This window comes from Martes martes (genome assembly GCF_963455335.1).
Source record: "Martes martes genome assembly, chromosome: 1".
Lineage (NCBI taxonomy): Eukaryota > Metazoa > Chordata > Mammalia > Carnivora > Mustelidae > Martes > Martes martes.
The window spans coordinates 109,571,103-109,692,998 of record NC_137888.1 but is presented as its reverse complement, the minus strand read 5'-3'; the positions used below and the strand labels follow the sequence as shown (position 1 = coordinate 109,692,998).

The window sequence follows — 121,896 nt, the reverse complement described above, 5'->3', positions numbered from 1 at the left end:
CCCAGGGCAGCAGGGTGTCAATGTGGTGTGAGAGGAGTGCATTTTTATCATTATAGAAAGAACTACCAGCGCCTCAGAAGAAAATCCTGGAGACAATAAACTTTATTATCTTAACGGCTTTCACAATCATTCTTTTTAAGGAGAAAATTGCCTTTGTCTAGGACAAAAAAAGAAAAAAATACCTTGATAAGTTCTTGGGATAGAAAATGTGCTTTTAAAGGCAGCTTCAGAGAAGTGGGCAAACATCTATGGTGAAAATGAGAGTAATTTGGTTTCATTCCTCAGAAGAGGGAGTGTAAAAGGAAGACAACAGAGCTGTGAAGTGGAGGAAAGAGGCAGAACCACCAAAATGGAGACAAAGTGAACAAAATGGGGTGAGGCCCTTGAAACCCCATGTCTCCAGGGAACAGGAAAGGGGATGCCTGTTCTTCCCATCTGAAGGTGGTAAAAGGCCCTAGATCCCCTCAGCCCCTCAGAGCCTCAGTTCTCCCAGCTGAACAAGGAGAATAATGATGAAACCTAGCTCCTGGGGCTGTTTTAGAAGGTGACTAATACAAATGAGTGGGAGAACATTTTGAAAACCATAATGATGGTGACTACTTCCTACAGAATATTGTTTGAAGGACCCTTCCGTGTTGACAGTGAATGACTACGGTGTTGATATTCAATATCTTTTTTGATGATAAATAGTTTGGCTAGAGTTTTTGTTTTATAAGTGTGGCCCCCGAGAACCAAAAGTGTGACATAACATTTATAAAGTAGCACAGTAAATAGATAATACCCCTGGTATTTTTCCAACCTTTATCAGTCTATGTAATACACATTGCACAATACACGGCAACCGTCACTCAGCCTTTATTGCTATATAGGCTGGGTTCTCTACAGCCAGAATGGAGAGAAGTGGCAGAACTTACGAGGACTCCTGTCACAGAAACTGCGTGTTCCAAGTCAGCAGGCTGGCACAGGGAGGACGATGGGGAGCATGTTCCCGTGGCAGATCTGCCCGTCCTCCTGGGAGGCAGTAGTATGCTGATGTTTTGCTTTGTGTTTTATTTTCATGGAAACTTCCTCCCAAAGGGTAAAGGATGCCTGCCACGCTCCCTTAACAGACTACTCTCTTCCTTCTCTGCTTTTCCTGTTCTTCCTCATCTTTTGCCAAAAGCATCAGTAGGCAAACCGGAACAGAAGGTGGCCGGAACCTGGCCTGTGTGTCCGCCTCACAGAGCTCCAAGCCAGAAGGAGGTGCCCCTCACTGAGTCCCTGGCATTTGATGTTCAGTCTGGAAAGGAAGCATGGCCATCTGCCTTGGATTCTATCAAACGGAGCCTGTTCTCACTGCTAAGTCCCACGGACATGTGAATCGTGAACCAGGTGGGATAGAAGTAAGCTCTCCAATGTGGGCTGGGCAGGGACAGTTCTAGAGTCAGAATAATCCCCAACAGGATGGCAGGGAAGAGAAGATGAGATAAGTAGGTCAGTACCTACTCCTCAGGACCCAAGACAGAATGGGGTGGGGGGTACTGACACCTTGGCTGGATGAACACTTGTTCAGGCCTCCCTCCAAGACACACAACTGAGGTCGGGAAGAACCAGAGAACCAGGTCCAAGGAGGCTTGTAGGGATCATTGGCTCCAGCACCTGCAGATCCCAGGTGAAGAAACTGAGGTTCACAGCAGCTGAGTAGCAGAGCCAGAGTTGGGGTCGGGTAGCCCATCTCCTTGACCGAGAGCTCCTCTCCCACACTAACATGACAGGCATCACTGGCTGAGCTTAGCCAAGTGTAGCGAGGACAGTAGCACAGTGGTTGTAAGTGACTGTCTCAGTAATGCTTGGTGTAAGGAATCTGTCCCACAGCCTGAGAACCCCATCAGCAGACCATCAACAGGCCTCCAGATAATACAGTTTACGTCAAAACAACTTTTATTTCCTGAGTGTTTTCTCAGCTGTGCCTTAAAATAAAATGTATGTGTCTAATCTCATCCGGCTCTGTGCTGCTTCTGCCATCAGAGAGGCGGGAGAGGGGGGTTGATGGAGACGCTGCAGAGAGTGGGGGGACTCTGCGGGGTGATCCGGGGGAAGGGCGGTACCACCGCAGCCACCCCCAGTCAGCTGAGCCGGCTGTGTGCATCCTCCTGGCTTGGCCTATCGGCCACATCAGAGCAGAAAGGGCATGGCCATACAGCCCCTCAGCGTCACCCTAGCAGATCATCCCCATCTCACCATAGGACACCCCATCCTTCCAGCGGTTCCACCATAAATTCTTAGAGTTATCCCTGCCTCTCTTTCCCACACTCTTGGCATCCAGTCCATCAGTAAACTGTTGGCTCTAACCCCACCACCCCACCTGTATTTGTTTCTTATTTCTACTCTTGGTCCATTGCCACAAATGCAGTAGATTAAAAGCCACTTTTTTTTTCTTGTAGTTCTGGAGGTCAGAAGTCTGCCAGGCTACATTTCTTCTGGAGGCTGTAGGGGAGAACGTTTCCCTTGACTTCTCCCGCATCTAGAAGCCAGCTACGTTCCTTGACTCGTGACCCCTTACCCTATGTGATGCCAAAGCCAGCAACATCGCCTCTTCTCTTCTCTCTGCTTCTTCATCACTGCGTACCTTCTAACGCCACTGCATCCCTCTTAGAAGGACCACTGTGAGCATACTGGGATCACATTAATAACCCAGAATAATCTCCCCAACTCAGTATCTTTAATTTAACCATGTTTGAAAAGGCCCATTGGCTAGAAGGTTCCAGATATTAGGATGGAGACATGTTTGGAGCCTTTTTCACTCTACTACATAGCCAAATGCTGATTATTTTCCCGGGACCTTTCCCAGCTACTACCCTCATCAGCCTCCATCATCCCTCACTTGGGTTACTGAAGCAACCTCCTGACCAGTTCTCCTGCTTCTGCCATCCCTCTACCAACACCGCCTCCCCCAACACCTGCTATTTTTTTTTTTTGCATTATGAACATTAATGTGATAATTTTATTTATTTTTTTATGTTTTGATTCTTTAATCTTACTTTTTTTTAAAAGATTTTATTTATTTATTTGACAGAGATCTCAAGTAGGTGGAGAGGCAGGCAGAGAGAGAGGGGGGGAAGCAGGCTTCCCGCTGAGCAGAGCCCGATGCGGGGCTCGATCCCAGGACCCTGGGATCATGACCCGAGCTGAAAGCAGAGGCTTTAACCCACTGAGCCACCCAGGCGCCCCACTAATCTTACTTTTTTAAATTTTATTTTATTTTTTTCAGTGTTCCAAGATTCATTGTTTATGCACCACACCCAGAGCTTCATGCAATACGTGTCCTCCTTAATACCCACCACCAGGCTCACCAAACCCACACCCCCCTCCCTTCCAAAACCCTGTTTGTTTCTCAGAGTCCACAGTCTCTCATGGTTTGTATCCCACTCCCATTTCCCCCAACTCACTTCTCCTCTCCATATCCCAATGTCCTCCAGGTTATTCCTTATGCTCTACAAGTAAGTGAAACCATATGATAATTGACTCTCTCTGCTTGACTTACTTCACTCAGCATGATCTCCTCTAGTCCCATCTATGCTGATACAAAAGTTGGGTATTCATCCTCTCTGATGGAGGCATAATACTCCATTGTATATGTTGACCATATCTTCTTTATCCATTCATCCGTTGAAGGGAATCTTGGCTCTTTCCACAGTTTGGCGACTGTGGCCATTGCTGCTATGAAGACTGGGGTACAGATCACCCTTCTATTCACTACGTCTGTATCTTTGGGGTAAATACACTTCTCCAAAGAAGACATACAAATGGCTAAGAGACACATGAAAAAATGTCCATCATCATTAGCCATCAGGGAGATTCAAATCCAAACCACACTGAGATACCACCATACACCAGTTAGAATGGCCCAAATCAACAAGACAGGAAACAACGTGTGTTGGAGAGGATGTGGAGAAAGGGAAACACTCCTACACTGTTGGCGGGAATGCAAGTTGGTGCAGCCACTTTGGAAAACAGTGTGGAGACTCCATAAGAAATTAAAAATAGAGCTATCCTAACACCTAGTCTTCAAGATACAGGAGTCGGAATGGTTTATTAGAAATGTAAGTCCGATCCCGCCCATCCTCTGCTCAGATGTCTTACGGCCTCCAAAACCCCTGCAATCCAGCCCCCGCAATTCCGCCCTTCCCTCCTCTGGCTGCTCTTGCTCCTGCTCTGACCCTAACACACCAGCCTCTAGACAGGCCCTTGGACGTGCCAGGTACACTGGCGCCTCAGAGCATGTAGCCCATGCTGTTCCCCCTGCCTGGACACCCTTCGCCAGAGGCTCACAGGGCTCATTCCCTCCTCTCCTTCAGGTCTTCGATCAAATATCACTGTCTTAGCAAGACCGACCTTGTCTGCCTGCCTGAAAATGACATCTCCACAATACAACCACCCTCCCACTCTCTTTCCCTGATGTAGTTTTCTTTCGAGCATCAACCCCCATCTGCGATACTATGTGTTTTACTGATCAGTTACTCTGTCTCATGCCTTCCCCACCCCAGAAGTGCACACTGTGTGGAGGCATGTGTTTTTACTTATTTTGCTCATGGCCTCAGCACCTGGCACGGAGCACGTAGTAGACTCTCAACAACGGTTTGAGGAATCAGGGAGTCGGTGGGTGAAGTTCCTTCTCTGAGGCTGTTTCCAAAACAATGAAACGGGGTAACAATGCCCACTCCGCAAGCTTTGCAAAAGGTGTTCTGGCCATCCCTCGGGTTTTCCTGCACAGCATCCAAACTGAAGCAGATCCCACGCTGAGAGTTATTGGTAAGATATAGTACATTCCTTCCACCCGAGAAGAAGCTTTCCTCACTTTCCCTGCCCTTCCCAGCATGCAAATGATGGACACATGATCTCAATTAAGGATCCTTTGTCTTATCGCTCTCTTCTAGAGCAATCTAATATACACCTGTTACCCCTTTCATACAATAGCTGTTGGCCCTTCAAAAACATGGGCATGAACGCCACGGGTCCACCTACAAGTGGATTATTTTCCATAAACACAATGTAATTTTGTAAATGTATTTTCTCTTCCTTAGACCTGTCTTAACAAATTCTTCTCTCCAGCTTACTTTGTTGTAAGAATACATATATATAATACATGAACAAAATATGGCAATTGTCCACTCATGTTATCAGTAAGGCTTCTGGTCAACAGTAGGCTATTAGCAGCTCAGTATTTGGGGTGTCAAAATTTTACATGGATTTTCAACTGTGCAGGGGTCCGCCTCCTTAACCCCCACATTGTTCAAGGTCAACTGTGAGAGAGCGCAGCAATCCTACTCCTTCTTAGGCTTTCCCTTCACCAAACAAATGAGTCGAGGGAGCAAACATGATTGTCTTCTATCACACATCACTCTGTAGAGGAAACCACGCAGGCGTGGACTTCACTGGGTGCCGGGCTTTCCTCCAGCTTAGGAGCAGCTGTGTTCATGGCTGTGGCACGACCTGAAAGAGGGGCTGTGGCACTGAACCACAGCAACCGGAATACGCCTCTCCAGATGTTACAAGATGAAGTAAATGGTGCAACCTGGCAGCAGGAAGAGAAAAGATTCTGAGAAGCAGAAACTGGCAGAGGCGCTGAGTTGTGCTGAAGGTGAAGCACAAAATGAGGCTCATGTCCTCTGATTTCTGTGGTCCCTAGAGCAGACCCAGGGGCCCCTGCTGGATCCAGACCACATTCCCATTCTAGGCACCGAGGTTCGACGGTTAAGTCAGAGACGCCTGTTTCCACATGTGTGAACCCTCCATGACTCGATTTAACTTGGGTTTCCCTTTCTCACACCCAAGATTGCTTAACACCCTGCAAATTAAGGATGAGCTAATATCCCATTCCCAAGCCTCTACACTGTCATGGTTTCAGCTCTATCCGGGGTCAAATTTGCCTCTGCAGGATACATCTCCAAAGTGCTTAGATGTGAAGTCAGAAGACTGTTCCTGGCACATCAGCTCTACCTCTCAACTCGGATCCACTCTTTCTCTACCAGGGAGTCCCTAACAACAGTGTGCCCTGAAACTGCAAAACCCACTTGCTTTCCTGAATGCCTGTGCTTATGGAACCCCAAGGACAAGTAGTTCAAAGAGATTCACTTTGGAGATATGCTTGTCATTTTAATTATGTGTGCAGATCATTGCATAGATGTCTTTAGAAGAGAATGGGAGCCAAAGCTGGACTTTTACTAATTGAAAATTACTCAGCAGTTTTAATCAAAAGATTGGGGCTTTTTTGGTAACAGAGACAAAAACTAAAGAAATCCAAGCCATTGTCAGAGATGGGAGGTCCTGGGGAGTCAATTCTCTTATTTCACAGGTGGGAAAACTGAGGCCCAGAGAAGAGTGTCTTGCCCAGGGTCACATTTGCAGGACCTGGGACCATCAGGGCTACATTACAGATGTCATAACACCCACCCCCAACTCTCTCCACTAATACCCACTCATCCCTGCCTTCGAGGAGCTAAGGAGCTCGCTGGACAACCCCACACATACATGGGGAGCACTGCATTCCCTCTACCACTCCGTTGATTTTTATTCAGAATGACTCCAAGAAAAAAAAAAAAATGTGACCACCTGGTATTAGGGAAACTTTACTGAGGTCCCAAATATCTTCAGTATCCTGATGGGTCCTTGTAAATACATTGAAAATCCATTGAAAAAAAATAGTTATTGATTCTGTACTCTAAGCCAGGTTCCAGGCCAAACACGGAAGGTTTCTTTTAAGGAGTTCATGCCTTAACGAAGGGAGACAAGCAGAGAAACCAAGAGTTACAACTGAATGAGGTAAGTGAACAGGAGATGGCCACACAGTGTCTACAAACCGTGCAAAGATGTCCCTGCCTTGCTGCTCTTTATTACAAGGCAGTAGGCTAAGTTGCATTTCCATTTTGTCTAATAAAACACAGAACAGCCCCAACCCATTCATTCTAAAGTGTGATATCCATTCAGTTAATGTTTATCGAACTTGGCACTGGGAACATAAAAGGACACTGGTCAGCGTGCCCTCAGGAAAATAACAATTAACCTAAGTAATGTAGGCAAGAATCGATGCTAAAGTAGTTGTTCAAGCGTGTGGAAATGTTGTGTACATAATCAAGTACTGGGGAAGTCTCTGAGTGAACGTTAACATCTTTTTTTGAAGGTCTCGAAGAAAAGGTGGGGGCCCGCCTTGGAAAGATCTGACAGATGTCAGCTGCCAGATGGCAAGAAGGAGGCAGTTCCGGACACAGGCTTGCAACAGAGAAGTTAGTGTGGGCAAGTGAGAGCAAATTGACCCCATCATGCAGAGAGAGTGGGCAAGGCGTGAGGGAAGACAGGGGGCACGAGAAGGAGTTAGAAGAAATGCTGTCGGGTGGGTGGAATTTCTGTTTTGCTTCAGAAAGAGCGGATCTGAAAGGGCAGGAAGATAACCACGTTGGTGGAACAAAACAGCTTCAGTCATCAGGGACCAGCCCCTCTTGACCTGTTCTTGCACTGAAATCTCTCTCCCTGTGGCAAATTCCATCTAGAGGCTACATGTCTTCACAGAACAGAAAGACCTGTGCATCTTGAATATTCAGACGCTTGTAAGAAGGCTTTGAATGCTTTTCCAGAGTGCTCTTCTTGGAATGAAAGCAACAAATTGTATGCCGTTAATAAATGTCAGAGCGTTCCTTCTACAAACTCCATCATAGATGATCTGTGGGCTGAGAATAGTGTGTATGCTGTAGACGTTGAACATGAATTAATGCAGTAGGCAGCAGGCAAGTGATGCTCACTGGACCCTGCAGGGGTGGCTGGTCTCTAGCCACCAACCTATATTTGGCCTCTGGCGATCTAAAGTTGCTTGAGACTGGGTGACATGGGGATATATATCGTGTGTTTAGGAAAGTCAATGTATCCATAATGGAGTCACCATAAAATGGAGCCTCCAGGGCTGCAAGTAGTTCTACCAACAGGGGTAAAAAGATGTTAATTTAAAAAGATCACATCCATTGGGTTTCCAACGTATGACATTTTTAGAAAAGGCAAAATTATGGAGAGAGTAAAAAGATCCGTTGTTGCCAGGGAGTGCCGGGAAGGGATGAAGAGATGGGACGCGGAAGAGTTTTAGGGCAGTTAAAAGAGTATGATACCATCATGATGGGTATCTGCCATTACACACGTGCCGAAACCCAAAGAACGTGCAACACCAAGAGTCAGCCCTAATGTGAACTATGAAGCATAGGTGCTAATAATATGTCACGTAAGGTTCCTCCACTGTGACCAACGCACTCCTCTGGTGGGGGGTGCGGGTCACAAGGGAGGCTGTGCACATGTGGGAGGGGAATGTGTTCAGGATCTCTCACCTTCCTCTTAATTTTGCTGTGAACAAAACTGCTCCAAAAAACCAAAATCTCTTTAGAACATAGAAACACAAATAATATGATTTGTCATTAATTAATGGATTAATTGAAGGCAAAGGGAAAGATCTAGAACCTAATTTATGAACACTCATGTACATAGGAAGGACAGAACATGGTTACCCCTAAAATTAGAGCAGGGTGGTCATGTGAGGAAGGAATGCTCCAGAGAGATAGGTGTCACAGCAGGTCCTTCTGAGGCTCAGATGTTATCTGAAAGCCCCCGTGTGCATGAGGGTGGCGGGCTGGGAAGGAGACTTCTGCTTTAATCAGAATAGCTACGACTTCGTCGACTTCACAAAATGAGCTTCTGTAGGAGATCTGAAATAATGACAGTGTTCACAATGAGTGAAAGCACGCATGACAGACACTTTCTGTATGACTTTAGCAGCAAAATGTGGTCCCATCATTTTTTCTGTTCACAGACTTGTTGCCTTGGCCAGGCGTTCAGCGTCTCCCATGTGCTAGCCTCAACCTTCTTCCACTTTCTGTCTACGGCTTCTTTCCCATGTTCCTTACTTACCAACCAGACTAACAATTTACAGCTCATACTTGCCTGTGCCATTCCTGTGTTCCTGCTCCTGCTGGTAATGTTAACTATAAGGCAGGCTTCCAGACCGAGCCCAAAGGAGTCTTCTGAGCCCCCAGAGAGAGGTCCTCTGCTTTGGTAACACTTAGTAACTTTTCTCTAAAATAGCATTTTTTTAGTTATAATTACTTGGTGGTGTGTCAGTTTCTTCCATTAGACAGGGAGCTCTCCAAGGGCAGCAACGGTGTTTTGCGCATCTCTGCTTTGTTAACCAGCTCAGGGAGTGCCTGGCCCCTTTGAAGGGTTTGTTGAGTGAACCGGCACATTCAAGTTGCAGTGACCAATAGGTCCCACCAGATGGCAGTGTGTGGACATTTTTTTCCCTTACCAATCAGAAGGGAGGGGAAGGTTTTATAGCAACTTGACTTTCCTCTCTGTCCTTGCAGACAGACAAACAAATTTCTGCAGACATCAGGACTTTTGACTAGGCAGTAGAATTCACACTGCTGAATCGGACCCTCAGGCAGCCATTGTATCCCCTACATAACGACTGCTTTCTGAAAATATTCCTCCCTTAGGCTGAGAAAGGATTATACTGTTTAGTGCTCTAGGACAGAGAAACTTGAATTTGAGTTTCATAGTGAGGCACAAAGTGGCCATCTTTTCAGCACTTAGAGAAAATGGCCACCATTACCCACTGATTGCTGCCATCCATTGAGGTTCCTCCTGCCTACCTCCATCTGTGAGAACAAGACAGCAAGCCCAAGTCAGCCCAACACATGGGCTTACTTTTAAATATTGGGTCTTCCTGGGTTCCTGCCTCCTTCCTCACTCAAGAGCTTGGCGGGTCAGGTTCAGGAGACCTGTAGGTGCTCTAAGCATAGAGCTTCTGGCCTCTTCACCTGTGAACCCTATGTTCAGCTGTGGAGCTCCTCATAAGTAAAGGGTTCCCAAATGGAAGACATCGCCAATCCAAATGAAAAACTGAGAGAAACATCCCCAAATGACTTCCCACACCAAAAAAGCCCAAAGGCCAAAGGGCCTTATCTTTCTACTTCTGTTTCTGTGTCTCAGCTCCATTCACTCGCTTCCCCTCTTGCTACTATGTAATCTCCTGAATTGCCTCTACCAGCATCCATGATGCTCTAGTTCCTCCAGATTTGCCCTCTTCCCATGGACTTCTTTCTCTACTGCTAGAGAAGTAGAATAAAAGGCAAGAAGATTCTAGAGAGCTCTACTTCTTTTAACCAAATAAGGCGATCTCACTTCTAAGGGTATCTAACTCTGTGCCCCACCCTTTCTCACCAGGCAAAATGCTTTGTTCAATAAATAGTAGAATGGTTAAGCCACAGCACATGCTCTGGAATCAGCAGCAGACCTGGGCCAAATTCTGGTTCTGTCACATCCTGACGGTGTGAACTTGGGTGAATTGCTCACATTCCCCAAATCCTATTAAATGGGGAAAGTATATACATACCTCAGAGGGATGTTGAGCCAATTAAATGACAGGGCATGTAAAGAGTTTAGCACAGTGCTGGTTCATGGAGCACTGAATTCATGTTAGCAATTGCTGTCAGCATTAGCAGCAACCGCCTGCAGAAGGCACGGCTCTCCAGAAGTAATTCCTGGTACTATACTCAGCACAGCTCCAGCAACTTCTAAGAGCACAAAACTCTTCATAAATCATGCCAGGACCTATCCTTTCAATGAGACCTGTGTTGCTTTCACAGATTAATTTTTTTCACTCAGTAGGACTTACTGAGCTTATAAACTGTGGCAAGCTCAGAGGCGAGCTCAGAGGAGACTGATACAAGGATGCCTAGACATGGGCTCTCTTCTCAAGGAGCTCGCTATGCACTGAATAGGCCCACTTGCTAATAATTACAGTGTGGTAGGATCAGTGCCCTAACACGGTATGGACAAGACACAGCAGAGAGAGGGAGCCTGAGCTCCAGCACTCCTTAGAAGACATTGTAGACCTTTTGTGATCTAACCCTTGCCTTGCTGGCAATATCTATTGCCAGAAATATTTGTCGTTCTGAGAATGCATTTTGTTGTTCCATATCTCTAAACTTGGCACCTAAATGGATTCCTTTCTGCCTGGAAAAGCCCTACCAATCCTCCAAGTCTGCCTAAAGGTAGTGTCCTGTGAAAAGCCTTCTCATCTCCATCAAGGAGACTTAGAGGCCTCTCCTCCCATCAGCTGTGATCTCAATGAAAGTGGGAGCCACGTACCTTTATTCTCCCCCTAACGCTTGGCTCAGTGCCCAGCCCAAAAGTGACATTGAGTACAAGTGACACAGAAGTGAGACTTGCCTCGATGCCCACTCCACACAATCAGTGTTGCCCATGGTTCATTCAGTGCCAGGACAACTAGCTGATCTGATAGGAGATCACCTGTCCCCAGGTCACACAGACCCATTATAGGAAAGCTCTGCTGCCACAGAAAGTCTTCTAATGTCACCCACATACACCAGTTTGGCCTAGCTCTATTCACCAGAACAATCCCAAATAAATGTGTCCATATTCTATTCAACACAGCAGCCCTTCACATATATGAAGACATCAGACAGATATAACATCAATATAAGATCCTCCTTTGTGTTCTTTCCCTTCGAACACACACAGCTAATTAAGCCATCATTAACATCCATTTTTAAAGTGCCTAACATATGCTTAGTACTTCTTAGAAGCTTTGTGTGTCATAAATTTAATCCGGACCCCTCCACCACCACCCACACACACATACCTTAAGTTTTGACGTGTTTCATCATGTTGGTTTCAGTCCTGTGTTCTAGAAGCTCTAGACCATTTTAGATTTTAATCCTGTAACATCATGATTAATATGGCATTAATTCATTGAAAACATGTGCCAAGCATAATACCAGGCCCCTTCTTAAATTCTCATATTGAACTGAAAAGACCAACACCCATATTGCTTCTTTATAGGTCTGAGGGTTAACGGTCAGAGAGATTAAGCCCTGGCCCCGTTGTTTGCTGATAGGTATCAGGGACAAGAGGCAAGGTCAGCTCAGCCTTCCTTGAAGCCAGCATCCTCTCCTCTAACCCATGCCATCTCTAAGTGCCAGTCCCTGCTGTTTTCTCTTCATATTAGTCTGGGGTCATCTGAAAATCTGTACATCTCTCCTTCTAGTTAAACTTCCAGGTCGTTCATAAAAGGTATTGACCAGGAAAAAGGCTTTGGTCCTTGCCAGAAACTTTTTTCTAGCTCACAAAAAGATGTTCAGAGCCGTTACTGTGAAACCAGTGACTATGGCATGAACCCTCTCGGAGTTTACCATCTCACGTACAATCGGATCATGGGAGGTCATGTTAAGTCCACTGCTAAAATGTCCTCTTCCTGCTGATTCACCAATTCAGTGGCACAATAAGAAAAGGAAATGCAGTATGTCTAGCAGGATGTGTTTGCAGTAAACTTGCATTAACTTCTAGTGATGGGTGCCTTTTCTTCAAAGATGCCCACAGATTAATTGTGTAACAATCTGTTCCAAAATTTCAGCAGGAACCTAGATAAAACTCATATAATTTCCTGGCTTCAGTGTTTATTCCTGTGATAAGATCCAAAGGAAACCCCTTAATTAAAAGGGAAAACCATTATGAATTTACCAGTATCATCTGTTCTTTTATCAAGCAACCCTACTCACCACCATCCGCCCCCCCCCCCCGCCCCTATTAACATTTCAATGTTCAGGTAGACAGCAGAACTTCCCACTTCTTTGTTTTGGAGTGTGATGTTACATCAGTATTCCAGATCCCTTTTTCTCTTCATGCCTCTACGTCACCTGGCAGAGTGGTTGAGTAAGTATTCATAACCCCCAAACTGAAGATTAAAAACTTTTCAAATCTGTAGAAACAAATGGTTGCCTATGAGACATGTGGACCTCTGGAGTCAACTTCCAGGAAAGTGCTGTCTTCCACGAGCCCATTAAATCCAGAGGATATGGATGGTGTGCGATTATCCTCATTGTATCTCCAGTGCCAGGAACATGGTAAATGCTCAAGAAGTATTTGTGATAGCCAGCGAGGAGAAGATGGTAATGAAAATATGTACATCTTTGGGAAACTCTGAGTTTTAAACTCATCCTAAAACAAGGAGGAGGACCTTGACAGGAGGACCTTTATAGAAAGCAGATGTGGCCAGAGGACTATGGGAAGAGTTCCCGAAGAATACTAGAGGAGTATGGGAAAGCCACAGAGAGGGGCAAGAGGAGAGAAAAGAGAAGACGGAGGAAGGGCCATGAGCTGTGCAGAAGCAGTGGAATGAGCCCTGATGATGGACACAGAGGTCCAAGGTTGAAACTCTCATGTCCCTCTATGAGCTGTTTGCCATGGAAGAAATCTCATGCCTTACAGAACCCCATTTCCTAACTGATGTGACAGATGCAAGAAGCCACATCGTGCAAGAGCGCCATGAGCATCAGACGAGGTAAAGCATATAAAAGTACATTATCAAATCAGTATCTCCTCCACCTATACCTGCACTGGAGTCACCTTGAATGGAAAGCCTGGATAGAAGAGCAGTGGATTACTGAACAGATTTAAGATGGACTAAGAGTCTGCTTCCTCCATGTGGACCCTTGGGCAAACATGAAATGTTTCTGACTTTGGAAAAATGCTGACCTCCACCAGGTAGAGAAGACAGTGCTTATCCATTTCCAGGGCAGCTGAGGGATGGAGCCATACAAATATTTATCCAGGGCCGGGTGCCCTCTAGTCAGCAAATCCTCAGCACATCCTAACCTGAAAGTATAATCTTTGGCAGAGAACCAATTATCCCCATTTCTGGTACTGATAGACCACTATCTCTAGCCAGTTGGGCCTGAAATCTGGGTCTTCGTTGTCAACCCCTGCACCAGCCTAAGAGGAGGGGGAGGGTGTGACATCCCAGGGCTGTCATCCTGAGAAATCTTTGAACTGCTCTGAGCCCCAGTATTCTCATATGTCAAACAGAGATGATACCTCCTGCTCCGCTCTGTTTCAGCATTTTATGAGACTCAACAGACTGATATAAAAGCTTTTGAAAACTTTAAGATGCTATTAAAAATAGATGGTCTTAATAATTGCAATATTACAGGACCAACTGCCTTTGTGTATCCTGTACATAGAAAATCAAGTCTAAAACTCTCAATTTAGTGATACCAAAGATATTGGTTCAAAGAAGTGTGACAGCTAGTCGTGTAATTGTTCTACTTGTTCTCTAACTAAATAGCTTGAATCTATGGAGTTCTGATGCCGAAGAAATTAAGAAAATCATCACCACATTAAAGGTGCGATTTTTTTTTTAAAGAAATACACTAATGAGATGGTAGAAAGTAGACTGACAGCAAAGTAGGTTTGTAAGTGTTTGGTTTTCCTAATTAAACGGAGCTAATGAGTTTCTCCACTGAGCCCAAGTGCTGGGCTAAACAGTCTAACAAGCCTCAGATTCTGTGATCTCAATAAGGGATGGCCAACTGGCAGCTGAAAATACCTGTGTCATGGTGTGATTCATCCTTCACATCCTGGAGTGAAACCATCCATCAGAATGCAGGAGCAGGTCATAAGTGCCGTGGGGGGTTGAAGTGAGATCCTACAGGGATCTACTCAAGGCACTTTAGCGCCACGTCACTATGAGGTACAGAGAATCTCAAAGTGGAAGCCACCACAGATCACAAATCAGGGCTGGGAACAAAGAGGTCAAGAGGAGATGAAATTTAATTTGGCCAATTATAATTGAGCATGGATTTGGGGGTGAGATACACAGATACAAAAGGCATGCCTCCCCATGTAAAGCTTTGAAACAAATTGAGGAGATAGATATACAAAATAAAAATAAAGACAATTTAAAACATTCTCGGTGTTTCCATAGTGTCTCCAGATGTAATCAGTCCTTCGACATAGTGGATAAAACCATTTATGACATGACCAACTTCTCTCCATTTCTGGCCCCATCATAAACTTCCCTCCCACACACTCAAGGAGCATTAAGGGAGCGTCTCTCAGCACTGGTGTGTTGTCTTTTGGGGCACTCATTCCTCTATAAGGGTTTCTCTTTCTGCCTGAGATGCCTTGTCTCTCCCACCAGATGTAGCCAACTGCCCAGAGCCACATGGGCTGTGAAGCCCTTCCTATAGCTCCATTTCTCTCAACTCTCAAACTCTAAGCTCATTCCTCTTATGGAACTTGGCACTTCCATCTGTCATTTTATCCCTACTCATTTCTCAGGTCTCCATTTAAATTCAACTTGAAGAAGCATTCCTTGATATCTCACCAACATCTAAATCAGGGCATCATCTTATTTTCTACTAGAATCCTCTTCTCTTCCTTCGTAACACTTATCATAGCTTTTAAGTGAGTAATAAACAAATAATATTTGAGTACACAGGCCCACAAATGCTCAAGACTGTAACTTTGATAAATTTCAAGGGCTATCTGTTTTGTTCATCATCGTAGATTCCAGCACACATTGGTACTCAATCAATATTTGTTGAACAAATTCCTCAAAGTGCTCAGAGTACTTCGTATAATCTTTAAATATAACACTTAGCCCATAATAATTTAATTGCTTATCCACATTTTTATCCCCACCTCTGGAATTTTGAGCTACTCCAGTCTTGGTGAGGCAGCCCCCAGATCATCTTGTATTTTGGCAGTATTCTAGATCTTATCACCCTGTATCTTAATAGGCTTCCATCTGGCTGCCACCTTCTTAGGGCAAGAGCAGGAAAGGAATGTTTACATTATATTCCAGGTGCCTAGCACTGTGTCTAACACACAAATGGTTTCTAAGAGAATGAATGAATGAATGAATGAATGAACAAACAGAACTTTTCCCATTTTCTCCTGACCCTCCAAAGTACTCTTCAAATGTTGGATGAATTTTATGTCCCAGCACTCTGGTGTCTCATACACCTTCTGTGCACGAGTTTCCTACTTGGAGCACATCCAATAAAACCCATAACACCTCAGATTTACAGAATAGATACACAACAAGGGCATTAACTTCCTCAAAAAAATTATTTTTTTCTCCACAAAATAGAGACCTGTAGGCATGAAGGTCCTCCCCGCCATTGAGTTTAAAGGATTACATGATTTACTGAAAACTGTTATTGATGAATTTTCCAAGGAGAGGAATATTCTGTAAAGCTCACTGTAATCTGGTAAATCATTGCTAGGTAGGACCTCTGCAAACACCATGCTCACTGCAAACACCATGTTTGCTGTGACATAGACATACCCAAGCAAGCCCAAGCATGGGACCAGGCTAGCAAGGGGTATCCATGCCGCATTAGACAAGGAAGCTGGAGGAACAAGAGGAGCTGAATAAGAATATGACATGCCTACAGGGCACATGACAGCCTCTCCAAATACCTAAGGCCTACCACCCAGTTAGGCTTTATGTATATGCCTCAGAAGAAAGACTCAGGGTGGGGGTGAGATTTATTTTTAATGTGAGAAAAAACTACTTAAGAGAGTTGCACAGAAGAGAACAGGCTGCCATGGAAGGGATGGGCATCCCAGACGCCACCCCAGTGTGACACATGAATAAGAGAACAACGGTGGCTTGAGCTATTGGGGGGGGGGGTGCGTAAGCATTGGATTTGGGTTTGGAGAGAGTGAGGAAGAAGTAATGGATACTGATGACCACCATTGATTGAGTCAGGTACTGTGCCTAAGCATTTAATCCCCCACAACATCCCACATCATGAGGGTACTCTTACTACCCTCTGTTTCACCAAGGCACAGATGGAGGCACACAAAGCCTCAAGGTCACCAAGCTAAGGATGGCATCAGGATTCAAGCCATGGTTCATCCAATTCCAGAGCCCGTGCTTTTAGCTGCAAAGACGGCTAAAGTCCCATGCAACTCTAATACCCTGGGACTCTCTGAATATTGAGGTATCAAGAAAACAATCAATAAACCATCTCAAATGTAACTAATGGAGCTGAGTCCTTCGCCTTCTCCTTTCCCTTTGTCCTCCAGTGTAACTCCTATGCTTGCAGATACAGAGCATCTAACTGGGTTTCAAGTTTACTGTGTGTCTCTGTGTATATGTGTGCATAGATCTGACAGGGCTAGTTCATTTCAAGTAACCAAGTATGTCTTTGGACAGCTCTTGTCAAGATCCAATAGAAGAGCCAATTCCAAAAATATGTTCCTTTAGTGGTTTTTTAGGGTTCTCTGCTCTGCACGGATTGACAATGTGGTAACAAGAGACATTCTGGAGACTGGATTTAATGCAACCATATGCTAGACAGAATGAGAACCCATATTGCAACAGACCAGCCGGTACATTTCCATGTTAACAGAAGCTTGATTGCAAATTACATTTAGTCTCAACAGCTCAGTTCACTGCACACAGATGCCATGGGGGACTGTAAAGTTAGCGAGATGTGGGGGAGTACAACTAACATTTTTTTTTTTTGAAAAAAAAAAAAATTCTTCAGCTGATAGAATGCCAAGGAGCATCAGCGCTGATGCTGAAAAGAAAATGCTGCTATATTTGTTTTGCCAGGAAAAGAAAAATAATCATTGTCGCGAGTTGTTAGTCAAATTATGAATACGAGCTCGGCTGGTAATTGTCTGATAATACAAACAGCGATATTGGGGCTGTCAGAGGCTGCACGCGCTGCTTGACAGCTAACATGTACATGCTCTCTGAACGAGGAGTTGGTTCACTGATTCCAAAAGTCAGGCTGACAGAAGGGTGGCTGAGAGGAGAATTTCCCCCAGGATCCTGGCCCCACGTCTAGGACTGGATCTGGGTCAACTTTCCAAAGTATGGTCAGCATCTGCCCCATGGAAAGGAGGATGTGTGGAACTGTGGAAAGAATACGACATGGGTTGGGATGGCTGGTCTGTCTCCTTACTGTGCAACCCTAGGTAAATCATTTAACCTCTCTGGGCTTAGGTTTCTTCATTTCTAAAATGGGAATGAGAATTCTCAACCAGGTCCTTCTCCCAAGATTAGCGGGAAGATCAGCTGAAGACAGTGAACACGTAGTTCTCTATAAATGTTGAGGCTGTAAGTTGCCTTCTTGGCTGGATTTCTTTTTGTTCCCATTTTAAGAGCTGAGCTGAAATGATTTCTTGTCCATTTTCTCATGGCTGGAGCAGAATTCTTTCATCTAGATACAAGCACCCTAGAGTTAGAATCATTCTTCTTTTCTGCTGAAGAGTCTGGCCACAGGGCACTTCTCACCAACAGCCCAGCCTGACTCCTTTATCACACACCTGCCCCCCCAGGGAAGCTGGAGGCTTTCAGAAATTCCAATCTGGTAGGTACAATACCCTCATTCTTTCCATTCCCCTGTTCTCCAGACTCCAAGCTGTGGTAGAGATGGTTCTGCTTGACATTGCATGTTCTCCCCTTAGCCTCTAATTCCCAGAACCCCTTGCAGTTAAATGTGGCCATCTAGCTAGGTTCTGGCCAAAGAAATATGAATGGGAGTGAAATTCATAACTTCCCAGCCTTACCTTTAAGTTATCTGTGCATACATGACCCATCCTCCTTCTCTTTTTCCATCTACCCATTGAGGGCAAACACAGGCCTATGAGAGAACAGAGCTACACACAAAAGGAGTTCAGGCCGCTGAATGATGGTCTGGAGAAGAATTCCTGGCAACCTACACTGGGCTAGGAAGTGAATAAGAAATGAAGACTACATTCTTAAACCTCTATGGCTAATTTACTGATCTTAAGTAACCAGCCTACCTTAAAACTCAGACAACTGTCTATCTTATCTAATTACATAAAGGACATTGCTATCGGAAACACAGTCAGCAACACATCAAACACTCCTCAAGCACTTTCACACCTCCAGGCCTTTGCTTACCTGGCCATTGTCTCCCCTTGTCCCTCAACCCCAACTATACTTGGCTACCAAGCAAACTCTCACGCCAGCGTCCCGCTCTGAAGCATTACCCAGATGCAAGGAATCTCTCTCTCCTTTGGGCTTTCCCAAATACATACATACCTTTTATTTGATTATAGTGGAATTATGGTCTACATAGGTCTCCCTCCTCTTGAGGCAGGGACCCTGTCTTCTTCAAACCCGTGATTAACATCTGAGAAATGCACCCTCTCATCTTTTGGCTCTGTTTTCATTCAGTATCCATGGGACTGCGTGCCCTGGGACTATCTTCCAGCATAAAGATGGAGGAGTAGAGGGGCAAACATCAATGCCTCTGTAACTTAAGATGTCTTATTACAGCTCAGGGAAACCAAGTTCACATCCTCATTCCTAGACATCTACCAACCGAGGCCTGCACTTGACTGTTACAGAAATGTGAAGAGTAGGAGGGCGTTGGTTGGCCTGAGGAAAGCAGGCATAACTTTAATGTGTTGCGGGCATAGGGTAGGACCCATTAATGGGAGCCTCCTTCTCCCTGCTCACCCCACTCCTCTATGCACCCCACTAGGACCCCTCGTGATCATCCTTCAAAAGGTAAGAAGCCAAGCAGTGGCTTGTTCCCTTCTGAGTCCAGCTTTGCCTGTCAATCAGGGCTGCATGGAAGATACAAATTGGAGTTCTACTCACAGCGGGACCTGGATACTCACATCAAACTCTTTCCCTGTAACGTAAGGACACCCTATGGGGTTTCGTCTCTGAGAGAACAAACTACTTTAATTTTTGTTTTCCAGTGGCTATTAATGTCATTCTGTTCATTGTTTTGGTTTGGGATCTGTTCCTTCCCCCTACTTTGGGGTTTTCAGAAGCTGGTTGATTTTCTTACTTTCTTAAAATTTGATATTTTGGGCTTCTCTATAGTCACTCTGACATCCTCATTGGCATCAGCTGTTCTGAGTTAACTCCGGGAGATCACTCAGGGATATTCAGCTAGGCAGAAGGTTGGCAAGATTAGAGTCCCAGTTAGGGAATGGGAAGCCCAGGTGGGCCCTAGCTCTACTACCTATCTACTATCATTTCACATTAGTCTTTTTGTCTCTAAAAATAGGAGGGGAAATATGAACTCTGTCCCTCTAGACTATCAGCTCCATCAGAGCAGGGGTTATGTGTATTTTGTTCAATTGTAGCCCTATACCTATCCCAACACATGGTATGTAGTAGATAGTCAATAAAAATTGTTGAGTGACTGAATGATTGTTGTGAAGACCAAATAAGCTAATAGACATAAAAACACTTGGCAAATCCTGTGGCAGTGTACACAGAGAAGCATTACTACTGCACAGATGGGAAAGGCAAGGACTGTCCCCAAACTGAAGAGTTACTGGGCTATTTAAAATATCAGAAGATATTTTGGCAAATATATTTCGAATGTGCAAAATATCGTTGATGTGGCTCAGGGTGGCAACTCAGATGGGAGGCAGGCCAGAGAGGGGATGAAGAAAGGAGAAGGCAGTGTGGATTAGAGAGAACCAGGATGTTCCTAGGTGGAAAAGAGTGACAGGTAAGGGAGGAATCTTATGCTCACTTGTTCTAACAAAACAGGTTTTATTGGCTGCCCAAGAACAACGGAATCTAGAGTAGGATAAGAGTTTTCCCAGAGTCACTATTTTCTAATATTTCATATTTATTTATAATCAGACGAAATTTGAAAAATGACTTAAGGCAGAACTTGTCAAAATAGCCCCTCAAAGCTGACATTTGAGCCAGTCAAATCTCATCTCATAGATGGGAGACTTGGGAAAATTATGTGTCTCAAGTAACTCAGCTAGATGTAATATTCAGTGCTAGCCACATTCCTAACACAGCTTTCTGAACCATAGATTGCTAGAAAAACTAAGAATACTGGCCTATAGCAAGAAAGAAGAAGAAAACAGACATTCAAAAAGAACAAAAGTACAACCACTTCCTAGACTCCCTATGGCTCTTCATCCCCTGGTTCCAGTTCAGTTCCAGACCTAACTATTTCCTTGCTCTTGGATGCTGACACCCTCACATCCTTAAAATAAGTTTATCTTTGTAGCCCAGCTAGTAGCATTGGGTTTTGTTCATGGGAATGTGGAGTCTTTAGCAATCCAACTACTAACTATTAGTTCCTTGAGGCATCAGGTGTCCCCAGGCTTCTAGCACAAAGCCTTGCACAGAGTAGGTACTTCAGTAAAGGTAGTATATTGATACTGAAGCTTCAGGAATCATCCCTAATACCTGCTCTCCTCTCTCAGATAACTTCTCCCAGAAGGTTCTTGTACTGTAACTGCCAACATACTCGTCCCATCTCGCTTTCTAAACCAATGTCTCCATGTTCCACAGCATAACCCCACCGGTTCCCATCTAGACCCAGGTAGTAATGGGGGAGGCAAAGAGGTTAGAGACCACTGTACTAGAATCATAAGCTAGTTTATTGCATCAAGTTCATGCAGTGTCAACCATAAGTTGCTGAATCAATACGGAAGTAAAAGAAAACAAAATCATCATTCTAGTCTTATGACAGGAAGATGAATAAAATATAGTTTCCACCCCTGAAGAGCTTACAATGTGTTGGAAGACAGATACAAACATACATAACTAGAATATGATTTAAATATTATAATAGACACAGAATAAATAAACAAATATCATAATAAACTCAAGTGCAGAGTCCTCTGAGAACTCAGAGGTTATCCCGGGACATGGGATCAAAGAAGGCTTCAGAGAGTAGGAGACATTTGAATTGGACCATGAAACATGCGTAGGATTTCCCCAGATGGCAAGAGTCAGGAAGAAGGGCATTCTAAGCAATGGAAATAACAAGTGCAGTGACAAGTAGGGGTGGACAGATGTGACAATGATAAGGGACTATAATTCATCTGGAATGACTAGACGAACATTGGCCAGACATACCCTGGAAACAAATATCCATGGTTAATAAGTTTGGAAAATGCATCCTTTATTCCCACTTAGAAATTTAAAATGTATATTTGCTTATCAAATCGCTTTGAGAAATCAGTGAGAGGACTACATGGATAGTCCAGGAAAATATGGTGGAGATCCTGAAAAGGAGAGAACAGAATGAGTTCAAAGAAGGATGCAGGAAAGCAAGATTGCAAATGGAACACAATCAGGACTTCATCAAATGCAGAAGAGGAAGAGGAAAAGGACTTAAAAGGATCAGGTTTTAGCTTGTTGGACTGAATGGAAGGCAATGCAACTGGAGGAGAAAAGGGAAGTATTTGGGGAAGATAACATAGATTTGGCTTCAGTCATGTTGAATGTGAGCTGGCCGGGAAGATATCCACAGATAGCTGACAATACAGGTCTAGGTTCCAGACGTAATGTAGTAGTTCAAGAAGATGCTGGACAACCAGTAAAATCCATTTGGCCCAGAGCTAGCATGATTTTATGGCCAGAGGGACACACGCTGAGGAGTGTAGATGGTCCAGCCTCTGCCTGCTGACCACATCCAAGTGGGTAACTTCCTACAGCTGCCCATGGAAGTAAAGACAGCAAAAGAAACTTGACATCTGTACAGATCCCAGCAAAAGGACGGGTTTTGTTTTGTTTTGTTTGAGATTTTATACCTAAGTAATCTCTATACCCAACATGAGGCTGGAACTCATAACACCAAGGTCAAGAGTTGCATGCTAGAAGTAGTTTTAAAGAAATATCTTTCACAAGGTTGCCTGGGTGGCTCAGTCAATTGGGCGGCTGTCTTCAGTTCAGGTCATGATCCCAGGGTCCTGGGATTGAGTCCCACATTGGGCTCCTTGCTCAGTGGGAGTCTGCTTCTCCCTCTACTTAGTTCTCTCTCTCTCTCTGACAAGTGAATACATAAAATCTTTTTTAAAAAAGTGTCTTTCATGAGTAATATTTTGCAGTGACCCTGGTAAAATGGCTCCCTTTCTTTTGGCCTGGTATCACTGAGGACAAACACTGGAAATACAAGATATTCAAGAACAAACATGGAAACTGGGTGTGTTCCTGGCAATGTACTCCACTGACCTTTCTTAGGGACCAGTACAGCCTGGGAGAGCCGAGAGAGCATGGGGGGCTGGGAGTCAGGTGGCCAAGGTTCTAGTGCTGACCACCTCATCAATTCACTGTATGTCCTTGTAAAAATTACCTACCTTCTATGTATCTCTATACCTTTATCTACACCTCTATGAAATATGCTGAAATAATAATACCTGCACAGCACATCCCAAGTTATCAGGAGGGTTCAATGATACGGGATTGTTTTGTGAAGGATAATCTTAGTAATGAAGACTACTTCATTACTAAATATTCATCCTAAACTCTTAGAGCTGCAAGGGGTCCCAGGCACTGATTAATTCAATACATGATGCCTATTTTGCAGATGGAAAACCAAGACCCAGAGGGATCAGAGGATTTACCCAAAGTCAGACAGGAAGCAAAGCTGAGCCAGCAGTAACATGAGCTCTCTTTCTTCCAAGCCACTGCCTTCTAAAGACCAAGAACTGGTACCAAGGCAGGAAAGAAATCATAAGCTGGAAAGAAAATGTGGTTGAATATATAGTATTCAGAACTCAGAGCAGTAAATAAAGTCTACAGTGTGAGTAGGCCAGCTAAATCTATTTGCCCCATATTCCTATAAAGTGGGCAGTCTCCTTTGTGTCAAACTGAGCTGACTCCAGCTGTCTCCCTGATCCCTTGATGATTTCACACACATTATGATGGTGAACATTTTTATAGTGATATCCTCCCTAACCAGATTAAAAATTCAAACATATTTATTCTACTCTTTTCTGTAGATGCTCTCCTTTCTAATCTAAGGGAATGTTCTAGGTGGGGAGCAATGAGCTGGTTTTACTCACGACACTCCTGACATCAAATGTGTGTAGGAGGGTTTCCCACACCAACTGATTCCCCAGCTCTCTAGTACTAACGTCGAGTTAGAGCCGGTCCCACAGGCTAAGAACTCTTTCCCACAAATCTGCCCCCACTTCAGAGGCCCGTCTTACCACCTGTACTTCTGACCAACTGGCTATAAATTCAGCAGGTTCCCACAATCCTCTCCTCAGATTTACTACTTTGCTAGAACATCTCACGGGACTCAGGGGAATATTTTACTATCACAGACTTATTATAAAGGTTATAAATCAGAAACAGACAAATGGAAGAGATGCAAAGAGCAGTGAATGGGAGAAGGAGCATGCTATCTTCCTACCTTCCTAGTACCTCTGAGTGTTCATCAACTCAGAAGCTCACCGAACCCCATGTTTCAGGACTTATATCGTGGGTTTATGATATCACCATGGTTGATTAACTCATTGGCCATTGGTGGTTGACTCAAGCTCCAGCCACTCCACTTCTGCCCTTCTCCAGGAATTAGGAGATGGGACTGAAAGTTCCATCCCTCTAGTCACTCCCTGATTTTTCTGGTGATAAGCCCCATACTGAAACTATCTAGGGACCCCCAGAAGCCAGTTGTCTCATTAGGAAAAAAAAAATTTCCTAGCACTCGGGAAATTCCAAGGGATTTATAGGAGCTCTGTGTTTAAAAATTTTTGTCAAAAAAAAAATGCTCTTATCACTCCTATCACTGAAGAAATTACAAGAGTTTTAAGAACTCTTTGCCAAGAACCAGGGACAAAGACCAAATATATATTTCTTACTACGCGAACAGGGGCCATAGTTTATTTCTTCCCTGAACTGGGACGAGAGTCCCTAACCAGTCTTCCTTGGTCTTGCTTCTCCATCCTTTCCTCCCTACGTCTGGCATTGTTACTTTCCCACAGTGTCTCTGCTTCTTCCCCTCCCCATCTTCACAGCAGAGAGGACAAGGCCCAAAACTGCATCTTGGCATTCAAGCTCCTTCCGGATTTGGACTCAATCTGTCCTTCAAGCCTTATTTCTTCTCCTCCCTCACCGTGCACGACGCATCAAGCTCAACCTAGACTCACTGCTAAATCCTGAACACACGTAGGCCTTCTTCGCACCAGTCTCTCAATCCAGTGGACCATTCATCAGGGCCCACTGCTGGTTCCCTCACACCCCCGTAGTCTTGGGCTTTTCCTGTTTCAGCACATATCTCCTTTCATAATATCGTGATGCGTGTGCCTGTCCACTTCCTCATTAGATGGTCCTCATGTCAGCTCATCTCTCCTTTCCTCACAGCGCTCAACTCAGTGCCCAGAAACCAAGTCTCAGAAAAATAACTTCTACTACTTGAAGGAAAACAAATATGTACACCACACCAGAAGTGAAGACCATCATACAAAAACAAAACAAAACAAAAACCAGTGGTGGCTGAAGAGGAAATTTTCTACGTGTCTTCAAATCAGAGTTGGTAGCTGGTTCTCCAGAGAAGCACTTGGAAAAATCATTTTACCTGTTCCCCTTCTTATATGTTCAGTTGCCTAAACCGCTCTGAAGTCTGTAAAATGGCCAATATCTCCAATCAGAGCAGTGTTTCCTTTCCAGACAGGAAGACTGCTGCGAAGGAGAGAAGCCACGCTTGTTTTTGCGGTCTGGGCTGCGACGATGACTCATCCCCTAAAGCCAGAGGCTGTCTATTTTGATCTCTCTATGTTCAGAGTCTATTTACGGTGGCAATTTTCTTTCTTTCTCTTTCTCCCTTCCCACCCCTGGTGACTTATCGGAATGGTCACACGCATTTGACAAACGGAACCTGTATAAGGAGGGAGAGTGCATGATTGAACATGCTTTCAGCTAAAGCCCACGAATGAATGCTTGTGTTTACAGCTCTGATGATAGGGTTCCGGTAATGACTTGGCCTTTTTCTCCTTGATTGAATATTCCCCTGGGCCTGCCAGTCTGGGTTCCTGTTATTTAATGAGGACATTGGAGCGCAACCTCAAGATGTCTGCAAAAATGACCTTTTCTTTGGGCTGATTCCAAATGCAAAGAAAAGTAGAGCCCAAGTTAGACAGGGTGCTTCTGGAATACAGCTTTGGAATTCACTTTTTCCCTCTGAAGCTCAGAAGCCTGGAATCACATACTATCAAAGCCAGAGGGAACCATAGAGGTGATCTGGTTACAAGTTTTCATTCTGCAGATGGAGAAATCCAGGACCAGAGGGAAAAAGCAAGACACCGTAAATCATACAGCAGACACAGTCACAACAAATTCAGGCTTGGAACCTGTCTTAGAGTTGTAGTCAGTGTTCTTTTGAATGGCTGGGGATTGAAATTAATGGCTGGCTAAATGGTTGCTTAAATAAAGGAAAAGCTTTTCTTCGTTTCCCGTGTTACACCATGACAGCAATATGCCCTGTTTTCCCTATAGTCCACACAAGAGACGGCAGCATGAGCAAACGGACTCACTTCTCCCTGTTAGCTCAGGGTCTCACTGTTGATATTAAACACCAATGTAGGAAAAGCGTTAAGAGCCAGTGGTGGAAGGTCTTACCTGGGACAACCTTGGAGCTCCCACATACGCCTTATTCAGTGTCTTCTCTGCATTTATGGCTTCCCTTGTGAAATGGGACATAAGCTTACTGACTACAGCCTTCTTTGGAAGTTTAAGTGAGAAAATATGATCAGAAAAATTTGGGGATATAAAGCTCTGTTCTACTTGTGAGAAGGATTATTCCTATACCACTAGACTTCTATCTATGCGGTCTTACTTCCTCCAAGGTGACAACTTTATATTCTCCTGTCAAAAGAAATCCCTTCATTCTAAAGGAGAGATTTTAAAGATAATTTTTAGCTGTTAAATTTTTACATATTCATTGTAGGCTATTTGGAAATCCAGAAACATATTTTTTTAAAAGGAAAATCATCTATAATCTTGTTACCTAGATATAACCACATACACATACAATTTGAATCAAGTTATTATAATTTTGTCTTTTTTGAGCTTTTTTCCCAGATCATTAAATATTGGGTATATGTGTGTGTGTTATATGTGCATACTATTCCAACAAGAGAATGCATCATGATATATTTAAATGGCATAATTTCACTTTTTTAAATGTCTTATTTCAGTAAGCTCTATACCCAATGTGGGGCTTGAACTCACAACCCTGAGACCAAGAGTTGCATGCCCTTCTGACTAAGCCAGCCAGGTCCCCCTGGCATAATTAGTTTTTAACACTTAGGGAGTTTATTAGGATTTCCTTAACATATGTTTAAAGATTGCATGCATTCTCAGCTAGAATTTTTCTGAGCCTTACTATGGATAGGGTGATATGTCGTTGTCTAAGACAGGACATTTTATTTTTTTTTAAGAGTAGAAAGTCATACTATCAATAATTATGCCATGGCAGAAAATATAAATCTGAACCACTCCGAGAAAAGTGGGTCATATGATCATACTACTTATAGTTATAAGGAATTTTAAGAATATCACTAACTGGAGGCAATATGGCGTAAGGCTAAAAACACATTTTCTAGAATCAGAACATTTGGGTCTGAGATCTAGATCCACCGTTGTAGGCAAAAATGACATAAAGGCACTGAATTGCGGTCTCCTCATCTCTAAAACAAAAGCTATTACCTGAATCAACTGCAGAAAAGTTGAAGAAGAATATAAAGGAAAGCCTGTTGTAGCTAGAATAAGCTCTCCTGTTGGACAGATTTTTTTTTTTTTTAATGACATTAGTGTAATGGAGCTAGATGCTCTTCACATCAGCATTCTTCACAAGGGTGTCCTAAACAATTCACATTCTGCCTGAATATGCAAATGATTACTCTTGATAGGAGACAGGAGAATAAACCACTGACCCACACAAGGAGAATCTATATTTGCCCCTAGCTGGATCTCATTACACTCCACACAAAAGGATAATTAGTGTTCTCTGTAAAGCTGCCCTTTATCTTTATTGACTACTGGTTAACATAATATGCTCTAGTTTGGAAATCTTTTGGCCATGCTAGTCCTTTATCATCTGATGATATTTGGGGCACTGGGATTATGCCCGTATGGTCAGTTCTAGTCACCAAAAATAGAAGTTTAACTCTTCCAGGTACCATATATAAATTAATTCCCAATTTCCTAATGAGGAGCATGCTTGAATTCTCTGAAGCCTTGTGCTATCTTCCAGGCAGGAGAGGAATCATGGGCCCAAAGGCAGTCAAATAGTTCTCTTCTAGTTGGGTTCTTCTCTCTGAATTAGGAGAAAAAGTCTAAAATGCTCATAACACTTCAGACTAAGACACCAAGATCTTCCCAGCATGATAATCTTGTTGGAAATGTCCTATATCACACAGAGCTGACCGTGCAGTGAGGGCTTGATAATTGACTGCCTTATGAGACACTTGCCCTTGTCATAATCATCGATGTGACTATTTTTCAGTTCAATATTTGGTTGAGAAGTTTCATTATCCCTTTTGTAAAAAGTACCTTCAGTATGAATCTTTGATTTATCAGCCTTCTTTGGATTTTTTGTACACTTATCTTTCCTTCACTGGACCTCATACAATGCCTTGTATAGAAGTGTTTGATCAATACTTGTGAAATGAACAAAATTATCCCTACCTCCTTCCCACTGCACATCTGAAACAATCATACATTTACAGTAACCCAAATTCTTTCCCTTTTTCCTTCACCTGTGCTTATAGGGAAAAGAACGATAAACTTGGAATTACAATAACTGAACTTAAATGAGGTAATGGATAAACCTACAAGTCTTTCCTACGGAGGAATGCCAATTAATTAATGTAGAAGGGATAAGGACCACACTAGGCACAGCAGCTAGCAATATCTACCAATAGATGCTAAAATTGGTGGATGAAAGTTTAAATGGACACAGGATTTGAATATGGTCTCAAAGTATCTCCTTGACAAATATTTAGTAATCAGAAAGGGGAAAACAGTAAGTGTACAGTGGAGAAACCCAGCAGATGCCATCTTTAGCAAGTAGTCAAAATTAATATCACCAATACAACATGTCAACGTAATAAACATAGTATGGCCTGAAAAGGACTATCACCTCTGCGGATACCTTCCCAATGCCTTCCATAGAATCCTGAGAAAACATCAGACAAACCAAAACTGCAGGACATCCTACAAAATAACTCATCAGTATTTGACAAAAGCACTAAGATCACGAAAGACAGGAAAAACTGAGGAACCATTCCAGATGGTAGGAGACTAAGGAAACATGACAACAGACAGGGATGTGGGAAGTGGAAATGGATTCTGGGAAAGAAAAAGGCCACTAGTGAGAAAATTCATGAAATCTGAATAAAGTCCGTACTTCGTGGAGAGTAGTAATATACCAGGGTGAATTCCTTAGATTTGATTATTGTTCTATGGCTATTTAAGGTGTTCATGTAAAGAGGAGTTGCCTAAAGGGGATATAGGAGCACCCTACTAGTTTTGCAACTTTTTTGTAAGTCTAAAATTATCTCAAAATAAGAAGCTTAAAAAGTACCTGAGCTTGAAGGCTGGCACTGCCGCCATCTGTGGCATGTCCTTAGGTAAGTCACTGAACGTCTCTGAACCTTATCTTGCATCACATCCAAAAACAGAGGAACAACACCTACCTTTTGTTAATGTGAGGACAAAATAAAAAAAGAAACCTGAGCTCCTCCTCCCCTTTCTAATATTTATTTATTTATTTGAGAGCGAAAGAAAGAGCATGCACGAGCACGCATGTTCATGTCAAGATTTCCTCCAGTGCCTCCAAAGCAAAGGTGACACTTTCTAAATCAGGCAGGAAGAGGCCCAAGTCTTGGACCAGATTCCCCACTCACTTGGCGTACGGGTAACAGCACATACTGTCACAGCTACAATTTTACCATTGGCAAATAGCTTCTTCTTATTCCCATACCTAATCACCCAGATGATTTCGGAGATCCTTCTGGTTCTGGCATTCTGCCCTCTGGGACTCTGGTTTCTGATGGAGCGGCCATCTGAGTCATGGTCTCCTGTTGCCAGTGCCTTCCTGGCTTCAGAGGAGGACTTCCCATGGGTATCCTCATTTTCCCTTTCTGTTGAGACTCCTATGTTCCCTTCTCCCTACCTCAGAGGTAGATCAGAAATATTAAAAGCAAAGATCTTCTGTAGGACATGTCCCGAGCCCTCGGGACACCTGAGTGAGAATAATAGGGTTTCCGTCTCCCTCTTCCTTCAGGAAGGATGCTTTTTGCTTCAAAGGGTAGAAGCAATTTTATTCTAACCAACAGTAGTCACAATCTCCAAGCGTATGCTTTGCTTTATAAGATATTCCTGCTGGATTTAAGTAGAGTAACACAATTCATCTTTCTGGGCCAGCGGTTACCAACCATTTCACAATGGAAAGCACATGAATAAAAGCTGTTCTCTCCTCTCAGTGTTTGGTAGAAAGCAAGAAAGATAAAACCAGCAACCACACAGACAGCGCATACCACATGCCACGTACCCAGCCAAGCAACTCACAGGCATCATTTACTCCTTCCTGATGTCCCTACAACTTTGGTATGGCCATTCCCTTTTTTTTTTTTTTTTTTTGAAAAAGAAAATAAAAGCCTGCTTTACTGATGTACCCACAGACGGACCCATGATTTGGAAAGGAAGGTGACCCTAACAAGACACTCGGTTAATGCAAATGAAACACAAAGCAACAGGAAATGGCTTTACAGTCTCCTGTAAAAGTGTCTCCATCAGTTAGGGAAAAAGACCACTGGCTGGCTGCTCTCTCATTTCATCTTCTTCATGAATTCCTCTCAGTTCTTGATGGAGGCCTTCAGCTCAGGGATGGCTTCTGCTAGCATCTTCTCTTTGAAAGGGGAGATCTTATCGACGCCTGGATTCTTCTGGATGCCCTTTGCCCCCAGGAATGATGGTATAGAGAAATAAGCCCCATCTGCTTCTTGGGACTCCATGAAGAAACACTAACAACTCCTCCCTTCTTGTTCATTGCCTCCACAAGGGAGAAGACAAACCCGGCTCCCACATAGCCATGGACAGGGCGGCAGAGCCTGCTCTGGCTTAGACCTTCACCTCTTCCATGTGGGCTTCCTGAATCTTCCCAGTAACAGCTGTCAACTGGTCCTGGAGGAACGTCCACCTTGAGAGTACTTGGGGAGATCGAACGATGACGGTCTTCCCAGCATGGCCACCAGTGACAGGAATATTGATGCAAGCAGGAGCCAAAGCCCTCAGTTCTATAATAAAAGTCTTGGCTCTGGCAATGTCCAAGGTTGTCACTCCAAAGATTTTATTGGGGTGTGTGCTTCGTGTTTCTTGAAAGCTTCTGTTGCCATTGGGATGATGGAGTTAACCAGATTTGAAAGGATGCCACTCATGCCTCAGGGCAAAGCCAAGCACAGAAGGCAGCCAGGGTGGCCACAATTGGGGCACTAGTGTTGGACAGTCACCCCTGTCATGCCTGGTTTCCTCGGGACTCCTGCTGGAATAACCACCCCATGGCAACCTTTCGAGCAGTCTGGCAGCTTCTCTGGTGCGAGGCAGCCCTTCCCGGTTGTTCCGGTCTCCATACAGCTCAGATCTGCAGCCACTCAGGGTGGCTGAAGCTGCAGAGGGGACTGGCGCCAGCAGGGCAGGTGAGGGCGGAAAGCAGGGCTGGAGCAGGCAGGGCACGCACCGCAGGTGGAGAAGCTGGCTGGAGGCAGCTGACGCCAAGGAACTCCACACTGCACAGAAGCCCCCTGCCTGCTCTGCCCGGTGTCCAGTATGGTCATCCCATCTGAAAGACGAGGAGACCTATGCTCAGTAAGTTTAAGCGAACTGTCCAAGGTCACAGAGCTAGCAAATAATTGGAGTGTGATTCAGACACAGATCAAAGCCCCCAAAACATGTGTTTTTTTAAATGACCTACTGGCCACTCATTTGAAAATGCTTTAAAAATCAGAAAGCATCACACACAGGCATTGTCACTTAATTCACAGAACATACCAGGGAGCGAGGAGGCAGGTATTTATAAATCAATGCAAACTTGTCCCATTATCATACAGCTGGTAAGTGGTGAAGCTGGAAATCCAGCCATTGCCTGCTTCCATGACCAGCGTCCCTCACCGAAAGAATCATAACCTTCAAGTTCTTTCTGAAAGCAGAATGGTGTATTTTATATATATATATATATATATATGTATATATATATATATATATATATATATACATATATATATATATATATATACATACACACATACACACACACACACACACACACACATATATAATACTAGAAGAAGGTCATACCATCTTACAAGGGGATAGCTCTACCCCCTTCCTGTGTCTTCTGAGTCAAATTGACATATTTTATCTGGAACAAGGAGTTTTCCTGGTGTCAGCACCTCATAACCTGAGATGGACTTCTCTCCGTCTCACGCATCATCCCCAAACCAAAACTGCTAGCGAAGTCCTGCTTCCAGAATTTTTATTATCTGTAAGGATGCTGCGAACTCAGGGAAGGAGCCGAGCTCTGTTCCAGGCACAGCAAACCTGCAGTGCTGACGGGGAGAAATCAACCTTGCACTTGGTCATGGTCAAGGAAGTGAATTTGATCGGAGATGAGAAAGATGGACTGTCATCAATGCAGTGCTCTTGCAGAAGCACTTTGTTGATTGTTAAAGACTTTTTTTTTTTTTAAATATCAAACAAAATCTAACAGAACGAACTAAAAAGCCAGAAGTTCCATTTTCTGAGCAGGCAATGCAATCTCTAACTACGGGGGAAAAAGAAAAGAAGGGGGGAGGGGGAGTTTGGATTGTCTTCCCTGAAATGTGAGGCCCTCAAGCCCCCAGAATCAAGTAGGACTGGAAGGTACTGCCTCATTTGAGCCTTGTGATTAAGAAGACACATGAATAGGGAATCCAAAGAAGGATTAAGTGGGAGAGAAACTTTACATGAAAGCTGTAGCTTTTTATTTCTTTGCCAATCCCCCCTCTGCAGACCTTAAAAAGCAGGCAGGTTGCAGGGGGTGTTAATCGACTATAAACAAACAACCCTGGAAAAAGATCATATGGTCCGAGAGGCCCAGGGCTCAATGAATAATAAGCACCTTCACTCATACAGCACTTTATAGTTCAGAGTACACTTTTAATTAGATCATTACTTTTGATCCTCAACAATGACGGGAGGTCACCTGGGATTAGTAGCCCATTTCATACCTGAGAAAGCCGAAACCGGGAGAGGAAAGAAATGTGCCCACAGTTACACAGCTGGCTTGTAGCAGAACAAAAATTTGAACCTCCGTCTCCGACTCAGGAATACAGGTTTTCCCCCTTTTATGTCACATTATCATAATGCAAATGTTGAAAAAAAAATAACGCCCCTTGTTGAGTATAAGCAAGCTTCCTGACATCATATCAAAATTAATTAAATGAATAAAATCTACTTTTACCATCCAAGATTGGAAAACAAAAAGTATAAGTAAAATTAAGCATGGGCAAGTACCTAAAAGATCACCACCTACTAACCTGAATTAAAGTGAATCACTTAGGGTCTCATTCAGAGATCTATTATCGCTTTGGTAGAAAGTGTATTTCACTTTCAGGGTAACAAACAAAATGTTACAATTTCTTTAAAACGAGTATTTTATACAAAGATAAGTCTAATCCCTGTCATCATTCAGCCAGTCCACAAATATTTGTCTTGCTTCCTGCCAATGACTGACCTTCCCAAACTGAATGTGAAAATACTTCAGTAGATTGGTTTCATGGAGGAAGAAATAAGGACCATTATTTTTGGCACTGACCGTGAAATAACAAATGTTTATTTAAGATAAATATTTTCCTCCTCTGTAAAATGGGGAGGACATTGTCTCCTGCTACCAGGATTACTTAAGGGAGCATTAAGTGAATTAACAGAGACCATTCAGATGGATCATCTGTATTTTTTAAATAAAGCATTTTGTTCTAAAAACCTCTTCTAAGAAATATGTACATATGAAACAAGTAAGAGGGGAAGTCTCCACTTGAGGGGAGCAGGTGGCAAGGTTTGCACAAAAGAAAATCCAAGTCCTCCCGGCCATCAACGTCTCCAGCCCAGTCCAGAGTCCTCACTGCACGGAGAGAGCTCCCACTACCCCTTCCTAATCCCAGCATGCCTTGCACCTGCTCCTTCCACTAAGCCACCATGTTTCACTGTCATATGGAATCTCTGCCTGCCTTCCACATGAAACCGAACATTCCTTGAGGATGGGCACTATGTCTTAATCTGTGCCCCTACTCCAGAACATTCCCTACTGTCTCAGATACACAGACCTCATTAATTAATGTGCTCTGAATAAATGCATGCGTTAGTGAGTGAGCAAATGAAGCCTTTAAGAAGGTAATGTTCTTGAAAAAGCTGACTCACGAGAACAAATGCAATTAAGATAATACGCTGTTGCATTACTCTCCTGCATTTCAGAACCTAACAATCATAAGGTACCATCTCTATTTTGTAAATGGAGGGGATACCAGCCTTGATGGACCTGCAAAAGCCAGCAAGTCGGGGTCTGAGAAAGACGAATCCAGGAATATAGTTCTCAGACACATTCCTAGTCCCAAGGAGAATCACTGCTGTCAAGTTAATCAGCCAAATCCTTCTGATTACCAGAGGTCAAGAGCACAAGCAGCAAACCACTTCTCTACTGGCTTAGGACAAGGAGAGGCTTGGTAGAGTGCCAGGAAGTACAATGAATGTTTTACCTTACCAATGCTGAGGAGACAACATGTTCCTTTTAGCATTAATTGCTTCATTCAAAAGAAGCCGTTTAGAATCAGTCTGGTCTTTTTCCTTGATGAGCAATTTCAGGCTGCCTACCAAAGCTTTTGTTTGTTGGGAGGAGAGAGGAAGAGAAAGCATTTTGTTAAGGCATTTTAATTTTCATATTTAATGAAACAGATTGGGTAGCAGGTTCCTTTGATTTTATTTCCCTGTTCCCTGAATACCTTCTTGTGTAACTTTGCTACATTTCACAAGTTAAGGCTGTCAACTGTTACCCACTGAATCAAATATATTTCTTGTGCCAATTTTCAGCTGTTATTATTATTGTAACAGACCAATCATAAATCTCAAAACTGGAGAGAATGAGAACATGGACTGCTATTTCCCCATATTCTCTTGAGCACATAAAATTATACAACCTTCTGAAGCCCTCCTATTATGGCTGCGCCTAAAATGCTTTGCATTCTTCGCAGGAGAAATCCTTTAACGGGGTTCCTTTTCCTTAGTATGAGAGAACCAATCAATCAATCAATCAGAAATTTCATTGGTTTTAATTAATTAACAAGGATGGAGAGAAAAACCACAACCGGATTGGAGTCGGGAGGCCAGGTCGCTCGTTCCAGCTATTATTTATTATAGGGTTTTCTTCCTTTTTTCTCCCTGATAAAAAGAGGGCAGAAACTCTGTTTTGTTCATATTTAGAACAAAGCCGGAGCAGAGCCGGGCCCATAACAGGGGCTCAATCAAAATTTGTGGAATTAATGAATAAGTTCGTTCAACTGTTTGACTCGGTTTTCCTGAGCCTCAATTTCCTTCTTTGTTAAAAAACCAAGTGTTGATTATGCCTGTGTTTCCTACCTCACAGATGAGATAAATGATGGCTTTGTGAAAACTGTTGAATTATGCACATAATTAAAGGAGTAGCATCATTAGTAATAGCAGCAGGTCTGCACTTGATCAGCTGTGTGACCTTGGCCAAAACATTTCAGTTCTCCAGGCTTTCAATTTCTCATCTGTAAAGGGACAGGATTGGACTAGATGATCCCTACATTTCCTTCCAGCTCAAACCATTATCTTTAAACCATGAACAAATACTTAGGTAGTACCTACTCTATGCAAAACAGTCTTCTAGGAAAAAACACAAAGGCATAATCTAAGAGATTTCAAAGAAAAATAAAAACAATAACATTTCTAAAATACTTCTTCTTGGTTATTTTTCTAATATAAAAGCAGGCCATTAGGGAAAAGCATGGGAAGATGTGAAAACCAGATTTCACAAGAAAAGTCATTTGGGGAAATCAAAAATTGAGTTAGCTGCTGGTATGCATCTTGTGGAGATCATTCTGACCTTCCAAATCGCTTGTGCAACAAACTTGGATTTGACATTTGGTGTTGGCTTTTACAATCTACCTAATGAGAAATATCTTTACAAAGAGCGACAGCATGCTGCTTAAAACTGTTCAAGAAAATGGAGATTTGGGGGGAAGGGGAAGCCAAGAAGTAAAGCAGCATAAATATGTTATTGTGATTTAAACACGTGACTTCCTTGAGTGTGTAGACAACTCAAGACAATTCCAGTCACAAAAAGAATACATACATACACAGCTCTCAGAGGAATTCATTGATTCAAGGAATCAGAAAATTTCCTCCAGAATTCAGCTGATCCAGGGAACCCATCAATAAATATAAATGGTATATTGATACTAGAAACTACAGGGAATTAAACATGTAAGACCACAATACCTGCCCTCAAGAAGATTTATGAGATCATCCATGATATAAAGTAAAAAATCCTTCTAATCTAACACGTCCAAAATTAATTTCATACTTTTATCCTCAAACCTACTCTTTTTCATTTGGCCTATCTCGAAAAATTCCATCTCAGTTCACAACTTTCCCTACACAAACCAAAAAAACAACAGCTTCTTTGATTCCTGCTTTCTAATTTCCTATGCCAAACGAGTTACCAAACCTTAGTGTCATAAATGACCCCCATGAAATACAAAGGCGGGCATGGGAAGACCTCTACGAGGAGGAGTACATTCATCAGAATAGACAAGGCTCTGCTTCAATAAAAAAATTATCGATGTATCAATGTTTAACACAACAAACATTCACTTCTTGCTCATGTTGTAGCTTGATGGAGGTTGGCTGTACTTGGTAGTTCTTCTAAGCCCTCATTCAATGATTCAAGTTGCTTCTACCTTTTAGCTACAGTAAGTATATTGTCTTCCAGATTCAACCTAAGAAGAGAAAGGGAAATAGAATATAGGAGCTATTTTTAAAGGTCAAACTTAGAGGTGGTTTACATCTCTTTTGCTCACATTCCACTGGCCAAGACTCAGTCCAATAAAACTCAGTCCCAATCTAACCTCAAAGAGGCTAAGAAGTGTAGTCTCAGCAAATCCAGGAAGAGAAAATTGTGTGGTAAACTCAGAGTGTTATCTTTGCCATGAGGGCTGATACCTAAATTAGATTATCTCTCCTATTTAAAGAGGTTTTTCAGGCACTAAGATCCACACATTCTCAGGGTTCTCTACCTAACTGACAGAATCGACTCATAATTAAAGTCTTCCTACAATTCTGTGACTTTATCCTCTAGGACAATAAAAATTTATAGATCTGTGCCTTTATTGTCACCTACCTCACTCTGGGATAAAATACTTTTGCTCTTACTGTACTGTACGGTCTAATAATTTACCTTTAGCATTTCTACAGGTGTCTTCCTTTTCTATTATAGAATAAATGTGTCACTATTCACAGGTTTTCCTATTCTTGCCACAATCATTTGAAACTGCAAAGATCCCAATAAGACCTGGGCTCTGATGGGGATATGCGTGATGGGGGAAAATTCAGAAAATTTTCAAAACCCTGAAACCACTCAACCCACAGCTGCAAGGTTGACCAGGTTTGCCTTTTCTGCTGTAATTTAGACAAAATCCCTTGAACCTTCCTAACACTCCATCCTCTCCAGGCACATTTATCGACTAACCCTCATTTATCTTTCAGGCCTAAACCTAGATACCACTTTTCTTTGGAAGACTTTCCTGGCCTCCCAAATCAGCCTGGGTGTCCATATTATGTGAATGCAGAGTACACTGTTCTTATCTTTCTCACAGCTCTTGCCAAACTCTGGGCTAATAACATTGATTTTTTTGGAGGGAGGGGTGTTTTGTATTCCTCAATGAGCTCTTTGACACAGACGGACTGTGTCGTTGTGGTAATGGTGATGCTGGCTGTGTCTCCATATTCTAAAGCCATTTAGATCCTCAAAATCATGTTCGTTGAATGAATGAATGAGCATATTCTTGCATAAGGGAAACTAGCAACTCAATAAATCTTGGAGTAATTTTCAGGAGGCCAAACAATGTCGGCAGTAGGTGACCATAGTTGAAGCCCACGTGGATGGGAATAAGAAAGTTTCAGAAGAATTAACTATCATAAAACTTACTCTGGTCACCTCAGGTTAGGAGTTTTCATACTCCATAATCAGAAGTTCTATAATTCTTTAGACCTTTCTTATGGCAGTGAACACATGTGACTTTTTGTCATCACGTCTTTGTCTTATGGCTTTAACTAGATGGTGCACTCTAGAAGACAAGGACTGGTCTCTGTCATAGTATATTTCTCAATACTTAGTTCAATGTCCTATGCGTAGTAGGACTCCAGAATATGCATTGTAGATATTGCATCCTATAAATGCATGCTGAGTTAAAAATAGATACACCATACAGAATTTTATATCTGAATATTTGCCCTGTGCATCCATGTTGATTCCAATCCCATTACAAGGTCTCTATTCCTAGTCCATCTCGCATCTGATAGTCTAATATAGAAATATCAATAACAAATAATTTGTAGGGCATAAAGCAGATACATGTCTTCTGGAAAATCCTTATTCCCTATGTCTTAGTTTTCTTTTTTTAGAAGTAAAGTGTAGCTACCATTGTTCTGCCTAAATCAAAAGGTGGTATATAACTCAAACTGGATATGGTTTATGATAAAACTTGTAATGAGAGAAAGATTTTTAAAAATTTTTTTAATCTTATTACATGCCACCTGAAGGCAGATTGGCTACTGTCCTTGGAGGAAGAGACCAGCCTCCCATCTTCATGTGATAGTGCTCCCCACGTCAACCAACCTGTTTCTCTGTGTATCTTCCTGAGATCAAGCAATTTAGTCTTTGTCTATAAAATGCTCAAATGGGTAAGAAGAGTAATTCAAACTATATTCTAGACCAAATGTCCTCTTGTTATTCAGTTATTCCCATTCACATTACCAATATATAGATAATGACATCAAATGTCATAGATTATCCAAAAAAAACCCCTGAAAAACTAAAACAATATTAAAATGTCTCATATTTGAGCAATAAGAACTTCATCCCATTATCAAATTCACAAAGAGAAACTGAGGTTCCCAAATTAACATCCCTAGCTATTGTACATTTTGTTCCAAGAAACAAAATCTTTCCTATTTCTTTTTCATTTCAGCCAGAGCATCAGTTGGCTCAGAGCTGAAAGCAGAGCATGGGTTCCCATATCACCCCAGCCTGAGCTCTATACTAATAGAACAAGAGTAGTTCCTTAAAGGCCTTCCAAATTCAATTAATCCAATAAAGCCTTTCTCATGTCCCACTAGTTAAAAAACAGTAGGAAGTTAATACACACGAATGCTATCACAATACCTGTTCCACACACTCAAAATATAAACAAAACAAAACACACACACACACACACACACACACACACACATCTCCAGCCCTTAGAACCAAGATCCCAATCAAAATGACATACCTGGATCTCACTCAAGGACTACAACATTAAGACACACATAGCTATTCCCAAGACCCAAGCAGAAAACCAGGATATCTGACTAAAAGAGAATAAAAAGGGAAAAAAAATAATATCTACACCTTATTAGCCTTACCAATCTCTTTGTCCAGGGTCTACATCTTAAAACTGAAACTTAGAATAAAATGTCTTATGATTAGATTAAAAATAAGGATATTTACCCTAATTGCAGGTAGGGAGAATTCATTTGTGCATATTCTCAACTTTTCTTTTCTTCTTCAGAGAGTGACTTCCTTGGGTTCCCCCCTGCCCCCTAAAGTTTAAAAATTTTCAGTAATAGCAGCCCCCGTCATCGGGTCACTGTTTGCTTTTCTTCCATCCACCCTCTGAAACCCAACAATTTTCAGTTTTACTTGGAACCTGTGTTCCTGGTTCTTCAGTGCTGGGTAAGAGCAACGTCACCTCCACACCCTATTTTAAGCAGGTTTGCTTCAGGTAGTGGTTCTTCCCACTGCCTCTGGCAAACACGGATATTGAAGGGTTTGTAAGGTAGCTAGTGTTACTTACCATTACTAATCAAGGGACTCCTCCATTGTGAAAGTCATAAGGTCATGAGTTCTGAGTTTTCCAATTACATTTATTTTCAACCAAATCTGGTCTGTCCATATCTCCCAGCATTGGATGGTCTCATTCTTAACACGTTCCTTCACCAGATCAACACTTAGGCTAAGGCTGGACACCATCTCTTATTGACTTACTGTATTTTCTGTTAGTATGCCCCTGTGTTAGGCACAGTTAATATGCCCTCTTGGGTCTCATAGGTTCTCAGGGGCTTCCCAGATACTTGGCCACTTACTCATGGAGAGCTCTACTGCTACTGCCATCCCCAGCACCTCCTAATCTGCTAGAATAGCCTCCATTGTGCTTGCTGTGGCCACAACCAGAGAATCTCCAGCAGCCAGGCCATGGGACTGGGATCTGACCTGACCCACAAAGGTGGTTGTTCCTTCTACCACTTTGGAACTTGGCTATAGTCCTAACCCACAGGACACGGAACCTGGCTTCCCTAGGGACTATCCCTTTAAAGGGGTCAGGTTGTGTAACCTAAGAGTACATGAGTGTCTCCCTATAGGAAGAAACTTGACTACTGAGTGACAGGTGGCGGTGAGGAGCTAAGACATAAATTCCTCTCCCCACCTCTTTCCAGAGAGACCCAAGTAACTGAACAACCACTGATGATTTTTTTTATGAAGAGGTGACCCACTCAGTAACTTACCACCTTATATTTGTTTACGTCTTTTCCTCCTTACCATCTTTTCTCTCACCTTTCCCGCCTGAGATTGTACCTTCCAATGAAGTATTTGTATTAAACTTTGCCTCAGGTAAAGAAAGCAAAATGGTTTGAACTGGAGATAAGAGTGTTCTTTAAGGGAAAGTTTGAGATCTCAGAGGACAGGCAAACTGATATGACAGGAAAAGGGGATACAGCCAAGTCTAACTTCTCTTTGAGAAGAATATTTTTAGTGTTTTTTATTATTTTTATTTTAGATTGTGTTAAAATATGTATAACATAAAATTTACCATCCTAACCAATTTTAAGTGTACAGTTCAGTAGTGTTAAGTACATTCACACTGTGGTGCATCTGATCTCCAGAACTTTTCTCACCTTGCAAAACCAAAATGTTCTCCTCATTAAACAACAGCTCTTCCTTTCCCCTCCCCTCAGCCCCTGGCAACCACCATTCTACTCACAGTCTCTATGAATTTGACTGCTCTCGATAGCTCACATAAATGGATTTGTACAGTATTTGACTTTTTATGACAGCGTTATTTCACTTAGCATAATGTCCTCAAGGTTCAAATATGTTGCAGCATGCATCAGAATTTCCTTCTTTTTAGGGTTGAATAATATTCCACTGCATGTATATTGTTTATTCATTTACCTTTCAGTGGATACTTGGGTTACCTCTATCCTTTGGTTATTGTAAGTAATGCTGCTATGAACTTGAGTATTCTGTTTGAGACCCTGCTTTCAATTCTTAAGGGTATATACATAGAATTGTTGGATCATATATTAATTCTATTTTGGGGGGTTTTTTTTGGTGGGGGCTGTCATACTATTTTTCATGTGGCTGCCCCACTGTACATTCCCACTAACAATGCAGGGAACCAATGGTCAACCACTAATATTTTGAAGGCTTGTATAATGAAGCACAATTGTATTGGACAAATCTATGCCAAGGTGAGCTGTGGAGATCCACACCAGTGGAACTCCAGCTCTATAATCAAAATATGAGCCACTGCTGATCACCAAAGATCCAAGAGAATTTGGCTTACCAAAGTATTAAAGCCTACCCATTTCTTGCCTTAGCTACTGTGTAAGTGTCAATTTCTCCTGCAGCTCAGCCTCCAAATATTAGCCCCTGGGACTATTTCTCAAGATTCCTAGCCTATGTACCAACCAATATGTTGGAGATGGCAGTGGAAGTGTAATGAGTAACACTCCACTCTCCTCTCAAGATCTGATCTACTTGAAAAATGACTCAAGAATTATCAAAGATCAAAACAGTGGTTTTACTACAGAAATCGCTTTTCTTCCTCCTCCGTTTCAAGATCTACTCCCAAGCTGAATGCACACATCCTGCCTCAAGCAGAGCTGGGTGAGACCACCACAAGTTCCCATCAAGCAGAGTACATGTGTGTCCTACAATCAAGTCTAAGAGTAGGTGACATGAAGCAAAGATGAGTGGTCTCTTTCTTTACTTCTACAAAAACAGAAATTCCAACTTTATGTACAAAGAGAACTTGGGTAGGAATATAGTTCTGCTTATATCTCCCCTTAGATATAAGGGGAAACCACAGCTGTGGTTTAGCTCAATAGTTCTATTGTAGTTGAGATTTTTCTATGATACTTGCAGCCCCTTGAAGTTACATCTGAGGAATCCAGTCAACAGTTTATTGGGCTCTCAGGTACCCTTAATCTATTTAGAGTTTCTATCACCCACCCTTCTGGGCCAAATACTAGGAATTAGGGTTTCTATAAAGTGAAAAGTGGGATGCTGGGCTCCTTCCCAGTGACAGAAGCCAAGCCTAATTCTACCACTGGCATCACTAGTCCTCTTCTTCCTCATCAAACTCTTATTTGGAGGAAGCTGGGTGGTGTGGGAGAGTTCTTATTCTGAGTGTCATTCATGGAATAAATTCAGTGATCTAAATTCTCCAGACTTGAGCTTTAGTTATTTAAAGAAGAGATTTAGAATTAAAACACATACATTTTACTTTCTCAAAGTATTGTCTTTTTCTTTCAAGAAAAGTTATCTTTATTGCCTGTATGGTTGGGAAAGGGCTCTTGAAAGCATAGGGATATAAAAACATTTCTCACTTTATTCTCCAAATACTATTTTGCTACATATGGAAATAAGACTGGGAGTCTCTATAAAAAATAAAAATAGTCCATAAATTTTATTTAAGTTTTCTATAACAGCCATGAATTATTTTTAAAATCAGAAAAGAACACCAGAGCCTTTTTTAAAAAACAGAGTGTAGTGCTATCATTTGGACACATTCACATAAAAAGAAAATTACCAGATTTCATAAGGTACTATTTTCTCACCTCTAAGGTTGGAGAAATACTAGTATTTGCTGCTTAATTTGGGGAGGCATAATAGACATTCTGAACACACAGCGCCTACGTGTCTCGTACAAAGTCTGTGCCCCACAAATTGATTTCCTATCAACAAATCAACTAAACTTGCCCTAGAGCTGGTGCCAGTGGAGATGCATTCATTAGTTATCTCCCAAAATATCCCACAGTAAAACTATCAGGATAGAAACTTCCTCATGTAATAAAGAGTTTGGGATATTTTAGCTGCCTATCAGGTAAGGAAAAAAAATTTTTTTTAACATATCCAGACAAACATCTGGATATTTTTCATCAGGAAAAACAGTTCTTAAGCAAGAAATAATACCAATTACTCAAAAATTCTTCCAGAATATAGAGTAGGAGGGAAAATCTTCTAATTTTATGAGACCAACAGTATTCTGATACCAAAACAAAACGAGAGAGAGAGAGAGAGAGAGAGAATGAAAAAAGGAAAGAATAAAATTATACATCAGTATCTCTTATGAACATAGATGTAAAAATTTCCATAAAGTAGTTTCAAATGGAATCTCATTGCATATGAAAAGGATGATATATCATGACTGAGTTGATCACAAGAATGCAAGGCAGGTTTAACATTCAAATCTCAATCAGTAATTCATATCATATCAACAGAATAAAGAGGAAAACACAATAGAGTAGCTCACAGGCTACAGAGGAATTTTTTGGGCAAAATTTGACATTCATTCCTGATTTAAAAAAAAAACAAACAGAACTCTCAGTAAAACTAGGAATAAAACGGAACTTCCACAACCTGATAAAGGGCACCATTAAAGAATTAAGCTAATATCATACTTAATGGTAAGAGACTAAATGCCTTCCTTCCAAGATCAGGATCAAGACCAGCATCTCTGTTCTCAACATTTCCACTCAGTATTATACCAAAAGTACAGTCCAGTGCAACAAGTCAAGGGAAGAAAAAAAAGAGACATACTGAATGGAAAGGAAGAAATGAGTATATATTCATAGATAATACGATTGCCTAAAGAAAGAATCTCAAAAAATACTAAAAAAAAAATTTTAAAACTCAGACACGAGTTTAACAAGAGCACAGGATATACATGGTCAATCATATTTCTCTATACCAACAATGAATAATAAGAAATTGAAATGCAAAAAAGGTAGTATTTACAATAGCAGCAAAGAGATTGAAATATGCATAAATCTTCCAAATTATCAGCAAGTTAAAATGTTACTTTTCCTCTAAACCGATCTATAGATTCAATACAATTCCAGTTGAAATCCCAGTGAGAATTTTTTTTTCAGAAATTAACAAGCTGATTCTAAAATTTACAAAGAAAGATGATGAAACAAGAAAAGATGAAACAATTTTGAAAGGAAAAGCAAAGTTGGAGGGGTTATCCTACCTAATTTCCAGACTTACTATAAAGCTGTAACAGTCAAAACAGTTTGGTGTTGGAGAAAGATTGTTAGAGGTATAGATCAGTGCACCCAAATAGAGACCAAGAACAGACCCATATGTGGACAAGGGAGTTCAATAAAGGTGCAAAGGCAATTCAACAAAGGGTAATCTTTTCAACAAACAGCTGGAACAATTATGTGTCCATTTGCAAAAAGCCCAAAGAACAAAAATCAAAAAAAGAAACTGGATCCACACCTTGCATCTTATACAAAACTTGACTCAGAAATGAATCATAGACCTAAATGTAAAAACTATAAAACTTCCAGAAGAAAAAAAAGGTGGGGGGGGGGGGTACTTTATAACCTTCAAAATATGCAAAGAGTTCTTAGATAAAGCATAAGCCACAAAGACTATTTGATATATTGGACTTTACCAAATATAAGAACTTTTGCACTTTGAAACTCCTGATAAAGGCATAATAGCCACAGACTGAAAGGAAGTGTTTCCAAATGCTGTTGTAACCAGAATATATAAAGAACTCTCAAAATTCAACAATTAAATAAAAAAAAATTTTAAGTGGCCAAAATGTTTGAATGGATAATTTACCAAGAATATAAAAATGCCAAGGAAGCCATGCAAACTAAAACCACAATGTAATACCATTACATGCTTACTAAAATAAAACATATAAGAAAAAACTGACAATACAAAGGGGAGCAAAGTAAAATTCCTCCTACGTTGATGAGAATGAAGCGTTACACTCCCTTTGGAAATCAGTTTGGAAGTATCTTATAAAGTTGATCATAAACCACACAATGAAGCAATCCTACTCCCAGGTATTTACCCAAGCAAAATGAAAACCTATGTTCACATAAAGCCATGTAAATGTTTATAGCAACTTTATTTGCAGTCACCCAAATCTGGAAACAACCGTGGTCCATACATATATCTAATACTATTCAGTAATAAAAAGCAACCCATACAGTACATGCAACGGCACGGACGGTTCTCAAATGCATTATTCTAAGTGAAAGAAGCTAGACTCAAATGGCTGTGAAATCCGTGAAAAAGACTAGTTAATTCAATAGTGTGTGACTTAGTTCTAGGACAATCCTGCCAAGCCAGATCTATAGGGTGAAGAACAAATCAGTGGTTGCCAGGGGAGAGGGACAAAGGAGTCCTAGAGAGTCTAGGGGAGTGAGACAACTGTCCTCTGTTGTGTGGTCGTGTTGGTTACAAGACCATGTTTGCCAAAACTCACCGAACCATCTACTAAAAGGATGAGCTTTACTGTATGTTAATTTACCTTAATTTTTTTTAAGTGAGAAAAATAATCCTTATAACAAGTTGTCCTCTCACTCCACACACTAAGGTGTATTATGAACCCACAATTCAAGGTAATATTTTTATCCTGAGTTTCTACTCCACTGGGTCGCTGGACAAGCTTATCGTCAGTTCTTTCTGGGACTTATTCCCCATCCTGGTTTCTCCCAAGTTTATGCCATACTTATGTCAAGCTTTCTCCAAAGCTTGTGGCCATGGATTCATAGTCCTAGGTCCACACGGTGGCTGCATCCATTGCCCCATGCTGCATAGCCCATTATATCTATAACTCCCCAGTGTTTCCCTGTCACTCTTGGGGAAAGGGAATTTTTCTTACAAGCCTGCTGTGTGTCAATTTTCACATGGTTTTCCATGCACGAGGCAGCTATTTGCTCTTTAGGGTCTAGTCAAGGTTATGGGAAGTAGGGGGCAGGATCCTTCTTCTCTCTGGACCACAGAGCTCTCTGAATCATCACTTCTTTCTGACTTTCTTCCCCCCACCCCTTCAACCCCACCCCCTCACTTTTGTACACAGTGCCCAGAGGAATACTCTGCTCTCTCCTCTGCTTGCTTCTGGCCAAAATACTTTGTCTATACCCTTAAATACCAACCTTTTACCTTCTCCAGGAAAACTCTCAAAGCTCCCCTGAGGGCTTAGGCTTTTCCATGACAAATGCCAGAAAGAGGAGCAGGCTATTTCTGAGTTCAGCCCTTTCACTGCCTCCCCTGGGGCAATCAAGTCGAGTTAAGTACCGGGGTGAAGAGAGAGGGAGGGGAGATGGAAACACAGCGAGAACAAAACAGATTGATATCTTGAAATATTGCTCCACCTCTCTTGGATAAGAAATTTTAAAGGTGCTACTTTAATTGCAGTTTCCTTTACAGGAAGATGGAAATACCTGATCTGACATTATTAAAATTATGTTATTGTGCTATGAGATTACGCTGTTCTACAGAAAGTAGGAACAAAGATTTTTGAATGCAAGGAATAATGTATGAGCCAACAAGTGTAAAAGAATGTGCATAAAATCATACTAAGACACATTGCCGGTCTATCAGCGTTCCGGGCAGCTGTTATGAAGTGCGCGCGCGCGCGCACACACACACACACACACACACACACACACACGAAAAACAGATTCTAAAAAATAAGATTTTTGAAAAGTGTGCTGCCAAACATTGGGTTAAAAAAAAAATCAGTGAAAAAGAGTAATTAATTCACATATACCATTTTCTCCTGTTTTAAACCTCCCAATGGCAATCAGGTACTTTTGAAGGAGACATTTAGAAACCTAAGCTCACTTAAAACATTCTCTTTCCAGCAAGCAGCTAGTCAGGGACCTACTTGTTCTGAGAGCTATTGTCAACATGCCCCTGCCTCGAGCCCCAAAGGAAGTCAACCTGCCTTGTGACCAGATAGTCAAAGCAATCACATGTTGGACTCAACTGTAGAGCACCCTTTCCAGATGTCCAGAATCTCAGGGAAGCCACTGTTCAGACCTAATGAAGCCCTGTGTTTCACAGGCCAGCAACCTGCTGGGGGCTAGAGGGACCACCGTCGGCTGGGGAAAGAATCAACCTGGTTTATCTGTGGGTGTGTACAGAGGTCAGGTGGTAAGTTGCCTGTCACATAAAGTATTCAAGGAGAGAATAGATGGGTTTGGAGGCCTGATTGCAGAGAGAATTCAAAGGCAAGTGGTCTAAATGGCTTTAAAAAATTTCCTACCACCATAAGACCTTAGGATTCTATGAAATGGTATTTTTTCCAAAGAAGTGAGAGAAGAATACTGTATTCTAAGAAACTTTGCTTCCCTAATGAATCAAAGCCTGGCTGAGTCCATAGAGAAATAAAAACAAATGATACCACATGCAGGAATTGTGTAACCTGAGGTATAAATCAGAGATAGTCTACAAATTCGGGGATTTTTTAGAATTATATATTTAATTCAGTGTAATACTTGTAGTGGTTTATGTAATTTTTCACTTTTAAGTTTGTGCTATAGGACTGCCCTGAGATTGTAGGATTTTTTTGAATGCAGAAGAACAGAACTTCCTCATTTGAAATAAAGCAAGAAGAGTAACATGATTTAGTGGGAAAATCGGGCCCACGTATGGGAATTTCTATAAAGCGATGACATTGCAATGCTTTCAAGTCTACATGTTATTGCAAGGTAATGACTAAAAGAGTGAAGTAAATCCATAGGAAAAAAAGTGGGGGTGGGAAATCTGTGATAGACATACTATGAAGCAAAAGGCATATTTCTAGAGAATTTTTAATTTTTTAAGCCACTGGTTGACAAAAACTAAATTGTCATTTTGACCAAATACTCTCATAAGAAAATAAATGTGTTCAGAGAGAGAAATTGTTTCCCACTTTTAATCAGTATGTATTCCATACTGTATGTCTGAAGTTCTATGAACCCCAAAGAAAGGGCACCAAGTGCATGAAATCATCTCTTTACATTCTTCTCCACAGTAGGTCACATGAAGAAGTCAAGCCACTAAAGTCATGCGATTGCAGGGGGCATAGGGAAAAATCTTTGTACCTTTTGTACTCTATTTTGCTATAAACATAAAACTGTTCTAAAAAAGTTAAATCTCCTAAAAAATTTTAAAAAAGAAGACTTCATTTTACCAAGATATTTCCAAGATTTAGATAGTATTTTTTTCAAACATTAAAAAAAAAAATTGGGCCACCTGGGTGGCTCAGTCATTGAACATCTGACTCCTGACTTCTTGATTCCAGCCCAGATCCTGATCTCAGGGTCCTGGGACAGAGCCAGGCGTTAGGCTCCCTGCTTCCCCTCTTCCTTTTCGTCTGCCCCTCCCTTCGCTCAAGCAATCTCTGTGTATCTCTCTCTCTCTCTCTCAAATAAAGAAATCTTTTTTTAAAATTACATTATGCATATTTAAATTATTTCTAAAAGCGATCTTTAACTTTATTCTTAAAAAATTATTACTGGAAAGAGTCCTGGACTAAGAGTCAACATGTTCCCCCAGCTATGATCACAGTACCACATGCTACCAGCTAAGTGAGACTGTGTTTGTTCCTCTTTCTGGACCTCAGTGTCATCAGATGGAAACTGGGACAGTATCACCCTTCCCTACCCAGAATGAGAGGAACATGAAAAACCTTTGAGAAGAATAAGGTCATATACAAATGTAAGCATGGGAGAAAGAAAACGGCATGCTGTAAGAATTCCTTCCTTCCGTCTTTCCATCTTTCCTTCTTCCCTTCCTTCATCTAGCAAATACTATGTGAATTCTCAACATAAACCAGGCTCTGCCGGGCACTAAAAATTTCACAGCAAACAAAAGCAGATAGGATTGCAGCCTTTCTGGAATTTACAGTCTAGTGGAGAACACAGGTGCTAAATAATAATACAAATTAATATAATTAAAATTGTGATGTTTGCCATGAGGAACAGTTAAAGGCAGGTTGGGAAATAATGATGAATTAGGTAGAGGGTTTAGGGTGGAGGGTAAAGGAATCAAGAGAAATTCTCTCAGAGACTTGAGGCATAAAGAACTGGCAGATAAAAATTTGAGGGAAAGAGATTGCCGATAGTATTCCCAGTAAAGGAAAAAACACTTGCAAAGGTTTTGAGATGAAAAAAGCTTGACATATCCAAAGCACCAGCAGAAGGCCAGGGTACCCACTGGTGGTTTTTATTCATGCTACCATGATGATAATCTCCTACTGCTTTTGAGACAAGACTAGAACAATTACGAAAACAGACATCCTAATTTTCACTCAGGTTAAACTTTCTATGCTCAACAAATGTTTCTAACTTAGAATGTCTCAGTATCCAAAGAAAATTCCTAATCCCTATATATTTAGTATTTATTATGCCTGAAGGACATTTTGGACATCCTCTATTCTATAGGTTTCAAAAAGAGTCACCTGGGGTAAAATTAAGAATTATTTTAAAAGGTAGATTTATTTGTTTGCTTGTTTGAGAAAGAGAGAGAGAGAGAATGAGCTGGAGAGGCAGAGAGAAAAGGAGAAAATCTCGAGCAGACTACACACTAAGCATGGAGCATGATGTGGGCTTGATCTCATGGTCATGAGATCATGACCTGCTGATACCAAGAGTCAGATGCTTAACTGATGGCACCACCCAGGTGTTCCCAAATTAAGAATTTTAATAAGAAAATTGATAGATTAGAATCTATCCTGAGAAAAGATAAGTGGACTCAAAAACTTAACATATGAGCAATAGTTAATGATTTCAAGGCTGCTGGTGCTAGGAAAGAGAAAACAAAGGAGACAGAGCCTGAATCTGACATACTTACACAAAGCTGTCACATGGAAAAGAGGGGGCATCAAAGGTCTCTAATGGATACCAGAGGATGTCATGGTTAAAGTTCATAGAAGGACAAAATATTCCTGTCTGTAAGAAAGAATCAGATGAGAGTCAGAGGTGTCTAATTTGGCAGATGGAAGAAATAGGTATTCTTTTAGAAGTCACAAATGAATCATAAATGTATGTACAGATTCAATCATCCCTTGGGGACACCTAGAGAAAATTCAGACAAAACCTGAAGGACCAATGTAATAGACAACCTGTGAAGTGTATTCCGGCACCAGGAGATACTGTTGCAAAGTGCCTCTTAACAGAAAGATTTAAGAAACTCTTCTCAATAAAAGAGAAGTTTCATCTCCCAAAACCATTAATCTACTAGGAGACAGGAGCTATAATAAAGAGTGGGATGGCTTTAATAACAGCACCATGGGAGAGCTGTTGGAAGCTTTGGAGCTATCAATGGTTACCATAACGTATTTTATAGTGGATGGAAATTTTTATTTATCAGAAATCTCTGTTAGCATTGCTCATTATGGGTTTAGAATTTTGGTACAGTTTGGTAAGGGAAATTGGGGTGGGAGATGATAGCCCCAGGATACCTGGCTTGAGCATAAATGTCCTGTACCAGATCTGGGGGAAAGTTGTTAAAGGACTTCTGGAGGTGGGTGAGCATGGACCAGGAAAGTTATAGAGCCAGAGCAGACACAGGGATGAAGTTAACAAGGTTGGAAGAATCATTTTAATAGGCGATAAAGAGAAAGAGAAACCCAAGAGAGACAGAACATTTAAGAAAGTGCAAGAATCAACAGTTGGAGTGTGGGCTGTGTGAGCTAGTTTGGTGAACAGGTAAGCTGAAACTTTGCTTGTGAAAGAATAAACATTGATTCAGGAGGTCAGGGTTCTTAACCTAGAGTTTCTGTTAGCCTTCTGAACATATGAATATAATCTCTTACAGGTGCAAATGAGGGCTTGTTCTGTGATGCCCTAGAGTTTCCCTTAGGGAATATGACAATTCAGCCAGAGCCAAGAGAGAGTCCTGGGCTTTATTTATGTTGACTTAAGTATGACTAGGAGACAAGATGGGACACAGAGACTGATAGAGATTTTATCAGCCCATCATGTTGATGAAATTTTAAAAAAGTAACTGGCTATGTTACATTCTTCCTAAGTCCCCCTCCCAATCCCAACCCTGATGATGGCTTAGACATTTAGACAGCATTTACTGAGTGTCTATTATATGCCAGTGCACAAGTACTTTATTCTCAACACAAATCTGTAAAATAAATGCTATTCTCATCTTATAGGAGGAAAAGAGCCTTAAAAAGGTTAAATCCTTTATTCATTTCACTCAGCCATTCATTTACTGAGCCAATATATTTGGTTATGCACCTCTTACTTGCTACTGTAGGGAACATCTACCAAGTGCTATTCTAGGGGAACCTACCAAGAGCTACTATAGGATGCACCCATTGCTTCATATGTCCAGCACCCTTTCTTCTTAGAACAGTACCACTTTGGGGTGCATGGGTGGTTCAGTTGGTTAAGCGGCCAACTCTTGATTTCATGATATCAGTGTCCTGGGATCTAGCCCTGCATCAGTTTCCATGCTCAGTGGGGAGTCTGCTCAAAGATTCTCTCTCCCTCCCTCTCTGCCCCTCTTCTGCTCACTCTCTCGTTCTCTCTCTCTCAAGTAAAAATAAATTTTGGGGGGGGAAAAAAAAGGATTGCTTTTCTTTTGGGGCCTTCCTGTTTCTCTAGTCTATCAGTATGTATCAAAAAACTTTCATTTTCTCAACTAAGACCTACTTCTTGACCATAAGTGGAAGTCAATTGACCTAGTATCCTGAGATTTGGGACTAAGAGAAAATTAGAATGAAGTCTGGTCACTGGCTGAAAACTATAGGACGAATTATTCAGAAGCTATGAAAGACCATGCTTTTTGTCAGCTGGAGGAAGTCCACAGTAAAAGGGAAAAATGAAGCTGGCACAGTGAAAAACAGCAGAGACACGAGACAGCCTGGATGCTGATGGCAGTCATAGATCTTCTCCATTGCTTTACCTTTCCCAGGGACTGGGTGTTCACCTCTCCTTGGAGTCCATGAATATATCTTGGGGTCCTGCAAAAATTCTTTCCGCTTAAGTTTCCCTTCTTTTTTAAAATTCTAATAGCTTATCACCATGCTATGCACGGAAGATAGAAAGATGAAAAAAATACAGTCCCTGACTGATAACACTCTTAAGAGGTATTTCATAAGGACACGGGTGTGGACATAGATCATTACAACATTCTCAGCAGTGTTGGGTGGAACACGCATGACCCCTTACAGTGTGTATCTGACTCATCCAAATGCCCCTTCTTTTGTCATTAATCCTCTGCAAGATCTTGATCAACTTTCTCTCTCTAGGCATTGACATCTCTGAGAATCTGGCTCTAGTGAGGCACAGTAATTGATGTAAGATCAGAGGTCTGCAAACATTTTCTGCAAGTGGCTATACAGAAATATTTTGGCCTTGTAGATAGTATAGACTGTCATAATTATTCAATTCTGCTCTTACAGCACAAAGATAGCCACAGAGAATATTTACATGATCATGTCTGTGTTCCATGACAACTTTATTTACAAAGTCAGGTTAAGAGGCCAAATTTCATCTACAGGTCATAGTTTGCCAATCCTAGCTCTCAGATATTCAGGGGCAAAGTGAAGTTAAGAAACACGATGTGAAATGTTAATTGATTGACAGGAGTGTGCATCAGGTGCTGTAGAAACTCAGAGAAAGCACCAAAGTATTCTACGGGCATGGGGATAAAACATTTATTCAAGGGGCACCTGGGTGGCTCAGTGGGTTAAGCCTCTGCCTTTGGCTCAGGTCATGATCTCAGGGTCCTGGGATCGAGCCCCACATCAGGCTCTCTGCTCAGTAGGAAGCCTGCTTCTCCCTCTCTCTCTGCCTGCTGCTCTGCCTACTTGTGATTCTCTCTCTCTCTCTGTTAAATAAATAAAATAAAATCTTTAAAAAGAAAATTTATTCAAGAGATGATACCCTCATGGAGTCTTTGAAAACAAAGGGATGTTAGCGGAAGAGGAGATGGGTAGGGTAAGCTGCATTTATAAATGTAATGAGTTGCAAGAGACCCTGGCATTTGAAGGATTGCCAATAGTTTCCATTACTGAGACAAGAAGTAAAAAGTTATGAGAGTGTCAAAAATAAGACAAAGAAGGAAAGCAAGGAGAATTTTAAACAAACAAACAAACAAAAACAAGGTATTAGGGAGCCATTGAAGAATTTTAGACAGAGCAGAATAGACATTATCTGATTTCTTCTCCTTTTTTTTTCCTTTGATACTATTTCAGGATCACAAGAAGTAGGGGCAAGGATTTCAGGTAGAAAAACACTGCAATTGTTTGGAATCACGGTGGTTTAAAGGCCTAGCTCTAGGCAATGAAGTCAACTGAAGCATTAGAATCAGTAGGATCCAATGTGGAGACAGGTTATATGCAGGACCAAGATAAAAAGGAACAGACTACCCATAGGACAATTGGGCAGATGAAAGGGGGGAAAGTCATCAGTACTGAAATATCTGGGGCATCTTGAGTTCAGTATCTAACTGTTGAGTGTGAGATACCTGTGGGACATTCAAGTAGAGATGTAGGAGAGCAATCACCTGGTCATGAAGGTAGACCAGCTTTTTACACACATCGGTCAGCTAGGTGTGATTATTATTCCCATTTCGCAGATAAAGAAAGGTCAGGGAAAATGTGTTTTAACAATAACTCCAGCTGTATTTCTTATTTCTTGACCTGAATTACTCAATTAGGAGTCAACCGAGCATAGGAGCAGATGACAAGTTCATTTACGAAGAGTATGTAGGATGAGAAAAGAGAAAGATTTAAGCTGAAATCCCAGAAACAAAGTTTCTAGGTAACAGGGGCAGCAGTGTGCATGGTGGTTGTGTCCCTCCCCTGGAGCCAGAATGCCTGAGTTCAAATCCCAGCCCAGTTTCTTCTTAGCAGTAGCATGATTTGGAAAAGTCCCTTAGACAATTGTATTCCTGCTTCATCACCTGGAAAGGGTAAGTAATAATAGCAACAAACTCCTAGACTCCTAAAAATCAAGTAAAGAGATGTATGTAAATATCTGACCATGCAACACAGCAAATAGTGAATACTCAAGAAATATTTGCTACTTTTGTTATTATTGCCTTGCAAAGGAAACAGAAAATGAATGAATTGTAAAACAGGAAAAGTGGGAGAAAGTGCCATCCTTGAGGCTAAGAAAAGAGAAACATCAAAAGAAATACACAGAACATCAACTACTGTAGAGAGGTCAAGAAAGAGGGGCCTTAAATAGATCTGTGGGTTTACCCACTTTACAGTCATATGCAGGGTAGGGGAGACAGCTGCCAGGCTGTGGCTGGTTGAGGAAAGAGTGGGTGCTGGAGAAGCAGAGTCAGTAATAGCTAAGTATATACTAAAAGGTTTGTAGGTGTAAGAAGCAGAGAACGTTGACTAAAGGAGATGTCAACAGAATGTAATTTCTAGTAAGTGTGGGTTGCTAAGGTAGGACAGATGGGTAGTTTTCCATGCTGAAGGTGAAAAGCAAGTAGTGAAGAAGAGGTTGAAGATACAAGGAACAGGAGAGAACAGCTAGATCAAAGTTCTGGAGGAGGAAGAGGTATATGATGAGATTCAGAGCTCAGGGGGAATTGACCTAAAAGGGAAAGAGATGCCTATTCCACAGAAGAAGGTGTAGCCAAGATAAAGAATGGTTTCAGCTATAATTCTCATCTGATAACCTCAACATCATTGTCATGTAGTAAATATGTTATCTTGCTGAGTGTTGGAGCCGTGGGATAGAGCAACTGAGTTTCCAGAAAAGTCTAAAATGTCTGTTGTCAAAAATAGCCAAAGGACCAAACTCTCAATACATAAAAGACTATGTAGGTGTCACTGAGCACCAGACAGAGGTTGGAACCATGAACTTACAGTGGCATCAAGTCATGCGGTGGCATGATTTCCCCCCAGCTGGCTCGGTGCTCTAAGTGCAGGAGCGAGGAAACAGAGTGGAGCTGATTCAGCATGTGCAATGTCCAAGGAGAGGCACATAAGACCCCAACAAGAGAATGGCCATCCAGGCTGGACAGGATGATCAGAAGAACAGGAAACAGAGAAGGACTGTTAGTGGGGGGAAGGTAGGCATGGACACCAGAAAACAGATGAAGGGGTAAGAGATGCAATGAGAGGTTTGTGATCAGAGCATGAAATTTTGTATTTCTGTAAGACAAGGAGTTGAATAGTCCTCCGGATACTGATTACTGAGGATAATGGCCGGACTTAGGGAAGGAAGGAGAACAACAAGTTGTCGGCCTTAGTCTTCAATGAATCAATGAATGTGAAGAGACAGTAAGAGGTCCATGGTTGACAAGGTGGTGGGGCCGGGGGAGTAGGTGGGAGTGTGAAGGATTTGGAAGGTATAGCCAAATGCCATGTTTTTGTTTTTGTTTTGTTTTCAAGAGAAATAGGGAACTGGAGGAAGAAGAATGATTTGGAAGCAGCAACATGTGGTATAGAGAAAGGTCACATTGCTCTACTTTCAGGTAAGATTTAAGAAAAAATGTACTGGTGTTCCAGATTAGAGAACTTCCAGGTAAGTGGTCTCTCTGGGGAGACCAGGTTCCAATGACTACAGAGGGTAGGGAATGAACCCTGTAAAAAGACTGACAGTAGAAGAGAGTTTGTCGGCATGGACAGGCAAGCTTCAAAGTTGCAACGCAAAAGGTCGGAAGGGGTAGTGTGTGCAGAAGGGAAGAGGGAAAGGAATCAAAGCAGGACAGAGGTGCAGGGATGTGCCTAGAGGAGCAGTAATAACCCAAGGGCATATCTGCCAAGGAAAGCTATGATGTGAACTCTGGCAGAGTTCACTGCCCTCAAATTTCCAAAAGAAACTTTGGAATAAACTTGTTTTGATGCTAGAAAACCATGGCATTTGCTCAGGGTTCCAAACAGAATGTTGGTAAAAAAATATCATGCCTCCAAAGTAATTTTTTTTTTCTATGTGTGCCAGGGCAGGATTTTCTTTTACCAAAAATGTAGCTCTTGGTGGAAGCTACCGTGACTCCAGTAACAAATAAGGGGGTCCAGATCTCTCTTGGTGGCACCACCAGCAGCCTGAGCTGGTCCAGCAAGTTGTCCTGGCTCCCATGGTCAGCCCAAGATTCAAGTTTATATTCAAACTCTTACCTGATGGAATCAAGATCTATGCTTTCTGTACAAGTTTGCCTGTATATAAAGGAGACTATCAGTAACCACTCAGCTATTTCTCAAGGTCGTTATAGAGAACAATGGAGTTGATATTCACAAAAGCAATAAACTTTGCAAATGGAGATATGCGGTACACATATCAGGCACTACCATGACCAAGTAATTTACTAGGTGACAGTTGGAGATACATACCAGAAACAAAAAATGAAGTGCAGTAGAATGGGGTAGAGAGGTAGAGCCAAGACCCACGGGGAGTGACTTGGCAAGGGTTTTCTGAGGAGGTGAGATTGGAGCTGGAGGTTGGATATGTTTCCTTTCCCCCAAAGATTCCTCACCTCTAGTTGCGCAGCCATACCCTTCCTCTCCTCATGTCAACTAAGCCTAGAAAATTCGCGGTCAGCAGAGAACGCGAGGGAAGCCAGCAAGGCCTCAGTCCACTAACTGAAACCGAATGTGGGGTGGAAACACACAGCCCACCTACCTCACAGGCCATTGTCTCCGCTTGGCAGAGACACTCCTTGCTGCTCCAGCTCGGCTCCTGGGGCCTGACCTCTTTTTCAAGCCTGTGGTCGGCCTGCTTATCGGGCCTGACCTCCTGCAGCTGGATCTTGTTTTTGAGTTGGCTCCTTTCTTCTCAGCTGTTTCCATTTTAGGCCTCTGCTTCTGACTCTTGAAAGCAAAAGTAGCCAAGCCCCTTCCCTCTGCCCCGGCGAAGGTTAAAGGACTATATTAGGGCACCTCAAACCTAAGTGGGACCAAAACTTGGTGTCCATCTTTGGCTTTGTGGTCGAGGCCGTATTTGGAACAGCTGAGCCTCCTCTAGGAGTCTGGGGTTCAGGAGAACAGCATGTCAGCCTGAGGGGAAGAGAGATTTCAGCAGGAAGGAAACGGTAGAGGCCTCATTTTCCCAGAGAGGGGCTGAAAGCCCACTTCCTTTCCATTTTGAGTGGTTGAACTGCTGAGGAGCACGAAGTCAACCCCCATTTACTCTCCTGCTTTATCAGACTCCGAGGCCCAGACTTTGAAACTCACCCATCTTGCCAAATAAACAAGAAAAACGCACAGAAAGCTTTCCCTAAATTTCTGCACCCCAGATTTGGGAGTGTGCCTCCACCTCCAGGAGCAAGTCAGTGGCTTCCTGGAAGGCTAAAGGGGCTGAAAAAAGCAAGACTGATTCTCCCTATTGCCCACTCTCACGCCACTGCCTCGCCTGCTCCCCCTTCCCACCCACAACCCCTCCTACTCCCCAAGGGGTGCCATTTTGGAGCCAAAATCCACTTTGTCAGCACAGGAGCAGCCCTGCCTTCTCTTGCTCCACACACCATGTGACCCTGGAGAACCTCCAGGGCATATTTCATCTGGCATCAGCAACTAGAGGTCACCGTGACCCAAAACTTCCTGCATTCCCAGGCCTGGCAGCCCTGCCAAAGCCAGCCGTGGCTGGGGAAGGAGAGAGCCGCTTGGGGGGAGCTGACCGAGTGTGGTGGCGGCCGCCCTGCCTGCCAACAGACAGCAGCGCTGGTTTTCCACTGCCGGCCATTCACTGGACTTGGCCAGCTTTGTTCCTTCCCTGGGACCAAGTCAACAAGCTGAGACCAGAGGGGCTGTGGCTCTGGCATGCAGAGTGAAGCCATTTCTGTTTGCATGCACACCACGGGCTGTTGCTGTGCTCCGCGGCCCCCCGCACTCTGATTTCCCACCTGTCCTACCTGTTGGGCTCTGCAGTGTGACCAGGGTTCAGGACTCCCAGCGACGGCTGCTCCTTTTTTTTTTTTTTTTCTCCCTCTACGTAGGAGAGAACAGATCATTATAGAGGCCAGAGACTTCATACTGAATTTTGCTCAGAGTCAAAGGAGACAATGAAGGAGAACCTCTAGAGCCAGAGAACAATTTTAGTATCAGTTTCCAGGCTCCCCTTCCATGCAAGAATCATAAAGTTTTAGGGTTAGAAAAGATCATAAACGATCCATGTAAGTGGCTTATACAATTTGGTGAAGAGACCTTTGAGTAACTGATCAAAACAAGCCACTCCCTTGCCCTAGGCAAAAACCAGCAGACCCTGGAAATTTGGCCCATAATTTGGGGAGCGCAAGGACTCCTAGAGCCCCTGTGCAGTGGCCTTCTGGACCACTCCTTCCCCTCCCAGCCCTCTCCTTTTGCAGAAGGGGATCCATGAGACCCAGAGAGGACAGTGACTTGCAAAGTCAAGGCCAGTTGTGCTCCTGCTGAACCCAGATCCCTTGATTCCGAGGGATTCATCAGAGCCCTCACCTCTGGAACCCCTTCCCATTATCTTCTTGGCTTTGCTCTCAGTGTCTCTCTTTCTCTTCCTTTATTCTCTTCCTGCTTGCTCTCCTCAGGTCTTCTCTCTTTCTTTCTCCAATTCTCTCTCTTCAAGTTTTATTCCCATTTGTGCTTTCCTTACTCCTACTCTCTTGTCTTCTCTGCCTCTTCTTGGTGTCTCAGGACCCAATCAATTCATCAGTGTCAACTACTGTATGCTCCTCTGGATAGGTCATCAGCTCCTGCGGAAGGATATCCTATGTACCTCAAGGAAAGAAAAAAATTGTTGAAAGCGGTGACATCAAGGAGAAAAATTTCATCTCCCTCCCCAAATCTTCAGTATAGATCTAGTGGAATTGGTCTTTTTCTCACCCTTAGTGAAGACAAATAATGTCTAGGGAGAAGAATACAGAAACCAGGAGATTAACAGCACTCATGGTATGGTTGGGGAGCCCCAGGGGGTCCCTGAGACCTTTTCAGGGGGCCTACAAGGTCAAAATTGTTTTCACCATAATGCTAACATTATAAAAAGACATTATTTGCCTTTTTTTTTTTTGTCATTTTTACTGTGTTAACATTCGACCTGGTGGTGTAAACACCACAAGGGGTAAAACGGGGGGTGGGGGGTGTAGGGGAGGAAGGGAGAGGGTTAGCATGTATCCAGGCATTGAAACCAAATTGGATTCCCAGTCATTGTAATCTTCACAGCCATGAACAACAGTTTTTTTTTTAAATAAATTTTACTTCAGAATACTCATAAAGGAGCAGTTAAAAATATTTTTTAAATATAGATTAAGTTTTATTAAACTGAAAATAAGCCTCGAGTATGCTTTTTTTTTTTTTTTTCTATTCCGCAGCAAGGTGAGAAGCATGCATAAAGTACTTCAGTCACATACTAAAGTCTAACGGTTGCCTCAAGGAAAAGGAGTTATGCAGTTGAGATGTAAGCTTTACCAATCACTTTTTTCCAGTTTTACCTGGAAGAATGACTGACAAACTGTGGTTGTCTAAACCTGTGTATTTGGCAGGCGTTTTCCTAATAATGAACAAAGTGAGCCTGTCACTTCCAGGGCAAAATAGCACCTTTTGCCAAAGGTAAATCTGAGCTTTCAGTCAAAAATTAAAATGTTGGAAATGTGTGTATCTAACACCATAAACTGAACTGTTTCCCCATATTTAAAACTTTTCTGGTTAGATCAGTGGTAATATTGACAAATGTGATTATTTGAATTTTTAGAATGAAATATGTCAACATTTGAAAGACTGGTGTAAGTCAGTGAACTGGTATTTTCCAAATGACCAATGCGTGGTGTTACAAAACCATGCCTGGGAAAACAGCCACTGAAAATGCAAGATAGACTAGTGGGTTTTAACATAACTGAATACAAAGTGTTCACTAATAGGTTCCAAGTTTCACAAGGCAACTAAATTCTAAGAAACTACCGTATCTTGGGTTTTGATGTAGTAGAAAAGAAAAATGTCTGCAATTATCTGAAAACACTAGGAAAATAACCCACTCTCCCACTCTTTTCCAGCTCTGTATCTGTACAAAGCAGGATTTCATTCATCTACTTCAATTAAACCAAGTATTATTGCAAATTTAATAGGAGATAAAATCTACCAGTCTTCAATTAAACCATATTTTAAAGAGATTTGAAAAAAATGTACAATGATACCAATTTTTTTTCTTTTGGAAAATATGGGCATTTGTGAATTTTTAAAAATTTCTGAGTTTTAATTGCTAACACATATATATGAATAAATATAACCCACAAAAGCACAAGCTCTTTGGAGCGGAATGGAGTCCTGAGGCCCAATATTTGAGCCCCACCCCTGTAGACTATTCTAGAAGGAAGCAGAGATAAATCCGTGCAATACTTGTTAACTGGGCTCAAGTATGGGTAAGGCTCATGCTAAGTACTACAGGGGATCCAGCTCTTACAGCCCTCACAGTGTAGCAGGAGGGTAAGGCATGGGGATGAATAGCTGTGATCTGAGTCCAGGAGTGCCACCAGAGAGAAGGAATGAAATGGCACCAACGCTCTACTTGGGTTGGAGGTAAGAGAACCTAGAAAAGTCTTTACAGAGGAGGTGACAGTTGAGAAGCCTGAACAAAAACTGAGCATTAAGAAAACAAAACAAAAAAACAGAGAGGCTGGGAGCATTGATGCAGGCCAAGCAGAGGGTAGAGGATAGGGGTGGGAGAGCGGAGGGTACATTGAATAGTGCAAGCATTCCATCAGGCACAACGGAGATGCAGGCACAAAGCCTCCTATAGAGCCGATGCTCCATAAATGCTTGCTAGATGAGCCTATGTATGAAAACAGTGATTGGCTAGGCCATGGGTGGGTTTAGCTGTGTCTCATCACCCCTACTTACCACAATATATGTGAGAAAATTGTGTGGAGAAAGTTGATAGAGGCCAAAAATGTGAGAAGATTCATATATAGTACAAATTAGAGACAGAGCCGGGCCCTGACCTGGCTTCAAGGTCTCCTTTGCCAGACCATTCCTTCTTAAGTCAGGCCCTGGCTGATATTCCTCTGCCCCAACTGAGTGACATGACATGCCACTGAATGAAGAAGGCTGAGACTGACACAAGCCTTGAGATTCATCATTGGAAGAACTTCTGCCTAACACCACTCCCTGATCAGGGCAAAAGGGATTTGGAGAGGAAAAAGATGCTGTTCTTGTCCTCACAGTCTCTTGAACAAGGCCTTCGGGGGAGAGAGACCCATCTGACCATGACTGAGAGGGCATAGTGACATCCTAAGTACAGAGCACAGACAAGACCTCCATCTGAGCGATGGTGAAGCTTTCAAGAGGGAATGGAAATGATGGGAGTGATTCAAGGGACTTTTAAAGGATAAAGACTAATTAGATACATAGCACTCATTCTTGAATGCACAGTCTGTGATTCTGTCCTCTTTGTCTCTGGATCCCCAACACCCAACATAGTGTCTGTCATAGCAAAGACATTCCATAAGTGCCCGATGCACTACTCTGAAAGCAAGGGTAAAGAAGAGATATGATGCCAAGCCTCAATTTTTTTTCACCTTTTTCCATCTTTCCATTAAGATATTTTTGGTATATCACATATAGAAATTTAAGGTATATGATGTGATGATGTGATACACCTATACATCACAAAATAATTATCCCAAAAAGGTTAGTGAACACTTCCATCCCCTCACATACTTATCATTTTGTGTGTGTGATGATAACTTTAAGATTTACTCTCCTAATAACTTTCAAATGTATAATACAGAATTGTTAATTACAGTCACCATGCCATACATTAGATCCCCAGAACTTACTGCTCTTATAGCAGAAAGTTTATACCATTTGACCACCATCTCTACATTTCTCCCTACCCTTTTGCCCCTGAAAATCACAATTCTATTCTCTACTTCTTTGTGTTCTACTTTTTTAGATTCTGCGTGCAATGGGGAACATAGAGCATTTGTCTTTTTTTCTGTCTATTTTGCTTAGCATAAGGCCTTCAACATCCATCCACGTTGTCACAAATGGCAGGATTTCCTTCTTTTTTATGGATGAATAATTTTCCATTATAATATGCATCATATTTTCTTTATCCATTTACATGTTTATGGACACTTAGGTTGTCTCCATGTCTTGGCTATTGTGACTACTGCTGCAATGAACGTGGGAGTGCAGATATCTTCCAGAGTGATTAATTCCTTTGGACATATACAGAAGAAGAAATGCTGGATAATATGTTAGTTCCATTTTTAATATTTTGGTGAACCTCCATTTTTTATTTAAATTCAATTAGCCAAGTTATAGTACATCATTAGTTTTTGATATAATGTTCAATGATTCATTAGTTGAGTATAACACACAGTGCCTCCATTTTGTTTTCCACTGTGATTGTACCAATTTACTTCCCACCAACAGTGCACAACTGTTGCCTTTTCTCTACAGGCTGACCAAAACTTGTTGTCTCTTCTCTTTTTGTTAACAGCCTCCTAACAAATGTAAGGTGATATCTCACTGTGATTTTGATTTGAATTTCCCTGATAATTAGTGATTTGAGCATTCTTTAATGAGTCTGTTGGCCATTTCCAAGACCCAATTTTGAATATGCCACACATTTTCTATGCTCTGCTCTATGACTTCCCAATCTCCCCTTCTCCACCATTAGAAATGTTCTCAGTCATTGGTACCCAAATCTGCCACTGGCAAGCAGCCTTTCCTGGACCAGCAGTCAAAAGGTAAAAGTGTCCTGTTTCACTGCAGACAAAACCTTGTAGACAAACAAGACAATAGCTACTATAGACCAAGTAAGTCTCCGCCTCCCTTTACACATGCTCTCTCACTCCTCAACAAGCAGGGAACAAAAGCATCACGTTGGTACCCTAGTCATGAATCAGAATCTCTGTAAGAAAGGCTACAATCAATACGCATGACACAAGACTGATATGATGCCCTGGAACGAGGGACCATCTGCAAAACTGATGCCAATCACTTCCTAAGGTCGCGTGTTACACTCCTCCAGGATGGATGGGCCTGCTTCCCACCTCGACTAGAGCAAGGAGGAAGGCTTCAATGATGGATAACAGTGAGGGATTATCAGCTCTAAAGAAGGACATTTTGTACTTCTCTTGCCACCCCATCATCACCGATATGCACAGAGATGCAGTCCTACCCATCGTGTCTAAAAATGCCCACATTGAAAACACTTCCCCTTTTTGGGATTGGCTGTCAATACAAGTGACACCATGAGAGAATCATTTATGCTTGGGTGAATTTTAGCGCCATATCTCACAGAGCTGTGGTCACCAGAACAAATGATGTGAACTTCAGATGCAAGCTGAGCCAGTGATGAGGTGGAGGGATTTCAGCAGCATAAATAGCAAGTTGAACTCCAAACCCAAGGACCTGAAACAGTTGGTCAACCCAGGACTTCCTAAGCACCACATAAGGGGAACCTCAGAGCACTTGGAATAGGTATTTTTTGTTCATAAAGAAATTTAAAGGTGGGGGATCCAGCAGGGTGGTTGGGGGGTGGGCAGGAAGGGGCAGCTATGGAGTGGTTGAGGAAGGGTAAGAAAGGACTAACTGTACTGGGAAACATCTTTCTTCTTGTGAGATCCAGGTGGAAGGTTGCCTGGCCTGGGCTTCAACTTACTCAGGCAGGGAGGCCCCCACTCCACCCATCTCATAGGATACCCTTCTCATAACCCTGTCAGAGCACACATAATGCCCTGGGGGATGCTACCTCCAAATCTGTCTCACTATAGGACTCTGGTGACCCTTGCACTCAGAGACTTAGAAGAATGATTTCTGTGTCTCCAGACTTGAACAGTAGGGCTGGGCCAAGTAGGAGCCCTCATTTTGTTCAGAGACCGTATTCTGACGGAGACTCAAATGACAAACTGAAAAATGAACAATTGATTAAAAGGAGATAGACCTAAACAAAGCCAGTAACCCAAGGGCTGCTCTGACCATGACCTTTAGATTAGGCTGCTCTCTTTACCAAGAGGAGCACTGTCTGATCATAACTGAGGACAATTAGAATGCCTCCTAGAGACACAGCAAATATCTCACATTAAAGAAACAGATTTTGATATATATGGAAAATTGTGATTATGTTTTCTTTATAAACCAAATACCTTTAAAAACAGGGGAAACATATTTTTAGAGTATGAGCTTAAAATTTCCCAGAATGCACATACTGTTAATTAGTGGCCTGAACCTAAAATACAAGGGGCTTCACCTGGATTTCCATTGTCCATCCACATCCTGAAAATTATAGGAAAAATCCTTCAGAAGAAAGATCACATTAAGCTGCAAATTCAAATCAGTCAGGTTCCAAGATTTAAATGGCTTCCTCTTTGGCGTCTACATAAATAGCCCATAAAATCCCTGTAAGCCCACAAAATAAGAGACCATTTTATTCAGCTCAGAAACAATCCATAGAACACAAAACAAGATGTCTCTCCAATAACCTTATGAAAATCTGCCTTTTGGTAAGCCAAAATTAATATTCCTCCTCTTCTCCTGGTTTATGTCTGTAAGGTCACTGCAGTGAGAACTGCTTCTGAATGTCGGAAGCTACTCAATTAATCTTCTTGTTTGCAGAGATCTGAAAGCATTTAAGGGAGGTCAAAAACTAATACCAAGCAAAATGCAGCTAAATTCCCCCCTGTTGTGCAAGGTTTACCCTAACTCATGTTCCCCTTTCCATTTTCCCTGTCTCTTCTTCATTTACCATTTTCCCTGACTTCTAGTTTTTATTTCTTTTATCTCTCTCTTAATCTCTTTACTCTGTGCACTTGCCATTCTACGGGCTTTGACTTCGGTATTATCCAATTATCCTGGAATATTTGGGCAATTTCATACAGACGAATCTCTGTGTCTTCAGCATCCTTCCACCTACTCACAGAATTGGAGAAGGAGAAGAGGATATGATTAGAGTAAAGAGAAGTTGTATTCCTCAATATAAGTAAGTTAGAGAGCATTAACAACACAGAGAGGAAGAGTTGAGGTCGTTTCGATTTTCAGAGCTTGTCAAGTTCCATCCATTAAATGGATTCATACATGTAACACCTAACAGTGCCTTTTATGCTGTGGGCACTCAATAATGCCAATTTCCTTACTTCTACCCTCATCCCAATGATATATTATGGTGGTAGAGCTATATAGCTGACCATAGCTGTGCTGGTCAGCCCTGTCCCCAGGTTGTACTAAACAGTTGATAGTTGGTTTCACCCATAGGCTAAAGCAATGAACTTCAGCTCTGAAGTGAAAGAGGTGGTGGAACCCCCACACCTGCTCTCCAAGCTACCATGCACTCCTGTGAGCCGCCTACCTGCTCCTTGCCCTCAGACACAGGAACAGGTAAGCAACAGGCAACTTTGACAACCAGGAATTTAAAAAGAAGGAGGGCACGTGGTGCCTGCATGGCTCAATTGTTTAAGCATCTGACCCTTGATTTTGGCTCTGGTCATGACCTCAGGGTTTTGAGATGGAGCCCTACATTGGGCTCCACACTGGTCATGGAGCCTGCCTCAGAGTCTCTCTCTCCCTCTTCCTCTGCCCCTCCCCAGCTCTCTCTCTCTCTCTCAAAAAAAAAAAAAAAAAAAAAAAAAAAAAAAAAAAAAAAAAAAAAGATAGAAAGGAAAAAGGAAAAGGAAAGGAGCAAAGAAAAGAAAAATATTTGAGAAAAACTAACACCAGAAGAGAAACTACAAATGTAACAAATACGAGTATTAACGTTCAAGAAATAAAGTTAATATAGAGAACAAATAAGAAGACATTTAAGACACCAATTACTATCTTCAGGAAGATTAAGGAGAATATCACACCCTCAAGGACTTGGAAGCTAGAGGCTTGCTTCTCAGAGTGTGGTCCACACCCCCATGGCCTGCAAGCTTGTTAGAAAAGCAGAATGTCAGGCCTCACCCGAGAATGACTAAAATCATACCTGTAGTTTGACAAGACCCACAAGGTTTGTGTGTGCTCGTCGCCGTTGGTGGAGCAGAGCACTGTGTTAAACGGCTTGGAGTTTGAAGTTCTGATCACAGGGGGTGAGGAAGATTAATGGATAGAAAAGCAGAAATCGATTTGGCTAAGTGGAAAGTGAGTTAAAAGCCCCATCTGAGGTGCTCTCTCTCAGCACTAGATCAGAACTCTCATTGGCAAAATCGGATGTCAGGAGAAAAGGAAGGAAAATATGATCAGCTTAGAACATGTACCTGGTATATAAACTACCAGTAAAAACAGAGAGCAAAATAAAGTCATATGCAGGTTTACAAAGATTCAGAAAAGTTATTGCCCTCATGGGGGTGAGGTGAGATGAACATGAGGGCATTTGAAAGAATGGATAAAACCCAAAGAATAAATAATACATAAGATATGAGAAAGAGTGGAAAGTAAGCAGAAAACCTAGATTAGGTTTAAATAACTCTTGATGCATAATTTTAAAATATTTATAACTAAATATAACTCAAGTCCCAGATAATCTCAAAGTGGCAGGCGGTAGAGGGAAGGGAAAAACTACTTAGGTTCTTCTCTCATTTAAGGAAGATTAGAGATATTGCATAACTCGAGATAATAGTAGCAAAATATGTTTCAATGTGTATGTTACAAAAGACTGCATGCTGTCTTGACTCCACATATACATAACTCTAGAAAGGACAAAGCTAACCCATAGTGACAGAAAGCATACTCGTGGTTACCTGGAGCTGAAAGAGGCAGGGGTGGGAAGTGGGAGAGGCACTGTATGGGAAGGGTACAAAGTGTTTGGGGGATGAGGGGAATGTTCAATATCTCAATTTGGGGGATAATTAAGTGTTATTAAAATTTATTAAATGTAAATTTTTCTCTTTGGGTTTTATTTAAATTCAAGTTATTTAACATACACTGTATTACTAATTTCAGGGTAGAATTTAGTGATTCATCAGTTGCATATAACACCCAGGCCTCATTACATCGAATGCCCTTCTTAATGCCCATCACCCATCACCCACCCACCTCCCCTCTAGCAACCTGCAGTTTGTTTCCTATAGTTAAGAGTCTTCTATGGGGACGCCTGGGTGGCTCAGTTGGTTAAGCAGCTGCCTTCGGCTCAGGTCATGATCCCAGCGTCCTGGGATCGAGTCCCACATCGGGCTCCTTGCTCAGCGGGGAGCCTGCTTCTCCCTCTGCCTCTGCCTACCACTCTGTCTGCCTGTGCTCACTCGCTCGCTCTCTCTAACAAATAAATAAATTAAAAAAAAAAAAAGAGTCTTCTATGATTTGTCTCCCTCTCTGTTTTTATCCTATTTTATTTTTCCTTCCCTTCCTTTATGTTCATCAGTTTTGTTTCTTAAATTCCACATGTGAATGAAATCATATGGTATTTGTCTTTCTCTGACTGACTTATTTCACCTAGCATAATACCTTCTAGTTCTATCCACGTCATTGCAAATGACAAGGTTTCATTCTTTTTGAGGGATGAGTAATAGACACTACATCTTCTTTATCCATTCATCTGTGGATGGACATCTGGGTTCTTTTCAGAGTTTGATTATTGTGGACATTGCTGCCAACCAAAATACACACTTAAAATGTGTCCCTGGTGTCACATGCAAATGATGTCTCCTAAAGTTGATTTTCAAAGTACTGTGTAACATAAACAAAGGTAATTGTTAGAAGAATAAAAATTAAATATCTTAGATAGATTAGATAGAGGGTGGAAGGGAAGCTTGATTAACTCAACAAATACAAGTGGAGAGATACGTGGGATAATGATAATAAAATAGCTAACATTTATTCAGTACTCACTCTTTCTGAGACCAAATTTTGGATACATTATATATAACAGTTTCCTTAATCCCTAGAACAAGTCAAGACGTAGATGTGATAATAGTCATTCTCATTTTATTGACGAAGAAATGAAGCACATCATATTTATGTAACTCAGCACTACCAAACATCTCATGTGACAGAGCTTGGGGTGCCAAGCCAGCTCATAATTCATTCTAGTAAATAGAAATAGTAAATAAAAATAGAAAACGTAAATAGAAAATGTAAAGTAAAAAGGAGAAAGTGCAAAAGTGTTGTTAATCAAAGTAAAAGAATGTGTAGTATATTTTCCCATTAGAAATCAGATTGTATAAATAAATAAATAAATAAATAAGGCTTAGCTACATGTTATTTACAAAAGACATACCCAAAACAAAAAAAGAGTTGAAAATGATATTTAATCCATTTGGAAGGTATACTAGGTAAAATGCTAAAACTATAAGCAGGGCTGTTAATATAAAAGAAGTCAAGATGAAAATATTTTAAAATATCAGAGATGAATACTCCCAACTGATGCAAGGTACAATTGATCAAGAAAATGAAGCCATTATTAAGCTCCTATGTACCTAATAACACAGACTCAAGGCAGACAAGGCCATCAACTATGACAGAGCCAAAACTTAGTGAAGGTTTTCAATACATCTCTTTCAATAACTGACATTGTAAGTAGACCAAAACCAAGTAATGACCTGAATGATTCAACTAAAGAGTGTAAATTATCAGCCTTTTGTCAGGCACAAATAAATTGCAGTAAATTCTGTAAAGCAATAAATATTTATATCAGATTTTCTGACCTCAATGAAAATTAGAAATTAAAAACAAAATGTAGCTATCCTCTTTGAAAAGAAACAAAGGGAAGTCTATATATTTGGAAAATTTTAAATATTATTTTAAATATTCAGAATCTACTTAGAAATGGATGCCCATATCAAAACTTATGGGATGTAGCCAGTGTAACAAAGTAACACTGAGAGGAATCCGTATGTTCTTAAATGCATTTAATAATAAGCAAGAAATGTTGAAAATAAATTAGCTATAAATCCAATTAAAATGCTATAAAATAAAAATAAAATAAATCCAAAGACTGCTGAAGAGTAACAAATATATGATATATTTTAGGGCTGATCAATAACTCCAACAGGTATTTCTTAAATGACTAATAAAATAGACAGATTCCTGGTAAATCTTACAAAGAAAGAGAAGGAAGATACAACCATATGAAAAACTAAACTCAGAATTTTATTACCAATATGAGGAGATTTTGAAAATATTAAGAAAATACTATTTATAGGCTATATCAGTAAATTTGGAAATCTAGACAAAATGGAGAATATAATATCCTGGGAAACTATAAGTTTCCAAACAGATTCCAAAAGAATTGTGAAAAATTTGAATAGCAAGTGATCAAAAGAGAAAACTAAGAAAAAATACCAGAGATCTTTCTATCTTTCCATTAAAATAATGTCAGGTGATTTCATAGATGATCTCTATTAAACCTTTAAGGAAATACTCTGATTTTTTTTTTTAATGGATGCCTTCCCATTTGCTTCCATAAGACTAACAAACCCTGGTGTTAAATATAAAAAATAGTCTCCAAAGCAGTCAATTTGGACTTATGAACACAGAAGAAATAAATCCAAACTAAAATGTCTTAATTGTACCTTTTGTAAGAAGTCAGTATATATCTGAGAGAGGGAGAGAAGAAAGAAAGAACATGTTAGGGCTTGGAGAAGACTTAGTGGCAATTTAGTCCAATCACCTCACTGCAAAGAAGAATTTCATGTCCTAAAAGGAGAATTTATTTACTCGAGTGTCACAGCAAGTAAGTGAGACTAACTTACCCCTATAACTCACTACTCGAGAGTTTCTTTAAAATCCTACAGTTCTTCCTTTCCCTCACCTCAAACTTAAATCACAAATACTCTCTGTATGTAGATGGGGTGTAGGAAATGGCCTGACCACATAAAGACAGAGACGTTTTATTAACAGCTTAAGGACATTTATAAATAACTGAAATAAAGTTGGGATTTGGGGAAACAACACAAATATTAGAGTCAAGGTCAAGTAGAATGACCCTGACTTCTCTTTGTTAGGGTCAAAATACTGGACTCCTCAAACAGTGTCTCTGACTTACTGTGAGCATTAAAATGTTCCACCGGGTATCTGAGGAAGTCTTTCAAATTTTCTTGGCATATATTACCTGTCTTGATTTCTTTTACAATTCTGGTAGCCAATGAGAAGCAACACATTTTTTTTATATCAAGAGAACTTCGGAGGATGTGATATACTTAAAAACCCGAATATTCATGTTATTAAAGTGTATTAAAGCTGCAAATAAACTTCTGGTGTCAGAAAAGCAGAGGGAAGTTGGCAATAAAGAAGTTAAGATACATGTTCTATAGATGCAGAAAACAATGCTTTCTGAGCATTAAGATTTAAAGTGTGTGGTTCAACTGTTTCCATTCATTTATTCATTCAGCAAATACTGAGAGTATGTACCATGGGGTAGCCTCTATGATAAAAGTCATACAATGTAACAATTAGAGTTGGCCACAACCTTTAAAATCTGCTTTTTTCCAGGTAAAATATAAGAAGCAGGATACCAGCGTTTCCTATTTAGCAACAGGCTCTCCTGCAGCAGAATGTGCTCTTGCTACAGGAATGGCTGAAGTGGGCTTAATCAGGTAATCCTCCCCTGTTTAAAAAGCCTACTATCCGGTAAGAAGAAAGACACAAATAATAACAACAACATCCCAAGCTTATGATGCTCTGTCTAGAATTTGTCAACAGAAACTTGACATAGGCATCTGGAAAATACCTGTTTAATTTAGTGACAATAGAATAATACACTTAGGAGGGAGAAAATGTTAAGACCTGGGAGAGATCTTTCAGATGAAACCCCAAACCCTCATTTTTCAGCGGGCAAAACACAGATCTAGAAAGGGAAGATGACTTGTCCCAGGCACCAGAGTAAGTCCAAGGCAAAGCTGGTATTAAAATTTAAGTCTCCTGACCCCTGCTCCAGCTGGTTCTGAGGGTCCTTGAACAGACTTGCAACAGGCCCCGAACTAGTCAGCCAGCTACAGAAGCACCTGCCCTGGCCTTCCCTCTCCCGCTCTGGGTTCTGCTACGTCTCCTGGATTGCCCACGAACCCCCCAGGAGAAGCCTCACCGCTGCTGCTCCAGCCCCTGTAAGAACCCCACGTCCACGCCAGAGTCGTCAAAGTTTCCAGGCCTCTGCTTCCATGGCTCTGCTGGCTTCCAGGCAGCGTCAGTGAGAAGATCCTCCTCCCAGCTCAGTGCCACCCTTGGTCACCTGGGCCCCAGTGGTTCTGCCTGTGCCAAGAATCTCACAAAATATTTTTTAAACAGACCTGCCAGCTTCCTTGCCCTCTCCCTCCACAGCCCACGCTAATTATAGGCGCTCAAACCCAGTCAGTGGAAAAATATAAGAAATGAGCCTACCATCTTCCCCTTTTTTCTTGTCCTTCTTTTTCTCAGGCTCTGTTCCCACCCAAATTTCATCTTTCCCCTTCTATGCATGTGACTGGACACCAAGGCAGGTAGATCTCTGCTGTGTGTGTGTGTGTGTGTGTGTGTGTGCATGTGTAAATGCAGGAGAGATATTGTAAGCAGTCAAATATTCTGCTATGCTTGGAATTAATTTGCTGGTCTTTTCTAGTGTCAGTCATACAGTTGATGGCTACTATAGCTGCATTTCTAACCCCTGGAATTTACCTCTCTGAGCTCAAGAAATTCAAGGTAAATTGTAAAGCTTGAAACAGAATCAATTCAACCAAGTTGCAGTGAGTGGCAGGACACCTGAGGGTACATGTCTCTGTAGCTCAGGTACATGAGGGACTTGGGGTCATTGTTGAGACTCCATTTACGTGGATGTGTACAAAGCCCAGAATACTTCCTGCAGCCTTAAGAAGTCAGTCAACAAGATTCACCAACTGTTGCCTGGCCTTCTAAGACGAAGCCTCACATGCTTCTAGGTTTTTTCCTTCCTGGATGAAGTATATTTAAAAAAAAAAAGTTAAGGGACGCCTGGGTGGCTCAGTTGGTTAAGCCGCTGCCTTCGGCTCAGGTCATGATCCCAGGGTCCTGGGATCAAGTCCCACATCGAACTCCTTGCTCAACAGGGAGCCTGCTTCTCTCACTGCCTCTGCCTGCCACTCTGCCTGCTTGTGTGTACTCTCTCTCTGACAAATAAATAAATAAAATCTTAAAAAAAAAAAAAAAGTCAAGAAGGTCGACATTGAGCCAAGCATCATGCTCCACACAGTCATCTTTTCTTGGTTAATCTACTCCAAAGCCACATTAGGCTCAAAGATGTCAACTAATGATCTGTCCAATATCATGTGGCCAAAGATGGCAGAGCCAAGCAAGAACCCAGGTCCTCGGGACACAAACAAGTAAGCAAATGATGATAATATGGCTGCCTACTATGATGATGATAATATGGCTGCCTACTATGTACCAAACATCACACTACTGCTTTACTAAAGTCACAAGAACAAAATCTTTTAAGTAGATATTATTATCATATATATCAGATGTGATATAGTACATATCAATTATCATATATTATCATATCATACATATGTCACATATTGCTATTGTACAGAATTAAATAAATAAAAACATAGGCGCTAAGACATTGACAACTTGTTTAAAGTGATGCAGTTGGTGTATGGTGAAGGCAAGATATTTAAATACAAGTATGCCTAAATTCAGAGCCATGAGTTACTAAGTACATAATGCAGCATGATATATCCATCACCTCTAGACCATTGTTCTTCATACAGCCCTGAATGTACACAGCATTGAAGAGCTTCCAGAATTTTGTGAGACAAAGGAATTTAGACCATAATCTAGCTAGAGATAAGAGCTTTCATGGCTAATCTTATATTTTCCTTTCCTCCCCTCATTCAGTAAGAGGTATATGGAAAATTAAGAATCTGTCTGTAAGACTTTCTAATTACAGAAACACATTTTTAAGGAAAAGGGTTTCAGGAGAAACATAGTTAGACCAATAGTGCTCTTCAAAGCAGATTAATTGGCAAATGGCTCTGTGATCATCTTTGTTGAGAAGAGGTGTTGGTTTTGCTTGACGCACAGTGCATTAAATTTGAAGCACTATATGTTTGTGTCTCTTCAGGGATAGGGTTGACAGTGCAATTTCTCAGTTCTCCAATAAAACAAAGCCCAATAAAATATCTACTAAATAAGAGATACTTTGCATTTCAATGCAGATTGATAACTAACTAATACTGAGTGTTTGAAAAGTGTGAGATGTGAATATTTTCTAGCAGCAGATAAGCTCAATTAGATTCAGAGCCTGGAACATATCAATTTCTCTGTAGTCACATTTTTAATTGAGGCCTAATTAACAAATAATAAAGTACATAAATCTGAAGTGTTTAGTTCAATGAGTTTTGAAAATTTTGTGCACCTGTATAACCACAACTTCAAAGAAAATACTGAATATATTCATCATGAAAGAAAGTTTCTTATATCCTTTTCCAGTCATTAATAATAATATTATCCTTGATTTTAGCTTTTATTAATAAGTCTTCTAGAAACACTGTTGTTTGAGTTTTTAGTTTAGTTTTCATATACCTTGAATAAATACCTAGAGGTATACCTGTTCAGTCATGGTGTACATCCATGTTTATCTTTATAAGAAATTGAAGAACACATCTCTATAGCCATGTATCATTTTACTCTCCCATTAGCTAGGTATGAGAGTTCCAGTTGCTCCACATCATCACTGACATTTAGTATTGGTCTCCTGGATTTTTGCCATTTGTAGGTTATCTTACTGTGGTTTTTCTTTTCAATAAGCACTTTCTTGTGTGCTTATTGGCTAATCATAGATAGTCTATTGTGAAGTATTTGTCCATTTGTCTTCATAGAGTATTTTAACTTTTTTTGTAATCTCACTCAATACCACAATATTTAGCTATTAATTTGATTGATAGTTCAGGTATTGGTCTATTATTTCCAGAAAAAAACAGTGATAAATTTGCCTAAGTTGTCCATTAACATCTTCTTGAAAATTATTGGGCAGGTGTTGCTTAGTTACATTACCTTATAACCCCCAGTAATAATCTATGCATTTGTAAAGGGGAAGGAGAGACCATTAAGTCCAGAACTTAACAGCAAAGTTCCATATAGAACCAATAAATGACTCACTAACCAGCTGTTCATGCTGGTGAGCCCATTCTATTTTGTCATTCCTTTGTCAAGGAGTATTTCATATAAAGAACAGTGACAGGGGTGCCTGGGTGGCTCAGTAGGTTAAGCCTCTGCCTTCGGCTCAGGTTATGATCTCAGGGTCCTGGGATCGAGCCCCGCATCAGTCTCTCTACTCAGCAGGGAGCCTGCTTCCCCCTCTCTCTTCCTGCCTCTCTGCGTACTTGTGATCTCTCTCTGTCAAATAAATAAATAAAATCTTAAAAAAAAAAGAACAGTGACAGATAATGCACATATAGTAAAAATTTAAGTGATATTCAGTCAAAAACTTACATGTTGCTGAGAATGGGGCAAACAAAAAGTGCAGTCCGAAAACTTTACAGTTGAAAGGGAACTTAGAGTTCATCTCAGCCAAACCACCTAGTGTTGTAGAAGAGAAAACTGAGGCCTAGAGACTTAACAAATTTCCCAGCCAAGAACAGAACCCAGATAATTCTAATAGAGCTTAAGATTCCTTCTACCATAACATGATGTCTTTAGAAAGAAAAAGTACCCTCATTTCATTTAGAAAACTAGAAAAAAATCAGCTTAAATCAGAAAAAAAAAATCTAAACTCAGTAGAAGTTTGGAAAAACACTAGATGGGAAAATAAAGCCAACAGAAAGGCTGCTTGGAGTCACAAAAAAATTATGGAATCTAAAGCCAGGAAACCTAGATTTGAGTCCAGTACTTTCACTCATTAACCATGTGGTTTTAAACTAGTCATTTCAACTTAACATTTTAAGACCCTCACATGAAAATTGAGACTGGAGATAATAAATATGTAGTTATATTCAGAAACAGAACAGAAGTTTATATTGAGAAGGGGGTTGAGTCAGAAGACCTGCTGGCCCTGAGAGCTAGATGTCAAAGAATAATGGGATAAAACAGTTCCTGCAAGATGAGTGACAAAAACTATGCTCACTGCTTGAGGCTGGGGATTTGCTATGTGTGGGGGTATCCTCAAGCATAAAGGTTGCCAATTTTATCCCTAAAACTATGATTTATAGGAAGCTGTGAACCCAATGAAGTAGGACTATAAAAGTACTGCCTGATGTAGAACTGAGCTAGACAGCTCATTGCCTCAAAAATTGGATCTCAGTATCTCTAAAATCACCATACAACTGAAGCCCCAACATGCCATTTTAAAATTAGGCTCAGGACTTGATTTTCATGGGAGGTAGTTTTGAATGCTTGTAAGACTATCAACTACTGACCAGAAAGGAAGAGAGACAAAAATAATCCCTCTGACTCAAAATGATTACATCAGCCCAAATTTTAAAATTGATGAAAACTTCTAGAGATAAGAAAGGCAACAAGTGAAATCAACAACTAGAACATGAATTCACTCCTGTGAAACTAATTTTAAGAGACAGTATGACAAAAACTTTCAAATTAGAATGTTAGAATGGTCAAATATAAATGAAAGAATAACATAATTTAAAAGATCCAACGATACGAAAAAAGCGTGAATAATACCAGAACAGTGGCTATGATAATAGCCATAAATGAACACAGTTGAAAAGAGAACAACAACAGAGATTTTTAAAAAATAGAAATATGCCAGAACAACTTCTTTCAAGATATGTCTCCAAAGGCAAAGGAAACAGAAGCGAAAATGAACTTTTGGGACTTCATCAAGATCAAAAGCTTCTGCACAGCAAAGGAAACAGTCAACAAAACAAAGAGGCAACCCACAGAATGGAAAAAGATATTCACAAATGACACTACAGACAAAGGGCTGATATCTAAGATCTATAAAGAACTCCTCAAACTCAACACACACAAAACAGATAATCAGGTCAAAAAATGGGCAGAAGACATGAACAGACATTTCTCCAAAGAAGACATACAAATGGCTAACAGACACATGAAAAAATGTTCACCATCATTAGCCATCAGAGAGATTCAAATCAAAACCACATTGAGATACCACCTTACACCAGTTAGAATGGCCAAAATCAAAAAGACAATAAACAAGTGTTGGAGAGGTTGTGGAGAAAGGGGAATGCTCTTACACTGTTGGTGGGAATGCAAGTTGGTGCAGCCACTTTGGATAACAATGTGGAGATTCCTTAAGAAATTAAAAATAGAGCTACCTTATGACCCTGCAATTGCACTACTGGGTATTCACCCTAAAGATACAGATGTAGTGAAAAGAAGGGCCATGTGTACCCCAATGTTCATAGCAGCAATGGCCACTATTGCCACTGTGACTCCACAATCGCCAAACTGTGGAAAGAGCCAACCCTTCAACAGACGAATGGATAAAGAAGATATGGTCCATATATGCAATGGAGTATTATGCCTTCATCAGAAAGGATGAATACCCACCTTTTGTATCAACATGGAGGGGACTGGAAGAGATTATGCTGAGTGAAGTAAGTCAAGCAGAGAGAGTCAATTATCATATGGCTTTGCTTATTTGTGGACCATAAGGAATAACATGGAGGACATTAGGAGAAGGAAAGGAAAAGTGAATTGGGGGAATCAGAGGGGGAGACAAACCATGAGAGACTGTGGGCTCTGAGAAACAAACTGAGGGTTTTAGAAGGCAGGGGGTGGGAGGTTAGGTGAGCCTAGTGGTGGATACTGAGGAAAGCACGTATTGCATGGAGCACTGGGTGTGTGCATAAACAATGAATCTCAGAACACTGAAAAAATAAAATAAAATTCAAAAAAATAAGAATGTATAAACATAAAAAAAAAGATGTATGGAAGAATAGTTAAGAATCGTGGAGAATACATTGAGATGCTCCAACATAAATCTAATAGGAGTTACAGAAGAAAGCAATGGGGAAAAAAATCAAATAAAATATCAGAGGGGTTTCCTGACTTAAAAAAAAAATAAAATCCTTAGAATAAAAAAAACTCTAAATAATCTACACCACAGTACATATTAATGAATTGGCAGAACCATAAGAACTAAAAGAAAGGCCGAGTAACCACAAATAATAACAATTATCCTGATAGCAGATTGCACATTAGCATGAATAGATTCCAAAAAATAATAGGATACTATATTAAAAATACTGATGAAAAATAACTAGCAATTCACAATTTAATTTCAAAAGTAAGAGTAAACTATATAAAGTAATATGGAGTATAATCAGAATGTACTGGTAAGTATAAAAAGGACAGTGTGAAATAATGGTAACATATACACTATTTTTTAGTATCTACAGCAACATACATATATTATTTTTGTGTACATTTTGATGAGAAAGAAGGAGAAATAACATATATCTATGCTTATTTTTCCTAAAAGAGACATGGAAAGGATAAATCAGAAAATAATGAAATTGCTTACCTACTAGGATAATGTGACACTTCCATGAGTATATTTTGTTGGCAGTGTTTTAACATGTGAGCTCTTGTTAACTATCTACAAATTCAAAACACAAAATTAAATCAACAAGGATGGGAAAGAAAACAGGATAATATAAAAATAGAACATAAGTGTATATGAACAACAATAAACTAAAAAACACCCTAACTAAAGGGTGAGGGAAGAGCTATTCAAGTATCTTTTGATACTAGACTTTTTTCTAAAGAGGAAAAAAAAGAACAAAATAACAAGAGAAAATATTAAATTGTTTTTAATTGTTTTTTTTTTCATAACATTGTGAGTATAGCAATATTGACATAATTTCTGTGTTTTGCAGGATTAAACAAAAGAGTAAATGACATTGACACTGTTGGGAGCTAGAGCTCCTACTGGGGGGAAGGAAATATAAATTTGGAATGGGAAAGGCAAGGAAGGACTTTGTTGGGGGTGGAATGGAATTGGAGGAACCAGTTAAAACTCATGGTTTCATATTTCATAGATCTAATCACTGAAAGACCTTAAGACTCCCATAGCGGGGAAACCCCGGGTGGCTCAGTCAGTTAAGCATCTGCTTCGGCTCAGTTCAAGATCTCAGGGTCCTGGGATCAAGCCCCACACACATCTGGCTCCCTGCACAGCAGGCAGTCTGCTTCTCCCTTTGCCCTCCACCTGCTTGTGCTTTCTTTCTCTCTCTCTCAAATAAATAAATGAAATCTTTAAGAAAAAAAAAATCCCCCATAAAAATGAACACACCTACTATCCAGATCCTGGTTTCTAAAGAAATTATGAAAGAGACCCGTGCTGTTGGGAAAATGGCTAACTCAAGAACTGGGCAGAGAAGTACAAAATAAATATGGAACACCATGTGTCAGAAAGCAAAAAAGTGTCTAAAAAACATGGAGCCATATACCAATACATAGAAGTCTGCTTGAAAGAGCTCTCATTTTAAAATCTAGGGAAATTTGTGTGTCAAAATTAATAAGAAGTGGTGCCTGGGACTCAGTTAGTTAAGAGTCCAACTCTTGATTTTGGCTCAGATCATGATTTCATGGGTCATAAGATTGAGCCCTGTGTGTGGAGCCTGGCTGGGAATCTCTCCCTTTTCCTCTGCCCCTTCCCCGCCCCTTTAAAATTTTTTTTTAAAAATTCTTTTAAAGGAAAAAAATGGAGAAACCAAACATTTTCAACAGTGATCAAAATGAACATTACCAATGAAGGGTAAATAGATATCATGTGCCTCTGGGTGTGATGCCCCAGGAAAGACACAGTATCATTTGTGAAGTAAATGAGTCGGAAAGGAGTATCTTCATCTTTTCATGAGGCTACATCTGAAACATCCACACTGAGGGACAATTTTTACAACAGCAGGCTGGTATTTTTCAAAAATTCTTAATGATATTAAAAACAAGAAACACCTGAAGATTAGCTCCTGATTAAAGAAAAATCAAGACATGACCCCCTAAAGGCAATGCATGAGCCCACATTGGATTCTGAACTGGCAGAAAACAACAGTGATACAGGACATCATAGGACAATTGCTAACTCTGGGATATGATCTGTAGATAAAAGTTTTGTATCAATGTTAAATTTCCTCAAGACATTGATGAAATAAGGGAAATCCTTGAGTGACAGGCCCATTTATTATGCCTTTTCCTCCATATAATGTAGAATCCAAGTTCAGAGAGATTATTAAATATTCATTTTTCCCTTCTCATCACTATCTAGTCTGTGTGATAAAGCCTGGTAGGGCCAACATTTCACATTCCCTTATCACTACCCCTCAACTAATTGAGGTTTTGCTTCATTCTTCATGCATATGCCGGGTGGAGAGTGATGATGTCAGGCTCTTAGCAGTCTGAAGCCTGTCTGAACCCGGTTCCATGGAGACTTCTTCATGGAGACCCAGATCCTGATTGTATTTGTGGGAACCGAAGCTGTATTGAATTGAGCACACAACCTAATTAGCAGATTTTGAACCTTAGAAACTTTCATTATGTTATAATCCCACATCATCTTTTGAGGCTCAAAAAAAAGTAACTCTGTTCATTAATTTATTGCAATAAGTGCATCATCTCTGCCTTTGAATACTCCGAGGCTAATGATATGCCCAAAGGTGTGATGCTGAGCATGACTCATAGTAGTTTTCCTTCTAGAAAGATTACTCTGTATGTGCACACATGCCACCATGAATGAATTTTTCTGCACTTGTGTGACTGCCTCTTTCAGTAGAGTGTGTGTGTGTACATACGCACACTGGTGCTTGTAGGTATAGGTTCATGCCTCTGTGCAGGTGTGTAGACACCACTGTGTGGATAAATGCCTCTGTATTGCTATGCTCCTGTGTGTACACGAATGCAACTTACACATTGCTGAGCATAGAGTAAACAGACAATGCATCTGTTAATGATCTCTCAATTGCAAGTGGTATCAAACCAAACTAAGGTTTGGGCTAAGCCAAAAGGAAATGTATTGGCTCATTGAACCGAATTGTCCGTGGCTAGCTTTATATTCGCACTAGGAAAAGGTGGAAGTGGGGAACAACATCCAAGCGGCTGCTCGTCAGCTCCCAGAGAAGCTGCTGAGCAGGAATGCCCTGGAGTCCCTGACCTGGGGTCCTCTCTTTGGCCAGCTTATCTGGGGCGTCCACTGAGCTCCCCACAAGGCACTCTCCTTTTTTGAGTTTTAGTCTGTTTGTTTCCAGGTAATTCCTGGGGCAAAAAATAGGTCCAAAAATCTTTAACAAGTCACAGTATTTGAATCCAGAAACTGATCTGGGAATTTCCATTTTCCAGCAACTGGTGTCTCTCTGTCCCCTCGCCCTCAGTTTGTGCTCTGTGTCTTCATCAGTCAAAGGCCAATTTGAAACAATGGCCACCCAGGGCATCAAACTTCAAGTCCTAATTCAATCTCCTGCCATGTTTCTTGAGTCACTGCCTTTGCTCACATTAAGTGTAGATTGGGAGCGGGGGGGATCTGTTTTTGCAATAGTGTAAGATTCTGGAATACCTCAGTATTCATTTATCTTAGCTTTCAGGCCATAGGTAGGATTTTGTGAGCGAGACTTTATTGTCATTCTCTCCTTGTTCCTCTTTTTTATTGTTTTTTAATATTGTGTTTATTGTTGATTCATATGCAGTTGTAAGAAATAATACAGATATCCCTCAGATACTTTTCCCATCTCCCCCAGTGGTAACATTTTACAAAATTATAACCAGGACATTGACGCTGATACAGTCTACCAATCTTTCCAGATTGCCTCTCTTTAACTTGTGATTATTACTTGTGATTACTTGCAGTGTGTGTGTGTGTGTGTGTGTGAGAAAGAGAGAGAGAGGGAGAGAAAGCGAGAGGGAGAGAGAGATACTCAACATCACATGCTATAGAGGAAATGCAAATTAAAGCAAAATATCACCACACATCTATTGCGTAACCAAAATTCGTATCACTGACAACACAAAATGCTGGTAAGGATGTAAAGCAATGGGAACTCATACTGAACAATATAGATAGCATATCTCATTCTATGGCATCAACATTTTACCACTGCAACAAGTCACCACTGAAGTGTGGCAAGTTTTCTTCCATATGGGTCCCCTCACATTTCCCGCTTTTAAAAAATGCCATTGTCCTAGAGCTCCTGGGTTGGCTCAGTCAGTACGACTCTTGATTTCAGCTCAGGTCATGATCTCAGGGTCCTGAGATCCAGCCCTGAGTCTGGCTCTGTGCTCAGCATGGAGTCTGCTTGAGATTCTCTCTCTCTGTCCCTCTCCCACCCCTCTCTCAAAAAGAAATTTTTAAAAATACATTAGAAATAAATAAATAAATAACATCATTCTGAGTATTACATGATATTAGAATTTTTTTTAAAGATTTTATTTATTTATTTGACAGAGATCACAGGTAGGCAGAGAGACAGGCAGAGAGAGAGAGGAGCAGAGATCCTGACGCGGGGCTTGACCCCAGGACCCTGGGATCATGACCCGGGCTGAAGGCAGAGGCTTTAACCCACTGAGCCACCCAGGCACCCCTGATATTAGAATTTTTGTTCAACCAGTTGTGATTTATAAAACTCATAACAAGATAGTCTATTGTGTGTATTCCTATTTCTACTTTTTTTAGAGGTGACAGTTCTTCTTTTTAGCACTTGAAAAATATTATGTCTCTTCCTTCTGACCTCCGTGGCTTCATAGGAGAAATTATCTTCATTCCAATTAGTGTTCCTCAGCAAGTAAGGCATCATTTCTCTCTGGCTGAATTCAAGATTTTGGATGCATTTTGAAAACTAAAAATTTTGTCTTTAGCTTTCAGAAGTTTAATTATACTGTATCTTGGCATTGATGTGGGGGAGATTTATCCTGTTTGTGATTTCTGCAGCTTCTTGAATCTGTAAGTTTCTATTTTTGCCAAATTTGGGGAGTTTTCAGCTATCACTTCTTGGACTGTTCTTCATCCTCATTCTCTTTTCCTCTGCTTTGGAACTCCAATAATGTGAGTTGTGGTTCCTTTGCTATGGACATACAAGTCCCCAAGGCTCTGTGTTGTTGTATTGCGTTGTCTTTTTCAGTCAATTTCCTTTCCATTGTTCAGGTTGGGAGAATTCTATCTGTCCTCGAGTTCATGGATTCTATTCTTCATCACCTCCCTGCTTCTATGGACTCCAGCCAATAAGGTTTTGTTGTTGTTGTTGTTATTGTTGTTGTTTAATATCCAGTATTATATTTTTTAGCTCTGTAATTTTCATTTGGCTCCTTTCTATAAATTCCACTTCTTTGCTGAAGTTTTCTATTTTTTCATTTGCTTCAAGAAAATCTGTAATTGGTTGTCAAGTCATTTTTATTTAACTGCTTTAAAATCTTTGTCATAAAATTCCCATGTTTGATTCACGTGAGAGGTGATACCAGTTGTCTTTCTCATTCAAGTTGTGATTATTCTTAATCCTAAGTACGATGAGTGATTTTCTGTTGTATTCTAGACACTGTGTCAATTATGTTAGGTGACTCTGTATCCTATTTAAATCTTTTAATTTTATTACTCTGCTTAGATTAAGCATGCAGGTAGATCCTGGTCTACTTTCTTGGTCTGTGGTTCCAATGATAGTTTAATTCCCATAGTATTTTCAGTATCATTTTGTCTGGTTGGCTTATGTGAGGCTATTGGTGTTCCCACGATCCTTGTTGGTACTGCTTGAAGTGGTAGAAAAATTTCGCCGGGCTGGATCACCAAGTATCTCATGGTGGAAAATGGTAGTCTCAAGTGTGTTGGCATAAAGAGGCTTCCAGACTAAGCACTTGTTGTGGTAGGATCCCTCTACCCATGCTATCCTAGCTCTTCTACTGTCTCTGGGCAGGAAGAGAATCTCAGGCTCTTAGAGTCTGGGCAGGAAAGGGGAATCTCAGGCTTCCCAGGCCATCTTCTTTTGGATTGGTCTTTCCTCCTGGTTCTACCCATCCATTCTGATGTCCCTGGGCAAGGGAAGAAATTCCCAAGCCCAGCTAGGAAGAATTCCAAGTCAATCCATATTTGCTGGTGGTGTCCAGTTCACTTTATGTTGTCAGTCTTGGAAAGAAGAAGCCTATGTGGGTTGCCTTTTGTTGCTAGACTAGAGGTCAGGAAATTCTGGCCATCCTTTTTCTGTCTGGTGGGAGATTGGATTCTTGACATTGTGTTTGTTTGTTTTTTTCCCTACAGTGCTGTGACCCTAAACCTGTTTGTCTTTTGCTTATCACCTTTAAGAGATGTCTTTTTGGTTGCCTCTTACATTGTTTACATGGGTTTTGCTTGTGGTTAGCAAGGAGAAACAGAATCTAGGCTATCATGTCCAGGAGTCATTCTCTTTTCACCAGTAAACCAACTTTAATCTTCGTTGATTTCTTTCTTATAGAGCTTTGCTGAAGGTCACAAGAAACAGCTAGTAGACTCTAACATCATGAAAAGTGTTGCATATTTCCCAGAACATAAAGGATCTTTCTCTGCTTTTCATCCAACTCAGATAGTTGTACAGTTTTTAGTCAGTCACTTCAACATCTCACTTCCTGGATTCTATATTCTTTAAGACTATGACTATAGGTAAGATAAACTAACTGAAACTTATGAAGAATATTAGTGTAAAAAGAGGGTTTACTCACAGAATTGGGGGGAAAGGGAGCAGCAGGTGAAAGAATCAGGTTTGATAGGTCAACAACAGACAACCCCAGAAGTCTTACTAGGAGAAACTTCCTGAGCATCTCGTCAGCCTTGCCACTGAAACGAATGGACAAACTTTTCTTTGTCCTAATCTTGGGTTATACTATTAGGACTCAAATCACAGAGGAAAGGGTCCTTTGCCTACATTTGTCAAAGACCTATCCCTTGGCCAAACTAAGGGAGAGCTCTTTGATTAACAGCCTTTCCAAGGCAGCGCATGATGAAAGAGAGACAATTCTCTAAAAGAATTTCATCAGGCTCTATCAGCCTCTTCTACTTGCTAACTAGCTCTCTAATTTATAGTCTTATCTTGGTCTGTACCACCCCTACTTTAAATCTTGCATTCGTATTTTCTTACCTGAAATAACAGTTTTTGAACTAATCATTCTTGTCAAGATTCTTTACATTCCAAGTGATAGAAATCCAACTCAAACTAGCACAAGCAAAGAAAAGGCATTAACTTAAATAACTGGAGGGTTCAAAGGAAAACCTCAGCCACACTGCATCTAGGGCTTCAAAAGAAGTGACTTTCAGGACCCAGACTCTCCCTCTCTCCAATTCTCACCCTTCCTTGACTCTTCTTCAAGTGTAGGGTAAGATTTGGCTCCTTATCACAAGTTCTCATCACAAGAGCTTCATGACTTGGTACTTCTCCAGCCTCATCTCCTGCATATGTGTCTTTGACTTTAGATACTAACAACGCAAACTCTCTATATTCCCCCGAAGACTCCGATCCTTGAATCTTTGGCTTGAATCTGGGTAAATTCCCTTTCCTCAATGCACATTTGTTAGATTATTAGTTACTCTGCATGCAATTTATGCAATGTCTTAATCTGTTCTTAGGTATTGTTCTAAGAATACAATAACAATAATAATTAACCTGTAAGTGCCTCTGGTGCCAGACTGTCAAGGTTTGAATTCCTTGAACCTCTGGCTATGCAATCTTAGGCAAATTATATAATCTCCCTGTACCTCAAGTTCCTCACCCCTAAAATCGAAGCAATAATATTATCTATCTCGTGGAGTCATTTGAAGCATTTAATTGAATTAATCCATGTGTTTAGAACTATGCTTAGTACCCAGAAAGTATTCAGTAAATATTAATTATTCTTATTGTTATTTTTGAGACCATCTATGTGCCGAACACTTACTTGGGACTATCTCATGTAATCCTCATAACAACCCTGTGAATTGGAAATACCATTACCTACATTGTAGGTATTAGGAAATGGAGGTTTGAGATTAAATAACTTGCTCAAGGTCACAGAGCTAGTAAATGATAGAGTCAAAAATGGTGCATATCTTTCCTGGGACACCCTCATGACCATTGGTATCTCAGCATTAGTACCTGGAAGGGCAAAACTAAATACGATCAGAGAAAGACAATTGTCTAAACGAAACTACCACAGTCGGAGTTTGCTACATCTTGCTTGTGAACTGGTCTCTGTGCATATGGGTCTTTCTCAGTGCCTCTGAGCATGTCTTCTAACTCATATACTTTGAGGTCCATTTCACCAATTCAGCCTGAGCAACAAAAGCACAAATTATCCATCTCTTCCCCAGCCTCAAGGATAAAGCCTGAGTGTATGTTTTAAATACAGCTGTTTTAAGTTAGCCACATCCTGGGTAAATCACCTTTATGGACAACCTACGACTTTCCCAAGAAAGCAACAGCTTTAAGAAACCAGCATTAAGGATTATTTTTCTTTTTTTTTTTTTTTTTTTTTTAAGGATTATTTTTCTTAAAACAGTTTCATAATGCAGGCCTCTTTGTTGGGATTCCTTGTTTGTGGAGACTGAACGAATTTTAAGAGTCCCTGACCCTTCTAAATCCCTTGATCTCATGGGAGGCTTTATAGGCCCACAAAGGGGTACATACACAGTTATAAATATACAGAACAAAAGATAATTCAGTTAGGTTGGGTATTTGGCACCACGGTATAATAAGTAGCTAAATTTTTCACTTTCTACTTTCTATGTCACTGTCATTTAAGGCCAAACTATATTGTGGAGAGTTGCTTGCCCAAGATTATACTCCTTGATCACACAGAAGGGAACCATTGGTAAGCCGGTCACTGATGGCTTCAAGGAGAGCAAATCGTGAGGTGGTAGAAAGAACCCAGAGTGTGGGGTTAAAACTTTGGTTCTAGCAAATATTTAAATTAGCTGTCATTTCTTTTTTTTTTAAACTTTATTAATTTATTTGACAGAGATCACAAGTAGGCAGAGAGGCAGGCAGAGAGAGAAGAAGGAAAGCAGGCTCCTTGCCAAGTAGAGAGCCTGATGCGGGGCTCAATCCCAGGACCCTGGGATCATGACCTGAGCCGAGAACAAAGGCTTTAACTCACTGAGCCACACAGACGCCCCAAATTAGCTGTCATTTCTGAGGCCTCATTCCTCTTGAAGGGGCCATGTAGGTGGGAGGGTGTTACATAATCCCTAAGGTATCTTTCCAGCCAACAATCTACTCACACAGAACTCACAACTTCATTTCAGTCAACACACAATGCAAAGGAAGACTTCAAAGATCCAGAGGTTCCTGCCATATTCGTGTGTTAAGATCCATACAAAAGTAGGAACTGTGCTTCAGAAATAAGAATAACCCCTTCTTGTCTTCTACCAGTGGGTCATTTTATTTAATGTTTTTTGTTGTTGTTGTTGTTGTTGTTTTATTTAACTCATTTGTTTCAGTGAAAGTTTTGCCCATAGCTGTTAACACTTTCTCTCTTGGGCCACACAGGAGAGTCATTAAAGGATTTGCAGAAGGTGATCAGATTCTAGAAGTGAGGCCACAGAATGTGTAAAAAACAACAACAAAAACAACAAAAAGATCATGGCTCTATACGAAGTACCCCTCTTACATATGCCATCTTATTATCATCTCTGATAATTTTCCTTTTTATTGCCTTGTGTCTAGACAAAACAAAACTGCTGGAGTTTTATGAAATGATTTCCAATCCCAAAATCTTTTCATGCATGTGTTACAGCCCGGAGGAGATACTTTCCACTCTAACGATTGAGACACGGAGAGGTGGGGTACCAGTGCAAACACCAGCAAGCACTTGGATGCTGAACTGTACATACATCATGTGCTGGCAACACAAACAATAATAAGCCCAGGGCCTCAAATGCTGCTGTGTATTGAACATTTTTGGATCCACTTACTGATTCCCACGGAATATTTTTTTACTTAGCCTGTACCGTGTTCTCAGACACTCCCCAATCCTAATGGGCCTAGAGAGCTTAGAGGAAGGGTGATAGATGTGATGTCAAGCCATTAATTTAGCAATGCTTCAAGAAGGAAGCAAGAGTGATTAATTCTTACATTTCAGAAATTATTCCCCTTGGGGGTGGGAACAAACCTCGAGATGCCATTGGAAGAGTAAGCATGAGTAAGGGTAAAAAAATCTCAGGCACTTAGGACTGTGTATCTTTGAAATTTACATGACATTGAAGTGTTCCAAAGGTTCTGCAATCATTTTGATAGTAGCCCAAGACCATGTAGCCCCAAAGGAGTAGGTGTGAACATGAATAAAAACTAAAAATCCCACCCTGATCTAGGACTATGCATTCAAGCTGTTCATCTATCAGAGAATGTTTCAACCATTCCAGCTGGCTTTGCCTGGGTCCCTACCATGTCAAACACCCAGACTAGGTTCTGTCATGGAGAGTCCAACATGATTCTTGACCTCAAGGAGCTTATAAATGAGCAGGGGATTTAGCATATGCATATAAATAATTATGATTCAAAGGAAAATGATGTAATCACAGAAAGTTGGTAGGGGAGAGAGATTACTTCAACTGGAAGGAGACTTGAAACTCTATTCATTCATCTACTTAACATCTACTGAGGCCTCTTTATTGGGCCCAGCTCTCTGCTGAAAAGGAGTCACACCCAAATGAGGGAGAGAGAGAGAGAACAGCAGGAATACCTCTGGTTTTTACAGTGATGGAAGCAGGCATGAAACACCCCGGCTTGCCCTCCTCTGCTTCCTTCGGGGTCCTACTTCCCTACTGCCTTGTGATTTGCTCCTGGGAATGATTTTTAAAAACTGGCTTTCACTTGAATTCTTGCCTCAGAGTCGCTTTGGAAACCCCAACCTAAGTGGGGAACACAACAAAATTTTCAGAACGACAAAGAGGGAATGTGAGAGGACACCAGAAGGAAGGCAGCACACGGTGGTGGGGAGGCCTTGGAACTGGGGATGGGGAGATGCTATCTCATAGCTCCTTGGTAACATGGGGACAGGACCTTCTATTTTGGCTTTAGTGTCCACACACAACACTTTGAATTTGGTCCAGAGTAACTAAATACCAGGTAAAACTTCATTTAAAAAAAAAAGAAGAAAAAAGGTTTGATTAGGGCAAATAGATATTTTTGAAAGACCATATTATATACACACAAACACAGGTCTCAGTAATGCACATATTAAACCTCTCACTTTGATATCAATTCTCATAGCATCCTCCACCTACTTGGCCTTGACAGAAAAAGCCATACCTGTATCCTCAGAAAAGAAAAAAAATTAAGCTACCTGGATTTCAAAACCTTTCTCTGTCTTAAATAGGGATTTTACTCATTCCAGTACTTCTCCGCTTCCCCTCTGGGCTCAATAAAGAAGCGTGAGTTTTTATACCTGTTTTTTGGGGTGGTAAGGAGACAGTTGAAAGAGTTGACTAATAGCCATAAAACAAAAATTGCATTCCCTGGGCAGCTTCCACTACAGGAAAAGCATAATGGAAAATATCTTTAATCTTAGAACTTTTAAAAAAGAAACTGGTAAATCTTTTAGAGAAGACTTAAAAACTCTGTTGTGATGTTTCTGTTACACAATCTTTCAATTTCCCTGGTTTGACAGATGAATCATTCCCCTTTCCCTGTTTTTCTCTGCTGGGCTTTTGACTTAAAGAATTCCCTGCCTAACTATTCCCTATAACTCAGGCCAGGAAAATTTTCCTAGATACTTCCCCAAGAAATAGCCAGCTCTGCCTCCTATATCTACTCGCTGGATATTTGCAACAGTCCTGACACACAGACCAGATCATCAGCCTTACTGGACCACACTTTGCTCTCTGAGTCCTCCCAGGCTGTGTAGATTTCCAGGCCCGGGAGGAGCAGAGAGCTTACCAAAAATCCCTGTCTACTGACATAGACCCTGAAATTAAACCTTGCTGTCATTGATCTAGAATTTCAGTATGCCCCAGATGAACCACTGATCGAGCCCCAATGACAAATCAACTGAGCTTTTGCCTCAGTTTCCTCAAATCACTGGTGCGCACACCCTGTGTCTTTGAGACGCCTCAGGAGTCTGCAGAACTCTTGCCGGTTCCCTTTAGAGGCGCTCTCACCAAGGCCCTACACTCTCTGGATCCTGCCTCTCCCCCTGACCTTGGGCAGCACCCTCCTGCCACTGGATTTTCCTTTACTCTTCTCTACCTTCCTACTGAGCCTTCCTTTTCTGGCTCCAGCCCCTGCCTGAGCTTAGTGTGGATATTGGACCCTCGAATGGAGACCACAGCCTGCCCCAGTGCCAAGTTCCTGCAGCCGGCAAGTCTCCTCAGCCTCCAACCACTCAGTCCCAGGCTCCTCCCCTCCAGTACAGTCCTTGTGGCTGTGATCCAAGACTACTCAGGAATGCGACATCGTTTCAGTTATCCTACAAGTAACTTTTTACCGTGGGGACAGGAAATCTAGGATGACTATGTATTAGTGACAATGACGATGATTAAAATAGCTACAGCTTAGCAGACAGTTACTCTGTGCCAGCTTCTACTCTAGGTACAATACAGATATTTTCCCATTTGACAGATTAAGAACTGAGGTTTAGAGACCTAATGACCTGTTCCAGCATCACTAATAATAACTGACAGAATCAAAACTGAACCCAGACATCTAATTTCAATATCTATCCTCTTTTTCACTTATGCCATCAAATGTATAAATCCTGATTATTTAGAAGAACATTTTTGAGCCTTATAGTCCTTCTTTTCCTCTAGTGATGAATAGCAATTACATAAGTCATATACTCCTGCAGATGAAAGGGAAAAGCAGACCTGGCCACAGATGAATTCACTGTAATCCTTGCACTTGAAGATTATGCTGTTGGCAGTTAGATAGTACTAATGCTGAAAATAAAATCATATTTGTTTGGGAAGACCTTTAGTGCTCTTAGAACTAAAATACCATGTTTGCCATACAGGATGTTTATCTTTAGTGTAGTGCTTTAAAAATATATATATGAGCATTGATTAAAAATAGACCTTAGCCAGTGAAGGGCATGGTTAAAAAAACTCTCTAAGGGTACGTTTCTACTTATGCTAGATAAATTAGATCATCCAGGGTAGCAGAGTTTTATTCGGTCATTTTCCAGAAATATTAATGAACCCTCTGATCACCTGAAAGAGTTCCTCTTCTTCACCCAGGATGAGCATTACACTTTCTTTTCTTTTCTTTTAATTTTATTTTATTTATTTGACAGAGAGAACACAAAGAGGCAGAGAGGCAGGCAGAGAGAGAGGAAGGGAAGCAGGCTCCCCGCTGCACAGAGAGCCCGATGCAGGGCTTGATCCCAGGACCCTGAGATCGTGACCTGAGCCAAAGGCAGAGGCTTAACCCACTGAGCCACCCAGGCTCCCCGAGCATTACACTTTCTTTTTTTTTTTTTTTTTTTTAATTTTTTATTTATTTTCAGCGTAACAGTATTCATTGTTTTTTCACCACACCCAGTGCTCCATGCAATCTGTGCCCTCCCTAATACCCACCACCTGGTTCCCCCACCCTCCCACCCCGCCCCTTCAAAACCCTCAGGTTGTTTTTCAGAGTCCATAGTCTCTCATGGTTCACCTCCCCTTCCAATTTCCCTCAACTCCCTTCTCCTCTCCATCTACCCTTGTCCTCTATATTATTTGTCATGCTCCACCAATAAGTGAAACCATATGATACTTGACTTTCTCTGCTTGACTTATTTCACTCAACATAATCTCTTCCAGTCCTGTCCATGTTGCTACAAAAGTTGGGTATTCGTCCTTTCTGATGGAGGCATAATACTCCATAGTGTATATGGACCACATCTTCCTTATCCATTCATCCGTTGAAGGGCATCTTGGTTCTTTCCACAGTTTGGCGACCGTGGCCATTGCTGCTATAAACATTGGGGTACAGATGGCCCTTCTTTTCACTACATCTGTATCTTTGGGGTGAATACCCAGCAGTGCAATTGCAGGGTCATAGGGAAGATCTATTTTTAATTTCCTGAGGAATCTCCACACTGTTCTCCAAAGTGGCTGCACCAGTTTGCATTCCCACCAACAGTGTAAGAGGGTTCCCCTTTCTCCACATCCTCTCCAACACACGTTGTTTCCTGTCTTGCTAATTTTGGCCATTCTAACTGGTGTAAGGTGGTATCTCAATGTGGTTTTGATTTGAATCTCCCTGATGGCTAGTGATGATGAACATTTTTTCATGTGTCTGGTAGCCATTTGTATGTCTTCATTGGAGAAGTGTCTGTTCATATCTTCTGCCCATTTTTTGATATGATTATCTGTTTTGTGTGTGTTGAGTTTGAGGAGTTCTTTATAGATCCTGGATATCAACCTTTTATCTGTACTGTCATTTGCAAATATCTTCTCCCATTCCGTGGGTTGCCTCTTTGTTTTGATGACTGTTTCTTTTGCTGTGCAGAAGCTTTTTATCTTGATGAAGTCCCAGAAGTTCATCTTTGCCTTTATTTCCTTCGCCTTTGGAGACATATCTTGAAAGAAGTTGCTATGGCTGATATCAAAGAGGTTACTCCCTATTTTCTCCTCGAGGATTCTGATGGATTCCTGTCTCACGTTGAGGTCTTTTATCCATTTCGAGTTTATCTTTGTGTACGGTGTAAGAGAATGGTCAAGTTTCATTCTTCTACATATAGCTGTCCAGTTTTCCCAGCACCATTTATTGAAGAGACTGTCTTTTTTCCACTGGATATTTTTTCCTGTTTTGTCAAAGATTATTTGACCATAGAGTTGAGGGTCCATATCTGGGCTCTCTACTCTGTTCCACTGGTCCATGTGTCTGTTTTTATGCCAGTACCATGCTGTCTTGGTGATCACAGCTTTGTAGTAAAGCTTGAAATCAGGTAACGTGATGCCACCAGTTTTATTTTTGTTTTTCAACATTTCCTTAGCAATTCGGGGTCTCTTCTGATTCCATACAAATTTTAGTATTATTTGCTCCAGCTCTTTGAAAAATACTGGTGGAATTTTGATTGGAATGGCATTAAAAGTATAGATTGCTCTGGGCAGTATAGACATTTTAACGATGTTTATTCTTCCCATCCAAGAGCATGGAATGGTCTTCCATCTTTTTGTGTCTTCTTCAATTTCTTTTAGGAGTGTTCTGTAGTTCCTCGAGTACAGATCTTTAACCTCTTTGGTTGGGTTTATTCCGAGGTATCATATGGTTTTTGGTGCTATAGTAAATGGAATCGATTCTCTAATTTGCCTTTCTGTATTCTCATTGTTAGTGTATAAGAAAGCCACTGATTTCTGGACATTGACTTTGTATCCTGCTACATTACTGAATTGCTGTATGAGTTCTAGTAGTTTGGAGGTGGAGTCTTTCGGGTTTTCCATATAAAGAATCATGTCATCTGCGAAGAGAGAGAGTTTGACTTCTTCCTTGCCAATTTGGATACCTTTTATTTCTCTTTGTTGTCAGATTGCTGTTGCTAGGACTTCTAATACTATGTTGAACAAGAGTGGTGAGAGTGGGCATCCTTGTCATGTTCCTGATCTCAATGGGAAGGCTGCAAGCTTTTTCCCATTGAGGATGATATTTGCTGTGGGTTTTTCATAGATAGATTTGATGAAGTTCAGGAATGTTCCCTCTATCCCTATACTTTGAAGCGTTTTAATCAGGAACAGATGCTGGATTTTGTCAAAAGCTTTTTCTGCATCAATGGAGAGGATCATGTGGTTCTTCTCTCTTCTCTTATTGATTTGTTCTATCACATTGATTGATTTGCGAATGTTGAACCATCCTTGTAACCCAGGGATGAATCCTACCTGGTCATGGTGGATAATCTTTTTAATGTGCTGTTGGATCCTGTTTGCTAGGATCTTGTTGAGAATCTTAGCATCCATATTCATCAGTGATATCGGTCTGAAATTCTCCTTTTTGGTAGGGTCTTTGCCTGGTTTGGGGATCAGGGTGATGCTGGCTTCATAAAAAGAGTCTGGAAGTTTTCCTTCTGCTTCAATTTTTTGAAACAGCTTCAGGAGAATAGGTATTATTTCTTCTTTGAAAGTTTGATAGAATTCCCCAGGGAATCCGTCAGGTCCTGGGCTCTTGTTTTTTGGGAGGTTTTTGATCACTGCTTCAATCTCGTTACTAGATATCGGTCTATTCAGGTTGTCAATTTCTTCCTGGTTCAATTTTGGGAGTTTATAGTTTTCCAGGAATGCATCCATTTCATCTAGGTTGCTTAGCTTATTGGCATATAACTGTTGATAATAGCTTCTGATGATTGTTTCTACTTCCTTGGTGTTAGTTGTGATCTCTCCCTTTTCATTCATAATTTTATTAATTTGGGCTTTCTCTCTTTTCTTTTGGATTAGTGTGGCCAATGGTTTATCGATCTTATTGATTCTTTCAAAAAACCAGCTTCTAGTTTCGTTGATACGTTCTACTGTATCTCTGGTTTCTACCTCGTTGATCTCTGCTCTAATCTTGATTATTTCCCTTCTTACGTGTGGAGTTGGTTTGATTTGTTGTTGATTCTCCAGTTCTTTAAGGTGTAGAGACAGCTGGTGTATTCTGGATTTTTCAATTTTTTTGAGGGAGGCTTGGATGGCTATGAATTTCCCCCTTAGGACCGCCTTTGCTGTATCCCATAGGTTTTGGAGTGAAGTGTCTTCGTTCTCATTGGTTTCCATAAATTGTTTAAGTTCTTCTTTGATCTCCTGGTTGATCCAAGCATTCTTAAGCAAGGTGGTCTTTAGCTTCCAGGTATTTGAGTTCCTTCTGAACTTTTCCTTGTGATTGAGCTCCAGTTTCAAAGCATTGTGATCTGAGAATATGCAGGGAATCATCTCAGTCTTTTGGTATCGGTTGAGCCCTGATTTGTGACCCAGTATGTGGTCTATTCTGGAGAAGGTTCCATGTGCACTTGAGAAGAATGAGTATTCTGTTGTTTTAGGGTGGAATGTTCTGTATATATCTATGAGGTCCATCTGGTCCAATGTGTCATTCAATGCTCTTATTTCTTTATTGATTTTCTGCTTCGATGATCTGTCTATTTCTGAGAGAGGCGTGTTAAGATCTCCTACTATTAATGTATTCATATCAATATGACTCTTTATCTTGATTAATAGTTTTCTTATGTAATTGGCTGCTCCCATATTGGGGGCATAGATATTTACAATTGTTAGATCATCTTGGTGGATAGTCCCTTTAAGAATGATGTAGTGTCCTTCTGTATCCCTGACTACTGTCTTTAGTTTAAAATCTAATTTATCTGATATGAGAATCGCTACCCCGGCCTTCTTTTGAGGCCCATTGGCGTGAAAGATGCTTCTCCATCCCTTCACTTTCAGTCTGGGTGTATCTTTAGGTTCAAAATGGGTCTCTTGTAGACAACATATGGATGGGTCCTGTCGTTTTATCCAATCTGCAACCCTGTGTCGTTTTATGGGTGCATTTAGGCCATTCACATTGAGAGTGATTATTGAGAGATACGTTTTTATTGACATTGTGTTATCTTTGAAGTCTTTCTTTCTGTCGATTGTCTCTATATTTCTGTTCAATGCTATTCTTAGGATTTTTCCTCTTTTATAGAACCCCCCTTAATATTTCCTGCAGTGTCGACTTGGTGGTTGCATAGTCTTTCAAGCCTTGCCGGTCTTGGAAACTCTTTATCTCTCCATCCATTTTGAATGTCAGTCTTGCTGGATAAAGTATTCTTGGCTGCATGTTCTTCTCATTTAGTGCCCTGAATATATCTTGCCAGCCCTTTCTGGCTTGCCAGGTCTCTGTGGACAGGTCTGACGTTATTCTGATGGGCTTTCCTCTGTATGTAAGGAGGTTCTTTGTCCTAGCAGCTTTCAAGAGATTGTATCTACAATTATGATTCCTCAATTTTACTATGAGGTGCCTGGATGTTTTTTTTGAATTTATAATCTTGGGGGGGGACCTTTCTACTTCTAGTACATGAACACTTGTTCCATTCGCAAGATTGGGAAAATTTTCATGAAAAATTTGTTCCACTATATCTTCTAGACTTCTTTCTTTCTCCTCCCCTTCAGGGATTCCAATAATTCTGACGTTGGAACGTTTCATGGCATCATTTATTTCCCTGATTCTGTTTTCGTGGCTTCTAAGCTGTTTGTTCCAGGCTTCCTCCTGATCCTTTCTCTCTATTTGTTTGTCCTCCAGATCACTAATTCTATCTTCTGTCTCAGTTACCCTAGCTTTTAGAGAATTTAGATTAGATTGGAACTCATTGAGAGCGTTGTGAACCTCATCCCTGGTGGCCTTCAGCTCTGCCCTAACATTATGAACCTCCTCTCTGGTCGCTTTCAATTCTGCCCTAATCAATTCTGTTTGGTCATCCATGGCTTTCTTCAACCTAGCTATTGCCTGGATAATTGTTAGCCTGAATTCTCTTTCTGACATATTGTCTATGTTGATAGCCGTTAGCTCTGTTGCAGAAGGCCCATCCTCTGTATTTTTCTTCTGTTGGGGATTCCTCCTCCTAGTCATTTTGGTGAGAGATGACTGGACAGATGTAGCTGGATGTATTGACCGTGGTGCAGTCAAGGTGCACCCTGGAACGCTTCTGAGCACTCAGGATTCCCCACCCAAATGAGAGAAAAAAGAAAAGAAAAAGAAAAAAGAGGGAGAGAGAGAGACAGGAAAAAAAGGGAAGATAAAAGTGAAGGTTCAGCCCAAATGGGCCCCAGGGTAAGGTTTATGACGTATACAAACAAAAACAGACAAACAAAAAGACTGATAAAAGTATATGACGAGAGAAAAAAAATATATGTATAAGCAAAAAAAAGGAGGAGCCTCGTCAAGAAGAACCCCAAGTATAAGATTTATATACTATCCAGACAAACATAAATACACAGAGACACTGGCAGAAGAAAAAGATGGGAGCATGGTTATAGATTCTCGGTGTGGGCGAGGAAGGTTATTTTGATTCTTCCTGGATGTATCTTGATATCTTTGTTAAAGGACTCAACTTTCCTAAGAAAAGGGGGGATTAAAAATTGGTTCACCTATAGGGGTAGCATTGCTTGGAGAAAGGGGGTTACCTTGAAGTTTAACTCTATATGAATATTAGAAAATAAAAATAAAAAAGGAATAAACTGGACTAAACTAAATTAAAAATTTTTTTAAAAATTAAGAAAATAGAAAAGCAAAAGAAAAACACATGTGTATGTATCAAAAAATTCAGGTTAGAAGTTTATCATGGAATTTGATGTACTGGACATCTCACTGTGATGGTAAATAGGTTAAAAAATTATCTATATAAAAAAAGAAAAAAAATGAACCAGAATAGTGGGAAAGAATTAAAAATAAAAGTTGTATCTATGAAGTAGTGGTGGTTGTTCTCTTGTAGTCTTTTTTTTTTTTTCCTGATTTGTTTTCTGGGGGAGGGGGCTGCCACGTGGGTTTTCAGTCAATGATGTTCCCTGAGTTAAGTCCTCCCAACCCCCTCAAGGGGGTGGGCTCTGAGAAAAACGTTTTTTTCAGGTTTTTGTTCTCTGGAGGTTTTTATGTTTGTTCACTTCTTTTCTCTCGCCTTGACAGCTTTTGATGGTTTTTGGAGGTTTAGAGGAAAGAAAACTGCACCCCAACCTCCCTCTCAGAGAGAAGCCTCAGTCTGCTCCCCTGCAGGTGCTGCAGCCGCTGGGCCGCGGGCAGAGCAGGTTCTGAGTCACGGTCCCTGGGGACGCAGGATCTCCTGCTTGTACGCAAAACCAAGGCAGCTGTGGCTGTCTGGGCAGCTCCAGACCGCCAGAGAGGTTCCAAGCAGCAATCGCACACTGAGATTTTCCCGCTGGCTGGGGCTGAGAGCTCAGGGCTTGCACGCACCTCTCCCAGGGGATGGTTTGGGGCGCGGCGCCTCCAGCTCTATCGGCTCTATCGCCGCGTGGGTCTATCACCGCGTGGGTCCCAGAACACCAGGCTGGGCGTTCGTGCACCTCTCTCAAGGGAGGTTGAGGCACGCGCGCATCTCCAGGAAGGTGCGCGTTCTGCCGTCTGGCGTGGCCCCAGCCCCTCACGGGAGCCGGACTCCACCCGTTCTCGGGCGCACTGGCGGCTCCGGGACAAAGACCAGGTTTCTCCGCCGCACTCTCCGGCTCAGCGCCAGGGGATGCTGCCCTGGGTCTGGGGATTTAAGCCCCTATCCCTATCCGCCCCGATTCCCACAATTTCCCCGCGCGAGTCTTTGCTCTTTTGAGTGCTTTCAACCAGACTCCAAGTTAATGCTGGTCCCCAGATGCCGGGCACTCTCGTATTGGGGTATTATTTTCCAGTCGGTCGCCTCTGGTGGCTCCCTCCCCCTTTTGTTTATCTTCCGATATCAGTCCGACGTTCCCACTCCACTTTACCTGCCCACTGGCGTCTTCTGGCCCCCGTAGAGATCCAGACGTGTATAATTCTGATCTCAGGCTGATTTCATGGGTGATCGGAGTTCTTTGGTAGGTAATCAGCTCACTTTAGGGTGCAGGTTGAAAAGGCGCCTCCTCCTACTTCCCCGCCATCTTGTCTCCCCCCGAGCATTACACTTTCAACGAGCAAATCACACTTTGACATAAAATCCAATACTACAGTCCTCTCATGGAGTACTGTTATTATAGGTCTAAATGAATTAACTCTAATCCTCTGTTTTGATCACATCATGCCCCTTCTCCAAAAAGATCCAGGGGCTGTCCGTTTTCTGCAGAAATCCAAAGATTCTGTCATCCTAGTTTTTTCCCAGTAAGACCAACTGACCTTTCTAATCTTCTTCTCCACTTCAGGTACCCTAGACCGCAGCTCTTTTCTACACATAATATAGATCCTTCCTAACCTTGCTTATGCTCTCTTAACCAGGCTATCCTCTCCCTCCTCTTTACCCCCCTTATGTATGAAACGCAGACCTGTCCTTCACGGTGCAGCTCAAATTCCTTCTTTTTCATGATGTTCCAGCCACATAATCTCTCTGCCTCTGAAGCCTCTGTGATACTTGACTTTTCTCTTTTTTATAGCACAGGTCATGGGCTACCTTGTTTTCACTCTTCGACATACACACATCCTCTCTTTCTTTCCTATTAACTCTTTGATTCTGGACAGGAAGATTCATTTATTTATCAAACATTTCCTAGTTATCTGCCTTGTGCCTTTATCTGGCCTATTACAGACACCAGTAAAACCTTGACATTGGGTCATCAGATAGAAAAATGAGACATGAAAAAAAAATTAAGGACCTTGTGTCAGTCCTGACTAGTGGGTTTAACTCAAATGCTGTAGATGGCACTCGTCATTCACAAACCGCCTTACTTCTAGAGAGCCGACTTTCTCCTCTGGTAATGAAAGTCACTCCTCTTAATGACATCCTTGTGGAAACTTTTGGCTCCAGTCAGTAGCCATCTTTGGATTGCAACCCAACTACTAGTTTTAAAGGGTGATTCAACCACTAGCCCCAAGCAGAAATGCCAATGTCACCGTGCCCTTCTCCAATTCAAAAGAGTGGGCGTCATAGAATTCCAGTGCCATTCCAATGCCGAAATTGAGGTGGTGAATGGCAGGCTTTCAACATACACAAGCCAGCCCCAGAGTCAGTTGTCGCCCAAAAAATTTCAATAGGCGAAGTAGAGGATTGACTTTGGTGACGGTCTGCTTCTTAGTAAATCAACAAATTGTTCTTTCATCTGGGGTGAAAATATGAAAAATAAAGAGAGCACTTAATGTCACAGAAGGTCAAATCCCATAAAGGGCCTGTGTGATACATCGCCCAACCTTGTCATTTTAGCAGATGGAAAAACTGAGGCTCAGAAAGAAATTGCTTGTACCAGGTCCCAGTCCCAAAGAAAGCCAGTGGAACTGCTGAGAGCCTCTTACAAACTGACACCCCTAATTCCTAATCTCGGGTCTTTGCAGCACCCCTTTTGTGCCCTTTTTAATCTGTACCCTCTCTATGTTTTCCCCTCAAAAACAGAATCTTATTTTCATAAAAATTCAGACATCATTGGGTATTTTGTGCTTCAAAATGACCATTTCTCTTAGTCTGGATTTAGTCTCTATATGTTCTTTCCTCTGTTTTCTGAGCAGGACTCATTTAATTTTGACCTTAAAAGCCAGGTGAAAGTAGAAAGACCATAGAGTTAGTATGTACCACAGCAGCATTCTCTTTTGCTTTACAAAATATTTGCAGAATAAACAATGAGTGAACAGTATGCTCAGTGTTTCCAGCCACAAGTGGCGGTGGGAAGCAGGTCCACTCTGGCTTGTCTCAGCTGCCCCCATTGTGTAGATTTTGGGGCAGAGATCAGAGTCCCAGCACCAGTCCTGCCAGTGAGCTCCCATGCATCTCACGCAAGTCACTCTCCCTTTCCCCGGTCATCAGTTTCCTTCCTCTATAAAATGAGGTTCCTCCCAGCCTTAGCTGATTATGCATTGTGATATGATGCTTTATCGAAATGCCTAAAGAAATTACTTTATTTTCTGTTTTGTTGCATAATTTTCTTCAAGTAAGACTGAGTTCCTTTTCACCAGGGACTTTCAGTGTGTCCCACGGAGCTGAGCTATAATATAAAGAAGCTGTCAGATGTCCTGGACACAAGGGCCAACTCTACTCCCTGCTGGACCAGTGATTTACATAACCTCCCTGGGACTCTACTTCCTTCTACACAGACATAGATAATATGTCCTCTTCGCTCCTTGTTCAAGCTTCTTTTTCCTTTATTGAAAATCTACTGTAAACCAGTATTTTAAGTGTTTTAAGTCGGTGTGAGATTTCTGAGACAATAGCTATTGAAGCAATCTATAAATTATGAAACACCATCAAGATGGAAAAGATTACCAAGATTTTTAATCACCTCTGACTTAGAACTTCCTACATGTCTCACAGACATGGATGACTCAAAGGGGGATAAAACATAGGCTAAGATAGTAGAAAAACAAATGCTACCAAAAAGCAGGGAGTTGGGGAATTTATTCTTGATAGTTCAAAAAATACATTAAGGTTGTCATTATGGGGGAAGCTCACCTTCCTCTGACTTTTTGATACTTATTTTATGACCTAAATGTTGTTTTTGTTTTGTTTTATTTGTTTTCCCCAATTCCAAAAGATGAGAGATTTTAGCTTTGTAATGCTTAGGGCTTCTTAAGGACTTAACCAGCCCTAATGTCCCACAGGTAATGCAATTCACTGTATGGAGCAGCCCACTGGTTCAGAAATAGATCTCTAAGGTTGGTATTAATGATCCAGAAGGATCCCACAGTCTTGGGGGGAGGGAAGTTGATTTTTATATTAAGATCCAAATCACTAGGCTTGATATTTGCGTCCAGTTTTATACCTAACATTCAGCATCCTGAGAAAATAAACAGACCTGTAACAACAAGGACAAATGGCTCAGCATGTGAATCCAAGGCCCTTTGCCCGTTGCAGAATCTACTGGGTCCTTTCCCCATTTGAAAGTTGAAAGTCTATGGGAGAGTGAATACAGGAAAAGAGATCACACCACCCTCTGCCACCAGAGGGCCCCATCACCAGGTAATAGGGCAGAAAATTGCCGGCATCTGAGTGAATGACTCAGACTGGGAAGCATTCATCTCCCCACTTGAATGTGGCAGTTGAAGCCTTGAGCACCTCACCCATGCCCTGTGTGTGGTTTGGGTTTTTCTCCCTAATTAATAACAGTAGTAGCCCCCAGATATTGGATGCTACATGACATATATCTTACCTAATCCTAACAACAGTCCTGTGAAGTGGGTAATAATTGCTTTCTCCTTTTACAGGTAAAGTCAAACTGACTGATGATGGATAAGCAGTATGCCCAAACCACAAAGCCAGAAAGGGACTGAATTAGGAATTGAACTTGAGACGCTCTGATTTCAGAGACCAGATCCATAGCCACAGTGCTGTATTTTTCCTGGATGACAGGAGAAGCTTTTAGTTCATGATCGTGGACCCTGCGGTAAGGTTAAGAAAGGTAAGGACCATGCTAACTGAGAATCCAGCTTGTGAAACGAACCGATTTCTAGGGGTAGGTGGGCTTCTCCTTAACAAAGAGAGAGAGGAGCAGAGAAGGGAGAAAGGAAGAGATACAAAGTAGAGGGGACTACTGCTAACCTAAAATGGCTGTGTTGGTCTATACTTCCAGCCTTCCCCGAGCAAAGGGGTCCCAGCTCTAGCTATAGCTGTTGCCAACCTAAAATTGCAACAAGTCTGGGGAAGCCTATAGAGGAGTGTCCTGGGAAATAAGTCAGTCTAAGGAATAGTAGCCAAAACCCAGACGGAGATGCCTGCAACTGCCTCTGAGCGGGTGAGGAGGAATGGTATCGGTGATCATCAGTGCCTTCCCTTAGACTCATCACCCTGCTCAGTCCCTAGCAACTTGTGCTTAAATCCTGGGGAAAGAAGACCTGCACATAAGACCTAAATGGAGTATTTTTGCCCATCGTGTCCATGAGGCTTTGGAGTAAGGGGTCACACCACTGTGGGACCAGTGGAAGAGACAATGGCATAAAGGTGGGAGACACTGTATATCTGCGATGATGTCCCCATCATGCAGACATCAGCAACAGGAACACCAGTATCAGCGGTGGCAGGAGCCGCAGCAGGCAGGCACAGAGTGCTCTTAATGGTAGACAGAACGGCATTTTGATTCCATTGGTAGATGTCAAGGGCCTTAGTCACAGCAGGAAACAAAACAATGGTCTGAGGTGGGATTAAAAGACCAAGAGAGAACCTCAAGAAAACCCTTGGTTTAACTCCCTGGGCACCATTCATGAAGCTCACCAGTGGCAGAGCAGTGAGGAAACTACCAGGAAAACAGGCACTTTGGCAGCCAAGGCTGAGGAGGTATATCTGTGCATCCATAGGTATACCTCTGGGGACACCTGAAAATAATTGGGGGGATGGTTAGAGAGGGGTAGAGATTCACTGTTCTCTGTTTTCTTAAATGTCTAGAGGAAGATTAAAGTCATTTAATTTTCATTAAAATTAATTCATCTTCATTAAAATTCATTTCATTCATCTCACAATGAGGACCTCCTAGAGAAGGCAAGATTGATAAGGAACACGAACTCTCACTTCATGAAGGAGGTGAGATCCAAGAGTTATAACCTAACCCCTGAGTAATAGGGAGGCGGCTTTTCTGCCATAACCTCTATCAGGAGGGCCTTACACAGCTTTCCTGAAGATGGGAAGATGTGTCCTAAAGTAATGGATTGATGGCCTGTTTCCAGAAGAATCTTGAGGTTAAACTTATTAGGGAATGGATGTTTGTAGAGAGAATTCTATACTGGGCTGCTGTTGTGTCAGTTGACTTCTTGGAAACTTCCAGCTCTAATGTTCTGTGGTTCTAGGAAAAAAATTAAAAGCCAGAAAGGAAGCTACCTGAGAATGAGCTCCTTTCTGAGGTGCCATCTGGATGAGGACAAAATCCACCTATTTTCCTGGCTTTCCGGAAATGACAGGAAGGCAAGTGAACCTTCTCTCATAATAACCTGGTGTTCAAACTAGATTTCCACTAAAACTGGAAAGACTTTTGGCTCTCGGTGCATGTTTTCACAGCCATAATCATGAAGTAGTTTTCCTTTTGCTTTGCAAAGGAAAAGAGCAGAAGGGGTCTTCAACTTGTATGGAGCCCCCAAATGTCTACACTCAATGATGTCATGGATTTCTCTCTTATTGTGCTGTCACTGAAGCCTATACTCTATCATTTCCCCCGTGTTAAGAATTGCCCTCTCCCTGGGATCACATCCTCTTTTTTAAATGTTTCACTGAATTCCTAACACTTTCAATGTATTTAACTTCCTAGACACTTTTCTTTCTTTTTTTTTAAAGATTTTATTTACTTATTTGACAGAGAGATCACAAGTAGGCAAAGAGAGAAGGGAAACAGGCTCCCCGCTGAGCAGAGAGCCCAATGCGGGGCTCGATCCCAGGACCCTGAGATCACGACCGGAGCCGAAGGCAGAGGCTTAACCCACTGAGCCACCCAGGTGCCCCCTAGACACTTTTCTTAATAGGGCACTGAAATTTTTAGAGAGTGCCAGGGGAGGGCTATTTCTGAGCCTTGACAAAATGCCCTAGGACTAGGGTGGAATGGGGCCATCGCTGCTTCCTACTTAATGAAGATTCAGCAGGAAATACAAGCCTGCAGACACAGAAAGCCAACTCCAGTTTAGGGTGGTCTGTTTCTCTCTGAAAGTTTTCATAGAGCAACATCTCCCTACCCAAACTCTCATGCTCTGACTATCCTTGTATATGTCACTTATGACCCTGTGTTTCTCTCGGTCCACAAGAGGAATTTCTCTGGGTTGCGGGATTCGCATATATTCAATTTCCTGACAGATTGCAGTCCAGAATGGCTCACCAGTTTATACTCCCCCCAGTAGTGCATGAGGATTCTCCCTTTGCCACATCTGTGCCAACAATGTTACCATCTGACTTTCTAATTTTTATCAGTCTGATGGGTGTAAGATGAGTCTCATTGTGGTTTTAATTTATATCCCTCTGACTGCTTGTGATGTTGGGGATCTCTTCATGAGCATGTAGGTAATTTGGGTTTCCCCTTCTGTGAATCGCCTATTCGTATTCTTTGTTAATTCATCTTTTTTTCTTGTTGACTTGCAGGAATTGCCTAATTATTCTAGATATTAATCCCTTGTCAGTTTTAAGTGTTGTAATTATCTTCTCCCAGTCTGTCTCCCATCTGTTATCTTTATCTACAATGTCCTTCATTGAACAGAAATTCTTAATTTTTATGTAGCTAAATCCATTTTCCCATTTTAGTTTGGACTTTTTTGGGTACTGCTCAAGAAATCATTTCCCACTCCAAAATCACCAAGGTGGTTTTCAACAATTTCTTAATAATTTATAATCTATCTGTATACCTAGGGGTTTAATACATTCAAAATTTTATCAATTTCCATTTTTCTCCATTTGCTAAGCCACTTAAACCACACAATATGTTTAAGAAAAAAATCTGTCTTTCCTCCATTGATTTATTATGACAATCTATTACATATAAGGACATCATATAATTTGTAACTGAGAGAACTTTGAACTTTGAACTTTGAACTCCAAACTGAGAGAAATTTGAGAGTAAAAGGTGTTATGCTGATAATTTTGCTGGACCAACAGGCATAAATTAGGGCTTTCCCAGACTAATTCAAATAGTTACCTTAATTTTGTACCATATTTTATATGGGACTATCTATGGCCCTTTAATCTGTTACATTATTTTATTTGTTTGTTATAAACCACACTGTTTTCTTTTATTATTATCTGGTAATATAGGGTATGGCAAATATTCTTTTTTCTCTTCTATTCCGAAACTGTCCTTTACTTACGGACTTCTGTTTTTCCAAACATATTTTAGACCCACTATTTCAAGTTCCTCTGCAGAAGTACTTATTAGAATTCCATGCACTATTTATTGAATTGAGGAAAATTTGATGTCTTTAAAATGTTAACTCATCCCATCCATGAACATGGTTTATCTCTACATTTACTCAGATCTTCTTGTATGCCTTTTAGTACAGAAGTAATTTCTCCAAAATCATCTTGTGTGATTGTTATTAGATTAATGTATTTCTATTTTAAAGTTTTATTGGTCTCCTGTGAAATGACAAATGTATTTTATTATTCCAGGTGATAATTCTGTTGATTGTTATAAGATAATCTTTTATCCAGAACTAGGGTTCTGTACCAAACAGTGTAAAAGATTATGTTAGTTTTAATAAATGGGTATGTCTTCTGAAACATTTTTCCCTTCCAAATATTTATTCTTCATTGTGTTTCTTGTTTTATAAAATTGGTTATATTCTTTAGCATTAAAGTAAACCAGTGGTGGTGACACAAAGCTTTCTTGTCTTATTATGAAATATACCTAAAACTTCTTCCTTAAATAAGATGTTTGCTGGACATTTCTCATATATAGACTTTAACTAGTTAATCAGATTCTCTTCTAAGTCTAACTTTGTAAAAAAAATTATATTATCAGGAGTGACTGCATGGCTCAGTCTGTTAAGTATCTGCCTTTGGCCCAGATCATGATCTCAGGATCCTGGGATTGAACCTCACATTGGGCTCCCTGCCCAGAAGTGGAGTCTGCTTCTCCCTCTCCCTCCACTGCTTGTGCTTTCTCTCACAGGCCCTCTCCCTCTCTCTCAAATAAATAAATAAAATATTTTTAAAAATTGTATTATAAGTAGGAACTGAATTTTATTCCATAATCTTCTATCTCTATTAAATTAAGCATGTGATCAATTTCCTTATAAATCAACATATTGTTTTTTAAAAAGAATTGGGAGGGAGACAAACCATAAAAGACTCTTAATCTCACAAAACAAACTGAGGGTTGGTTGGGGGAGGGGGAGTAGGGATAAGGGTGGCTGGGTTATGGACATTGGGGAGGGTATGTGCTATGGTGAGGGCTGTGAATGTGTAAGCCTGATGATTCACAGACCTGTACCTGTGGCAAATAATACATTGTGTTAATTTTTTTTTAAAGTAATGTTGTAATTTGTTGGGGTGCCTTGGTGGCCCCATCAGTTAAGCATCTGATTCTTGATTTCAGCTCAGGTCATGATCTCAAGGTTCCTGAGATTGAGCTCTGGGGTGGGCTCTGTACTCAGCAGATGATTCTCTGAGGATTGAAGGTTCCTTCCTTCTCCCTCTGCTCCTCCCCCTGCTGACGCATGATCTCTTTCTCTTTCTCTCTCTCAAATGAATAAATCTTAAAAAAAAAAAAAAAAGGAATGTTGTAATTTGTGATCTAATAATTACTCTAGGACCTTCACATCTGTTTATAAATAAAATTGGCCTATAATTTTCTTTACAGATAACATTTTTATATGCCAAAAAAAAAAAAATCAATGTTGAACTAGACTCACTAAATGATTTAATGATTTAGGCAACTCAGCTTCTTTTATTCTTCCACTGCCTAGGATAATCTGTAAAAGAAGATTACTCATTTATTAATTTTTTAAGAAATCACTTACAAATTATTTGAGCCTGAGATTTTGATAAAGGGTAGACGTTGAAATGAGGATTTTTCAATAATCATTTCAGTTTCTATTATGTTCTTTAAAATTGATTTTTTTTTTATTTTAAATTTCCTATTTCTTCTGCTAATTATTGTTTAAAAATTATTTTTATCTATTCCACCTTGGTTTATCAGTTAATAGATCCTTAATAATATTCATTGTTTTCTAGTCTCCATTATTATGTTATTATAAGTCACACCTATGATTATAATTATACATCATTCATTACATCTATAGTAATAGCTTTTATTTTTCATTCTGTATTTTGTGAATATTCATCCTTTTTTTTCTTTTCTTTATCAGTTTTACCAGTATTACTAGTTACCTATATATCTTATTCATCATTCTGAAGAGCCCAAATTTATTTGTTTATACTCAACTATATATTGTTATTGTTCTTTATTTCATTAATTTGATCTCAACTTTATAATTTTCTTCTTCCTCATTTGTTCAGGATAATGTTATGTTATCACTGTTTTTCTTTTTTAGTGGAAACCTACCTTAATTTTTATTCCTACAAATGTAATTTAAGTGCCAAATTTTCATCTAAATGTTGTTCACATTTTTTTATGTCTCTGATTCCTTTTATCTATTTGAGCAAACAGTTTTCAAGGACCCCAGCTCCAGATATTAATTTACCTTTATTCTACCAGTGTTTTGTCAGTTGTCACTTTATACATTTTGAACATACATTGGTATGTTGGAAGCAAATATGTTTATGATTGTTATATATTCTTGATCTGTTGTTCATCTTATCAGTTTGTTACATGTATCTTTTCTCTTGATCATAATTGTTTTCCACTTCTAATTTGTTCAACTTTGAAATTGCTATTCTGACTTACTATCAGATCATGTCTAGTATCTTCTTTATGTCTTTGTTTTTAATCTTTCTATGTACTTTAAAAAAAAAAAGGTAGCTTGTATTGACCACATAAAGGTGGATATTGTTTTTAATCCCATCTGAAAGAATGTTTGGAGTTGGTGACTATAATTCATTTATATTTATTGTAACTACTGCTGTGATAGAACTTACTACATCTAAATAGTTTTTTTTTTCCTGTTTAGAAAATTTGTCCAATTATTTTCCTTCCAATATACCTTTAGTTGGATAGATCAGTTTTTCTGGTTGCTCAAAAATTATGCATTCTATTTTTAATATTCTGAGGTTATTCTTAAAGTATCAAGATATATAACTATATTTAAAACACAAGCATTTAAAAAGTGAATCAATATCTTATGTATTTTCCTTAACTGGGCAGGAAATTTAACATGTTCTCATGTATCTTTTATCTCCCTCTGTTACCTCCCCACATCTTGTTGGTATCATTGGTAATATAGAGCATAGATTGTTCTATACCTTTTTTATTTTATTAAGAGGGATAATGACTTTATTAAGTTACTTGCTTAGTTATCTCCAATATCCATTATCCCTTTTTTCTGCAGTGACAGAGCCCCTGGCTTTTAGTTCAGCACAAAATCACCCAAAATCAAGATCACATTTCCTAGACCTTTTGTCACGTGACCATGTAATAAAGTTCTGGGTGAGAAAAGATGTGTGCAATTTCTGGAACACATACTTAAAAAGTAAGGACATGGCCTTTCTTTTCCTCTTCTTTCAACCACCTATTTGAAATATATATGTAATTCTGAGCATTTTGACCATCAATGAAAGGGACACCCTTAAGAAGTTAAGAGTAACAAGATGTAAACAGCCAGGATTTTTTGGCAACTTGGGGCAGCAAAACTCTCCCACTGACCCTGGACCACTTATCACTTAATTCTTACTTGAGAGAGATAACTTATCTCTTGTATATTGTTTTCTATGACTCCTGTAACTAATTATCACAACCTTAGTGGGATCAATCAATCTATTATGGTTCAGTTTCTGATGTCAGAAGTTCTAAATTCAAGGTTCAGACAGCACTGCATTTCTTCTGGAGGCCCTAAGGATAGATCCGTTTCCCTGCCTTTTCCAGCATCTAGAAGTCACCTGCCTTCCTTGGGCTATGGCCCCTTCCTTGCATCACTCCAATCACTCCTTCACTCATTATGTCTCCTTCTTATAAGGATCCTTATAATTACATTGCATGCACATAACCCGTGGTCTTCTACTTATGTTAACATCTGTAACTTAATCACATCGGCAAACTCTCTTTTACTATGTAATGTAACATATTCATGAATTCTAAGATTAGGCTGGGGGCATCTTTAGAAAGGTCATTATTCTGCCTATAACATCTTATTTAAATGACTGTTACTTTGGTCAGTTTTACACATAGCTAGACCTAAATTCTAATATTACCTTATTTCACAAATTTTGTTTCTTCCTGTTAGTGCTTACTTTTTTTTTTGATTTTTTATTTATTTATTTGACAGAGAGAGATCACAAGTAGGCAGAAAGGGAGGCAGAGACAGAGAGAGGGAAGCAGGCTCCCTGCTGAGCAGAGAGCCCGATGCGGAACTCGATCCCAGGACCCTGAGATCATGACCTGAGCCGAAGGCAGTGGCTTAACCCACTGAGCCACCCAGGCGCCCCTAATGCGTACTTTTATTATTTTATTGCTTCTTTTCTTATTGAGGCACTGCTTTTAAGGGTGCTTCCAAAGAAGTTCTTTGTTTGGGAAACTCTTTTTTTTTTAAAGATATTATTTATTTATTTGACAGACAGAGATCACAAATAGGCAGAGAGGCAGGCAGAGAGAGAGGGGGGAAGCAGGTTCCCCACTAAGCAGAGAGCCCGATGCGGGGCTCGATCCCAGGACCCTGAGATCACGACCCGAGCTGAAGGCAGAGGCTTAACCCACTGAGCCACCCAGGTGCCCCTGGGAAACTCTTTTTAATATGTCATATGCACTCTCTACCTCCCACTTCTTAAACAAGGGATGCCTAAGGTTTGCTCTCTTAGTCTCAATCACCCCTCCACAGAGCCAATCATCACAGGTATTATTAAAGAAACCTGCCTTGTACATATTTATATTTCAAGGGCCTAAAACAGTATCTAGAACACAGTATTCACTCAGTAAAAGTTTGCTGAAAGAAGCACTGAATTGATCTTTATGCGACAGTACAGCAAAAAGGGGAAAGTCAACAACATAAGGAATATGGCAAGAAAGACATAGAGAAAATGTTCATCTGCCACTCAGTCTTGCATGTCTTGACTTCCAGATATATCCATGTCTATATATAAAGTGGGCTTGATATAAATGTATAAACATATATAATATCAACCATGCATATATCAAGTATATGTGTGTCCCATATTCTGTAAGGTAGATAGGCATTCTCTTTTCAACTTGACAGGATTTTCAGTGTCCCTTTTCACTTTTGATTGATTACTTTCTTCAGCAGCTGGTGGTGCTGTGCTGACATTGATGACAAGATCCCTCTAATATTATGGTTAAAGGCACAGACACTGGAGCCACCCAGTCTGGGTTTCAGGTGCTGATTTTCTTTTTTAGAAGTGTATGATCTTAAACAAATTACTCAACATTTCTCTGCCTTAGTTTCTTCATCGGTAAAATAAGGTGGTGATAATAGAAACTAATTCATAGGATTGAGGAGTGGATTAAGTGAGACTCATATGTGAAATATAAGAAACGGCACAGAGGATCATAGGGGAAGGGAAGGAAAACTGAATGGGAAGGAATTAGGGAGAGAGAGAAACCGTGAGAGACTCTTAACTATAAGAAACAAATAGGGTTGCTGGAGGGGACGGGAGTTGGGGGTGAGGTAATTAGGTAACAGGCATTAAGGAGGGCATGTGATATGATAAGCACTGCATGTTATATGCAACTGATGAGTTATTGAACTCTACATCTGAAACTAATGATGTACTATATGTTGGCTAATTGAATTTAAATTAAAAAAATTAAAAAATAAATAAGCATAAAGTACTTACATAGTTTCTAGCAAATAGTAAGCTCTGTACATGCTAGCTATTTTTTAAATGGCTTTTATGAGGCCTTCAATCAATATTAAATGAATGAATTAAATCTTCTTATACTTCACTGTAAAGTTTTTATGAGCAGCACCAAAATGAAATCCATTTCATCTCAAGAGACATAGTCATAGATGGTGATCTGCCATTAAGCCTTCTACATGCTTCTAGAAGTGGTCCAGCCCACTTCCGGGGATGAAGTAAGTGGGGTGGGATAAAGGCAGGATTACAGTAACATTTCCAGTTCTTCTCTTGACTTCCTCCCCTGCAAAATGATTGCTGGTAAATTATTTTTAGTAAATTTGATTGGGAATAATAGTTGGAAGGAGAGACTGAATTTGGCTTAACTCAAAGCCAGATTATCCAACCTAGATATATTAGGAATATTTAAAAAAAAAAAAAAACTGATATGTTGATTCCAAGTCCAGTGACTGTTCAAAACTTACATAAGGAAAGGGTATGAGTGACACATCACAGATAATGTTGCCAGATAGAGATGCCCACTTACATGAGAATTTAAATTTAACTGGGTGTTAATTTGAATTTGAATTTAAATTTAACTGGATGTTCACTTTGCTTTGTTTTATTTTTGCTTTTGTGTTGAGCTAATCTGACAATGCTATAGGAAACCCTAATCATCTTACCAAATTCCCTCATTTTATGATAGGTAAACTGAGAAATAAATGATGAAATAAAATCTCCTACATCTGGTGACTGAGTTCCAGGACTTAAACCCAGATCTCCTGACTTCTCTAATGAAGCACAGAGAATGTCAGGTGTATTCAGGTTAAAAAAAAAAAAAAAAGTGAAAGGGAAGGAAACATCTCTGGTTTCTACCCCCTGACCCAGTTATATAAAAATATCTCTTAAATTTGTAATCCAGCTTTCAAGCCACTTTTGAAGCCCTATACTACATTATCTTTTTGTTGTTGTTCCTAAAATCATTAACCCATTAATTAAGATCGCGTGGGTTTGCTCTGGAAAAGCTGATTGAATTGCTTTTGTCTGTTCTACAATAAACGACAGCACAGAGGCAGGTTGGCATTAATTACGTGAAAGCCCTATTCATCTCTATTGATGTTAGTTCACATGGAATGTTTTATAACATCAACATTTTATACTGTTTATTCTCTGCTCTTTTTATCAGAAGCAGCGGCATCATAAAACATTGCACCTTTAAATGCATTTCCACGTGTCTGTTTTCGGCTATGGAAGTCACATCTCATACATAAACCGATTCTCTTTTTTCCTCTTTGAACAAACCTAAATTTCAATAAAAAGGTATTATTTTTTCTGGTTTCCTTCATGCAGGAGAGCGGACATTATCATATTAACAATTTCAGGATAGAAAAACAGGCTCCATTTTCATTGAATCTCTTCCCAAACTGTTCAATTTACCTAAACTCTCATATGCAACCCACTGCATCACTTTGTTTTTTCACTAAGAACACTTATTCAGTTCCTTCTTCAGTAGGAAATGCACCATGATTAAGAACAGGGAGAAATTTAAATTAGTCTCCCTTCCCCCTCCATTCCAAGACACTCCATGTTTTCCTTAAAATGTTTATCATAATCAGCACTGCCAGCAAGTTTTTTATGCATGTGTCTGCATTGTCTGCTGGAATGGGAGCTCCCTGTGGGCAGGGACTGTGTTGAACCCTAACTAGTATAGTAATAATTTAGTACTACATATATATAACACATCTCCATTTGCAGAGACAAATGATAATGGTAACGACCCTTCTTGAGCTTACCACTCTTCAGGCAATGTGCGTGGCACCTTACCTTCAGCGCCTCACTGTTGGTTGCAACCCTCTCAGAAATTCCTGGGTGAAACCAGGCCCCATATACAGAGGGCCTGGAGAGACCAAAGAAAGAGGCAGGACACTCCAGGTTGCTGGGTGGCAGTTTTAACAAGCAAAGGGATCTTACATATGAAGCTAGTTTGGGGCAGAAGCAAAATGAGTGGGTCCCCACATTTACCCACCAAACCTTAGAAGTTGATATAGCCATGTCAACGGGGTCCCATCAAGTATATCATGCCGATGTTTCCAACAACACATCACTATGCCTTTTGGGCAGCTTTTGGAATGGGACAAGGAAGCGGAACCCACATTCCAAGGTCAAGAGAGGGGGTAAGGAGAGTCCAGGTGCCCAGGTCCATTCCAGTGATAAACCGGCAGTCACATCTTTTCAAAAACCTTCCCCAACACTCACAATAATATTAAATGGTAAGAAATATTAGCATACCTCATTTACAGGTATCTTTCCTGAGGTTTGAGGAGATGGGTAATTAAAAAACACCTAGAGGGGCAACTGGGTGGCTCAGTTGGTTAAGCAGCTGTCTTTAGTCCAGGTCATGATCCTGGAGTTCTGGGATCGAGTCCCGAGTCAGGCTTCCTGCTCTGTGGGGAGTCTGCTTCTCCCTCTGTCCCTCACCAACCCCCATGCACTCTCTCTCTATCTCAAATAAATTAAAAAAAAAAACCACATAGAAAATGCTACAATGGGAACTTAAATCTAGATCTGCACTAGATGCCCCTTGTTTTCTCAGCCATTAGCTATAATGGGTGAAGACCTCAGATGTGACAGACCAGGATCCTAATCCTTCCCCATTTCTCACTTAATACCAAAGAATTCATAAGCAATGCATACTATTCCAAGGGCAGCAGAAAGTGACCCTGAGGGCCTGGAGAGAAGATCATTAAGTGACACCATTGGTCATCTTCCAAGGCTTGATTATCTGGTTTATCACTGTTTTCCCCACCTTTGCATAGTGACCAAGATGAAGAATGCTTACGTGTCTACCTCAAGTGCCAGTATTTTGTGGCAAGTAGGGCACTGGAAAGAGGGTCAGGGACCTGGAAGCCTGGTCCTGACACTGATTTACCAGAGTTTCTTGATCTGTCAAGCCATGAGGTTAAACTACATAATCAAAGTTTCCTTCGAGCTGTTATCTTCCTATAAACCACTGGGGTATGAGTTTCCCAAAACAACCCAGCATCTGGCACCTAGTAAGTTCTCAATAATAAAGACTGACAACATAATGAAAAAATGAATGAACAACAAATATATGGCCCTTACTTCAGTTCCCAGGAATCATAAATAAGGCTTCCCTGCACTTGAAGGCGTGAGAGAGGATGCAAGCTCACTGTTTGCAATGCTAGTGCTGTCGAGCCTTCTAACACACTTCCATCTGGCCCTGATTTTCCATTTTCCCAATTTGGAACAACTTTTCCCATTCATTGGAATCACTTCCTTTCTTATGTTTACAAAACAGATGATTTGGGGATTTTACATAATTCATCCTAAACACAGACTAACTCAAACTGAGTCCAAGTACCACCCACTAACAGCGTGGAATATTGCATTAAATGTAAAAAACACCGTTCTGTGTGCCTTTAAGAACCTAGTGAAGAACTTCAACCTGACAATATTTTTAATCATAGTAATGTTGCCCTTGTGGGCTTCTCCTGAGAGCACCACGGCATGTGTTTATATTCCTAGGCAGAGTTTATAGTGTTTTGGTTCATTATAGTCTGGTTGTTGAAATGAATGCAGAAATATGAGATTTTTAGCATAGTCCCGACTTTCTATTTACATACCTTACTTAGTCCAGATGTAAACTTTTAGAACAGCTGTATCCCTTGGATGCAAAAGATTTATTGGTTGCTTAAGTGCATTCTGAATCCTGCTGGGGTATATTTTGGATTTCTTTTGGCAGGATCAGTGGAGACAGGGTGGGGTAGGCAGAGCAAAAATCTAATTCCTTGCAAAAGTAGGCCTGAGATATAGGTGTAGGGAAAAATTACAGGAGTCATTAAGTAAAACATTTATTTTAAAGTCGGTCGAGGAAAAAAGAAAGTGATTTGGGATTTTTGTCTAATGATTTTCCACCTTCACTATACAAGCAAACAGTTCAGTAGCCTCATACACCAGGTACTTTTTTAAGCACCTTACGTATACGGACATGTGTAAAATTCTTAACACTTCTATCAGCCCTATATCACTTACAAAGAAACAACCGCTTAGAGAAGTAAAGTCATTTGCCTAAAGTAATCCAGTTACATAAGAGGCATAAATCAGATTTGAAACAAGACAGCCTGGCTTTGGAGTCAATGTTCTTAACAACCACACCATATCAAGCTGTCTCTGAAGTGTCCTTAATTACTTCAGTGGCCTTCTAACTGGCCTCCTCACTTTCCATCTTCTGTGCCCCACCCTCCAAGCTGTTCTTCACCAGCATCATCTGCTTATAGTGCAGCTTTGACCCATGTCATTCCCCAGCTCAAAATTCTTCAGTGGCTTACGGTTACTCTCAGCCAAATCAAGTGACACAGCCTCACCCCGGTACTCCAAGGCTCCACAACTTTGTCCCAACCTCTCTTTTCAATCTACATCCAAAATCTTTCCCTCAAAAATCTTATGTTCTGATTAAACGTAAACCAAGCCTGCTGTTCCCAAAAAATGGTTTTGTTTATTATATATATATGGTCCTGTCCACCAGTGCATTGAAAACCTTTCCAACACCAAAGCTAATATAAACCTCACCTTCTCCTTCAATATGCAAAAATCATGTACTCTGTTATAGACTGAGTTATGTCCCTCCAAAGTTGCTAATTTGAAGCCCTAACCATGCAGTATGACTATATGTGAAGATAGCACCTTTATGGAGGTAATTAAAATTAAATGAAGGCACAAGAGTGTTTCTAAACTCAGTGTGTCTGGTGTCCTTACAGAAGAGGAAGAGACACCAGAGATACACATACAGAGGAAAAGTCATGTGAGGACACAGCAAGAAGGCAGCCATTTGCAAACCAGGAAGAGAGAGGCCTTACCAGAAGCCAATCCTGTTGGAACCTTGATCTTAGACTTCCAGCTTCCTCAACTGTACAAAAGTAAATTTCAGCTGTTTTAGCCATCCAGCCTGAGGAATTGTGTATGGCAGCCTGAGCGAAGTAATACTCTCCTTCATTCCTTAGGGTAGGAATTATTAATCTTGTGTTCAATGACTGGATTTGAGCCCTTTGAGTTTAGTAATGCACTGTTATGGGATTTTTAAAATTGGGGATTTAAAAAAAATTTTTTTAAACCTCTGGGAAAAAATCACTATTAGTGAGAATACAATCACTTCTTTTTTTTTTTAAGATTTTATTTATTTATTTGACAGACAGAGATCACAAGTAGGCAGAGAGGCAGACAGAGAGAGGAGGAAGCAGGCTCCCAGATGAGCAGAGAGCCAGATGCGGGGCTCGATCCCAGGACCCTGGGGTCATGACCTCAGCAGAAGGCAGAGGCTTTAACCCACTGAGCCACCCAGATGCCCCAGAATACAATCACTTCTGAGGAAAAACAACATCTCTCTATATTTAAATATCACTCATGGTTATTGCACTTTTTCTGGGTCATTATACAGTACTGTTATTTTTTTAATTGTGGATATTTTGACTGATTTGATAGTGTTTTCTTAGATATTTGAAAGACAATATCCTTTCACATTCTAGAGAACATTCCAGAAAGCAAGCACAGTCTTGATTATGCTGTATCTCTTCCCTCCCACAGTCAGTAATTACTCTCTGTTCTTACTTGTATTTCAGGAAAGACGTCAACCATCAGAGTGTGTACAGTTAGTCACACTACAATTTAGTTTGACACACTGTCCACATTTCTTTAGCATCCCTGAGAAGGCCCATCAGCAAACCAGTTGACAATTATTGCACTTGGGCAGTGACCTTCTGAGAGTCATAGAACAACACTATAGGCAAATATTAGAAATAAACACTAAATTTATTTCTGTTGCCAAAGGACTTTTTATTGATAAGTGAACAGAAACAATGGGCCAGAAATTGTTGGGAATTGGCAGAAAAGATTACAAAGTGATTTTAGTTTAGTTTTTTTTTTTTTTAATGCTTTTCTGCATTTCCAAATTTTCTCTGGTGAGTAAGTATACTTTTAGAATCAAAGAGGTAAAAAAGAAAGAAATTCTCACTGAACAGAATCTCTATCCAGTCCCCCAGGTCCCTCTTTATTGAGTCTCTATAGATCTACCTTCCCTAATTACCTAATTACCACTATTCTTGTCCTGCTCCTTGGTCATCATTTACATTCACTAGACCAATGTCCATTCCCTCAGGTCAGTCAAATAAATTAACCATATTAATGTGAGCTAATGTCTTAATAGGGTTAAGTGCTCTACAACTCTAATTATCATATTTGAATTTCAGTCATACTTTCAGAAAACACTCCCAAAATGTGGACTCCTTAACCCTGGAGCCAGCCAGTGGTCCATGAAAGTGTGAGTGGGGCTACCAGCCTTCCAGTCACTAACCAAAATGTGGTCACTGATTCAGTAGCCTTACTTTATACTGGAGTAAATAATTTAGTCCTGTGGTAGCAAATGGACAACCACAGCACCATGCCAAATTGCCAAGCCTTAGTTTATTCTCTTACCTCTCTCTTAACCACCTTGGTTGATCCATTCATTCTCAATCTGGACAAGTTAAGAGGCCTTGAGAGAGAAAATAAAGTATTTAGATACCTAAGCCTTACTCTATTGGAACACAATATAACATGATATATTCGAAGAGGAAGAGCTCTTCAAGTAAAGAGACATTTCATTTTGTTATGTTTCTCTTAGCACATCTTAAATTCCAAATGGACTTGTCCCATGACTATTCCCTTTTCCATCCCCATTTGATGTTTCCCAGGGTCCATAAACTCTGAAATCCATTGTACATGGAGCAAGAACAATCTCTGACTGAAAATAAGAATGCCGTTACTTTAGACCCTCCCAGGCATCCTTCCACCCCACAAAAGACAGTAAAAATTCTTGCTTTGGAAGGAAGAAAGCATGGCATACTAATTAATTTCTCATTGAGACATTCCACTAATTAGTTAAAATAAAATAGTGCCAGGGCTTGGGTTAGAACTATATTTCAGAAACTCAGGCCAGCGTTATTTCCACTACATTAATGATTCTCAACCTTGGCTGCACACTGAAATCACCTATGAAGCTTTAATAATTACTGATGTCCAGTCACACCCCAAGAGATTTTGATTTAATTGTTCTGATGGCCTACGTATCCAGAGCTTTAAAACATCCCCAGGTGGTTCTAATATGCAGCCAAGCTTGCAAACCATTGATCACAGTGTGCTGCCTCTGCTAGTGACTAATGGCCAACCAGCTAGGACACATGGACAGTGAATAAAGTAGATGGTACCCACATTGTTCACCCCAGCTTCCCCTCTATGCCCCCTCTCCCTACTCACGTATGTGTGGATATGTGCTTAGCATAAAGAGTTGCTTATTTAAGTGACAGCTGCTGTCTCTGTCTAGAGCAGGTTTCTTTAAACATTTTCCTGAACAGCCAGATAATAAATATTTTAGACTTTCCAAGTCATAGTCTCTGTATCAAATACTCAGCTGCATCATTGTAGCAAGAAAGCCATAGAAAATATGTAAGTAATGGACATGGTTGTATTCTAATAAAACCATATTTGTGAAAACAGGCACCCAATCCTCCCAAACCTATAGTTTGTTTATCCTTTATTTAGAGTCTCTAAGGCATATAAAGCAATTACTACATTTTTTTCAAACTGAGACTGCAGTAACTCTGATGCCAGTGACCTTCAGGACACCATTGTCATCACTGGAGTGTATTTGCCTACCTGAAGGAAAGACTTCCTGCAGAATAGTTCTCCTTTGCCTATTCCTGCTGTTGAATAGAACTACTTTTTCAGGGTGGAAGCCATGGTGTTCCCCAAAAGTCCATATCCACATATGTTCAGTACCTCCATGATATCCCAACAGGGAGGTCTCTCCCTCTGGACACCTCCAGCTCCTTCTTGTACATATATTGATTACATCACTTGTCACTTTTCACACTATTATTTTGCACATTCTATCTTCTGTTCTAGATCATAAGCAACTGAAGGATAGTTACTTTAACTAACACTACTACTAATTATTGTGATTATTATCATTTGCATACATAGGGTGCTTTGCAGCTCAGGCTCATTTTCACATTCACTAGGCCCTTTGATTAAATGCTCCCCCCACCACCGCCCAGGAGACAAATGGAGTCATTAGTGTTAAGAAACACCTGGGTGTTAAGATGAGAAAACTGAGACTCAACAAGATTACTGAGCATTAAGAAGCAAAGTCTACACTTGAATCCAGATCTTGTGATTGCAAGATGTGTTTAATGCAGGAAATTACATATGGATTCAGAGAGCTGTATTCAAATTCATTTGGTAGTGGCTATGAAAATAAAAAAACAACAACATACTGGCATTCATTGTAAATGTCAAGGCCAAAGAGTATCAGATTAAACAGTCTGTAAAGAAAGCTCAATGACATTAGTGTGGCCAATATCAACACCCTCGCTGATGAGGCCTGATAGAGAGAAAAATGCATATGTTCAACTTGTTTCCATGATGCATTGGATACTGCTAATAAAATTGGGATCATCTAAACTGAATCCAGTCGGCTAATTCTAAACATAAATATTTTTAAAAATAAAAAAAGAAGTTTAATTAATAGTTTTGTAATCTTGAACAACTCATTCAATGTCTCAAAATTTTTGTTACTTAAACTACAAAAATATGGATACCAGTAATATACTTACCTTTAAGAGTTATTTTGGGAATTACACACAATTTGATTAATATTTCTGGTATGACCAAGTGGTCAACACTGGCAGCTACCATCACTGCTACTATCGATACTATTAAAATAAACACTACTACTATTAATACCACTGATTATCCAGGATTCTTTCCATTTTGCACATGCTTCATTCACTGTTGCATGTTACATTATATTTAATACAGTGACTTTAATCTGACAGATGTTTAATTAATACTGAATGAATTTAATCAATTAGTTTACTAGTGATTTGGTTATATATACCAATATTTATAAGCTCCTTCCACTATAAGCCTTTTAAATCTCCCCAAAAGCAAATGACTCCCTTTTAAAAAGATAATATATAAAAGTAATTTCCTTCTAAACTCAAAGAATGTCCTTTGGCAAGTATACATTCCCAGAAACACTTTACTTAACCACCTGAAATAAGGGAACATAACCCCCTGCTGATTTTCTTATAGAATCATTAATACTTAAAACTTAACTAAAGCAAAGCTGTCAGCAGAATTTTCTGGATTAGTAGATGTTCAACTTCGGCTGAATCATCAGTAAAAATGATCATTTTCTCTTGACTTACAATCTTTCTTGGAAGACATGCCAAAACACTCCTGGAGAGCTCTGGATAGGGTCAAAAGTTCAAAGATACCTCATTCAAGCACCCCAGTCACCTCTAATCTGCTCCACTGAGAAATCAGTGAATTGATTAATTAAGACATACTGAACCCCCACTATGTATCATGCACTTTACTGGGCACTGAGGTGTTGAAAGAAGCAAAAGACATTATCTTTGAGTTCAAGCAGTTTATGATCTGATGAGTAAGAACCAATGTACAATTCTGAAACAGACTCTGTAAAGTATGCTCTGGGGCGTTGTCTTAAAATTCCAGAGAGAGAGAAGTATGGGCCAGGATAGGCATAGAAAATTTCCAAAGGCAAATTTCCAACTCCAGACTTCTAGTGGTACATGGAGCAGAGAGGAGCAAGATGGCAGAGGAGTAGGAGACCTAAATTTTGTTAGGTCACAGGAATTCAGCTAGGTAGTTATCAAACCATTCTGAACATCTACAAACTCAACAGGAGATTGAAGAGAAGAAGAGTAGCAATTCTAAGAACAGAAAAGCGACCACTTTCTGGAAGGTAGGACATGCTGAGAAGTGAATCCAAGGTGATATATGGGAAGATAGACCACAAGGGAGGAGCCGGCTCCTGGCAAGTGGTGGAGAAGCAGAGCACAAAATCAGAACTTTTAGAAGTCTGCTTCACTGAGGGATGTCACTCTAGAGGTTAAGCAGGGAGTGGAGCCCTCACAGGGACAGTGTGGCCTCAGGACCCGTGGGGTCACAGAAAGACCAGGTGTGCCTGAGTGTGGCAGAGCTCCCAGGTATCAAAGAGGGGAAAGCCAACTACAGAGACAGAGCTGAGGAGGGGGCTTTCATTTCAGGGTTACCTTAAATCATGATCCAAGGCACAGTCAGGCCACTGTCTTCAAGGAGAGCCCCCACAGGTGCCAGAACCAGGGAGACTCACCCTCCTCCTCTGGGAGGAGCAGCACAGGAGTGAGAAGCAGGAATCTGCTGGGTTTGGAGACTCCAAGTGGCGCCATGCACCAGAGATAGAAACGCTCAGTCACAGCCTGGGTGAGCACAGACTGTGGCCAGAGACCAGGGAGACAGGAGGGATTGACTGCTTTTCTCTGAGAGTACACTGAGGAGTGGGGCCTGAGCTCTCAGCTCCTATGGGCCAGAAATTGAGAGGCTTTCATTTTCATACTCCTCCTCCAAAGCTGTATGGAAAACATTCAGGGAACAAAAGCTACCAAGAGTGCACCCGAGCAGATTACTTAGCCTGGCCTCAGGCAAGGACAGTGTAATTCTGCCTCTAGCAAAGACATTTGAGAATCACTGCAACAGGCCCTCCCCACAGAAGATCAGCAAGAACATCCAGGCAAGACCAAGTTCACTGATCAATGAGAACTGTGGAACTCCAGAGCTAGGGGAATGCAGCACATAGAATTCATGACTTTTTTCCCATGATTCTTTAGTCTTTCAAAGTTAAAATTTTTAAATTTTATTTGTTTCTTATTCTATTTTTTTTTATTTTTCCTCTTTCCTCTTTTAACCTCTTTTAACTATTTTACCTTATCAATACCTTTTTAAAAATCTTTTAAAATTTTCATTGTTATAGTCATATTCTATCTCTTCATTGTATTTAACCTTATATTTTGTATACACGTAAGTTTTTCTTTCTTTAAAATTCAGGGGTATAGTTTCTTCTAACAGATCAAAATATACCCTAAATCTATCATATGGCTTTGTTCTAGTCTCTAGCCTAATCACATTCTCTTCTTTTTTTTTTTCTTTTTCAACCAACTTCTTATCAATTCTTTGTTTAAAATCTTTTTAAATTTTATCTTTATAGTCATATTCCATCCCTTCATCGTGTTTACCCTTATTTTTGTATATATATGTTTTCCTTTCTTTAAAATTTTGGGAGGTAGTTTCTTCTAACAGACCAAAATACACCCCAAATCAAGTGTGTGACTCTGTTTTATTCATATATATATATATATATTTTTTTTTCCTCCTTTCTTCTCTCCCCAGTTTCGGGTCTCTTCTAATTGGGTTAGTGTATATTTTTCTGGGGTTCTTACTAACCTTTTAGTATTTTGTTCTCTCATTAATCTATTCTTATCTGGATAAAATGACAAGGCCCAAAAACTCACCTCAAAAAAAAAAAAAAAAAAAGAACAAGAGGCAGTACTAATGGGTAGGGACCTAATCAATATGGACATTAGTAAGATGTCAGAACTAGAGTTCAGAATAATGATTTCAAGACACTAGCTGATCTTGAAAAAAGCATAAAAGATATTAGAGAATCCCTTTCTGGACAAATAAAAGAACTAAAATCTAACCAAGTTGAAAACAAAAAAGCTATTAATGAGGTGCAATAAAAAATGGAGATTCTAACCACAGGATAAATGAGGCAGAAGAGAGAATAAATGATATAGAAGACCAAATGATGGAGAATAAAGAAGCTGAGAAAAAGAGAGATAAACAACTACTGGACCATGATGAGAGAATTCAAGAGATAATTTATACCATAAGATGAAACAATATTAGAATAATTGGGATCCCAGAAGAAAAGAAAGAGAGAGGGGCAGAAGGTATATTGGAGCAAATTTAGCAGAGAACTTCCCTAATTTGGGGAAGGGAACAAACATCAAAATCCAGGAGGCACAGAGAAGCCCCCCTCAAAATCAATAAAAATAGGTCAACACCCCATCGCCTAATAGTAAAACTTACAAGTCTCATGACAAAGAGAATATCCTGAAAGCAGCTCAGGAGAAGAGGTCTGTAACATGCAATGGTAGAAATATTAGATCGGCAGCAGGCCTCTCCACAGAGAGCTGGCAGGCCAGAAATGACAGGCAGGAAATATTCAGAGCACTAAATGAGAAAAATATGCAGCCAAGAATACTATATGCAGCTAGGCTGTCTGTCACTAAAAATAGAAGGAGAGATAAAAAGCTTTCAGGACAAACACACTTTTAGTGGTACATGAACTTGTGAAGAGCACTGGCATCTGGTCAGGCATTCAAGGAGGTAATG

The 121,896-nt window shown here is 40.7% G+C and overlaps 1 long non-coding RNA gene and 1 pseudogene across 2 annotated transcripts; both read right to left on the bottom strand.

Moving 5' to 3' along the window:
- Positions 1 to 5,039: 5,039 nt before the first annotated feature.
- Positions 5,040 to 70,999, bottom strand: LOC308351752. The gene is made up of 5 exons (XR_013967602.1): positions 70,871 to 70,999; positions 58,375 to 58,643; positions 57,813 to 57,888; positions 11,678 to 11,754; positions 5,040 to 5,554 (listed from the first exon to the last, which is right to left on the bottom strand). It is a non-coding gene; the product is annotated as an uncharacterized lncRNA (long non-coding RNA).
- Positions 30,418 to 57,139, bottom strand: LOC308350612 (malate dehydrogenase, mitochondrial-like; annotated as a pseudogene). The gene is made up of 2 exons: positions 57,136 to 57,139; positions 30,418 to 31,238 (listed from the first exon to the last, which is right to left on the bottom strand). The product of its transcript is annotated as a malate dehydrogenase, mitochondrial-like (transcript).
- Positions 71,000 to 121,896: the final 50,897 nt, after the last annotated feature.